Source organism: Corapipo altera, unplaced genomic scaffold (assembly GCF_003945725.1).
Source record: "Corapipo altera isolate COAL_440 unplaced genomic scaffold, ASM394572v1 104, whole genome shotgun sequence".
NCBI classification, from domain to species: Eukaryota; Metazoa; Chordata; class Aves; order Passeriformes; family Pipridae; genus Corapipo; species Corapipo altera.
The window spans coordinates 3,239,803-3,367,428 of record NW_020884920.1 but is presented as its reverse complement, the minus strand read 5'-3'; the positions used below and the strand labels follow the sequence as shown (position 1 = coordinate 3,367,428).

Genomic DNA, 127,626 nt, shown 5'->3' with positions numbered 1-127,626 from the left:
TCCCGCCTTCCGTAAAGAGAAAAACTTTCCTGGGAGACTCGCTCCCCGCCCCCCCTCCCCCCCACCTTGTTAAAAAAAAATAAGAAAGAAGTAGTTATAAGAGAAGTGCACCCAGGATAAAGGGGAGTTAAAAACAAAGCACCTAAGCGCCAAGTTGATCAAACACGAGCCCCGCCGGCTCGCTCTCGCCCCCGAGAGCCGCCTCAACTTTTCTGGTCGCCGCAGGCGGCGGCGGCGCGACCCCCCCCGCGCCCCCCGCCATCCCCGCCCCGCGTCCCGGCTCCTCCGCACCTCCCTCCGAACCGGCAGCGGCGCTGCTGGATCACCTCCCGCTCCCCTGTGCACGGCTCTCCCGCCCACAGCGCCTCGTCCCACCTTCCCCTGACCTACACCTCCAGTCTGGGGTGATGGCGGGGTGTGCGTGTCGGGGGGAAGGCGCTGGATCGGGGGCTCTGTGCGTGTATCTGTGTCTCTGTCCGTGTATCTGTGTCTCTGTCCGTGTATCTGTGTCTCTGTCCGTGTGTGTATCTCTGTGTGTCTCTGTCCGTGTGTGCATCTGTGCGTGTCGGGACTGGCCGGTGGAGGGGGGGGGGGGGGGGGTGGTCGGCGTTTCAGTGCAGGTTCCACGGCCGCAGGAGCGGGGACACAAACACAACACCCCCTTCCATCGCCGCCGGCGCCGCGGGATCTGTTCCCCCCCGCCCTCCTCCGTCCCTCCATCGCTCGCCCCCATCAATGGCCGGGCCGCTCATTGGGCGGCGGGTGCGCGCGCAGGGGCCGCGCGCGCGCCGAGGCGGGGGCGACGCTGTCCCGCGCCCGCTGAGGGCACCCCAGCGGCACCCGATCCCCGTCCCTATCCCCATTCCCATCCTCGGCCCCGTCCTCCCCGTTCCCGTCCCGGTCCCATCCGTCCCCGTCCCCGCGCGCGCTCCCGGCGGGTTCGCTCCAGCCGCGTCCCCGCGCCAACAGCGCCCCCTGTGCGCGCACGGCGGTGCCGCGGGCGGGGACGCGCCGGGCCCGCCCGGACAGGCCGGGCCGGTGCCGCCTCAGCCCGGGCGAGCCCCGCGGGGCCGCTTCTCGCCCGCACGGCGGGCACGGGGCGGGAATGCGGTGACAGAGCCGGGGGAGCCCCGAGGGGCGGGTTAACCCCGTCCCTGCGCGCCGCGCCGTGCGGGGCTGAGCCCGCGGGGCTGCCGCGCTCCCCCCGGGCGCGCCGCGGTTCTGCCCCGCGAGCGGAGCGAGGGCTGGAGGTTGGCAGAGCCGAAGCCGGAGGTTTGGCCGCAGGTCCCGCTCCTTCTGCCTTTCTGCCGGGCTGTGCGTGGTGATCGAGCCGTGCAGCAAACACTGTACATTATCACACCAGTTGCAAGGTCATTTTTCCCCGTCATTAGCAGCTGGGTGTCGGACTGAGGTGTGTTATCCAGTAAAGCACCTTTTTTCCTCAAGCCTTTGTTATTTTATAGCGTAAAAAAAAAAAAAGGAAAATGTGTTCACTGTTTGCACTCCAGCACGTGCAAATGGCATTCCCTGGTTCCCTGGCGGCGTCTCCTGTGCCCAACACTCGCCCCTCACCTTTCCTGTCCGAGCCATCGCATCCATCAGCATCCAAAGCTGATGGGCAGCTTTTCCTCCTGGCTCTCCCTTTGTATCTCACAGGTACATCTTGTCTGCCAGACTCCCACCTACGCCAGTCCCTGCTGCTTCCAATATCCAACAGGTTATTAAGTTTTAGTACATCCATTTTCTGCCCACCCTTCATCCCTGTGTGTGCCAGCTTGTTCCTGTGTTCATGAAGTTGCTGGACTTAAATCCTTCTCCTGTTCTGGCACCTTTTCCTGGTAACCAAGAGATATGAGCTGTATTATTCACCAGCCATCTCTTCCTCGTGGTAAATAGAGTGAAAACAGCGATTCTGTTGAGCCTCTCACGTCACACTTTCCTTTTTTTGTGCACAGACCACATGAATAATTATCTACACATATCAGGACCCGGCGTTTATGATTTTCCCTTCAACGCGTCCGTTTTGAGAACAATGCAAAATGAACCCAGATTGTTTTGAGCTGCATTCAGAACTGACCTCAAGGAAGTAACAATCTGTTTGTAGCTCCCACTGCACCATTAATAGTCATTAATTTACTGCAGCATGAAGAAACCAGTAATTTTGGGTGGGACTGATTTGCCTTAACTGAAAACGGAAAATATATTTAATTATGTGCTGGGTGGTTGTTATTTTTTGAGGACTGTTAACAAAGGAGCATAGGGCTGCCCATGGAAATTTTAGACTTCAAATGCAGTTTGATATCTAAGAAGTTCTTTGGTGCTTCCTCATAAGTTCTGAGGGAGGCAGTTTGCAGTGGTTGTGATGTTATGGCCTAAAGTCTGCTGAAAGAGTCGTTGTCAAACTGTTAAAACCAAGATGCTACAAAGGAGAAACACTAATTTCTGTAACCTTGTTTAATTATAGTGAAAGTTTGTGTCATCTTGGAATTAATACGTTTTCCTTGTAGCACTTTAAATCTGTTCAATGTGCAAACATTAAGAGTAGGAAGGTAACCTATTTTCAGCATTCAGGCCTTGCTTTTGAAATTATTTAAATATGGTAGTGTTTTTTATAGTTGCCAGCTCCACAGTTTGGGTGAAATGTTTGCAATTTGTTATTTCCCTATTTTTAGCAATAAGCATGTCCCTTTGGCACGTCTTAGAAGACAACATTCATGGTTGGGGTTTTTTTCTGTTTACCTCGATTACAATAAATGTACTTAATATTGTTCATCAGAAAAAATTATTTGAAATCTTGTTATTTAGATTAGTAAAAGCATTTTACCATTTTACTGCTGATTCTCCCTTGTGCATGCATGTAACAAGTGAGGAACTAAACCATTAAACATGTAGCAGGAATACCATAGGAGAACAGCTCTCCCACTTAAAAAAAGCAGAAAACCAATCTGATGATGGTAAAGACAGAAAAAAAGAAGGCAATGAGTTAATGAGTTTTCAGGAATTTTAAAAGTAAGTAAAAGAGCAAAAGAAGCAGTGTAGCTACTTTCATTTAAAGGTGGAAAAAAGCAGATTAAAAAGTTTTTTTCAGTGACTGTTGGGTTTTGAAATGAGGTGTAAATGCAGTGAGATAATGACACAGAAGAGAAAGGAACAGAAGGCTCCAGTACTCAAGACAGGCCACTTAGTGAAAGGCAGCCTTCTAGCCAAGAAAATGTAATCTTGGAACTACTTCCACAGGAAAATCTAACCCATATTGTCTTTTACAAGATTTTATATCTTCTAGGGTACAGCTTATTGACTCTCTAACATTTGGAATTAGCTAAACTCCAATAGGCAGAGCATTCTCATGTACAAATAGTTTTTTATGCTTGTTTTCTGAGAGAGATGCAGAGGGTTGTTTGGATCTAGTGTTCCTCCTGATGCAGTCTCTGGTCGTAGTCACTGATGGGTAGCACCCAACTGGGGTATAGATTATACCAAATATGACAACCAGGTAATTGCTGTAGTTTAAAGAAAAAACCCTTACCAAAACCTTTGAAAATTGAATGGAGAGAGATATGAACACCATAACAGGCAAAATCATAATATATGCAATATATAACACGATAGTTAATATTCTAAAAAGGTCTTCATCATAAGTAATGTAGAACGATTAATATTTTTAATTCTTTGGATAGAAGGTATAGATCTTGTCAGTACCCTGAAAACAGCTTCATGGTTTGTTCCTACACTTCCATTTTTCTTCACTCAAAAGCTTAAAGTGCAGAACTCATCCCAGGCTATTTTATTGACTCAGGGCTGTCCCAGAAGGGTTTTATATTGCCTTTCACTTTCTCCCAGGAGGGACAGTGCTTTAGAAAACAATAAGTATGTGAGTAGAAAGTAACTTACTTTCAAATGGGATTGGTTTTCAGCATACTAAATAAACTATTGGGAGGGGGCTAAAATCCTCCCTAACGAGGGGACATTCCCAAGGGACATGGGGCAGCTGCTTTGGTTTTATCATGTAAAGATGTTTCTACGTCAATAATAAACGTTGGAAGAGAAGGAAAAAACTATCCCATTACATAGCTGGGAGCCACAGGGGAGACATTAGACGATGACTTCACCACAGTTCTGGAAGTATCTTCTGCAGGAAACGCTGTTGCAAGAACAAGAATAACTCCCATTAAATTTTACTGGGCTTAAATAACTTAATATGGTGTCAGTTTATAAAGCCCCAAACAAAACAGAATGACAAATTTTTGTTTTCTCCATGTGGTTTGAATTTACATAAAAGAAATTAGAATTAGATTTATGTACCTCTTAGGTCTGATTTTAAATTCAGAAATGCGAGCAAATTCAGAGTTAAATTCCTTCTCTTGCTGCTTAATATGATTGTGCTCAGGAGTTTGGGAACAGACGAGGTGCAGTTCTGAGGGACAGTGGTGAAAGTTGAGGGCAGAGTGAATATATTGAAATGTTTGATGGCTTTTATGAGCCTGAGAAGGACCCTGCTAGAGCTGTAGCACAGCTGTGTTTGTGTTCAAACACAGTTCAGCTGATGGGGACGATGTCTGTACAGTCAGGAGAAGGGGCTGACATAGCTTCTGAATTACCCCATCTCCTGTATTATCCCAAGGTAACAATAGGCTTTCCCATTTAGCCATCAGAAGACATTCACAATGCCCCAGCCATGTTGCCCTGCTGTGTTTTATGGAGTAGAGAGTTAGCAAAGTAACATAAAGGATCAAGACAACAGGTCCTGCGTTTTTGAAATGTAGACGTTTGAAAACATTCTTAGAGCCTCCCAGAGGAGGTCTACGGGGGCTGTAATGATCCTGCTCCAGCCAAGTTGGGCTGGAACGTAGAGACAGATCTTATTTTAAGAAGTCTGAGTCTTCAAACACCGGCGGGTCTGGCTCTCCAGCCATGGGTTGCTGGGTTTGCCCTTTCATGATTCAGATGATGCCCCAGGCAGGAGTGACCTGAGCACTTTGAGGAATGTCTGAAGTTGCCCGTAAATACGAGGGCGGACTTTGGACAAAGACTAAATGTTCCCGTTTAACCTCACCTTTGTACCTGTGAGAGGCCATCTTGGTGACTTCCTCAACCTTCCAGCTGATCAGGAAAAAAATAAATGAAGCAGAATCTGAAACCATAAGTACCAAAGAAATCTACTAAATTGCAACTGAATATTACTTCTGAAAAGCATGAATGCATCAGCTTACACTTGATCATACTGGGCGGAAGACCCTCAGAGAATACATCAGACTGGAGGGAATGCAGTGTCAGCTACTTTCTTTTTTTCCCCCTCCTTTTTTTTTCTTTTCCAGAACTAAACCAAAACCCATTTACAGCATTAAGAGGTGTTGCTTCTGCAACAGATAGAACATAAAATGTTAAACACTTTGAAATGAGATACAATATCATGGCGTTTGCCATTTTTTCAATGACGTTGATAATTACAAAAAAAAAGCAAAACCCAAAACTGAAGTCCTTGTATACCCTTCAAGATCCAGTGTGGTTTCTGTTGGTTGCAGTTTTCTTAATTTACTGATCTTTCTGTACTAAGATGCTATAATATTGCCATGGTTTCACCCAGAGAGGATTCTAGTTCAGTGATCAGGGAACTGGTTCTTATTCTTCTTGTTTTTGTTCACAGAGATATTATGAAGACCTAAATAGCTTTCTTGCAGTCCCTGAATGGTACAGAAGACTGCTTTTATCAAGTGCACGGGTTATTTTCAGATGCAGTATAAACGCCTTTTCTTAAGTAAACAAAGACATCTGTTGAACATTTTGTGAGGGGATCACATTATTGCAGTGAAGAACAGTGTTAAGTGTATACATGGAGATAATAGTCCAAAAAATAATGTGTCCTTGAGATCCTGTAATGAAGAAAAGCAAAGTGCTGGACGTGATGAGTTGGTTTATTATTACAACCCTGCATTTTTCTGAATTGATCAACATGATTCAGATGGAATAGCCTTAAAAGAAAAATCCCAGTGTGATAAACAGATAACAAGAAGGAGGATGAAAACAATTACCACGAGGGCTTGGGCAATCACACTCACTAAAGGGGATAAAGCTGAACATCTTGGCCACATTACTGCTGTCACAGGCTACAATTTGCTCATCATAGAAAATAAATGGGTCATGAAATGGGGAAGTGAGCTTTAAAGAACACATAGAAGGTATTTGCAGTGATTGCAGCATTGGCACCTTAGTTATAAATTATTTTTTCTCCATAGGACATGCATACCATTGGTTAGTAGTATTTTGAATTAAGATTCAGATCCAGAGGACTCTGTCGCTGTGGGGACTTGAGCAGAGAGTTTTCTGCCATAACGAGACCATTGCTTGTCTTCTGATGATATTTTGCCTTTATTAATCTTTTGGGCCTGAACACTTGTGTGTCCAAGAATTTTCCAGATTTATTGATGACTGAAGTTGAGACATCTGGCTTAGAAAAATAAAAAGTAGACCAGACTGTCAGTTCAGGAAGGTGAAGTAAGAGGGTTAACATGAGTGAGCCACCGTGCCAGCTGGATTTTACAACTCCTGCTATTTTGGCATAAAATTAATGCTGTCCCAAAATATTTTTCACCAGATATTTGGTGCAGAGATCTTCACCAGCAGGTTCTTATATTTAGCAGCCAAAGTAATTTATTTGTCACCACACTTCTGGCTGCATCCTTGTGTACATCAGCTCAGCCCTTCTCTTGAGTGACTATCTGTAATTCCACTGGCATCTGGTCAGTGCTTCACTGCTTTTCTAGACTGATTCTTCTCAGTTCTGTGATTCTTCCTTTTCTTCTAAGTTCTTTCTGTTTGTTTGTTTTTGTGTTTTGTTTTGGTTTTTTTTTTCATTTTTCCTTCTTTCTTTTCTCTTTCTCTTTTTTTTAAGATGATCAAAACCAATTATGATATATCTTTGAATCTCTTCAAGATAGGACAAGAGTTCAGATTAACACTGAAGAGCTTTCCTTTCCACAGGTCTCTTATCATGATTCTACCAACAGAAATTAATTTTGTGGAAATCCAGGCTTGGGCACGGACAGAACATTTCACCGTTCTTATGGCTTTAGCTCAAGGTTATTATTGCTGCTCTGTGCTCAGAAGGGGAGAATGCATACTAATTACAGACATTTTATCTTAATTTCCATGGCAATTAAATGTTATTTTAAAAGGCTAATTTGAAATATTTCCTAAGTGATCCACTTGGGTGACACCCTTGCACCGTTTTTAAGTAAGCTATGAAAATGCATTTAGATGTGTACCAAGGTCTTGATTCAGAATCAAAATCTCACTTTTCAGTAATAAATACAATAGGAAATGCATATTCCTTGAAAAAAACCACCCACAACAAAGGAGTTCACACCAGTGGTAAATTTAAACAGCAGCAGAATATTATGATAGCTTTGACAGGATTAGCTGATGTAAAGGAGAAATATTGGAGTAAAAATAAAATAAAACCATCTTTATTAAAGAAATTTATGCTTTAAAGAAAGTAGCAAAGCTTTGTGGTTATTTACATAGAAACCATTGATTTTTCTTAACTACTCTGTAATGCATCTATGCAGTAATTTAGAAAGCTTATACTTAAAACAGATGCCAGCATTATTCTTCAGAGAGTACTCGGAACACAGTGAGTGTGAGACAGATGGATGCAGGAAAATCAATAGTTCAGAGAACTCCATCAGATGCCTGCATTTCACATAGGTCAGATTTGATGAAACCTCAGCCTCATGAATCAACACTTCTGATGTAAATAATTCACAGTAATGGAAAAACCCCCACCACACTTCTATGGGAGGAATGTAAATACACTTTTAAAATAATTGTCAGTGAGCTGTAAGAAGATCTGACTCCTGTAGGTGGTTTATACATACATGTGATCCTACTAATACAGAGTTTTAGGACAGCAAAAGATTGGATGTTTTTCTTTTAGTCATGAGTTTAGCAAAGGAAGGAAAATTATGACATTTAATTCGAGTGGCATTTGCAGTACAATAATGCTGCAGCCTCTTGGCTCTTTTCATGAATATACTGTAAACTCTATAAATCTTCAATTAGTATTTAAACCTGATCTCATTCCTGCTTCTGTATGCACATCATCAGGTTTTAAGTGTTCCAAGATGACTATAATGTGACCTTCCTTTGGGAACAGCTCCACTGGGCTCTCAGAGGTACAAGAGGAAGAGGTACAAACTAAAAAATGAGACGAGTGAAAAACCCAGTGATCAGGACAGGACTCCTGTTGCCTTAACAGTGAAGCAAAGTAAAGCTCAGCTCAGTCTGACCTCTATACAGAAATGGAGCTTAATTCTGATCCTGCATGTCTGTGCTGCAGCCCTACAGATTTGGGTGTCACTGGTAAGGTGAAAAAACCCATACAGAGTCATGTCTTTTTACTTCCGCTGCCACCAAAACTGTAGTGGATTCCAGATCAGAGACTAGGAGAATAAGGGATACTTTGTTTTGCTGAGAATGTATATCATTGCTTTTCATGAAGTCTTATAAAGGAGCTTTTAAAGTCCTCTCACAGGGACAAATATTAAGCAGATCAGGGTGAAACTTCAATATTGTGTTGCAACTTAGGTTTATTCACACACAACTGAACTTACTTATGAAATTTATAAACTTAAAAGCCTAAATACCAATAACTGGGGCTAAAGAAACTGATGGGAGTTGGTGTGTTTTTCATCCGTGTTTATAAAGAAATAGCAATATTTTTCTTTGTTAGGCAAAGTTAATACTTTATGAGGATCACAGGTATGCAAAATACCTTCAAATTTACAATGCTTAAATAATATTATATTGGATTACTTTATATTATATAATGTTTGGATATACCAGGGATTCTTAAAAGAATTACCTGAGAAGTCCTATGAACTATCAGTGTTCTCCTTAGCTACAAAAGTTCCAGAAGACTGCAAAGAAAACCCAATGTTGTGTGAATATTTTAAGGTTAATTTAATGTTGTCACGAGTAATCCCAGACATGTTAATTGAAGATCAGTTCTCGTGCACTTAAGGACTGGTTAAGATGGAAACAGCAGAAACAAAAATTAACAATCAGTGGTGATTGATATGATTTTTATGGAAAACAGATATTGAATGAGCATTCTGGTGCTTTGGATGAGAATGCAGCGTTGACAGATAATCTGCTATTGTTTCATTTAATGCACCTCAGTGCTGTCATTTGGCCATCAGGTCTTGCATGATTATGGTTTTGAAAACAAGTGTGTTAACTGATGTTCAGCCCTTTACATAATCTGAAACAAGCTTCAGGAAATCATCATCAGGTTTAAAGGTGTGTGGAAGAAGTGTCTGTTTGGGGGAACTTTGTCAGATCTATTTTTCGGCCTGATGTTGTTCAGGCTCCTCCCTAGAGAATGATGATCTGATAAATCTTTATAATCTGTCAGGAAAACCATGCTTTGGGAGGTAAAATAAAAAGTCCACGGTTGAAAAGTGATGCCAAATCATTTCAGACTACAGATAAGAGTAGAGGTTGTCAACAGTGAATTTGCATCTCTATGGTGACACTTGAAAAAGCTCAGCTGAGGCAACTGAAAGTGTGAAATTAGAGAACATAAATTGAAGAATGATAAATCCCTTTGTGGATGCCATCATTCCTGAGTAATGTGAACTCTAGTATGCTGAAGTTTGGAATTTAAGGGATTTTTAACATCTGAAATGAAATAATGTCCACTGAGTTTAACTTGTTTAATTTCTTGCCAGTGTTCACCAGGTTAGCTTTCCTGATCCATCCACTTAGACCATTCCAGTTGGTAACTGGTCTTTGCATTTTAGCTAGAAATGCAACTGCTTCCCTGTCTGTAGAAGATGTTGTTTCTTATTGAGAAAATAATCTGTAAATAGATTTTTCTTAATGGTCAGTATTGTTTCCCAATAAAAATATGTTATGTTATGTTATGTTAATATTTTAATTTTAAAAATGGTTTTGTGCATTATTTAGCTTTAAAAATTAATGGAAGTTTACAATATAAACCAGCCCTGCTCCATCAAACCTTAAAGAAACAGCTGCCTCTCAAGCTGCAGCAAAATTCTGACTTTATCAATGGAAGCTTTTCCAGTAATTTCAGGGAGAAGAGAGGAAAGGAAGTTGCCATTGCACAGTGGTTGGTTGTCCTTAGTTTCCTGAATCAGGTGACCTTCGTTGATCACAGGAGCACCCAAAGAATTTCTCTAACAGGCAACAACTGAAGAAAACAAAGACACTAAAAAGTTCCAAATTCTGATTTTTCAGGAGAAAAACAAGATGGTTGCTTTGGAGACAAGAACAAAGCCATCAAAGAGGGACATAAAAAAGTTTCCAAATAAATTTATCTGTAAAATGCTTTGCAAAAAAAAAGAAAAGTTAGTTTGGAGACTCCATATTTCTCTTAGTTGACAAAAGAAACTTTGCTTTGTGGCATTCATTGAACAACATCTTGCTTTTTCTTTCTCAACTCTTGACTTCAGCCTCTCAGAAGGAGATTTGCACACTGTCTCAGACATCTTACAAACATAGATTAACAAGAAATAAATTGGCCTTGGATGTTGGCAAATCTCAAAACCATATGTTCAGAGAGTTCTTTCATTCGGCTGTAATTAATATTTTACAAAATTAGTAGCTGTAATCAATTGATACCTGAATGGAGGCTGAATCCTGCTCTGGGTGTTTGAAGTCTCGGGGAGTTATAGATCAAGAAAAGCTTTCATAGCTGTGGCCTTAGTACTTTCACTTTATACATCTGTTCTAAATAATATTGAGACTAATTCTGCCCTTTGTCATAATGATATAAATCCAAAATAAAGCCTTAATACTGCAAGGACTTAGTGCATATACTCCAGGCAAGGGACAAATCCTATATATTGCAGCAGTAATATATACATGTTTAACTTCCAGCAGATGAATATCTCTGCAGGATTTAATTTAAGCAGACACTTCTAGTTTCAGTGAATGTCACCTGGAGCAGAACTCGGTCCTGTGGATGGAGACATTGTGCCTTGCTTACTGTTATTGCTCAATCTCTAGCAAGTCCCAGGGGCTTACAGTCACTTAGTGTTCATTATTTAGGCAAAAACTCATTAAAAGGGATCCTAAAATGCTGTAAAATAGGTGATTATAAAAACTCTGAAAAAAAATGGAAGAACAATGCATCTTAAATTGCTGCTTGAAATACTACAGGTGTAGAATTTTTCCATTACAAAGCGTTTTAAATTATTCCGGGTTTAGTTATTTCGAGATGTATTGCTAAGCAATGTCCATAAACGTGTCCCTAGAAAAACATCAAAAGGGTGAAAAAGAGCCCTTGTTTTAGTCGTATCCCAGTGCTGACTCGTCACACTTTGCATTGGCTCCTGAGAAACATTGCAGGGGAGAGTCACTGTGGAAGAGAAAAATGAAGGAGCAGCTTTCCTTCGAGCACATTGCAGTATAATGTCTTATGACACAGCTAAGTATAGCTAATTTATTTGGAGCAGAGGGGTTATTAAGATGAAGATTAATGCACAAATAACTCTTTCCTGGAAGCTTTACTGTGATGCATAAACTCACAAAATCTGTTGCATGGGAGGGTTTACGACTGTGCTCAGTGCTGGGATCCTTTTATCAGTGCAGTAATACTCCAAGTACTCTTCCAGAGGCTGCTGAAGAATAAGGGAGGAGGGCCTGGACATTGTTTTTATCACCACAAACATTTAAATGCATATATTGGAAGAAGAATTATTGTATATAGGGTTCAAGATCAGTTATGATTGCAAGAGGAGTCAGTACCATGATTCCATGCTGAGAGAGAGCCTGGAGAAGCCATTAAGCAACCAATGGGAATTGGTTTTTCTTCTGTTAACTGTGTTTTCTAAATTACTATGCCATTGTGGACTGCTTTGGGCTTGTTTTGCCTTTCTTTGGAGAACTGGGTATTAGGTAGAAGTAATGTTGTGATTTTTAGCAGATCTGGGATCTTGCTCTCAGTAAGCCCACTGTAAATCTCCCCATCCATCTGATGTGTATCATATGTCTGGGGTCATAATTTGCAGTAATCTATCAGAATGTCCCTCCAGAAGGGGTTGGGGTAATAAACTGTTGTTGGAGTTCCAAGGTCAAACCTTAGTTCTTTCTATGGAAATAAAAGATAGTGCTGCATTACCTTGTCAAGTTAATACAGTGTGATAGAGCAGCTCAGGCAGCACATCCTGAAAGACTGTAAATGTCTAATAGATTTAGGAAAACTGTACCTCAGGGAACATATTAGGAAGAATTCATCAATGGATCAAAACTGTCTTGGAGCCTTACTTATTGGGGACCAGCACAGCTTTAAATTATTGCTTTCTTTAGAAAAGCCTCAAGACAAATTGTATTTCTTAGATTAGCTTTACACCAGTGGTCAATAGTTTGTGTTGGAGAGTTTTGAGTTTTTGTGGTGTTTTTGTTTGGTTGGTTTTTTTAACACTGGCATAAGCAATTTCAATAATTTGAACTCTGTAATTAAGTTTTGATTTTTTTCCCAAATGATTTTCAAATTGCTTCATGTGCTGCTTATAATCTGTCATTCTTTGCAGATGAAATTGGACATACTTGTGAAGTGTCTTAGCAGTGTGTCTCTAATGACAAAAATCTTTAATTATAAGACATGGGTTTGCAAGTTTTGCATTAATTAGACAAAAAATTAGCAAAGTGTAAAGTTTGTACACATGTTCACACATATATAGAACATCAGGAAGTTTTCAGGCATAGTCCCAATGTATCTAAAAATTTGGAATCAATACTGGTTTAAGGGTAATAGCAATTAATAAGAATTCTACTCCTACGTGTGTTTTGAATTGCTCCTTCTACAACTCGTCCCTGTGAAATCAGTGACTTGATATTTAAAATGTGGCCAAAGTAGAAGGAACTGGCCTCTCCTTATTTTTCATGTATGATGGAATTTAGATCTCCCAGTTGTGCTTATGCTGCTTAAAATGATGATGGACTGTAACTCACAACCTAAACAAGGAAGCTTTAAACAGAGGAGCAGATAACCAGGATTAAGTTAATAATTCTGCAGTTCTGGAGTAATTGCTATTTACAAAGCACAAACTGGTTTACTGATGACATCATTAGAGCCTTGCTTTAATTAAACTCTGTATTGCCTGTGGTTTACTATGACTGCCTCTTAACTGTAAATTGATTTTATAGGGCACTAATTTGTGAACTGGATATTGCTGCAGAATAAGACTTGGTTATATTTTTGGTGGCCTAAATGCTACACAGTAGTTAAGAAAAGCTTAAAGTTAAGTATGTGTTCAGCAGTTTGGTTGAACTGTTGCTTCTTTTATTCCACTTCATTTGAATTCATGCCTCAAATAGACATACTAAGGATCTGATTCTTGTAATCTTATTGATGTTGAGTAATGATTTAATTGCTAGACTGTCATTTTGACACAGACTATTCTAATTTCAGAACACGAAAAAACAAATGCAGGTTATTTAGCAAGTGGTGTTCAAGCCTGGAATTAAAATGTTTTGACAGTATCCCACAGAAGAAGAAATAAGGTTTTATATTAGTCTATTATCCACTGTAAGCAATGGCTTGCTGTGCATGGAAAGGAATGGATGTGGCTTATTTATCAAGTGTCTATTGATTTTTAGTGTTGAGAAGAGTGACCAACCAAAATGAATTTGGAGAAAAATGGCATTTTTTACTGATGCCTGCAATTTTCAGATCTCTAGTTTTGTAGTTCCCATAACAACACCCAAATGACTGAAGGCTCTGCACCATTGCTGTCCATTGAACCAACAGGCTGTGGCAGCCTAGTGCTCCAATTTCCTCGCTTCTTGGAGAAAGGCAAGTGCTTTGGGAAGCTGACTTCATGTTTTCCTCCAGAAAACAAAACTTTACTGCTATTCACTGTCTGTGTTTTTCCACCTATAAAAACAACAAAACCCAAACACCCAGCGTTGGGAAATTCTTACATTCCATTTACAGTTCATGTCTTTGTTCTCTTTTGAGTGCCCATAGAAATACAATACAGCTGGATCTTCAGAACTGTAGCAACCAAGAAGTAAAAATATGCTTTTTGTAAGCTGCATTTTATTTCCAGGTAAGTTGTATCAGCTCAGGCAGAACAACAGCAGAATCCTGAGCCTTAAGAGGTTGAGGGACTATTTCTTTAAAATAATTTTAATCCTTTGAGACGCAAATGAATTAAGAGTGTGTAAATGCTTTACAATAAGAAAATAATACTTTTGTGGCTACACCTTATGCCTTGCTGAGTTAGATATTCGTTTCACCAAAACTTTTTTTATTCTCCAAATAATAAAGCCCACAGGTAAACCTGGGAGCTGTGCCCTGAGGTCTGTGTGCACACAGTGGTTTATCCCAACAAATTGGCAGCACTCATACTCCATCTAACGTGCTGACAGTACAACCAGTTGATTCTGCCTTGAATTTGTTGAGACATAGACAGGAGAGGGATTTACAGTCTGGGGAATAGGGTTTTTTGTTCATCCTGCTGGTGATGAAACTAACCCTCCAAATATCTGATACCAGCTTGCTCTTCTAGAGATAAAAAATGCCTGAACTGCCTGTAAAATAGTGAACAGCTTCCTTTGCAAGTGGCCATGATCTTTAATTTGTTTATAAAAGTTATTTCCATAGAATATCTGTTAAACCTGACAGCTTGATTGCACTGGGGTCCTGCCCCAGGGCAAGCTCTTTGGGTGCATCATGGACACAGAATATCCACACAAAGTAATTTTGCTAGAATAAAAAGTCTGTCTATCTTGCTGTCCATATTTACTGTCTCAAGTGCACAATTCAACAGTTTTGTAAAATTGAATAGTATATGCTCCAATTCTCTCTTGGAATGTCGTGGTGTTAGGAAACTATTGTGTTTCTGTGCAGAAGGAGATGGATCTTTATTCCATAGCAAAACCTTGCCCAGAGCATTATGATTTTTTCCCTACCCATATGTTTAATGTGTGTTCTTATATACAAATTACTGTTAGGCCAAACCTCTTCACAAACAGCTTTTAGCTATCCCTCGCAAACTCTTGTTATGTTAATTAAGCAGTTTTTGTTGCCCCTCCCCTCCCCAGCACTAAGCCTGGAAGAAAACAATTTAAAATACACAGAAACAAAGGTATATGTTTATGTCAGGAAAATGTAATAGCTGTTCCCAACCCAAGAATTACAAAGCTAGAAAATCGCATTAGTGTATTCGGATTTAAATGGATCTGTGAGGTGTGGAAGCAGAGTTAGAGACTAAATGGTCTGTCAGCAGTGCCATTCAGGGAAACTTAGGAATGCCAACAGGGAGGAAAATATATGTAGAGTTCTGCAGGCTGCTTCAGGGTGGTGTCAGCACAGGGACAGCATTGCCACCCCGGCAAAAAAGTGAAGAACCTCTGCATTAAATACATAATTACTCATGTCCTTATGAAAATATGTTTGTAGCACTAGTTTAGATAAACCAGAGCTCTAAGCCATGCCCTTTTTTCTTTTTTGAATATACTTTCCTCCACTCCAGGCCACGCCTCCCGCATGGAATTGGATGAGGAACAGAGACTCTGCAACCAGAAATAACTGAGGACCTGAAACGGTCTTTCCCAGTCCTACATTGCTCCATGGGGGTGTTTTAGCTTGGACTGGCACCAGCTCAGGCCCTTCCATGTGGTTCTTGGCTGTCTCCTGCAGCATTCCATCACTGCCACAGCAACACTGTTCTGACGCCTTAACAAGGCATGTCCAGGTCTTAAGACGTTTGGATTTCATTTGGATCTGATCTGTGCTGTTATTAATGCTGAAATTTGTCACTCTGGACATTGAAATTCTACTCTAAAAGTTTAGAGCTTTGCCTGCAATTTACCAGTAGGCAGGTACAGCCTAAGTTAAATTTTAATGTGGAACTCAATTGGGTTTTGATCAGTTTTGCCTCAGAAAATTACGAATTTACTCAGAGAGCACAGTCACTTGGAATGCAGGAATTCCTGTGCAAGCTCTGGATAAGCATTTATGCCTGAAGTCAGGAGCAGACAGTTCACAGCAGCCCAGAGCTGCAGCTGCAGAGGGAAGGCTTGCCTGTGGTGTGTTCAACACATCACTGGGACTAACCCATCACTGTAGGTCCCTTCCTGGTGAACTGTCCTGTTTTCAGTGTGGATTGAATCTTGTAGGCATTGGCAGCTAAAATGAAAGTCTCCAGTGAGCTATACAAGCTCATTTTTCAAAGATTTACAGCAACTAAATTTGGGCAAATTTTAGGAAGAGTGGCAAAACTAAATCCCTGAGATGAGTAATGGGCACTTGCCAGTATCTCACTTCTATTTCTAGTCCATGGGGCTTAATGTTCATTCCCCCATTGAGTTTCTTCTTATATTTTTATAGCTAATTGTGCTATATATGAATTGCTCAGTAATCCTTTATTTTGCTTGCTAGATCCCTTGGTTTACTTTAAAAAAAATTCAACAACTAAACTCACAGCTTAGAAAGAGCAACACAATAACACCTTCAAATATAGATCTATTCTTATGTTTTTCTATCTGCAGCCTATTTGAGAAGTTTGAAAAATCTGGGTGAAGGAGTGGGGAGAGTGCACCTGTCTCTTTTAGCTGACATTGGAATAATTAATTTTATGAAAATGACTTCTATTGGAGGTTAATTTATTTTGGCTGACAGTCACATACATTAGTAGACATATCTAATGCTGCAGTCAGTCTGAACTTTATTTAGAATAGTTTATTTATATCTTTGGGTGATTTCATTGCAAAGAGATGGAAGACATTTAGGATCATCAGGCCATGAGCATTTTTTCCCAGTTTAAAAAACCACAAACAAACAAAAAAACCCCAGAATTTTGACTGCATGAATGTTTTAGCCTGCTGATGTAAAATTATTTGATTTCTTTCACGGTGAAGCTTAAGCAGTTCCTTCAGATGAAGCAAACACAGGCATATCTCCTCTAACCCTCTGGTGTGTGGCTGTAGGGACAAGGAGATATGTTGCATAGACTCAGTATATAAAGTTGTGTTTGTAGGGAACTTGGATGATTTACCTGTTCCTCTGGCCATAATTTAATGTTTACAATTGCCTTACCTATAAATAACTTGGACAAAAATGGCCAAGCACAATAATCTAGTGTGTCTATTTGAAATGGCTCAGATGTGGTAGAATGGACTGAATCTATCCCCTAGAAAGTAGAGCAAACCTGAGAATATTTAGTCAGTTTATGTCCTATTCAAGTCTGAAAAATCCGGCTATAGAAAATAATTTACATGCCCATTTCAACTGTATTTTTTGAAAGCCTATATTATGATAATAATTTCCTGTGAGGTAGTTATGCCTTCTGCTTTTTTTTATGCATAAGGAGAGAGTCTAATGTAATTTTTAAGGCTTAGCTTTATCCTGGTTTATCCTTGTGTTCCCACTGACCTCAGCTAATCAAGGAAGCAGAACCGGTGGATTCTGTGTTTAGATAATTAAGCCAATGCTTGGCTTTCTAAGTTTGTGTGAAAAGCAGGTTGATGGTGTTTGTGGAGAGAGACAATATATTTACAAACTTATAGACATGGCTAAGTTGCCTTTTTTGACCATGTTGTCCAGTTTTCTCACGCACTGAAAATCTCCTCATAGTCTGATGTCCTTCCCAAAGCTCATGTTATCATGGGCATTGTGTAGAGTGGAAAACAATGATTCTTCCTACCCTGATATATGACATCTGCTCTATCATTCATTTTCATAACCCTTTCCCGTGGCTAAGGTCCAACTGTTGGATGGAATTTATTAATTTTAGTGACATCAACCTGTTACAGTGTCAGTGGTACAAAGTCAATCTTTGTATGCAAGCTGGATTGAATGATGTTTCCATTGTTCGTTCTGCATCCTTTGGAAAGACATTTTGAGACAAAAATATTAGATCAGAAAAGGAAAACCAAGAGAAAGAGCTTTATTTAAAAAAATGTTGTGGTCATCAGAGACTTAAAGAATCTTCTGTACATCCTTAAAGAGTGTAACAGGGGGATTTTAGTACTGACAGGATCACAAGTTCAGAATAGCTCCCTAAATTGTGGAAAACAAACCTAGGCCTTTCCAGTTAGAACCCCAGAATTCATCCTGAGGCCAACTCACCTTTATGGTCTGGGAGGAACATTGGAAGAGAAATGTTTGTTCAATTATCTTGGAGCTGTATTATTAAGCATATATCGAAATAAGTTTTTTGCGTTCCCCGACTTCAATCCATGACCTCTGTTCCTACAAAACCCAGCAGAATCCATCAGGAGCCTGGCTGGCAGCCAGTCTACCTGCAAACAGCTGGCATTAGATTAGGATGTGAGCAGTGGGGATTGACTCCTGTCTGCGTTGGCCTGGAAGAAAATAAAGACATGAGTTTGCACAAACCCCAAAATAGGGCAGTGAAGCAGAGAGAGGAGCGATGGCAGAGTTCAAGGAGTGTCTGGATGACACTCTCAGTCATATGGTTTAGTTTCAGGTTGTCCTGTGAGGAGCAGGGAATTGAACTCTATGATCCTTATGGGTCCCTTCCAACTTGGGAGATTCTGTGATTCTCTGATTGCTTTAGACATAAAGCTCAAAGATCTTTACTGTGTCTTGATGAACCTGTGAAACACGGCCATTTGGGTCATTAGTATGTTCTGGAAGTAGTGGTCTTGCCTTGGGATTCTGCTTTAAAATAAGATTGATTTCAGTACAGCCAGGTTTTCTCTCTCATGTTTCTATCAGCTCTGTGTGTGTAAGTGCATGTACTGAAGAACACAAGAACTGCAGGAGGAATAGTATTTGCAGATAGTAATAACTAAACTAATTATCCAGTCACTGTTGGCATTTGGTTTTCTTGTCATTCATGCCTGTGTGGAGTAAATATATATACTGAGAGAGAGAATCAGCAGGATCTGATGGAGTCCTGGTATTTTTTACAATAACAGTTTTACAATCCTTTCTGCACCCATGTGGCAGGCAGTGAGAGTGAGGTCTAAGCTGAATCAGATTTATCTTAATTTAGGCACAAATTTATTCTACTTGTGTGGAATACCCGAGATATTTAAATGCAGAATGTGTATCCTGACTCTGTTCAGATTTAGGACTGAATAAGAGACCCTGAGCAGATATCCCTACAGAAAATGAAGCAGAGGTATGTATTTCCAATTACAATTCAGTAGGTCAAATGGTGGGTCAGCTGCTCAGTCCCTCAAAGCCAGGTGGGATGAATGGAGCTGTGGAAAGTTTCACTGATGCTTTTCCCTTCAGAGATATTTTATCGAGCGTGAGGCTGTGGTTCTCTTGCTCCTGACACAATGGCAGCCACATGGAGTTAACCTGATTTTTTTTTAATTTTTTTTTTTAGTTATGCTTCAGTTTCTCAGTTGCAACAGTGGTAATGCCTCTGTTCATCAGTCATTCTCCTCGGTTATTAATCTGAAGTACAAATCCGTTTATATTCAGGGAAACTTTCTTTAAAGCCCTGGGGATCACAGTTCTCAGTGCAGTTCCCCCTTTCTATAGATTTTGCAGATTCTGTCATAAGTGTCTAAGGTCACTGAGAAAAGGAGGGTGACAGACAGACAATGCTAATTCTGCTGACGTTGAAGTGTTGTGTTGGAATTGACCTGGAAAAAAATTCCCTGAAGAGCAGGAGGGTGTCAGTGTGAACTCCTGAAGAAAGAAAACAGTGAAACTATCGAGCTGTGCCAAGTGCCATCTTTTTCATCTTCTCTAACTGTTAAAAGACCAAGTACTCTTGTTCACACAGCAAGACCTTCTAAATCCTCCTACTAGAGGTTCCTCATTAGAAGAATGATTGTTATGGTCTCACAAAACTAATGTTTGTAAAAAAAGCACAGAATGTATAGAATCTGTAACTATCACAGTCTTTCTGAAGGACTTTTGAAATCCCTGCCCTCCACAGTCATCCTGTGGTGTCAGTTGGCAATGCCAGGACATGTTTGGGAGGAGGCAGATGTTACACTCATGATACAGCACATCACACTTGCTGAATTTGGACTGTTTGAGGACTTCTTATGGAAAAAAAAATCTGCAGCAGTGGAAATAAATGGTTTTTTTTCTTCTTTCCCTCACCTCCCTCTTTTCACTGTTTTTCTTCTTTTCCTTGTTGACCTAATTCTCTTCCACTGGTTTCCTTTAGGCTTTCCCCGAGCTTGTGGGCATATGGGTTTCCAACTGTAATTTTATGCTGGATATGAAAATTAAATATGTCACATGAAAACTCTGCTTCATGGGGAAGGTGCTGCCTTACATTGTAAGGCTTACTAGAATTCTGACACCCTTGTCTCCCAGTACAAAATACAAAAACTTGCAGAAACAAGAAGAAAAAGGTGACCTTTGATCCAAGATGGTTTTTGTCTCATTCCTGTTAGGTCTTAGACTTTAAGTATAAGATAAGTCTACCTGCCTTTCTCTCCTTCAGGAAACATCTCAACTTGGTGAACTGCATCAGCAACTCTGACCAGAAAGAATATATTCCCTTTGGGTTAACATTTATGTGGACACTGCATTATAGTCCTTGTACAGGTACAATAATACAAGTTTTATGTCTGAATCCCATTCTGTGTTTCCAAAGAAGGTGCAATGCTGGCATCATAAAAGCTGGAGCAATTTATACATGGCAGCAGGAGCCCGTGATTGAATTACAGGGTTACTATTTAGCCATGAAACTCTATATTGTTATTGGCCATGTGTGTTAAGAGAATATCAGTAGTTGGGCCCCAGGGGCTATAATTTGTAATTCACTTTGCAGGTGGAAAAAGTTTATAGTTCAAGAAACTATGTGTGTGTGAAATCACATTTGTGCCATTGTGCAGGGAGAAGGGAGAAAGAGAGAATCAAGGAATTTTTCATTTTAATGGAAAAATCTGTGGGTTATAAGAACATGAGGTAGATACTCCCCTTTTTTTCTTTGATGTTTGTAGAGTGTGCTGTTGTCTGTGTAATTCTGGAGCCATCATTGCATTCTGCACTTTTCCAGGATAGCCCTTCATCTGTAGTAAGGCAGTTTCATGCTTGAAAAGATGCAAAAAGGCTTCCTATAAATTTTTCACTCAGCGTTATTAAAATATACATGGGGCTCAAAAAATATACAGTGCACTAAAGAACGTGTAATGAGTGTCCTATAAAAAGTTTTGTGTGGTGACAGGATTATTACATTTTAGGTACCAACTAAGTGAAAGTGAAATACGTGTGTTGCACACAACTGTCATGTTTAATAACAAAAATAAAATCAGATTATAAATTAAGTTATTAACACGATTGATGCTATTGCACATTCCTTTTAAACAAAAATAATTACTGTTCTGCTACTTGATTCCAGTTGATATGGGCTTTCACAGTGAATATTGCAAAAACTCTTCTACAGTTTTTAAGAAGATAAGATTTGCCAGATCCAACTGGTTGTTCGTTTAAGGTTCATCTGTGGGACATTTGCAAGTATGAAACATACTGGTGACAGGTAGAAAAAAACCCCCACCACGAGGAGTTTGTATCCCTGTTAATTAACTTTGTTCTATCTGAAGGAATTATGGGTGTTTCTCTGTGAACGTTTGATCCTTTTTTTTTGTTCTTCTGAAACTGTGGAGTGAGATTTATTGTAGCAGGGTCCATGTAGCAAATGATTCACTGTGGCAATGATTTCCGTGTGTTGTCATGATAAGTCACAAGGAGACTAATGAGAAGTTCACAACATTTTATTGGGGAAGTTATTTTTTTAAAAATTAAAGGGCTTTGTGCAATTTATGTGCATACTTAGATAGAATGCACATGCAAAGGTAGCACATTTAAGGCAGTTAGATAAGCATTTAACTTATTTATGTGAGCAGAACACTTCATCACAGAGGGGAATCAACAAGTGGTTTGTGATAAGATACACAGCCTCCACTAAATTGTAGTGGACTATTCCCCAACTGAAATTCTATTAAATGATTAAAACCTGCCTCTGTGCATGCCTTGCAGAATCCACAGTTTTAAAATAAGGCAGAAGGTTCAGTGATACACTGAAAAGGCCAGGGTTATAGTGTCATTTCCAGCAGTAAATTATTCATGAGGATCAATTAGGCAATGTTTGTACTGTTCTTTGGAAATGCAAAGCTTCATGGAAGTACCAAGTCCCAGTATTAGGCCATGAATTTTAGTTTCCTGGGATCTGTATTCCTTTCTTTGTATGGCAGGACTTCCTATTATGTGCCTCATTTTTCAGTCTGTTTTCATGAATAGCCAGTGTTTGCTGTAATCTCTACGAGACAACACTGACAAGAAATAATACTACTTGAATAGCTTCTTGCTTTATGTTATAAACAACCAAACCCCCATTTTCCTCGTGTCTCTGAGCTGTTGCTCTTCCTCAGGAGCCGACGTTTCCCCCGAGTGAGTTGGCAGTGAACAGTCAGGTCGAGATAACTGTGTGTTTGTTGTAGGAATTGCCACACTGTGTTAAGGCCATGGAATGCTTTTAATCCAGTGCAGTTTGACATGACATACAAGGCAAGTCAGTGCCAGCAAAGCAGAAAAAAACCCCAAAACAGTGTATGAATTTTAGATGGGACACTCTTGTGGATTAGGCTGCACAAATATGCTATTTGTTCTTTTTCCTGTGTGTTGTCTTTTTTGGGGGGGGGGGGGGTGTGGAGGAAGTCAGACCTACCACAAAGCCAGATTTGAGCCCATCATCCCCTAAGATCCATGAACTGCAGTCGTTGTCCTGAGGGCTTAACTATTATGGTCATAAAAGCCATCGGTGTAACACCTACACGCAGAAACGAAGTGGGAATGTCTCAAGAGTCTGACCTGGCCCACAGATTTGTTGACAGAAATGTTAGAAACTGAGCCAATTTCTCTTACTTAGGAAGATCATATTTTTAGGCCGTTGTTGTCCCAGATCCCCCATGCACTTATGAAATGACAGCAGATGGCTCCTTGTGTTTGCACAGCTGCCAGGACCAGTGCTAATAACAATGCTGCTCTTGGCTTTTGTGATACCTTCTGTGTGACAGCCTTGGGAAGGTGTGTAGGTTGTTCTGTGCGTTTTTTGTGTTGTGCTGGGGAACATCCCTTGGGGACATAATTTACCAAAGATTCCCAGCAGGTTTTCTCTCGTGCTGTCCCTGTGCTGAGGCACCGAGGCAGCCCCAGCTACAACTCTGTTTGGTATTTTTGACTTCTTGTTGCCTGTCTGGTTTTTGTTCATACACAACCTTCTGATTACATTTTGGCAATGTTTTGATTGTGCCCTCTTTAGAGACCTCAGGATACATCAGATGCTGCTGGAATCGTGAGAGGAGTCGACAACAGTGAACAGGCTTATAATTTAAATTGGTTTTCAACTGTACTGTATGGAATATGTAGGCCTGCTTTGTCATTTGCCACTGCAAAACAGAAAGTACATGTTGGTAGATCCTGACAAGTTTTGGTTTTAATGCTGTATGGGAGAACAGTTTCATTTAAAAAGTCTGTATGTACTCTTGCATTCCCCACCATATAAATCATGTCTGAATGCATATTTGTAGATACACATACATGTATATCTCTAAAGGCAACCTATATATGCTGTATGTAATGCAGGCATGTTTGTAGGTATTGCTGGGTGTATATGACTCTGTGTGTATGTATTCATCTGAAATCAGATGACTGTATATATATATATTAATATTGATTAATAGGCATAAATGTGAGGATCTGTGTCTGTACTGCAGCTGAAAACTTTGTCATGAGTTTGGTTTGGATTAACCTAGAATAACTTCATGGAATTTGTTAGAATTTTCTTTGACCTGTAATATTGGAATTTAATTGTGATGTAATTTCCTTTCTTTCCCTTGGCACTAATTGTACTGTTTTAATATATTTACTAATCTTGCACATTTTCCTCTTCTCCCTCTCCTTTGCACAAAAAAGAAAGTAATTCCATTTGCTCTAAGGTTCCCAGACTACTCATCAATTTGTGCACCATTTCCAATATTTAAAAAATTAGAATTTCACACAAATCAAAAAGAAATATTTCGGTCTATCTATGAAAATAGCATTACTAGTTCTAGTGAGGGATATTGAATGTTCAGGGGAAACTCCAGTGTCCGCTTTTAAGACTAAATAAAACCTCTAAGCAGGCTTTTATGACACTCTATAAATGAAAACATGTGGGGAGAATGGGTTTTATCATCCACTTGCCTTTTTTTTCTTTTTGTTCCTCTTATTTCCTGCTTCTCAGTTGACTACATTTTCTGACCAGTGAGCAGGGTACCAGAATCTTGTTTTGCAGAAGTCCAGCTCCAATTTCACTGAGCACTGTAAGCTGAGAGTCCCCAGACTTGCTAATTGGACCCTTTCAAAACAGACATGTTTTTTTTTTCTCACTAAAAAGCAATCCTGTGAGTGGCAATGTAAGGAAACCTCTGAAAAAGAAGATAAACCCTTTGCAGTCACAAGAGCAGTTTCATTTTGTTTATTTAATAGAATTAAGATGAATGCACCATTATTCAAAAAAATTGTGCACTGAAGCTGTAAACCAGCTGTTCTGATAAATGAAAATGCTCTGGACAGATCAAATATGCAACAAAAGCCAGAGCCTACTTTTTGCTGGAACATTGCTGGAAGGCTGCCTGGCTGTTATTTCACTCTTTTTTGCTGGCTCCAGGCCTCATACATGTACTTGTATTTTATGTTTCAGCATTTCCTAGCTTTAAATATATATATATAATTAATAAGAAAGAGGCTATATATAGAAAATAATAAAGTGGAGACGACATGGTTAGCGAGCTAAAAGTGAGCTTGTTTTCATTAAAAGTGCACATCATTTAGCACAGCTCCAGCATCTATCGATAAAAGGAAAGTGTGACACAGAAAAACAAAAATAGAAACAGGAGTAGGTTAAGGCAAAAGAACTCCAGTTGACAGAATTCCAATTGTCAATATATAAAAGAGGATGGCACATACATTCTTTTGAAAGTATGTGCTATAAATCCTATTAAAGAAGAAATGGGTTTACAGAGCTTTTAAATATTCCCAGAGTTCTGGAGAAGGTCCTGGAAGTGGATATGTAACACTGTTCATGCAGAGATCTCCAAGCACTATGCAGAGGGATGAATTAGGACTCAGAGTAGTATTAATATTTACTGTCTCAGCTGAGAAGGATTCTGTGATGCTTTAGTCATCAAGAACATCTATATTTAGACATGCAAAGGCATGATTTTCAAAATTGCTGAATACCCGGTATTTTTCAGGCAGGAGTGATTTAGGAGTACAAATACTTAATTTTAAAAGTCTTGGACAGTGCTTTATAAAGTCACGTGTTACAGAGCTATCAGCAGTAAATTGGCAGTTCAAGTTGCATTGAGATTTCTATACCAAAGTAGGACTTGCACTTAGTTGACTGGATTTACTCTCCAGAACGGTTCTGTTCAGATGAAAATCAAGTTGTTCTAATAAAACTTCTGCAAGCTTTCACAGAATAAACAGTTATTTAAAACATTCAATATTTGAAATATGGTCTTGTTTTATCACATTCTTTGTTTCCTATTTCCTGATCTTTAATGATAGCAGTCCTCACTGCAGTTATCCATGTCTTTGCCCTGTCCAGAACTGACTATAGATTTGTCATCTGCATTGGAGCAATACTGTAAGATCTGTGAAATCTCAGCTGTTGTAGAATCCTCCTGTCTTGCTGCTTGGTAAAGCAAATAATCTTTGTTCTTTTTAGATCTAATTGGCTTTTAGTCTGTTTCTGGGTACAGTTTAATCTATACAATGGCTGTAATGGTGTTAATCCAACATAACCTGGAGACCATCCCTCTCTAAGGCATATCTACTAATTTGAAATAAACTCAGAAGCAAAAAAGTATTTATCAGGAATCAAGGACTAGAACATTTTCCATTGAGGAGCAATTAATTCCTTTCCTTGGTCCATCACAGCCTAAGTGCATTAAGCTTCACAGCATCCAGTAAACCCCTGCTTTTTCCCAGGGGCTGATTAAAAGACAGCACAGTAGATTCCATGGATTTGACTGAGTGACTGGAAATATTCTGTTTTCCCTTTGTGTACAACACAGGCACTTCCAAACTATTGCAGATTACCAAGAAGTTAGCGGGCGAATCTCCTAAGAAATAAGCCCAAAACTTGCTTGTCAAATTAAGAACTGAAATCCATTAAGTTGTCACGGAATTCATCCCATCCTTCTAATTTCATGACAATAATTGCAAGCAAGGCTTCCATTGTGCAGTGGAGATTGCAGGGCCCTACCTGGGGTAAGCATTCCACAAAGCCAGAGAGAGAAACACGGGTCACATAATGAACATGGAAAGCAGTTCAAATCAAACATGATGAGTTTGTTAATTTATTTTTTTTTTCTTTAATCATTTTACAACTCTGTTCTCTGGCGCTAAGGAAGTCTGGCAGAAATTACAGTACTGGAGGGGAAATGGAAAGCAGGAACCTACAGGATTTTAGATGACAGTGCTGGGCAGTGAAAACACACAAGTGCTGATTACATGGGGAGCAGGAAAGACAACTGCTGATCAGGATTTATTAGAGCCTATTTTGTGGGCAAATGAATATTGGTGTGCCTGGAACTGTGCACACATGGGCCCTCTCAGGGTCACGGCATTTCTGGAATCACACAGATCTGTGCTTTGCATCACACTCTGTTGCACTTCCAGAATTGTATGGGCTTCTGCCCCTTGTCCAGGGATATTTGTCTCTTTTGACCTCATGTTTTCTATCTAGAACTCTCACTTTTAGTGTTGTGATGTCTTATTGTACTTCTAGAATGTCTGAAAATCAGCAATTGACAGATTTACAGCGAAAACTATAAGACACACGTGGAACAAAAGAGCAACAGTAACCACAAATGTGTGTTCATAAGGGAAAAAAAATCAACCAACAACATGACCCCCAGCTCAAGCTTCTTACTCCTGTCTAGGAGTGGTGAGTGCAATTCTTCTTTCATTGTTTTCCCATGAAGTGATCTAATAAAGCCTATAACCTGCCATAAAACATTTTCCACAGGAAAAAGTATATGAAGAAGGGTTTGTGGTTTTTTTTTAATTTTTTTATCATTGGTTAATGGTAACCAAGTGGAGGGTGACATCCTATATCCAAGTTCTGATCTTTGATTAAGTAAATTACTTACCAGGCACTTTGAGTGACCGTTCAGCACAAGGGAAGTTAGATTGCAGTACCTGACATTCTGGACATCTGAAGTTGTGATTAATGTGCCTCCTCCTGTTGAGCAAAGAGATGATTTAAATTGACACCTCTGACCAGCAAGTAGCTGGCAAAGAACCATCAAGTCCAGATTTCTGTGGTATATTCTAAATTTTCCTAGTTAAACTGGTCAAGGCAATCAAGCATGATTTGTCACTGTAAATGCTTATGGAACATTTGTAGTCATTCCACATTTCCTGACTTGATGGCAGTTTCTGGTAAAGCATGAATTAGCCAAGCACATGTCAGCACTGATAGTAATGGGAGTTTGTCAGCTTTGAAATGTGCAAATCTTCCTTTTCTCAACTCCTTTAACAGATAGACTTCTACAACCTTATTTATTCTCCACTAACTGAAACATTGCCACATTTGTTTTCAAAATGTGCAAAGTGGAAATTGCTGTCAGGCTAAAAATTTATATTAAAAATCTCTGCCTCCAGCAAATTTTCATAGTTAAATTAAGCAAGACTTACAAGTTTAACACTGATAGAGTTTTTATTACAGCCACACCAAGGTGAGAATCCCTGGTAGAAGCTTTTTTTTTTGAGACACTGCTGCAGTGGGAAGATTTGCTTCTGTCCAGTTTAGTTTTTAACAGCTGATTGCCTGGACAGCAAATAACCCTGGTTGTTGTGATGTGGAGCTCCTGTGTCTTGGCTGTGCCCACACACGACCATCGATCTCACCGCTGAGAGTTTTTCGTTTGAAAAAGGTCTGAAACTCATCTCCCAGTGTTTTCAAACATTTACATTTCCTGGGAAAATTAAGAGATCGCAAACACAGACTCTTTCTTCCTTAATTAATCTTTATCAAAGAACTTTTGAAGACCCTCACAGGCAAATTTGCAGAGATGCCAGGCAGGAGCAGCTGACTCGGAAAGACCTTTGCTTACTAGAAGCCTGTGATCATTTTAACCACATTTTAATCAAAGTGTTAATGTATTTATATCACAAGTTTTCCTGTGTTAGAAGTGTTGGTGAAAGAGGGAGGTAGTACCCCATAGTTTCACCAGCAAAATAGCTGGACTCTGTAGCAGTGGGAAGTGTGGAAAATCCTCACACTTGGAATCCTCATCCCTCGTTTTCACTGATGTTTATGAGAGTGAGGACATTATAATAGTGGTGGACTTATAGTTGAGATTTGGGTGTGCTATACATTTTACTTCTTTCAGATTATTGCACTTAAATATTGGAAATCTCTAAAGTCAATTTATAAGGGGTCTCAGTGGGGTTTTGTTTTGTTGTTTTTTTTAACTTGATGGAGGGCAGAACTCTCCGCATCTGCTTTCAGTGCAGCTCAAAGTTCAAAATTGTTGATTTCCTCGCTCAATTTGTTTATGCAGAGAAAGCAAAACAAAATACACCAGCTGTAAAATACCAGCTGTGAATGGATGATGCTTTTTAATGAGTGAGTGGTTCAGATCCTCCTTTCCTCTTTCTGTCCTCTGAACCTGCTTCTGTTAACCAATTTAAATGTGAACATTTTCCAATGGTACGGGTCATCTTTGGTTAGTCAGACTTACAGGAAGGAAGCCAAACAGTATGAAGAGCATACTGTGCACAAATGAGCAGCATAAGGATGTCCAGCAAATGGGACTTTGATATGTAGAGCTCACATAATTTGTTTCTTAACTAAGCATTGAAAAACAAGTCTGAATTTTAAGTTGAACACACGGAGCTGACCTCCAGTGTTTCTTTACATCCACATCAGTTCTACAGTTGCTTCCTTGCAACTTCTCTCTCCAGGTGCCTCAGCCACCCATGTTACACTCTTTTATTGCAAGGTTGTTAGTGTACACAGTGATTTACAAGAGGTTGACTAACACATATAAAAGTAAATCCTTGCTTTAGGGGATTTGCAGATTAAAGGCTTGAGCAGTGCCCATATTCTGAGTTTTTAAGAAGCAGAACATAGAATAAGCACTATATACTACCAAAACTCTTAGAGAGTTGCAGGTTATGCAGCTTTTCCGTGGCTGGGGTTGGTTCCTCAGTGTCTTCAGTCAGTTGCCTTCCCTCTGCGTGGCACGTTTGAGACGTGCCCTCCTTCTGTGTGTGGCTTTCACAGCTTTATTATCCCGTGCCCACGGCCTTCCACAGAACTTGGCCAGCTACGTGTCCTTCCTGGGGATCCTGGCTGAGAAGAATAATGAGAATGAGATGAGAATATAGATATCACTTTGCTTTGAGTGACTGCACGGTGACCGTTCTTGCCAAGAGCTGATTGTGAGCGCAGCTCTCGGTCTTTGCAGAGCGGGCTCGGCTGACGGGGGGGAGATCGCTGCCAACCGCAAATTTGGTGAACTAAAACAATGATTATGTTACAATGGGCTGGAATTCTAATTGCAGCTAAATGCGTGTTTTCTGAGCCCTCCTTCTGCTCTCTCTTCGTCTCTAATTCTTAAAGCAGGAGCTCCATGTGCTGTTGATCCTCCTGAACTGTGCTCAGGGGGTGCAGCTGCCCAGTGATGCATTCAGCTTCTTTGAATGAATGATGCTTTATAATGAGGGAGTAATCCAGGCTACCTTTAATCTCCTTTTGATATTCAGTATGTGAATTAGAGCATAGGGCATCGTGATCTCTATGAAACAGAATATTATAACCGATGTCTTCGCATTTGGGAGGGAAGAGCCAAGTGGTGGGATTAGAATGGCTGCATCCCAGAGGCAGGCTCAGGCTGCAGGGATATTGTGCTCTGTGTCTCTGCTATGTGGTGTCTGGGTAGTGATTTTCATAACAGGCTAATCTTGGTGGAGGGGAAAGCAAAAGAATACATTCCAAATTGTAATAGGAAGTTATTCGCACAGAGCAATTAGCTTTTTATTCTCCAACCTATAATACAGAACAACAGAATTTTGTCTTTACCAAACCCTAAATGCAGAGATCTGGGAGGGTAAAGCAGCCAACTGACAAGAGAAACACAGAGTCATGAGGAAATATTGCAAGTGAACCAGTTTTCAGTGTGTCCTTCTGAAATTAGCATTCATTTTGTTCCCAGTTGCTTTCAAACATCAGGGATCAAATGATAGTTGGCTTGTTGTCCCCCAAAAAGCTGCACTCTCTGTTCGAGGGGGTGCCCTTCACACATGCAGCTGAGAACTGGCAAAATTCACTTGCCTTGTGTTCCACACTACCCTTCTATCACAGTATGGGCCACGTGCTCTGTTGCTGGGTATATGAGGAGAAATGATGTTGAATGTTGCATCTTCCTGTGATTCTAATGTAACATGAGAGGAAAAGCCACTAAAAGCACCCGCCTTTGTTCGTTATTATTTTTTTCTTGGAGCTTGCTAATTAAATCATTAAAATTTTATCATCACTTAACCATGGATAAAGCCTTTTGAAACATTTAATTAGTATGCTGCAAGAGATACGTGTGAAACCAAAAGCATTTATATGGTGTGAATGACTAAGGAAGATAGATAGAGAAAAAGAATATATGAGAATGCATTTCCCTGCAACAAAGCTGCCCATGTTCCAAACAGGCTGGAGATAAAATTATATTGTTGTCAGTAGGTGCAGTTCCAATTGAGACAGTGGCACTCACAGGAAAATACCAATAGCTAACCCATAGATTTAAGTACAACTATATTATAAATACATTTTGCATTACAGTGTGTTGTGGTTTTCCTTTAGTAGAATGGGTTTATTGTCCAAGCTCATTTTAGGAGTGCCTGGGCCAAAGAAAGGAAATGTGATTTTGGCCATAACATTATCCTACCCTGTACAATAATTTTACCATCCATATCATATCTGTTCTGCAATTCCTTCACCTGTTTTATAAGGAAAAAAAAAACCTGGCAGTAAAATTAGGCAGAAGAGAAGAATTCCAGTCTTTAAAAAACATTTACAAGAAACTGGAAATCAGAACAGCCATTATTAAGGGCACTGATGTGTAATTCTGGGGTAGTGTCTGACACAGGGATCAAACTCTGGCCTTGAAGCTGGGGTTCAAATCTGAGTCATGTAGGTCTCCAGTGAGTACCACCAGTTGTGTGTGGGAACAGGAATGTTACACAGGAGGAAGGTGGGAAGTAGTCCCTAAACAAGCCTATATTATATTGTAGGAAGCTTTGGGAACACTGCATAGCAATTTCCAATTCTGAGTGTTGCGAGTCCAGCTTCCTTAGGACAATTTTGTTAAGTAAGGAGGAGAGATCAAGAAAGGCTCGTTAGTCTGTAGCTGCTTTTCCATCTCCTCTCAAAGGGGAGTATTTTTTTATTATCTTTTTTAACTGCACCTCTCTTCTTTCCATAAATAAATTTCTCTCTGGCTGTTTTGCTGACAGACTGGCCTCCTCCAGGCGTTTCTCATATGTCAGAAAAGTTGCAAGAGTTGTGCAGGAAACAGCATTAAATTAGAATGAAGAAGAAAAACATTTCTGTTTTCGCTCTCCTTTTCCCTCTCTAACCTAAACACCACCTTCACTAAAGTCTCATAAGGTCTGCAAATATCAAAACATCTTGCAAAACATCATTTCTGTTATTGTGTAAGGTTACAGGAGTGCTGCAGTAGGGATGTGCTCCTGGCAGCTCTAACAATGCATAATGATGCAGTTCTCTATTTAGAAAGGCAATGACAACTATTAACCTATTCTGTTTGTTACAGGATAATAGTGCCAAGTAATCCCTTGATTTTGGTTAAGCAGCATGAGAGTTTAATGCTGCCCTAGGAGACGGAATCATTGGCTTCATTGAAAGGAAATTGCAAAATAACTTTTGCCTACATCTTTATTTTTAGAATTCCATACTCGGAATTATGGTCCTGCAGTCTGGACCAGGATTTAAGTTCACCTGTGAAAAAGAGGAATCTGACTTTTATTTGATCTGTAGTTTTCAGTCCTTGGTTCAGACATTTTTTTTCCCTTCAGTGAAACTTGATTAGTCCTGAATTCTCTGCATCTTGGTTAAGCAGTGAAGCTGCAACTCTGACCTAGCAAAACTGAAGAAAAAAAAAGCCTCTCTTTGGGGTTTTGTTCCACACTGGTGTTGTTAAAGACAGGCTTCCAAAAAGTCTCATTTTTCTTTCCATTCATCTTGAAGGTAAATCACACATTTGCTAATGCAAACCAGGTAACAGTGAATTTCCACTTTCATTCAGTCTTTCCTTTCTGAAGCTCTTATACAGTGGGATGAATCTGAGACAGCTTGTCTTGGATTTTAAAAGCCTTTTCATGTGACAGGAATGTACTTTACCTAAATGTAAGGCAGCTTTTCCCTCTCTGACCCGGTGTAGTCTGGTGGTTTGGGAACTGCAGATCACTTCAGGCTCAGGGAGCTGTCACAGCCCTGCTCCCCTTCTACCCTGGTGTGGCACAGACGTGCTGGCTCAGTTCTCCTGCAAAGACTGACTGGGTGGAAGCCTGGGAACAGCAGGAACACTCCCCCCTCCCAGCATGTCCAAGTGCCTCTGGATCACAGCTGGTCCATTGTGCAGCCAGAGGAGAACAAAGGATGCTGGGCGCACCATTGTCTGCACTTCACCATTTAGGCATGGCCTATATTTTCCCTGTCCATGTATAGAATCAGGGAACAATCCCAGTCAGTGTATGGGACTGAGCTGTAACTGTACCCAGCAGAACTGAGAAGGTCACAGTGTACTCCATTCCCATCAGCCTGGAGAAGAGAGGTGGAACCCTATCTCCAGAGATTCCAGAAAAACTCTGCAGTATCCAAAAGTTTTATTTTGTTTCTGCCACAAACTTGTTCCCATCTGCTCTTCACCAAGAGAACTCGTTAGTGTGAGGTTAGTTTAATTACCCTACAACAGGCTGCTTGGAAATCCAAACTCAGAAATACCTGACGGTATTTTCATAAGGTTTTTCTCTGTTCCTCCTCCCAGAAAATTCTTTGTTCCAAATAAAGGAGATTGGATTGATTAAAAAGAAAGAAAAAAAAAAAAAGAAAAGCCAAAGAGGAAAATTCATTTGCAGTCCTCCTAAGGTTTATGCTACTTGTGCCTTCTGTCATTGGTGTATTTATTCATACTGGAGTCAGGGGCTCACAACAGAGCAGCTAAATATCAGCAGAGCACAGCTGCAGACTCCAGCAGTATCCATGATCATTTCTAAATTGCTGATCAAATTCTACCCAGAGTTACATTTGTACAAAGCTATTGACTTTAAATAGAGTTGTGTGGAAGTACTAAGGACAGAACAGTCCCCCTCAAATCTCTCATCGTGTTGAGACAGTTATCCTTTGGTGGCATCAGTTTCCCCACATATACTATGGGAGAATCAGAGAATCACAGAATGGGTTGGGTTGAAAGGGACCATAAAGCTCATCCAGTTCCACCCCCTGCCATGGGCAGGGACACCTTCCACTATCCCAGGTTGCTCCAAGCCCCATCCAGCCTGGCCTTGGACACTTCCAGGGCTGAGGCAGCCACAGCTTCTCTGGGCAACCTGTGCCAGGGCCTCCTCACCCTCACAGGGAAGGATTTCTTCCCAATATCTGACCTAAACCTGCTCTCTTTTAATTTGAATCCATTCTCCCTTGTCCTGTCACTCCATGCTCTTGTAAATAGTCTCTCTCCCTCTTTTTTGCAGGCTCCCTTCAGGAACTGGAAGGCCACAATTAGGTCACCCTGAAGCCATAAGTAAGACAGCAATGCAAAACACTGTTACATGTTATTTTTTGGCACATAGATAAAAATACTATGCTCATATGTGTTTTGTGTTGTAGTTCATTTTAGTGGAATCACATCATAATTATCAAGAGATACTTATAGTTGCCCTTTCCCTTATTTTCTCTAACTAGAGTAAACTCTAATGATGCATCAGCCTTTTATTTCAGTGGCTGCTGGCAAAGCAGGGGAAGTGCAGCCATGGGACGTGTACCCAGGAACCTCAAAATGAGAATAAAAAATGGTTTGCAAGTTTCCTTTTCTTTTTGGGAAGAAACTATCCAACTAACAGACTAAGATGCTCAAGTTTTCCCCCCCATCAGGAAGAATAGTTTTGAAAGGATCAGCAGGCTCAACAAGCACACGAAGCAGGATTCCCTCTGAAGTGCTGAGATCCTTCTTTTGAAAATGCTTTTTGAGCTTACAGGTCACGTTGGGATGAGCAGTATTGACAAGAGTAATGTCAAAGTTTACAGCAACATTCTATAATTGCAAATTCTGTTCCACTGAGCTAAAACTGGATTATTCAGATAACAAGATTCTTTGACTTAAAGATCTTTGGAGCACGATAGGGATGGAGGAATATCTACTACTTGCTGTTGACAGGAAGGCACCTGGGCCATTCCCCTGCCTTGCCAGATATGTCAAATTTGAATTATTCACCTGCTTTAGTGACTTATTTTGCCACGAACTCAGAGCCATCACTGTGCAATTACCATTTCTCCTGTGCATGCTTAAAACCCGATAGGTGAGTGTTTGCACTCTGCTTTGCATCAGCCAACTTTCTGACTCTGATAAGGAAATCAAATTCCAGCCTCTCAAGCAGTTTTATCTATCTGCAAGTTTTGCAGTCCCCTCCTCTCATCCCAGTGTGGCAGGAGGGCTTGCTAACAACTCACTGCCTAGTTTAACAAAACAAAACAAAATTATACCTTCTGCAGGGCGCAGACATGGCTGTGGATCTTCTGTTTACTTAATTTTTTCACTTCTTGTTCAGAATGAGGATTTTGCTGGTGAATTATTTATATGACAAGAGGAAATGAGAGGGGGAGTGGTGTGAAAAATTTCCATAAAAACCTTATGCATTTTCATTGAAAGCGCTGGGAGTTTTTTGTTTTCTTTGCAAGTTTCGTTTGTATTTCGTCACTAGAGAAAGCTGCCACTGATTTAATTTAAATATTTATACAGAATTACGGTCTTAAGATACACGCACACATTAAGGAGCCATACATTAGGGAGGTTTGTCTCCAAATAAAGAGTGGGAAAGGTTGTGGATACAAACATCAAGTGATTCCTTCTCTGCTAATCACTGACACTAAAACTAAGTCTTTTGGTCAGTGTTGGTTGTAACGAGATGGGATAAAAGCATCTTCCATTTGTTACAGAATACACAAATTGCACAACACAGCAAATGAAGAAAGGAATGGGATAGGAGGGATGGGTTGTTCTTTTCACAATAAAGGAAGTGTTGTAACTCCATGAACTGCAGCTATTCCTGCTCGTGCTGTAGCCAGACACAGAGCAGCCCTGGCTGTGCCAAGCACTGTGTATGAACCACACCATTTTTAAACTTCACCTCTCCACAAATGTCTTGACCATGACAGTCTTGGATATTTTCTGTCTTTATTTCCCTTTTGTTACATTAGTCACAGTCCTGAGGTGATAGACTGGGACATATCATCCTCTCTGTTTGCCAACCAGTCAGAGAAATGAGATCTGAAATGGAGAGAACCTTGCAGCTCCAACTGGGTGGGGGTAGATGGCCCTGGGTGGAATTGTTCAAGCATGAACATGGAATATTGAGGAAAGAGAGGTAAAAAACCCAACTCCTTAGTTCTGTCATCCACTCTGACTCAACTCATTTTGGCCTCATCCTTCTACTCCTGTTGGCTCAGGCAACATGCAGAGTGTTCTCCCAGCTTCAGCTTTGTGGCAAAAGAAATCAAGAGCTTATAGGAAAAGAGAAATAAATATTTTCTACTGCACATCCTTCCATCTCTTACTGTGACAGCAGATTCTGCAGAAAAAGTACACCTTGATGGAGAAATGTCTTCAACCCTGACCTCAGAAAGGAAGACAAACCTGTGGGACCATCTCTCCTGGTCACAGTGTTTTTTGCTTTGATGAACAAGGTCAGTTCTGTACAGCACAGGCAACTCCCAGAAGGCTTCTGGAATGGAAATTAAATCCCATGGTATAGAGGTGCTTCTGTCAAAATGGAAGGGTTATTTTCACGTTTGCTTGAACATTTGGTAGGAGGTCACCACAGGAATAGCAGGCTTGGACTAAAGGATATAAACTCATCCCCAAATTCCCATTTTGGTGGTTTCCCATTCCTATAATAGCCCTTTCCACTTGAGTTTGGAATCTCCACATGGCTGGCACAGCTTACCAGCTGCTAACAGGCAGCTGTAAACAAATTATAAACAAATTAGGTGACAGTTGCACAAATTTAGCTGTGTGTTGCAGGGTTTCTAAATACTCCCCTAAATGAGACACTTTTTCTTCCAATCTCTCTGAAACCTCTTATCAAATTGTAACAACAGAATCTCTTTCCAGAACTTCAGAATAAACAGACAAAGGCCATTGTGTCTGAAATCCAAGCATCTTTCTCACCTGAGGGATTTCAAACGGGTGGAAGGATGTTATTATATCTCCAGTGGCCTCTCCCCATCCTGCCCTGAGTTCCAAAACATGCAGAATGGCACTGAACTTTAAATTAATATGTATAGAATGTGTAACACATACATTGGAGTGCCTGGGATTTGATAATTTGTGCTTAATGTTGTACTTAACTGTGTGTGAAGTCCCACTGCCCCTCAGATCATGGGGTCTCTTGGGAGCCCCCCCATGCACAGGCATTTCCTCACTGCTGTCCTTGTGTCACTGGCACAGTCAAGGCACTTCCTCAGTAATTGCTCCTCCTAAGCACCACAGTTATGTATCAGGGAGATATTCTGGGCTGTTACAGCTCCATAAACCAGATATAATTGTTCTTTACTGCTGTTAACATTAGATAAAGAGAAAGCAATCTTGTGGCGTGGATGAATTTATCACAATCGAAAGTTTTATGTGGTTCATCCTGCCTAAAGCAAGCAAGGTGGGGAAGTGGAGCTTGGAAAGAAAGGCAGAGAATTCAGGTGTGTTTGGAAAGAAATGGGGAGTTATTATAAGTTGCTTCAAAATAAATGTAAACACTGTCTTGCCATACAGTTTTGTATCTGTCAATATTTAGGTTTAGATTTTCCATTATTAGCTAATGATAATGAACAGGAAGCATTGAGTACATGTGAAAATAACTTGAACATCAAGGAGCATTTTCCTCCCTTGTTCATCTGCTGGCACAGTGTGTTTATAATAAATCATTAATCCCATGCAAATGTAAGCATTTTCTGAACCTTCTTTTCAAGGGGTAGAAAACAGGGATTGACAGTAAGCGATGGAAACGTAAATCCCAAACCTCCTTCCTGGTGTTCAGTTTCTGAGCACACAACCAAATCCGTAATTCATTTCCTTAATCTGTGCCACCTGTGCCACCTTTGTAATTCTTACTTTTGTAAATTATTATAAAGTAGCTATGCTTCCCAATAGTAAATATTATACAAAATAAATTGCACTTGTATTTCTTTTTTTATTCCTTAACGGTATTTTTAGATTAATAGTATTTTTAAGAACATTGTTTGACAACTTCATTAGTGTATGCAACTGTGGTATTTATTTTATAGTGTAGTGATGTTCTCTTTGTATGTATCACCATCACAAATGTTATTCCACAACTCTCCATGTAGTTTTTTTTCCTTGGTGCTTCTTAAGGCACACTCCTCTTGACTATGGACTGCCTTTTAAAGAGATGGTATCAGCTAAATTAAGCTTGCCCTTTGGAAGTACTCCAACAGATAAAAGAAATAACACATTCACTTAGCAGGCTGGACCTACTGCTGCCACGCACCACAACTTCACTTGGAATTGCAATCACTTGGCAGTGAGGCTTGGAGGCAGCCAGGCACTGTCCAGGTTTTTGTGCAGCTTGTAGCCCACGAGGTTGTGACTGTGAGGTTAAAGCCATGTTGGATTCTTTAACCTCATGGTCACATTCAAGTGCTTGCTTACCTAAAGCTTTTGAAGTGCCTTAAAACAATTATTTCATCAGCCCTTCAGAACTGTGAGTGAAATGTGGTGGATAAGCCCTTCAGGAAAATGAAGCTAAAGCTCCTCCTCCACCTCAACAAGTGCAGCGATGCTTCCTTTAGATTATATTGCTGAACTTGTAGCATCGGTGCATTCTTGACTCCGGGGCCATTAGGTGGCACACTTGGGCTATGGGTTTGGCAGGGCATGCCATGAATTCCTGTGTGGAACCCAAAGCACAGCTGATTAATCACACATCTTTTAATTTATGAGGAACGAAGCAGAGAGAATGCAATAAAATGACATTTAGGCATGAGGCTCTGCAAATATTCTGTCAACTGGAAACCACTGAGCTTTGTGTATCTTTGTTTTTAGGGCACTAGCAAAGGGATGTCTCCAGGAGCCTTGTGCTACTTGTATGGATTTCATCACTGCTTCAGTGGAATTCTCAGGTTGTGGTTGTTTAACCCCGGACAGCCACTCACCCACGTCCCTGGTGGGATGGGGGAGAGAACTGGAAAAGTGAGAACACTCATAGGTGGAGATAAAGACAGTTTAATAGGTAAGGCAAAAGCTGTGTGCCAAAGCAAAGCAAAGCAAAGCAAAGCTAAGCTAAGCTAAGCCAGGCGTTCATTGAGCTCTCCCCCTCAGCAGGAAGGTGCTCAGCCACCCTCAGGACTGCAGGGTTCCATCACACCAAGTGGTGGCTTGGGAAGACAAACACCATCACTCCAAACATCCCCCCTTCCTTCTTCTTCCTGCAGCTCTACATGCTGAGCATGGCACCACATGTTCTGGGATATCCCTGTGGTCAGTTGGATCCCAGCTGTGTCCCATCCCAACTCCTTGGGCACCCCCAGCCCACTCGCTGGTGGACTGGGGTGAGGAGCACAAAAAGCCTTTATTCTGTGTAAGTGCTGCCCAGTTGTAACCAAACCATCCCTGTGTTAACTCTTTTTCCAGCACAAATCCCAAATACAGCCCCATACCTGCTGCTGTGAAGAGAATTAACTGTCCCCCAGCCCAAACCAGCACACAGGTGCTCTCCAGTGCACAACTTCCAGTGAAACCAGGGGTAGTTGGGCCCATAATTGTGGAGATCTGCAAATACCTAGAAAAGAAATGTTGTTTATGTTCTTTAAAAAGCAAATAGGCCAACAAGAGATTAATGATTTCAGTTTTCTCCAGTTAGAAAGTGTATTTCTGGTATGACTGTGCTTTGGGAGTTATGTTAGCTGTAGATAAATGCATACTTGGGATCATGTAGGATTGTTATACAGGGCTGAGTATTTCTAAAGTTTGTGGAATTTGAGTCAATCAATTTCTGAGGTGAAGAAACTGAGAAATTGATACAGAATAATGTGAACCTTTTGACCAATCCCACCTCAACAGCTAATGATTTCCAGAGATCCAACTCATGTTAAATTTCTGTTTCCTGTTTTCCCGAGCTTCCTGCAGTTGACTTGACAGTTTCTTTACTCCAGTGGGATACAGCTGTCATGTGAAGTCCTAATTATGGGTAAATTAAGTGTCATTATTACTTATTCACTTTAGGCAAGGAACGTGCACAGGGGCAGTTTGTGTAACCCAGCCCTCACCTTATGGAAAACCAACGGAGAGCTGGTCTGAACACCGGGACAGACACCTGGGAATTCACAAACATAGGGATTTTTTTACTCTCTAAGCAATGTGGCACCAATAGGGAAGTAGAACTCTGGGATGGTTTTGCTCTAGTTGGGGTTTATTTCCAGTTTTCATTAATAACAGAAGGAGCTGCAGAAATGACATCTGAAGGCTCCAATGTATTCCTGGCTGCTGGCCTAGGGATGATTCCTAATGCAATCAAAGGAAGTGTGCATTCCTGGAATGTCTAGTAGACCTTCCATTTTCATTGGAACAGGAAAGAAGTTCAAAACCTTTAAGTTTGCTTAAAAATCTAGGGGAAGAGGCCTTCCATAATGAGAAAAATCAGCACGGGAACAAATAATTTTTATTTTTTTTAATTTTTGATCTTATGTCCAATTCCCTTTAGGTTTCCTCTGACTTGGTTTTAAGCAACTGCTTTGTGTTATATGGCCATGTAGCACCAGATATGACTTGAAGTCCACTGTATTTTAAAAAAGAAAAATAATCAAATAAATAAATAAATAAATTCTATCAGCCTCAGCATATGAGCATGACTGGGACTCTGAGTTCCCATTTTGTCAGGAGGGAGAAGCCTGAGTTACTGTGATTCCTCCAATTGGCCAGCGCTCTTTCTTTAAGCTTTGACATCACCTGAAATTCCTTTTGGATATGATTGCACACATATTCCCACCTATCTGCATTCTGATGTGAGAATTAGGTGCTCTGCTTATGTGGATTTGGGGATATTTGTTTATATTTAAAATTTCATGGCTTTGGGAGGATGTTTGTGCATGACAAGAAATATAGAAGTTGCTTGATAGAACATGAGATTAGTTAGCATGGAAGTTGTATTATGTTTTCAGATTCTTTTGACAATAAAAATCAGTTTCCAGGGAATATCTCGATGCAGAGTGCAAACAAACACTAAGTGTACAAACTTATATACAAACAACTTGGATACAAACAACTTATATACAAACAACTGTATAAAAACAGCTTGGCTGCTTTTCCTTGGGAAGGGAAGATGTTTAATTTATGATAAGGTTACAGCTACTAATTTAAAGCTCTTAAAACATTTAGAATTAATTCTTTGAAATATTAAAATTCTTGAAGAAAGAAGCCTTTAAAGTGCTGGCTTTACTAATCCACTATTCTGAGTCTCCCCAATGCTTCTGCCCTCATTAGAAATAAGGTTTTTATTGGAGCTGGGGGTATTGGCTGAACTAAGGCAAGGATCAATAAGGACAAGAACAGTGTCCAAATGATGAAAGTTTCCATCTAACTGTTCCTCTCTCCAATTTCCTTACTGCAAGTAGCCTCTTTAAGAGAGGTAACGCTCCAGCAGTGAACTACACTATAAACCTGAAAAAGATGAATGATTCTTGTAATTTCGATCATAAATTTGCTGTGCACGGGAACAGGGGGGAATTCAAGCTCTGTTACAGTGATGACCAAAGGGGGAACCTGCAGGAGTGCCACATGTTTGGGGTTTGGGGTGTTGACAGAGGGGTTATGGCTTGGCTAAGAGGCAAGTCACAAACATCAGTCCCAAAATACACCGAAAAGAGTTAAAAAGAAGCACTGTGGGACTGAAATAGGAGCAAGTGCTCTGGGGCCAGAAAGAAACCCTTTGCTAAGCACATGGGTTTACTGGGAAGGTGAATGGTACAAGATACATTAGCAGAGTTGATAAAGCTGGGAATTAGATGAGTTTAAAATCAGGATTAAGGAGTTTTAGCAGAGCTCCTGAGGCCTAAACATATTTTCTAAAAATACAACACAAGTCATTGTGTGAAAGACATTTGAAGCTTTCTGTTCTAAAAGTGAGAAATGTTACTCTTTGTCTATTTGTGTGAGAAAAGAAAGAACATTAACTAATTGGTATGCAAATAAGGATTGATCCTGACCCAGTTCTTTGCTGTCACTTGTCATCCTCTCAGACAGTTCAGCCATTATTCCAGTTCACATAGTTAATATTTACACAACCTGGGATGACAGCAGGGGGGAAGCTCACGGAATGAGCTCTTGCCCTTCCCCACCCTTTGCATTTAAATTAAATGCCTCTTTATACTTCCCCACCTTTGCTTCCCAAACTTTTCCTGTTTCTCCCTCCATATGGACAGCAGATCACCTGATTTCTTAGAATCACGGAATCCCAGAATGGTTTGGGTTGGAAGCCACCTTAAAGGCCACCCAGTTCTACCCCACTGCCATGGGCAGGACACTTCCACTAGACCAGGTTGCTCCAAGCCCATCCAACCTGACCTTTGATATGGATTCAACAGTCCATGAGCCAAAAACCTGCTCAGTGTTCCAGCCACGGAAAAGCAGCTTTCTAGGGAATGGTAATTGTCACAAAGTGCTGGTGTCTGGTGTGTTAACGGGGTGTCTGGTGTGTTAAAGGGTAGCACAGCTGAGAACACTGGATTTGGTCCTTTCCTCTGAGAAGATCTGAGACTCAGGTAACAAGGAGAAGATGATTTCTGCTGTATGAGCTTCATTACTTAATAATGTGCTAATTGTTTTGATCACCCCCCGAGACACTCCCTAGCAGTATGGAGGTACCTCAGTACCAAAAGAAAGGTGACAGCTTTTATTTTTTCCTTTTCTTTTGAGTTTTACCAGAGGATATTTTAGTGGGCATCGTGCTGAAGGATGCTACAGGGGCAGAACCAAGCAGATGTGGGCTGGGGGCAGGGGTGCATTTTGCCTGCTCTTTCCGAGAGGTGAAACCCTCTCTACCCTGGCTGTGTGTGCTGGGGCCGTGGGCTCCAGAGGCAGCCGGGAACAGGGATGAGCTGCGGCAGGAGCGCTGCGGGAGCTCTGCAAAGCACCGGCAGAGCCGGAGCTGCCCGCGCAGGGCTCGGGGTGAGGAACTGCCTGCTCGGAGCAGATACGTTTCTAAATAGGAAATATTCCTGTCTCGCTTTTTTTTTTTTTTTTCCTTTTTCCCCAGCATGGGAAGGAGGCTCGTTTGATTGATTTCAGTGCCATATTCCTGTGGCATATGCCGTGCCATTGTTCCACAGACGCTGTCACCAGCAGCACGGCACAAAGATAACGCGTTTTCAGAGCCCTGTGACTGCTCACAAGAAGCCCGAACTTCTCATAACTATTCAAAGCGATCTGTACGGGAAAACCAAACTCTCATGCTATATTTGGAAGAAGTCAGCATGTGCAGCTCCATGTTCATTCCAATTTGTGGTAATTTGATGCAACAGTTCCTCCTGGTGCTGTTGCTTCTGGACATTGCTGAATTATTGTGCAGGTCTGTGTAGTGATGGCACAGCATCACCTTGTCCTGTGTTGCAGCAGAGTCTTCCATCAGGACAAGCTGGAAAAGTGCTTCCTTCCTTGCTGTTTGTTCCATGTGTGCTCACACACAAGCACCTTGCAGTTTGGTTGGTATTTTACATGCTGTAGCTCTACGTGTTGGGCATCTTAAGGCACATTTAGCAACAGCTTATTAAAGAGTGATACATGAAGACAACAACTGTATTTGCAACAGGAAACGTGTGCACAGCAATCGAGTACATAATATTGAAATAATGAGCAAAAATGCCTGCAGTGATATCCAAAAGGAGAATAGTTGTTGCTTTTTCTGTGTTGTGTTGAAGTGGCAGAGGGGAAATGGTGATGAAGATAAGGATAAAGACTGTGTGGCATTCCTGATGCACTGCTCAAGGGCTGATAACAGGCTTGGGTTGAGAATTAGTAAAGAGAGTCTATAAATCAGGCAAGTACTTGGAAATTCTGATCTTATATGTTTGGTCTCTGGGATTTATTTTTGTTTGGTTGGGTTTCATTGATTTACACACAGTTAATGGCTTGCTGGAATTTACTCTTAGTCTGATGTGGGATGTAGGGATATTGTGTAAGGGAGATACCTCCTCCTTTCAAATCCCAGAGTTGCTGGAGGTTAAACCCTTGTAAAAAATGTGCAACAAAGAAGTGTTAGAAACAAATTGCCCTCTATTTTCTGATCCCAGTCACCTGGCATAGATCCAGGCTATAAAAATTTAATGTCTCCTGTCACATGGGTAGATTATTATCAGTGGATTGGAATGATTTACCTGTGGTTTCCTTTTCCAACTTTCAATTGCTTTGTTTTAGCAAGTAAAAAATAAGTGTTCATACTGAACATAGGGATTTCTATTGTGTAGTCTACATACTAATTCTGTGAATAGCCAGGAGACAACTTCCACATTTGGAAATCATCGTTCTTTTTGCCTGTGGTCATTATGAGCATTCTTAAGAAACACACATTCTTGTCTTCCTCTTCCCTTCTGAGTCCTCTTGCAGTTCAGGAAAGGAAAATGCTTAGGTGTGAAATGGTTTCCTCTTCTGCTTTCAGATATTATTTTAAAGTAAACATCACACCTCATGAGATCAGAGATTTGTTACATTCCCACTAAAGGAAATGGGATTTAAGGATATGCTAAAATTCAAGAAGTTGATTACATTTGCTCAGACACAGCTTTAGTGAGCACCATCTATCCTTGAGTAAGACATAAGGATTGTGTAATTAAATACAGTAAATTATAGTTTTCAGCAGTTTGTAAAACTGAGTGCAGAGCTACATTCCTTGGAATGTCAGTACAACAGGAACATCTGATTCCCTTAACTGCCTTTGAAACCTGTGCTAGTGTGGATGAGGGGCAGTACACACCTCCAGAGGAATCAAGGATGCAAAGGCAACCTCAGCTGTGTCATTCTTGGGCTGGGAGGTGATTATTTTTACAGCCATTCCTTATGCCAGCTGGGGGAGTGCAGCATTATTCATTGTGATGTTGTGCACATTGCAGCTCCAGAAAAAGCCCTCGTAATTCCTGGGCATGCCAGTACACACCTAAATCAGGATTCCTCCTGAAGCTGTGCTGCTTGATTGCAAAATGCCGTGTACAAGAGCATCAGAACTTTCCAGAAACACCTGAAGAGGAGCCAGGGTGAGTGAAAGTCAATGGACTTGGGAATGTCAAGGGCACTTTGTTGAGGAAGCAGCAGAAGCAGGTGCAGTAGCACTAAAATGCTGGGAAAGGCTCAGCAATCAGACCAATATTTTGTCTGAAATGCAAAGCAGGTCAGGTTTGAATTACAGAGCTGTAATTTATGGTTTGGGCTCTGGTTGCACCATCACAGAATCACAGAATCACAGATCAGGGTTAGTGTGGTTCCAAGGAACAGTTTGAAAGGTAGCAGGGCAGCCCAGGGGGAGTTTTGCAAGGTTTCCCATGTACATGACAACTCATCACACTGACTTGTGCTCAGTCAATACCACAGTATTAAAGGGAAGGGTTTGAAGATGTTGCTTCCCTGCTCTGTTGGAGGATCAAAGTACACACTCTGAGATCCCACCCTTTGCAAAACAGCAGATTTTAATTCAGTCAGTGGTTCAACATTAGGATACCACACACTGTCATTTGATTAAGCACTTAACTATACACCAGAAAAAAGATATTTTTAGTAGGCATTTCTAATTAAATAAAAAAGCAGCAATATCAACCCACTTCATGCCTTAGCAGGTTATAAACAGTGCTATTGGTAGTACCTCAGTAGTTGTGAGGGGGAAAGGATATAGAAGTTTGGTCATACGATGGCAGAAATTGGAAAATGTGTGCCTCGATCATCAGCTGTGCAGCCAAACCTGCCAGTGATCAGCTTTGATTTTCACAGCTTTTGTCAGGTTTAATTTACATTTATAATGATATTTTAGCACAGTTTTCCAGAAGTAATAGAATCATGGAAAAGAAATGATACCATATGTCACATAAAACTGGATGTAAGAGGTACAGCACTGTGGTAATGGGACATCCAACCTGCTGGGATACCTTTGGAAATGGAAATTGATTTTCTGAAGGATTCTTTACTGGCCGAAACAAATTAAATATGCATTTAGTTTTACCAGTTTAAAAACCCCTTAGTTAAAATAAGTACAGTGATATAGAAACATGTTCCAATAGATTAAAGTCAGATAAATTATATGCAGCAGCTTATTGAATGCCTCAATTTACAAGGTTTTTTTAAATCTGAAGAATACAACAGGAGTCTCACAGAAAGAAAGCCCACTAGTCCACTGGAACACTTGGACTAGTTACAGATTATGTTATCTTTGATGATGTAAACATGTGTCTTTTCTCTGTATTCCTCTTTCACTTCATGCTTTTAGTCTGATAGGGTTCTTCTTGTGAATATTTGAGGCAGAGTCTGTTTGGTTTAGGTCAGTTAGCCCAAGTATGACCTTAGAAATAAGATAGTCAGCCTCAAAAAGCTACACAATTTCTACTCAGACACTTAATAGGTTTTTAGGACACAAATGAAACTGTTGTAGTCATTTTGCTGGTATAATTTACTACATTAGTGATCAAAAAAGTGAAAAAAGCCAGAGTAAAAATGTTAATTTCAAGCACCATTACAGAAATACAATACAATAAAATAAAAAAAAAAAAAATCAGATAAATGTTCATTTGCTGTAAACTGATGGTTGTTAAGAGACTATTGCCCTAAAGCAAGTTTTGCTTGCAGCAGCAGCAGAGCGAGGTCACTGTCATTTGTGAAATGCAGATTTACTTATTGGGGATTTTTGTTAATATAAATAGAAAAAGTGATTTAAATAGTATTTCTTCACTAATGAAGAGTCGTCATTGTTATGGTGATTGTGTTAATACACTGCTGCCTGTTACTGTAGTGGCTCAGGCACTGGAATAAATAAAACAGACCAAGTGGTAACTCAACAGCCCAGCCTGGCTCTGGGCACCCAGTCCTGGGCTCCCCTTGCTCTTGTTCACGGTCCTGCTTGTGGAGCTCTCACTTTCTGCTCTGCCAGTGAGAGCAAACAGGATCTGAGCTGTGCTGAAGGGCACCAGGAGCCCTGGTATGGCCAGGGACTGACTCTCTGCCTGTTTGCTGGCAGAGCTGGTCTCAGGCTGAAGATGAAGACTTGTGTATTCTGCTTTACTTGTTGCTGGTTCAATTGTCATTGCATCATTTAGCTACCTGTGGTAGTTTGGTCTAGGCTTTCCTTGGTGACCAGTTTGTAACCAAGGAAGGGTCCAGATTTACCCAGTATTCCTTACGATTTTTATGTAAGCCAGGCTATAAGAAGAAAGGAGGAAAGGCCTTCTCTCTCTTTCCTTCCGGTAGCTTGGAGGTGCAGGTTCCCTGCTGTCGAGTCTGCCGTGTTGGGGAGCGAGGCCTGGTAAGGCCTTGTCGCCCTTGGGAGACGGAGGTTGCCGGCGATTGTTCCAGCGTGACTCTCCGTTGTCCCAAGGAAAGTAGTAAGATAGTTTTTTGCCAATTCTTTTAGTTGCTAGATATTGGGCTACTAATCAGGTATTTTGATTTGGGGGTGGGCGGGGACGACTTCTTGTGGTAAGGTTTGGAGACTTGGCAGGGAGCCAGCTTCAAACCATATCACTACCACAGCAACATAACTGTGTTTGCCCAGGACCAAAACTGAACTGCAACCCCTTACAAAGTTCACAGGTATAAAAAACTTCGCAGTGCTCAGGTCCAGAGCACAACAGATCCTTCTGTAGCTGCTTCCCTCTGACGAAAATCATGTGGAAGGTAGAAAATAAGAGATGCCAAATATAAGAAGCATTCGGGTTTAAAACTGAGCAGCATTAGTTGAAGCATGGGTCCTTTGGGAAGATTTGTCTCTCCAGCATTAGTCAACACAGAACAGTTTTCAGAGTTGTTCCTTTGGTAGGATCTGGAAGGCACCTTAACTGTTCCCATTTGTTTGAAACCTCAGGTATGATGAGCCTGCTCAGCTGAGGCTGTTGTGCATATTCACATCTCAGTCTGGATCTGAGTCCTGTTAATACTTTGGTTTGCATTACTTATGAATATCTAAAAATCAGAGAGAAATTTCTTTAAAAAAACTAGTTGTTGAGTGCTGAAGGCGTAGTAGGAGAAATGTAATTTGGAATATATAATATTTCATTTAAAATAAAATAATTTCTCCAGTGCTCTTTTGCATACCAAACAGGCCTGCTGACACTTCTGATATACTTCATGCATTGTGACATTTTTACATTTTTAGCCAGGGAAGCATGCAGTACACAGCAGAGGTGATTGTATTAGCTTCTTAGTTTCTGCACTGCCTATTGTATTAAATAATGGCTTAGAAAAATAAAATAAACCCAGTTCATGCATAAAGATGAATGGTGTAGAATAACAATTATGTGCATTAGTTCAGACCTCAAGTGTGGTAGGTTATGGGAGAAGCCAGGCTCCATGCTCAGGAAGTGCATGCTCCCATCCTGCTGGACACGAGGGAGATTTATTTCTGGAGTCTGAGCAGGCTGTTCCAGTCCTGGCTGTGGAGGTGTGGGCACAGGGATCTCCTCCTGAGGGATTCAGGTGAGCTCAACTGCTCTTCCTTGAAGACTCTCCCAGCAGAGGCTGTGCAGAATTTCTCTCTCACTATGAATTGGAGCAGATGATTTGCTTCCCCCCATCTCCTTAGACCTTAACTCCCCAAATACTCACCCCTTTGCATTTCCCTGCATAAAGCCCCCATTGCACACAGAAGAGCCCCCCTCACTGTGCAGCACTTGGATTCATGTCAGCAAGGAATAGATTTTTCTCCAAGTCCCTTTTATGCCAGACTGAGCACGCTTTGTACTGCAGATTGCAGGGCTACATGTGCCCATATCCTCTCTGGGACCACGGCACTTGTAGTTGGTAATTTGCCCAGGTATCAGGGAGCTGTTTGTGCTGGGAAACATTACATATGATGGCAAGTTTTCAGAATTAAACACACCTAATTTTGCGTCCCGTTCATTTTTGTGGGTGTTTTTGCTGTGATAAGGTAGCAAGATTAAATGCTCTAATTTCTGTGGTGCACTTGGAATGCAGGTAAAGATATTCCACAGTTTCATGAATAGGGAAACTCCCAAAAAAGAGCAGTGGCTTGGATCTGCAAACCTCTCCGCTTCCAGTGTCATGAAATGCATGGGAATGGAACAGAGCAGTGGAGAATAGTATAGAATAGATCAGAAGAGAAGCAAAACCTTTCTTACCTGTTCACATCCATTTAACCTCTGAGATTACATTTCCTCTTTAAATAGCAAGAAAAAATAGCCCAGAGAAGCTCATGGAAACCTTAGGAAGGATTTAAAATATCCCATCTGTGAAACTGTTTATGATTAAAATATTGACATGCAATCAATAAACCTATGAAATTTTACCAAAATAACTCTGCAGTGGTTGCAAAATTTTGTAGGATAATTAATACTGGAATAGCGTGAATTAATTAAGCATAGTATTAAAAATACATGCATAGAATTTGAAAAAACTTTGGCAGAATCATAAGAAGAGACACTTAAAAGAGATGAGCATCCTGCTTTCTCCTGGTTCTCACAGAAATTTGTGCTTTCCAACTTTCTTGGGCAATCTTCCAGTAAAGAAAGCCCAAATGGCTTTTTCTGTTACAGGAGTCACTGCTGTCAGGGACTGAGCCATAAAGAGAAACCTGGGTTTGTGATGAAATGAATGGAACTGGAAGGGTCTAAGATTATTCCAGAATTTTATTTTGCTGTTAGGTGCATGTGTATATTTGTTCTAAAATAATTGTGAGTTTTAAAGCTCATTATGATTTTATTAATTTTGAGGAAATGTTTCAGTGTTTAATACAGGAATTTGTCTATAGATTTGAATATGCCTCCACTCAGAATCTCTTTAAAACTGAGACCAAAAAAAAAAAAAGTAGTTTTTTTGAGATTATGGCTTCATATTACTAGCAGTAGATCTGAGGTGATCTGCTTATTAATCCTCTTTTATATGTGATCAGAGGTGTTTTTTTTCATTTAATTGAAATATATCAGTAATGCAGAAGATGAGAATAGCACAGGAATAAGGGAAGAATGTCTAATCTCCGCTTTCATAACTCGGACCCCCAAAGAGATCCCCACCTCATGAAACTACAACTTAAAGGAAAGCAATATTTTTTATGATACTAACAAACAAGCCCACTGGAAGTCAGGGAGCAGCCAAGATAATATCAGTCTCTCACAGTGTAGATATTAGCCAGAGCTGTATTTAAAATTATTCCTAATTGGAGTGTGAGTCTGCATATTTTGTACCCCTATGCAAATGCAGTGTTCAGATGAGGTTCTTAAAAAGAGATGTTCAGAACAGCAGACACTTGGAAAACAGAGTGTGAAATTCAGAAGCAGTTGGTTGTTAATTTTCTGTTTTCTGCATGGTTTTTATTGACCCAAAGTGATCTATTCCTTTATGAAATAAGACACAACCTCACCAGCATTCACCAACATGTGTGAGCCCCACTCTGTGCTGGGCTGCTGGGTTTGGAGAATTAACAAACGCGCTAAATGAATGCAATAAAAATAAATCAGGGATGGTGCAGTGCAAAATGGGCTTTGTTCATTTATTTCTGACATGAATGGTTTAGTTTTAATTATTTATAATCCTTCACAGTGCATTGGTAAATGTGCTGCAACATATTTGGTCGAAGTAATGAAGTTTTTGAGGCAGCAGAGCACGGCCTGGATGTCGGGGTTTGGGATGGTGGGGAGTGACCACTGCAGGGGGAGAGGGAGAGGAAGAGGAAGGGGGGGTTTGCTCCTGTTTGCTGTGGTGTGGGAACGTTTGTGATCTGGACATTTGGTTTCTACCCACGCTGTCAGATGGAAGTGGCACATCAGGTGCAAATCAGAGCCCAGGGCCTTGTGCTGGGATTTATGCAAGTGTTGTGTTTAGGAGAGGAAAGCTGTGCTCGCCCTCCTGGCCCAAACCAGGGAGGTCTCTCTGAGCTGAATAAATCAGTGTCACACGTGCAGGTGGCAGAAAGCAGCAGGGGACACCAAGGCAGCTGAGGGGGTTGTGCTGCTGGTTTGGGGAAGGCAAACAGGGACAGCAAACGCCACGACAGGGACAGCAAACGCCACGAGTGACCGAGTGTCTACGGGAACGAGGAGCTGGAAACTGCAAAGTGTGCACATTCTCTGGTTCCACGTTTTCGGATCATTGCCTGCTCTCTTAAGTCAGCACTAGGAAGCAAATGAGGGCCTGAGTTCGGAGGCAAAGATTTCTTAAACAACCCCTAATCTCCTTCATATGATTTTGCATGGAAACTAAGGAATGGAATTGTCTCTTTTCACGCAGGAACAAGGATGAGTGTAGGGCACTTGGGGAGGAGGGGGAAAACAATCTCAAAAAGAACCAAGTATAATAATTTAATCTACTGTAAATACAAAAGAAATGAGCAGAAGTTTATTTTAATCCATCTTTCAATTTGGACAGAGCCTTAAAGTTCACTTTTGATTCTGACTCTGCTGTCTGCTAGGAGTTTGTAAACTCTAAAACCATTTCAATTAGATTTTCTGGGCTTTACTTTTAGTACTTTTTGTCTGGTTGAAGTCATTAGCTATCTGAATAAGAAGCTAATGTACGAGATAACCCTCTCTGCATCCATGTGGAGGTAATGGAAGATGTCTGATACAGGGGGGGTTGATGCAACTTGCTTCAGGCAGTGAAAACAGTCACAGAAGCACCATGGAAAGACTCTTTTTGCCTCTTATGTGAAAAACCCACCCCAAACCCTCTCCTTTTCTCTGCGTGTGTCATTGCATTGATAATAACACAGCTAATGACTTACCCTTGATGGGAGGAAAGGCTGGATTTGCACAGCTGTTTGTGATATATGTTCTCTCTCCTTTCTCTCCTGCTTTTACCTTGCTGTTTCACAGTATTGATAGATTCAGCACTCAAAATAATGCAGAGAAATTAGTGTCTTCTTTTTACCACTTCATGACAGCAAATATATCAATACAAATACAAAGATGCTGTACAGAGGCAATCAAATTTAGTCTGGCTTTATATGCATGTAAATGTTTTATTTCTCAATAGTATTTGTAGCCCTTTGCTGCAGCAATGATATTAATCTCTGATGACTTTGAGGAAGACCAGAAATTCTAATGACTAGCACAGCTTGCATAGGTTCTAGGATCCTAGAAATAATGGAATATGCTTAACAGTCTACTTTAGTCTAATGTCTTTCTCATAAAGCCACTTTTGTAGATTAACATGGGATTTAAAATACAATCCTTGATCCTGATCCTGCAGAGACTTACTAGTAGCCTTAATTTTAAGCATTGCTACTTCAGTAGGACTGTTCACAGCATGGAAGAGGAAGAACCTATGGAAGACTTTGCAGAATTGAGATCCAGGATACTAACTTTGTCTTAGTCTTGTTCCTTAATTATAATGGTGCACTATTTTCAGGGACAATTTGCAGCTACCTTAATTACAGGGAGCTGCAGAGTGGCAGGTTTTGTTTGTGCATTGATCCTCCAGTCTCTGACTGGTACCCTGGCACCATCCAGTCATTGAACATACAGAGAATGTCTATTCTTGTTTTCTCTTACTCTCTTTTGCTCCATGACAGAATTAGCTACCCTTTGCTTCTGACCATTCCAGCAGCATAGCTGGGTGCTGCCTCCTCTTCCTCCTCTTCTTCCACAGTAGTACTGAGTATCCATTAGAAAAAAGAGAGGTCTATCATACCCAAAGTTGTCTCCTCCTTTGGAAGTCTCACAGTGGGCTAATCTAAATTCTGTGACCAAAAAGAAGCAGTTGGCCTTTGAAGTGCCCCTTTCTCTGCTCTCAGGGTCATGCCTGAAATAATCTGTCCTTTCTGCATTACCTTCACCCCCTCACAGCGAGTGGAGACATTCTGAATTCAGCTAAAAAGGATCTATATGTCTTATTCCAGAAATAAGATTTGCCCAGTGTCTCTACCATGTGCACATTCCACCTACATATCCCAAGAGTTCTCCCTATCCCCCCCTCCTCTCTTCAAGGACACCAGGTTCCTACAAGGTCTCCTGTCTTGATGGTGCTGTCCTCTGGGCTTGTCACAGCAGACATTGTGTTCCTGCCTCCCTGTTGTAAAGCTGTTGAGATTTATACAAACAAAAGTAGCCGTCCCTGGTGCTCTGCTTCACCCAAGTGATGTAAAGCTGAGGCACTGAAGATGAGCCTGCAGTGGTTTTGTGGGGGTACCACGGAATGAGCCAATAAACCACCCAGTTACTGCCTTCCCAGATGTCATTTACTTTCTGCAGGGCAGGGAAAGCCAATCCAGGGTGAGCAGTAATGGTCTCCAGCAACCATAAAAGCAAAATGAAAAGTGACACTTTTCAACTCAGCAAAATATAAAAGTGAGCTCTCCTTCCCCACCCCTCTGAACATTGAAGCTTTTGCTCCCAGCCAGGGCTGTCAGTTCAGACCAGACTCAGCAAAGTGAAAGCTTCTGCTGAAAGCATTGGATCATCAGCTTAGTCTTTCTCCTCACTTTTCTTCCTTGTTAATTCATCTTTACCAGGCCTTTTGTTCCTTACTGTCACACTTGTTTTGTTTCTTATATCTAAGGCGTCCACAATGGTTTCCCACACGGAAAAAAGGTTGGACCTTGATTTTAATGTAATAAGGATCAAGTTGTGCTAAGTCTTATGAGGCCTCTTCTTGTTTGCCTCTGGTGAGAACGTCTGTGGCTGTTCTGTGAAATTTCCAGTCCTGTTTTTTTCTGCATGGGCAGGTCAATATTACTGAGTTCCTTTCTTTGGGAAAAATAGTGACTACTGAGAACTTTAGGTGAAGGTATTGTAGCACTGTGCAGTAGTATTCACAATAAATGTATAGTTCTTATCTTTTGCTGAAAGCAGAACACTACCACTGTCTCTAGAAATGTAAACTTATTCCCGGACTCCTTTAAGAAATCAAGACAAAATCTCTCCCTTTATCAGTATATCTGTGTTTTCATCATTACTGAGCCTTCCACACCTGCTCAGCAGCCCCCTCCACCAATACTCCATGTCCAAGGTTTGGTTTTCTGTTCTCTCCTTTCATTTCCATCATCTGAAGTACAATATTTCTGTATGATTTTTTGATTCCCTGCAGATTCTACATTTAGAGCTTTCTTCTATTCCTTGCTGTCATCTCTATTCTTCTCTCTGAGCCCATCAAGTACCAGCATATTCCTCAGACAGGTCTTTGACCAGTGACTGCTGTGTGATTTTTGGACCACAATAATATTCTCTATGTATGGAATCACTTTTAAGACAATTTCACTACCCTTCCATTTCCATTAGTTAGGGGTTTTTTTTACTTTTTCCATTCAGAATTATGGAGAGCTACAGCTTTTGTACCTGAGGTCTTCATATGTTGGCAACTAAGAGCTTGTACTCTTGTCTTTTCAAGAGTTAATTCTTCTGTAACTTATGTACCCATCTCCAAATCCTGCTTGTTTGCCTCATTACTTTGATTACATGATTGCTTAGTTACTTTGCTTGTATTTCCAGACACAGGCTGTGTCTAAATGTGAAATATTTTCTAGACCTTTGTATAAAGAAATAAATTAAATGGTATTATCCCTATATGGTGGATTACCCACTCTCTTTCTCATCCTTCATTAGATTCCAGACACATTCTTTGTTACTGTCATGTGCTGGATTAACTCTGTGCAGAGAATATTTTATGGATGCTCACTATTACAACAGGATATTATTTACCAAGGATAATTTTGCTTGTACTGCAGCACACTTGAAAGTAAATACACAACTTTGGGAAGAGTATGGAGATTGTCCAGTGAGTAGTAATTTTAACTAAGTTACAAATGTTTGAGACATCTGGTCACTCATTAAAGAGACGACCAGAAATATCTTCCTGGACCAAGTTGGACTCAGATACAGCCACTCACTAAGCCCCTGTTTGGTGCAGGGGTCTCAGGGAAGGGCATCTGCTGCTGCATTTGTGTGTTTTGCTGCAGTTTCAGGAGCTGGGCACGGTTCTGCCGTGCGTCTGACTCGCCTCTCTGGCAGGCAGAACTAAAGGTAGCATTACTGGCAAGATTTGTAGCCTGTAGGAAATGGAAGCCTTTTTGTTTCCTTCCCCTTTTTCCCTTCCTTGCCTGCACATGGTCACAGAGCCAGACAAGGACTTCATGTTCCTCTGTGGTTGTGCTTCCTGAAAGTGGACCTCGAGGTGCTGGAGTTCTGCTGGACCCCAAACACATGCACAGAACCAGGTCAGTTTAATTGGCTCAGGTACTCACCTTTTGTTAGTATTTACTGCCCTTTGAATTCATTCCCATGCTGGAAATAATATGTACTTAATTTAAGAATGTCCTATTACTGAAATCAATTTTTGTATGAAAAGGCACTTTCTAAAACTAAAAGCCAGAGAAAAATCAGATTCCCCATTTCAACTTCTCTGACATTTTACGAGCAACTTCCATCTACCAGTCACCAGAGTCAGGCTCTGGGAGAACAGAATAGGACAAAGATTTTGGAGAATGCTTCCTAGGAAACCCATTCCCTGATGTGTCAGTAGAAGACATAGTTTTCCAAGCAGCTCTCAGCCTTCCTGGCAGCCTGCTGGTGATGTGTTAGTCTCTTAAGACCCAAACCACACTTGACTTTTTCCCTGGGAAGCTGGCACAGCCAGAAATGGATTGCTGACCGTTGCTGAAGGAAACCTTCTGTCTTGTTTGTTAAATGGATGGTGCTAAAAACCCTTTAATCACCTTTTAGTGAGCTGTTAAATACAGTGAAAGCAAATATACTCCATGCACACATTAATTTTTAATGATGAGAGAAATACCCGAGGTACAGGATGTGCATGACTTCTGCTCAGAAGAAAGGCAGGCAAGTCTGTAACAACAGGGATGTAATTAGTAAAAGACTGTCTGGTGGTATGTTTTGAGAAAGAACTATTTTTTTGTGGATAAATATTCAGGATTAGTGTGAGCAACTGTTAAATTCCTCAATTATATTGGTGTAGAAAAAGAGCTCAGTGGATCCACGATGGAATATAGAATTCGGTTTGTTTCATAATGTAAGGATAAGAATTTGATGCAGTAGTTGCAAGGGGAATCTATAATTCCCTAAATCCTAATATAAAATGGTAGGTTCCCCATTTCTGTCAATACTCTTAAGATTATTGCTTCTTTGTCTCACTGAAAGTCCAATTTAGGAGTCACTGGGGTTTCTTAAAATTTACAGGTTTTACTCACTGGAAGCTTAAGCCTACAAGTTTATAAGCAGTTTTTCATATTTTGGTGAGCCAAAATAGGATAAATACATAATTTGATGTCTTTTCATAAACAGACAATATGGTTTCTTTGTTCTATCCAAAACTTTTTAGACTCTTAAATTCTAAAGCACTTTGCAGTGCTGTAAATTTTGGACAAACATTTTTTTTCAGACTTAATATGAAGGGACTGTGTCTCTCTCTCTATCCTTTCCCTCCTACATACAAAACACAACATAGGCATATTTCTGTGGATGGATGGGGGTCAGTGAGCTCTGCAGTGGCCTGGTGTGTTTTACACAAGAATCAGGTAATTAACACATCAAACCAGGTAATTAGTGTAATGTCTTATAAAATCAGCCTTCAGTTTTATTAGAGATCATTATCTATTAATGTCATAAATATAAGAAGTTACTACAATCGTGGTAATTTAGATCTACAGATAAAAAAACTGGACTCAGCCTGTGGAAACTTAAATTAATTTTCATTTCCATTGCATATTTTGAGACGTGGTATCTGCATTCTGTTACATCAGGTGCATCAGAAGCAACTCCATGAATGACAAGTGAATTAATGCTTGTTACAAATTCCATGGCCTGTAATGTCTGTGGGTATATGGGTATTGGAATGAAAGTCCTATATATAGATGCAAAGGTATTTAATACTCTAACACAGAGTTGTCATGCAGTGAAAAAGCACAGCTTCCAGAAACCTATACCATTGTTTCAAAGAGAAATGTTAAAAATTCAGACCCAGGTATTCATTTATGGATCAATAAATAGCAGTCATATAGTTTTATGGCCATGTTTAATCTCACATATGTAAAATATTCCGTGATATATGACCACTATTTATATGCATCTTAGGAGCTCTTCTACAGGAATGTTCAGTGTCCTTCCCTTGGGGGCTGCACAGTTGAAAAGAAAATGAGCAAGAGAGCTTGGATGAGCAAATACATCCAAAGCTGAAAAAAACAATTTATAAGCAGCAAGTCACAGAGAAATCACACATCCTGATCAGGTGTGACACCGAGCTCTCTGTGAGCTCAGGGCTGGGCCCCGAGTCACACAGGCCACTTCAGCCTTGCAGGCTGTTCAAAACCACTTGAGAACTCCCCACTACCTGCTGCTCCTGCCCTCTTCCCCCTGCTTGGAATGCATGATATGTTCATAACCTGCTCTCAGCAGTGATCGCTGCTGTTGTGGCAGAAGAGCTGTGCATATGAGTTTGGCTCGTTCTGTTTAAAGGAAACAATAAGGAGAAATAAGGCATAACATGGTAATATCTCAGTCTGGCCTCTGGGCTCTGGTAACTTCTCCATCAAATTACTGACTTAGCCCAAGTTGCTTTTGGCAAATTCCTGTTTCATAACTTTATCCCTGTCTCCTCTATAATGAACCAGCTCATGTTCCTGCAGTGGAGCTGTATTTCCATACGGATGAGTTCAGCTTCCAGCTTTGGGGAAATACAGTTTCTGTTCTCTGAGAGAGGCGGATCTTTGGTGTGACTCAATATAGTAATTCTTGCTTTCCTAACACTTACTTATGATGTGCTCACGTGGGGCTCCATGGTCTGGTTTTGACACACCTCATTTATGTAACAGTTTCGGGTTCAAGGGTGTTGTGATTCTCTGCTGGATTTTGTGAATCACAGAGGATGTTGGCATCAGAGCTGCAACGAAAGTTAAAAACTCCTTAACTTCCAGGTCTGTGCTGCATTCCCTGGACACTTAAGATATGGAAAAAAAAAACCCTTGTAATTCAAACTATGTGGATCAATATAAAATTCTTTTTTAGCTATTACATCATTTATATTATTAATATTCTTGTTTCTGTGAGGTACGTTTTCTCTCAAAGCACAGCTCTTAGCACAAGTTTTCCTCCTCCTGACCTTTTAAAGAATTTGTACAGATTAAAAAGAGAGAGAATGTTGAAGGATGGGACCCATTCTGCAGTTGCTTTCAATTTGTCTCTATTAAAAATCTGCATACTTTTATAATTTGAATAAATGCTGACCTATAAAGAAGACAAGAAACCTTCCAGTTTCAAACAAACAAACAAAAAAAATAAGTAACTCAACCTCTCCATATATCTTCTAAATTTCAAGTTTGATAGATTATTCCTTCAGATTGCAGATATGTTAAATCCTTCAGTCTAATAATCAGAATGCATACTGACAACGCTGCTATTGCATAAATGGGGAAAGATGACCTTGTATTTTAAGCAAAAGATGAGATATGGGACTGATTAATTAATTTACAAAAAATTTTAACAGAAGTTTTTGAACTAAAATTATTTTTTTCCCAGGATTTGTTCTGGTGATAATGATCTGAACTCTTTATTTTTTTTTTCAGTAATAGTGATTGGATTCCTTCCTGTCCCCCTTAATTTCATAAAAAAATGCTATAAGTTTCCGCCTTGACTTTTTAAATTTTTTCCAGATGTTGTTTTGTGGGTTTTTTTTAAATAGATCGTCGGTGGTTTTTTGAATTGAATTATGTGAAAATACCTCCATTTTAAACACTTTTAAGGGGAATAAATATTCCTTTCTTGTCACCCCAATACTTTGTCTCATCATCTATTGAGTATGGATATAAATATGTAACTCATTGGTTGCTGTGAAACTAAATTATTTGTCTGGAAAGTTTAAAGATCCTTGGATTTTAAACCCTATGGACATGTAATTAAGAACAGAAGGAAGAGCATAAGCACCTGAGCTATGGCTCATACTCAGTTTTGCTGAATTATATATGTGTGATGAAAAGAGACTTGTTGGAGTAATAACTAAATTAACTCTGACTTTTCTGGAAAGAGCATCAGAGTCTGGAGCTTCCCTCCCTTTGACCCCAAGAAGGGGTAGAATAGGTCGTAGAATCATAGAATTGTGGAATCCCAGAATGGTTTGGGTTGGAAGGGACCCTAAAGCCCATCCAGTTCCACCCCCTTCCATGGGCAGGGACACCTTCCACTATCTCAGGTTGCTTCAAGCCCTGTCCAACCTGGCCTTGGACACTTCCAGGGATGGAGCAGCCACAGCTTCTCTGGGCAACCTGTGCCAGGACCTCCCCACCCTCAGTGGGAGAAATTTATTCCCAATATCCAGTCTAAATCTACCCTCTTTCAGCCTAAAACCATTCCACCTTGTCCTGTCAGAACCCCAAATCTGGGTTCTTTGCTTCAGTGGAGGGCTGGTGTTTTGGCAAGGCACTACCCCCTGTGCCATGGATTGGGAACCCAGGTTCTGAATTGGATTTGAACCCAAATTTTCCATAATGGGTGCATATGCTACTATCTGACTCAGATAAATCCCATTATGCTGTTGAATTCAACAGAGATTGTACATTTAGTGCAAAAATACATAACCCCTACCACTGTCAAATGAAAGAGAGAATTTTATTCTGTCTGTTCCCTACTGATATATGTTTGCCTGTCATCTTATTTCATAGTTCAGGCAATTGAAACACTGTTAAATGTGTATCATAAACCTATAGATAAGAACATTTCCCTGTTGGATTTAAGCCATTACCCCCAAAGGTGTTAAAGAAATCCCGCCGTGTGTCACTTTTTAAGATCAAGGGGTATTTTTGATGTTAATGCCTAGAAAAGGCAAATGAACACTAACAGCTGCTTATCCACAGGCTGGTGAATTGAATAGGGAAATACTTCTGTTCTGGAAGTCAGATCTCCAGAGAAAAATGATAAATTGTGAGCATCCTTAAGTAAGAGTGATAGTCTCTGAGGATAGTTGAGCAAGGCTGATAATATAAAATATGTAAAACGGGGAAAATATTTAATACTTCTCCTTCTCTGCTCTAAAGAGTTGGAAGGGTTGTGTTAACAATATAGAGGGTGCTGCTGTGCTCAGGCATGCAGGAGAAATGCAATATATTAGTTCTCAAATCACTAGTTTGTGAAATGCGTTTCTGGTATCCAGGGATTTTCAGGACTGTTACACTGATAAGGAGTCAAGGGCAGTCTCCTCGTGGGCTGGGATGGATCTCTGGGGAGAAGAAGGGGATAGAAGAAAAGGAGCAGCAGATTAAGAGCTGGATAGTTTCGTGTTTCTTTACTTCCAAATGCTGATATTTTTTTAACTCTTCGGTCTGCAGCTATTTAAAGCTCTGTGGCAGCTTCAGTTCTGACTTACGGCCTCTCCTGAGCTGATGAATCACCTTTGTAAAAAGGCCTTCTGTAGGAAGTCATGGTGTAGAAGGAGAACCAGTGTAGGAAGTTTAAGAATGAGAAGAAGAGAAACTTTCCATAGATTTCATACCCATAACAATGTCACGGTATGAACATCCCCATGACCAAAATACTTAGGAGCCAACAACAACGTGGAGATTCCAAATCTTCCCCACTGTTTGATCACCCTAATGGAATAGTAGAATAATGTTGAAATTTTGCTGGCTTTTTTTATGCAAGGATCCCAAAGTAAAAGCCTGGAGGAAGGGAAGGTGCAGCACAACCAAAGGTCTTAACGTGCATTTGTTATTCAGGTTATACCATTAGGGCTCAAATCCTGCAAAATCAGAGTGATTGGTAGGAACTAAATATGCCCTTCTTTTCTGAAGTCTCTGGGAAAGAGGGAGGCAACAAATACACCAGGTGTGTCCTTCCAGGTGACTTTGCAGGCAGAGGTGAAATTTATTGTTTCCTATACCAAGTTTAATAAAAGGAGTTTGAGAAGCCATAACCAACAAACAAAAAGAAAAAAGAAAAAAAAAAAAAAAGGAAGCATTGTTTATTGTTACCCCTTAACTGGACAGCTTGTTAAACTGAAAATTCCAGTGGATTTTTTTTTTATAATTGTAAAAAAAAAGAAACAGATGAAAAAGACAGGCATCTTTTTGAGGCAATTCCTTTTTCTCACCAAAAAAGAAAGGAAATTTTCCTGCTTAGAACTCTACTAGTCAAGATCCTAGACTCTACATTTGGGTCAGGAAAGCCCACGATTCAAACTCTGCAGCTTTTTGCTGTATTTTAGGTTGTGCACCTGAATTTTCTTGTATTTTCTGGTTGGCAAACAGAACATAATTATTTTCTACACTTACATTGTGTGAAACACATAACTTCAGTCCACCAGCCTCGAGGAACTGTAACCTCACCATAACACTTTTATAGCTTGAGAGAGTTTTTTATAACCGAAAACTGGGATTAAGACTGTAAATTCCTATAAGAAAAAGTTGATGCTCAGTTACATGTGGCTTTGTGATTGATGGCTGGATCCTGCTCAGCTAATCTCAGTTTGCCAGTAAAGCCTTTATGACTATGAGAATTTTAGGTCCTTTGAGTTTCAGTGATAGATTCCTTAAAGCTGCTCAGGCTTCACTGGATAATTGCTTCATCTCTAGGGTACCACTTTAGGCCCAGAGAAATGTGGGATCTCCTTTAAAACAGTTGTTGTACTTTTTGAGCTGTTTGTAATCTACAACATTAAAAAAAACCCCCAAAAAACAAAAGCAAAAACAGGAACAAATGATACCTGACCCTCTGCTCGGCTCCGTAGGGTGATTTCAGAGTGTGCTGTCTGACACCCTGTTTGCCAAAGAAACCAAGGACAGAAGGAGAAAGCTGTAATGAGACTTGGAGAGTCTTGATTTGAATTTCTAGCATGTTTTTCCTTTCAGGTTGGGAACCATGTGTGGAAGATCTGTGGGTTTTAAATCGAAGTGCAGCCACAAAGCCTCCTGCCAGCAGAGTTTCTCTGGTTGTGCTTAAAATGGTTCCTCTGTTGCATGCACGAATCAGCTTCCTCTGTGAAAGCAGCAGAAAGCTTGACTCAAAAGTAATATATTGCCTTTGACTGAATAATTGTAGGCCATGATTCTTGCAGCTCTGTTGCACAGTTTTTTTCCCAAAATATCACTTTCCCCTGGTCAGAAATTGCAGAACCTCGCCTGTGCTGTTGTCACATGGATAGATTTTTTTGGCTGCTCAAAGCAGGAGGATTTCCTGCACCTTGTCACATGCAGCTCCAAGTTTGTTCAACAGGGAATTTTGGTAAAGTTGCACGTGAATATCAGTAGCACAAAACAGTATAGTCCTCACTGGAAAAAAATTGATAGGGACACGTAGTGTGTTCTGCTATTGTTCAACCAGAGGCAGAAATTCCTGCCTTCCTTAATCTTGGAGAAATCTTGATTTAGAGAACTGGAATTCCTTCCAGAATTCCTTTCAGTATCAACTTTATAGATAAACTTACATCCTCACCAGTCCAGGTACAGGTACAAACATGTGAAACTAGAGAAAAAATCGGGGAGAACTGAGGCAGAGCTGCCCTCCACATTTTGCTCCCTCGCGATTTTCGCAGGATTCAGGCTTTAAGTTTTCTAAGAACACTTTTGCATGTTATTGTAACAACCCTTTGAGCCATGTATTTTCTCCCTCACATTTCCTCTTCTCACTTTATCATCTCACTTCCTCCATTCTGTTGTCTTTGACGCCCCTGTATCCTTTGATAGTTTTTCCACTGTTCTTTTATAATTATTTCCGTTTGTTGTGTTTTCTTTTATTCTCTACCAACTATTTTTTCCTTTCTCATTCTCTTACTCCATTACTGTCATCGTGCTTTTCCACTCCCCACATTCCTAAGTTATCTATCATACGTCGCTTTTGCTTATTATCCCTTGTGTTTCTGCTTTTATTTCTGTTATTTCCTCTCAGGAAATAAAAACACACCCATATATACATAGTTGCTTTCTTCTGGTCACCCTCAAAGAAAAACAACCTCACAAAAATTCAGGGAGCAGAATGTATTCCAGACTGGTGAGCTTGGCAATCACCCTCACAAACACACATCCTTATCACACTCACATAACTCTTCCTTCAAGTGGTCTTTTCTCTGATCTTCACACATCCAGGACCTATTCCTGACTCCAGTGAGGCTTCACCTGTGCATGTCTGCCCAGTGCAAAGGTAAAGCCTCGGGAGCGACCAGGACCACAGCGGTACCTGTGCCTTGTTTTCCCACCTTGGGATTAAATAGGCAGCAGCAGAACAGGAGCCAGCACATCATGCAAGGTGTTCAGGCTCAGGATCCCTGAGCGGGGTGGCAGCAGAGCTGAAGGATGTTTCTAGAAGTGATGGTGACTCCTGGTCCCACAGGAGCGGGAGCACAGTGAGGGCAGGGACTGGCTCTGGTCGGTTTGCCTGTGGTGGGAGGCTCCTGGTTGCAGCCTAGAGGTGAACGTCCTCAGTGAGACCCATCAACAGGTTTGCCTGTTGGCCTCAAACCTGGAGTCCAGCACTGAAGCAGTACAAGATGCTGTGGCTTCTTTGTGTCGGCAAAACTTCCTTTGGAAAATGCATTGTTTAAAGTATCATTCAACTGCAAAATAATCTAATGCATAAAATAAACCCTGTTGACTACATTTCTAGCAGAAGCACCTATTAATAAGATAGATGGTTTCTTGAAAAAACTTTGAAACCTCGGGAAAACCCAGAACTCCTTCTGCCTGGAACTGTTGTTCTTGAAACTGTTTTCTTCAGTTCTTTCTTTCTTTTTCCTTTCCCTCCTGCTTTAGTCCAGCGTGTGCCCTGAGACTATCTGTGGTGGGAGAGGCAGAGCAGCAGCAAGGCTGGCATTCAGCATGTCCCCTTTTGGTTTAGGGAACATGGAAGTCTGGAGAGCTGGAAGTGAGGCAGTGGAGCCAGGCTGCTTTCTCTGTCTGAGCCAGGCTTTTTGCTGCCGCCGCCTCTGCCCACTGCTCTTCCCGGGGAAGGGGCAAAGGTGCCCCTTTATTTGCTTGCCTGGTGCTTGGGGCTCTGCTGTCACCTGTGTGCAGAGTCATTTGCAAACAGGCTCTATCGCTGGGGAGCAGAAATGTGTTTTTTTCAAACCCTAAGCAGATTTATAGTCTGGTTTCCTGTCAGATCTTTGCATTTTCCTTCTCCGCCCCTCCCAGTCTCTGACACACTTTTTCTTACTTTCTGTGTGGCTCTTTGCTCGTTCTCACACCAGTGCACCAGATTCTCCTGAAACTTTTGTCCTTAAGGGGCCAGGGGTTGCTTTGCTCCTTGTATTTCCTTTACTTTTCAACCACTGCAGAGCACAAATAACCTCTCCAAGACTCCTGGAAATACAATTGCATGGAGGCGACATAGAGAGCTTCAGCCTGCAGCAGCTGCAGTGAGACAGCCCAGTCACTCATGAGCACCCAAGGTAAGGAAAGCAGCTGTCAGAGCAGCTCCACCTCCCTGACCAGCACAGCACTTGGCTCTGACCACTACAGGTTCCACCTTTCATTGTTTTTGTCTTGATTTTCAAGACAGTGTTTCTTTGGAAGTGGCTCCGTTCGCACCTTCCGTGCCCCCAACAGCGACGATCCTTGGAGCCCCGGGTTCAGGGAGGCAAACAGGCTGTGGCTGGAGGTGCCAACGTGTTCTTAAAGGAGGAGTCCACTGGGAAGGAGAGTTGACATGGAGGTCTGGAGAGGGCAGATCAAAGGGCTGGTCTGCAGGGAATTTCTGGTTCTGCCCATAGTGTGTTGTGCCTTAGCCTTTTCTTTAAATCTCTTCACTGAGATTTGTGCTTTCTGTTGACTAATAAATCTTTCTTGTTCTTTTTTTTTCTCTTTTAATTTGTTCTTCACTCTTCCTTTATTCTATTCTCAACCCTATGTATCTCTTATTATCTTTTTCACCATCTTCTTATGCTTGTTTTTCATCAAGTGTGTTTTCTGTGTGACAAACGTTTCCCTTGTCGGTTCCTTTCCCTTCCCTCTGCCTTCTCTTTCATGCCTGTGCAAGACTGTACATCCCCCCCCCCCAAGTTCTTAATCTTTGTCTCCTTCCCCTCTGTCAGTTCCTTCTTGTTCTGGTGTTCCCCTTTCCCGGTGCTCCTCTAGCTTCACACGCACACTCCTACTTCCTGCTCCATCCTCTCTCGTGCACATTGTGTATTTTGCACACACAGTGGTGTTGTCTCTCCACTGGGTTGTCCTTGCACACACGTCTCTGTCCTGTCTGTCATGTACATGTGCAGGATTTGCAGGTTTGGGGGGGTGCATCCCAAAATACAAGACTTCTACACTTCCTTCCACTTCTCAGACTCACATTTAGTCACTCACAGCAAATAACCACTGTCATCCTGTGTCTCTGTTTCTGTCTCAAAATCAGACTTTTCTAACACCTATAACACCCCTTGGCTCTCTCTCCACTCCCAAACACAGCCTGCCCTGACTTTGTGTATTCTATCCCTTTGCTTTCTACCATCCCACTCCTTCCTATCTCCTCACTACAACTCTCCATCAGGTTTCTCTATCTGTTTTTATCTTGATGTTGCATTCAAATTAGGGGGAACTACTGATGCATATGGGCTTACTTTCTGCTGCCTTACCATGCCCACTGTGTCCTTGCAGATAAACTGGAGGAACTATTGCAGTCTCCCAGCTCCCCTTTCCTCTGCAGATTATGCAACCTGCAGTAGAGGAAGACCTTAGTGATGGGATTGAAAGTAGATGGAAAAAATGGAAGAGCACAATGCAAATTGTCTGTGGAAAGCTGTAAAAAATTAGTTCTAGTGGTTCATAAGCCTTTTTACTAAACTTAATGGACTTTTTGACTTCCTGCCCCACAGCAGAACTTCTGGTCTGACATTTGGTGGAGTTTTTGTCCTGTTGATTCCTTGTGGAATCCTTGTGGGATTCCAAGTCTCAGAGGCAGAGGTTCTCAACTTTAATGCTGTAGTGGGAGTAACTTTGCTCCTAGGATCTGGAAACAGTTAATTTCTTTCATACCAGATATATTGGTGAGTCGCCAAGATCAGGCATGGCTGAAAACTGCATCCAAGGACAATAGCAGGTATTATTCCTTGCTGAATTTTGTAAACTTTGAATCAGATGTGACAAATAAGTACATTTCTTTGATTAAGCATTTTAGCCTCACCTTCTTAAGCAGGACCATTGAGACTGAAGATTTATTTCTACGGATGTTCTGGTGCAGGCTTTTGGGAACTAAGGAAGGATCACTTATTAAACTCAGCTGAATTAATAAGAGAATTATTATGTGGGAGAATTCTCTTTAGCGATCTGTACTGCTCTCTCAAATTGTCCCTCTTCTTATGAGTGAAAGGAGCTTAAATTTTATGTTTGCAATTATAATATATCCTTTCTGATTCAGAGCTGAAAACTGTAGCCTTTGAGCTGTGAGCATTCTCTTCTGAATACAGAAACGGGTACATTAAAATATCTTTGCCTTTTGGATCTTGCAAAAAGTCCACAAGTCTAGAACAATAAAATAAGAGCTCATTTTATACATAGAGGTCTAACATGACTATTTCTTACTCTGTTACAAGTCACCTTGTGCTGTGAACAGCACTTGTGTTCCTTTGAGTCATTCTACAAAACTTGTTGATTTTGTGCCTTTCTTTTCTTCAGCATTTTGTGCCCTCATTACTGGTTCTTTTTGTAAAGGCTTGATGTCTCCCAGAAATAAATTGACTGAGCCAACATCTCTTCTCTCTCTCTCTCTCTTCCTCCTTTTTCTTTTGCATCATGATAGTTTGCTGTATGTTGTGTTAAAAATAAGCATTGTCCAAGTTGGGTTGTGACATTTGCAAGAGGATCTGGAGCCAGAAATTTTATTTTTTGTGTGTGTGTATGTCTAGTTTCTTGAATCATGTGTCTGGCAGAGGAGAAATTTCAGCTGGAAAGAGCCTGGGAACTTTCTATCCTACCCAGCAAATCCTGTATTGAAAGAGCCAACCTCAGAACAGAAATTCAGAATCATGTTTGACTCCCTGTTCTTTTGCAAATAGTGATTTCCAATTAGATTTTACTCTGAATTAAGAGAACAATAAACTTTCAACATGTGTGAAAAGAGAGAACCATCTGACTGCATGTATCTGTTAAAATGAAAGGCAATTTGAACCTTCTCTGGAAGGATACAACCCAAATAACTGGGATGTGCTGAAGAAATGTGAATGCCATGCACCAAAACACCTTGGTTTATCTGCTGTTTTTTGGTGAAGCTTTTCATCAGGTGTATGGAATGATTGCTCACAGAGGATGAAATCCATAGAGATCCTGAGATCTCCCAATATCATGTCTCTGTTACTGTGAGAGAACAAGGTACCCACTTGTTAGCAGGTGCCTCAACTCTCTCTTTGATATTGAAATACATGTTTCATGAAATATAAATCCTTCACTTAGATGTGGTCATTACGTGTGTAACTATGGAGTCTGATCTAAGGCACCTTTCTTTGTCAGTAGCCTCCATAGCAGTCTAAACTTAAAAGCACAAGGAATATGGGACCAGGCCTTGTGATTTTTTAAACTGGAGGGCGAAACCATAAGCCTCACCAAATTTAGTCAAGTGTTGACACTGGTATCAGAAAGAAATTCTTTCTCTCGCCTGTTTTGTCCCTGCTGTCTGTAGGATTTGCATTTGCAGAACACTGTCTGCTCTGCTGCAAATCCAGTATCTGCAGTGAATCTGCAATTCCTCTTTCAGAACAAATGATGGGGTTTTCTCAGGTGTACATGTAATAAGATTCTCCACTTCCTCCCTTCCCCCAAATTCTCTCTTAAGTGCTGCCTTCACCCTCTAGTCTGGGTCAGTTATTTAATGGCAATGAACATTTGCAAGGAAGGTAACCTTTCTGCTTGTGATTTGTTCAAGGACTCTGGAATTATAATGGTTGCTGTCAAATGTATATAATTGGTCTCTGTGGCACACATCCAACTGGTGATAAAAGCTTCCTTCTCTCTGCTGCTTTTGTCTGTATTCTCTCCCTATATCATCCTCTCACTTCTGCTCCTCTCAGGCAAGAGAAGAAGACAGTGCCAGGCTGTTTAAAGTGCAGTTTGACAAAGCAGCAGCTCTGCCATGTTCCCTGGCATGGAGTGTCCCAACTGTGGGCTGTGGGTTTGGCTGGAGGTTTGCTCACTGACTTGGGTTAAACATGAAGGTCTTCTCTAAACATGAAGGTCTTCTCTGAACTTTGATTTCTAACACTTTTCTTCCTTCATGACCTTCTGCCAAATAGTTGGGCTCTAGGAATGGTGATAGTTTGTGAGTACCATGAATTCTCATGCTTAATGATCTACATGGGGTGCCTGTAACATTTCACCAGCAGGTAAGAACTTTGTACTTTCTCATACAAAAAGCAAACACACGGGGGTTTTTTTCACAGCCTGTAAAAGTACATTACTTACAGCACCAAAAATTGGCAACCTGGTGTGCACTGTCTGCTGCTGAACATGGAGTGAGGAGAATATTCCTGTTAAGTTAGTCCTGCAAACCCCATTTTATCTTCAGGGCTGGATGGGGCATTACTTTCTGATGCCATCTACTTCAGTGAATCTGTTTAGCAGCTCAAGAGGGAAAAGAAATTTGTCAAATCTCTCTGGAAATCTATCAGAAATGTCAAATGGAATGCTATAACATTCTGGTTTTGTCAAAAGGATAAATGTATATACAGCTGTGTATGTGATATTATTTGCAGTAATTGTTGCCTCAGTGAATTTGTCTGTGTGAAGTAACTTGGTGTAATGTCAAGGGATATGTTTGTTCTGCTCCCTGAGGCCAGTTTGGCCTTACACAAAGATACCTGTTATTTGCCCAAGTCAGTCCTGGTTTTTGTAGTTCAGGGGAGAATCAGCTTCAGTGTAGCCAAGGAAAAGATTCCCACCAGCCTCCTGAGCACTGGGTGTTTGCTGGCAAATTCTCCTCAGGTTGTAATTGAGATGCTGAAGAGTAAATGTAACATAAGGTTTCTGTTTAAACTGGGATAAGGATTTTGTTTTTGCTTTTTGAATGCAGAAAAGGCTGTGTGCTAGCAGTACATATCTGGTTATCATTAGCAGTTAATGGATTGTTTCAATTTCATTTTTATAGCTCTATATGTGTATAAACATTTCCAATCTATCTGTGCCCATATTTGAAATCAGGATGAGTATGTTTAATAGGTTGTTACACATATTTAATATATTTGAGCACAAAAGTAAGTTCCTCTAAGGTTTGAAACACTAATAAAGACACCTTTCAAATATTTCCTTCTGGAAATTTTGATCCCTGAGAAAACTGGGAAAACACCCAAAGGCTGTTTTAACTCGTTTTCTGAAGATTAAACCAAATACGTTTCCAAACTACAGTGGAAATGGTGATTGAAACTTTTCTCCTTGATCATGAACGGAGAGATTATCACATAATAAGATCATTTGAAAGCTTTTGGATTTTAAATCTCAGTTAAAATACCAGTGACCTACACTACTCACTGATCAAGCAGGTCCATTCATAGAGTCTGTGTTTAAAAGAACTTTCCTCCCTGGTTGCAATTTTGACCCAAAGTCTACTGGTGCATCCCAGTCTTTCACAAGAACAGTGTCACAGTGTCTTTCCAGCATCTGCTTCCTGCATCTCTGTTTCCTGGCTTTTTCTGAGTCATAGAATTATTTGGGTTGGAAAAGACCTTTAAGATCATTAAGTCAGACCATTAACCCAGCACTGCCAAATCCAACACTAAATTGTGCCTCTGAGCATCACATCAAGGTAGTTGCCATTCCATATGTTTTTTGAGGCAATTAGTGAGATCATCAAACTTATTTCACTAATGATTTGCACTGACTGAAAATATAAATTTCCATAAATTTTCCCCACCACCTTAACTGTTGCTGAGCTGATTGTCTCCTGAGAAAAAATCCAAGCTTGAGATAAGACTCTTCCCTGCTACTGCACTGCTATTCTTCCTTCACAGTTCCTGCCAAAGTTAAGTCAGAATATGTCTCAATATTTGATTGTTTAAGAAGATTTTGGGTGTGTTTCATCCTTTCAGTAACGGATTCCTGTATTTCCAGTTACATATTTTTCAGGAACACCCAAGACTAGCAGGTTTTATTGTAGAAGGTTTCATTTCCTTCTGTCTTTTATTCTCTCATTTTTGCAATTTATGCCATGAAAGATATCAATGCAGTATGAAACAGAAAATATTTAAACTTTTGTGTCAGGAAAGAAAAGAGTGTGTTTTCCTTTGGCTTGAGTTGTTTGAGAAAAATTAAGGAGTTTTACATTTCCTGTAAGGCTGGAAACATTGAATAGGTTGGGTTTTTTAATCTGTAAGTCCGTGACCTGAAGGAAAAGTGATACTTGGGTATTTTCATACGGAGTGTTACACTACAGAAGAGTGGGTTTGTGACTCATCCATATCCATACTGAGAGCAGCTTCCAGGCAGTTTTGCTGGATTAAATGCTATTGACAGCAACACCTTCACTGAATCGCTGAACAACAAGGGTTGCACACCTGGGAGGATGGTGTCTGGCTCAATATTTGCCTTAGAAGCCATGTGAGAATACTGTATCAGGAAGGATGGAAGTTTTTCACCTGCAAGGAACAACGGGAAAATGCTGTGTCTGAGACAGAAATGATCAGAATTTGAATGCCCTTTTGAAGGCTGTGGATTTATTGAGAAGCTACTGATACACTGTAGTATGTGCTGCAATGCAGGAAAATGTAAACTCATTGCAACTGCATCATTATAGCATGATAATAGTGCAGAAATCCAGAGCTATTTGAGCAGGATGATATTAGAAATCTTGGATGCATTTAGAAATCTTGGCTATTAAATATAATGCTGTCAGCACAGATCTAGCAGAGTCTCTGCACAAAGGGAGTGAACGGAAAGATGGTTTGAACATTCAACTACTGCGAGGAAAGAACATGAGAAAAGGCACAGGGTGGTTTGTTATTGCTCCTTTGGTCCTCACAGGACATCCCAAGCCCTCTCTCTCCTCAAACTGACCGGTTTGTCTGACTCACCTCACTTGTCTTGTTTAATATCTCCTATCCTCTTCCTCCCTGATTCTGATTCCCAGCCCATATAAGGCAGATGCATCAGGTGAGAGAAGGGAACTGCCAAACTTCTCTGTGTACAGCAGACTCCAGAGCTGAAGGCATCAGTCACCTCCTTTGTGACTGATCCTCAGGGAAATGAAGTGAAGCATCAAGCACAGCAAATCAAGAAAAAACTCCACGTGAAGGCAGAGACAGGCCATTGTGCCTTGGCAAGGGTTCTGACCTCACTGACAGAGTCATATGTTCAGCTGGGATATTCTTCCACTTCTTTTCTCCTGTGGAGAATGCTTAACACAAACAGCTGGCTGCACAGTACAGGTTGTTCAGGTTGTTGTACTGGGTTTCAGACAATGTGGTCCAAAACTGACCCTGTGGCTGTGCATCTAGAGCTGCTGGAAAGGGTCAGATCAGAGCATCAGGTTCTGTGGGCTGGGCAGTGACACATCCTGGCCTTCTGTATTGTGTTCTTTGTGGGTAAAAATGAGTTCATGCCCACCTTGCCCCTCCCCTCATGAAGGCACTGAACTCTGTAACCTCAGACCAGAAATCTGTTCTACCACAAATTTGACCTTATGCAAGTCCAAGAGAAAATGCCCAGCTGTCTGTTGCCTAAACCAGCAATCCTTATTTCCTCCAGAGAAAAACCCAGTGAGTGGAATGGACGCCTTCTGATGGTTGGATGTGGGTTCTAAGCCACCAGCTGGATCATTCAGTCCTGAAAAGGAACAGCAACATTTTGGCTAAGTGCCAAAAGCTTGCACATAAAAATCTAAAAGTAGCATATGGTTATTGCTTTAAACTTGCTTTATTCTTTTAAAATATGCTTTACCAGAATTATTTATTTCAGATTCTCAAACTGTGGAGTGAGAAAGTTTAAGTTCCTTTTTTTTTTCCTTGCTGGGGTGAGTGACATCATAAATATTAGAAAGAAACAAAGAGTTATTTCAGGAATTTGGACTGGGATAAGTCTGATTTACAGAGACTGACGTCACCACTCCACTGAAGATACCAGGGGCTGTGATGTTTGAAGAAAGCTGTTTGTCCTTGCTCAGCTCACCTCAGCTCTACCAATCACCTCATCACCAGCATTGCTGATAAAATGTCCAGTGTTCCCCAAGTCAGTCTTGGCAATGACATCTCTGGGTTGTGGCTGTTTGCTACTGCAAGTGAATGACCACGTAACAGCAATATAAAATTGTCCTGATGTATTTAAGTAACCAGGACCAGCACTAATAAAGCCCTTTTTATCCCAGAGAATTGAGAGCAGCCAAGGGGCAATGCCCACTCACAGAGTTACTCCTCAAGCTCTTCTAGCAATCTGGGAATTATTAGTAATTAGTGGCTCTCAGGACAGGTCCTGTAAACACTTCCTCCCACACTGACTTGCTGTGAACAATTTCAGTGTGAGTCTAAGGAGAAAGTACACTTTTGTGGTTACTGCAGCTCAGCAGCCCTTGCAGAGCTCTCCCACGGTCCTTGCCCTCGCCCCCACGAGTCCTGTCTCCTGGGATGGTCTGTGTGAGGTGCTCCCTCTCCCAGGCTCCTCGTGGAGCAGCAGTGGGACACCTGTCCCTGCCTTCAGCCCAGGTAACTGTGCTGCTGTGCAGGGGAATGTCCTCGTGTGACCCCCTCACACAGACGTGGGTGGGCAAAGTCAGAGCAAGAGCTCCCGACCTCTCGAGAACTGCAGAGAGAAGATGGCAGAGATACCTCACAGTGACAGAACCCAGCAATGCCACCCTCGGTGCTGATGGCAGCCAGGACGTGGCTTCTAGGAGTGCTAACAATGAAAAGGCTGGACACATTCCTATTTGAAGAGGCTTTTAAAATTCTCCATATGCTTCCCTTAAAAAAATTCCTTTAATCTTCCTGATGTTTGCAGTACCCTGGAGAATAATGAGAGTTCTCTTCTCATTTGATGAGTCTATTGCTTTTACAGGATTGGAAACACTTGCTGACCTGAGTAGCTTATGACAAAACAGGATTTTGAATTCAGATCCAACTTGCTCTGCCTTGCTTCTTTTTCTAATCCAAAGTGAACCTTATCTATTGTTATTTTGTATTTCACATGATGCTGGAGTAATTACTGCCACAGAGGATAGAAGGGCCTTGCTATCAGAGAAGGAAACCTGTGCACACAGCACATCATTCTTAAAATACCTGAAATGTGGGTGGAGGAGAGCAGGAGTTAAACTGGCTCCTGCATAACACTTGTTTTGTTTTATGCTTTGTGTTCCATCCCCAGGCCTAATTCCTCAGTCTTGTCTTCCACGGTGACTTCGTTAGCAATGAGATGCTAATTAAATTTCATATTTACGATTAGAAAATAAAATCATTGGACCTTTTTTTAAATAGATTTTTATGAGTTTTGGCTCAGTTAGCTGAGTCAGCAGCATGGATTCTGCAAGGCTGAACTCACCGGCTTTGGGGAAAAAAAAAAGATAAATAAAGCAACTAATGATGAAAGGAGAGTCTAATCTAAAACCTCATACAGTTTCTACACTGTATTAGCTTTTGAGCATAAGAAAAATAAATTTGCTTCGGTTCCTCCTAGAAATAAATACTGTTAGTCATGTAGAAAGAACCCTTCTTTTATTATGTCTCAGAGGGTTCAAAGCTTAAAATGTCATTTAATTCTTAAAATCTCAGCTGTGGCTGTAGACAATAGGCTGAAAAGAGGTTGATGCATCAGCAAGTGTTTGCCATCACCTGTTAGCTGGCAAAATATTTATTTCACAGCTTCAGAAGGGTTAGACTTAACACAGGTAAGCGCTGACACACAGCATCTGCCCCCTTCCCTGTGGAATGTGTACTGCTGGAGAGTTTATACAGCACCAGAGAATCAGACCTACCTAAATACTGCTGCCAGCCAGATTTATAGGCACTATATGGAGCAGTTCCCTATTCATGTAAAAATTAGCACCTCACAAAGCTTTAAAGGCCCATTTTTCCAATACTTAGAATTTGAAGGATGTTCCAGTTGTGAGAAGATTTTTGAAAGGGCTCAGCTTCAATTTAGGTGTGTACAAAAGACCTGATTTTAAGAAGTGTTTAATGCTCAGCAGCTCTGTGATTCATAGCACTATCTTAGCCCACACTCTGAGGCAAATCTTACAAAAATCTGGCCATTTATTTTGATGCCTAAATACCACCTGCACTCTTTGAAAACCTGACCCTAATTACGAGCTGTGCCCTTGAGTGGGAATGAGAAACAGGGGAAATCAATCCTCCTGCGTGGGAGCCATTTGCTGGTGCTCATCTTGTGTGTAACCTCACTGCAGACACAAAAGCAACACTGCGTTTAAAACAAAGGCTTTTCTGCACATTCTGCAAATGATTTTGTTGTCAGCTTGTGCTAAGGAATTGTTGTGCTTCAAGGTATAAGTTTGGAGAATAAAACACAACTTGCCCCAACTTTGAGTTGGTTACCACCCTTCATAACATCAAACACCTCCTCAAGATCAGGGTTTGGGTGCAAATAATCCTGAAAATCTTCCTTTTGTAATATTGCTTGTAGATGCTGTTTAAACAGGGATGGTCACAGATGGAATGTAATTCTGGCACAACTTCACAATTGTTATTTCCACAAATATTTATTTCCACAGTCAGCAGAGAATTCAGTACAGTTCTCATACTTCTCATGTTGACTCGTGCTCAAGAACCACACCAGGTGAAGACACATAGTCAGATTTATTGCTATTTTAGTACTTCACTTCTTTGGTCTTTACAAAAAAATACACATTAACCATGAACTGAACCGGCCAGAGTTTCCTGATGAGACCAGAGTTTAGTCTCTTCCCATGGTTAGTTAATTCTTCTGGGATAAATTTTCCACATGAAAGCTTTACAATATTTTATTCTCTATCACCAGAGCAAAGGGCTTAGTTATGGAGAGAGCAACAGAAGATGCTTAATTCCTCCTTGCAATCCTTTGAAGGTAGAAAATATAGAATTGACAAGTATTTGGTATTATCTCTTCCCCAAGACAGCAAGAGAAGGTCATGGAGACATTACCACTGCAGAAATAATGTAGAGACAATGTGAAAACAGACGATTTTTGCTTTAAATTGCTGCAGAGGTGACTTACAGGAGCCTTCCCGCAGGATGGAGAGGGAATTGTCTCTCTCTTTTCCAGGGATTGCTTTCCTGCTCTTAACTGCAGCCTTATGGTGAGGTTTTTTGGTGACATGGAATGGCTGAGAAAACCCAACTTCCTGCAGGGAAAAGGGACCTGTTTGAGGAGCAACTCAGGCCCTTCCTGCTCCATGCAGAGCACACAGCTCTCCGTGGCTGGGACAGCACTTCCTCTAAGACTTTCCTCTGTGGGGGTGTCGTGTTTGAAAGTTACCCACACCCTCTGTTCAGAAGAAAAGGGAAGTAAGGCAGCCCCCAGAACCTTTCTGTCTACTATTTATAGACAGGAGGTTTGAGAGAGGGGATGGTGGGTGTTGTGTTTCCGGGGCTACGTGACACAGTCCCACAACACTGGTGCAGAAAGAGAGAGGACACAGAGCAAGGGGAAGATGAGGTGACCAGCAAGCATAGGTGGGAACAACCTATTCATAAAACAAGTACAACCATCTCCATGTGAAAGGAAATTTCTAATTTCCAGAGCTCCTTCTGATTCCTGGAGAGGGTTTGCCCTTCCTAGGCCAGACTGCTGTGACCTCTTGTAGACTTTTTCTTGTCAAACTGCTTCCACTTGTCCTCTGGGTGTGTTGAGCACAGCTGGCTGAGATGTTCATGAAGCTTTAAGCAAACCACAAGGATCTGGTCAATGAGCAGAACGTCAAGGACTATGGCAGACTGTGACTAGGAGTGAAGTTTACTTCTTCCAGTGACTTTGAGGTGGAAAGGCTACAGGTATTTGTTATATTGGTATGTTTGTTGTTGTTCAAGCTTCAGTGGAGCTGCATATGCAAGAGAGCAGCCTGTTCTTTGAAATTAGAGTCTGTTTTAAAGTAATAGTTACCAACGGGTCACAAAAAGGAGTAAGGTGGACATATCTGTTGTCTGTACACGAAACAGTGCTTTTACATAAAATTATACTTTGCACAGTGCATTTAAGATATTTAACTGAAGCATATTCTCATTACAATCAGTGCTCTTACAAGTCAGTGAACAGTTTGAATGTGGGTTGTTTTTCATGTGTTTGGAGTAGTTTGTTAAGGTGGATCTTAATATGAAGGTTATTAGAGTTGGCTTCTTATTTGTTCTTTCTTTATATTTCGTGTATTTTGACTAACTGTAGGATTCTTTAACAGCATGAAGCACTGACAGGGGAGGCTTACCTGGCTATTAGGAAAAGGTTCTTCACCAGAGGGTGGTTGGGCACTGGAACAGGCTCCCAAGGGAAGTGGTCACAGCCTGACAGATTTCAAGAAGCATTTGGACAATGACTTCAGGCACATGGTGTGATCTTTGGGTTGTCCTGTGCAGGGCCAGCAGTTGGACACGATGATCCTCGTGGGTCCATTCCAACTCAGGAGATTCTATGATTCTTCATGTAGGGTTCTATCTTATTTTCCTGCCATGTTATAAAGCTTGCTATATGAAATATTATTTTCAAACTTTCTTGGGCCACGGTGAATCACAGTGAGATTATCTGGCAGTATTCAAGAGTGGAGTGTGACCTTTTCTGTTTTAAGAATGGCCTACACATTTACTGTCAGTTGTTTCTGAATTTGGAGATTGTTAAACCAGAGTGCAGTCCTCTCCTGGAACATGTTCTGTGTTATCCTTTGACTGTTTGGAGACAAGAATATCACCTACAAAGAGTCATTATCTGACTGTGTGGAATATGTTCTTCTCTGAGGATTTTTTGAAATATTTTTTAACTTGTGTAATAGAAGAGTTTGCAGAAAGTGGCAGCTTTTTTAAGAAACGGACTAAGTACGAGTTTGTTTGGCAGAGCTACACTCCTTTCTCTATTCCTGTTTTATGTAACTTGTATTAATAGAAGTAAAGTGTTAATAACACTGATAAGAATCAGGCTGGCTGTGCAAGGGTACATATCAAATAAGGAACCTTTGTCCTCACCAGGTTCTTATATAGCTCAGTCCATGGAAATCCCTCCCAACACTGGCTCTCTGTACCACAGAATGTGCTGGGATTTGTAATGCAAGCACACATTTTACCAGGACCTGAGGTCATCAAAGCCATTTGAACCTTTGAGCAACTTGAATTTTTAATTCAGGGCTTCTCCTAAGCACCCAAGACTGTGTGCTTGCCCCCAGCTGTGCCTCTTCCTCCTCCTCCTGAGCTGGTGAGAATCTCATTATCAGTTGTAAAAACAGAGTGAGTCAGTCTCAAGGAAAAATGAACCTGGGACCTGGTAATGACTCCTGAGGTGTTTATTGGGCCAGCACTGTCATGAGCCCTCTGCAGCCTGAGGATGGCAGCTTCTTCCTCAGATATTGGCTTTTGGAAGGAAGTGCTTGTGTCAGTAGCTGATGCTCCAGAACAGAGGGCCAGCTCTATAAACATATTTGTCCACTGTCAGCACAGCAATTTCTGTTGCCCTCCTCATCATATTGCAGAGCAGGATGGAGCATGTGCAGATTACAGCATTTGTTAAATGTCAGGTGTTCACTCTCCGCTGCTGCTTTGCAAATCCTTTAAAACAGATGCACTGAAGTCCTGCAGTAAATTATTTTTTTAAATTATTTTTCCATTATCTTGATTTGCATGCTCAGAAGTAACACTGATTTCTAACGTGTGGCAGGTCCTTCCCTCCTTATTCCTTCATTTGCTTTACACCCCACGTTCCTTGCTTTTGCCTTTATACTAAGCCTTTCCTGTTCCCATCTCTCTCTCACTTGTGTTCCTCACTTTCATTCTGTCCCCCTCTTTCTAACTTTCTTTTTCTTTTCCTGCTCCCTTTTTATATTTCCTTTCCCCTTGACCTCACCATTTTTCATCCTCCAATCTTGTATTTCTCTCCCCTCTTCGCTTTTTTTCTCCATCTCTCATTGCTCATCTCTCTCATTTCTCATTTAATTTTACATGTATTATCATTGAAATGGTTATCACTGGCAGTTTCTGAAACCTGGGAATCAGATTCTCAAACAATCTGTGAAAACAGAGTAATTTCCATCTAATCACCAGTGCAGGTGTTGACATCAGAAGGGACAAATCTCTCTCCATGGGCCCTGGAGGAACCCAAGTGACCAGGAGTGGCTTGAAACCAACCTTCAGAGGGCATTCCAAGGTGGGACTATAAAATGATGGAAGGAAGTTTTGAACAGAGCATTTGGCATTCACTGGAGAGGAACTAGGTTTCTAAATTAAAACACCTGCCTAATTCAAACTGGTGAGATGGATCCACCCCCCAAAATTGCTCCTCTATCAGTAGTGCTTAGACAGGGTGTTATTGCTGGAGGTAAAACAGCTTCACTGTATGTAGGAAATAGTGACACACAGAAAAGTGACAGTTGTCAAAACATCATTTAACCATATTTGTAGAGGAGTATTTTTCCATCCTCTTTGTTTATTGTTGATAATAAGTGCTCTACAACCACACCTGATTGAGTGCTGCATGTTGGAGGCAGCACAACCTGCTGTGGGTTCGCCATTGAGGCAAAATGAGTCATTTCCTTCCTCCCAGATCAGATGATAGGAACTCTGAGGCTCTGAAGCTGCCAGACTTGAGGAAGATGTAGACTAGACACTCTCAGCAGGTGGAGTGCAAAATGGGAAAGCACAGATCTCAGTCTTTTATGAATAGAAATCATTACAGAGTCCTAATAAGTTTTACTGCACTGATTAGGGTCTTTTCAAAGATATTTCGTTGGGAAGAACAACATTGTTGATGTGTAACTAGTTTTTTCCTGCAGAAAGTGATAGGTATTGTAAAGAATTTAATTTCCAGTTTCAGAACAGGCAAAAGCTCAATGTAGTCAGTGTGGAATTCAGTGCCAGGATTGTTCAGCTCTTAGGCAGTATTAGCCTGCAATACTGAGAACTTGTCTGTCTTTGTTGCACACAGTGTTTTCTGGTTTAGGTGATACTGAGCAAACTGTTGGGTGTCCTGACTAACAATACTAATATCTGATCCCTGCTTTATGTATGTGTTACCCTTTCCTTCTTTTTCTGAGATGGAGTTTTATACGGATCTGTTCCTAGGAAAGTAAATAAAGACAAAGAAAGAGATAATTAAAGAGAGTTCCTAGAGTATTAATTCTTCTGACCCCCTTCTGTTAGGACAGGAACAGTTGATTAGACACAAATCTCTGATTTGTTCCATTGCTTCCCTTTTTTCATCAGAGAGCAGAGATACTGAATGAGAGTAACATGATAGAATTCTTCATTTTTTTTCTCTCACTTGGTTGTTGAGCTTATAGTTATGAAAATAAAGGGAATTTTCCTTCTGTCCTCTGAAGCCAGATGAATATGCCTCCAGAGCTCTCTGAACCAGTTAAGAGAGTTGGTTTTGGTTACTTCTATCTCTCTTCTGTTCAAAAAATGGGAGTACTGTTCATTACTGTGGCTCTCATCTGGCTTCACCTCACTGAAGCCTTGCAGCTCTGCTGGTGTTTGGGGTTTCTTTTGTAGGCTGTGTGTAACAGGAAGATTGACTCAATGGAATTGAATAGGATACTTTTGTGCAAAAATAATCCTATTTCATGTTTAAAGCTTCCTGCTCTTCTATTACTTTGGTATCTCTTATTCTATATTTTTTCTTTTATGTATTTTGTTGAAATAAGTAAGCTGGTTAAATATTTTCTATAAAAAAGAAGTTCTGAGATACATGGAATGGTTCTTTCCATATACACTGTGACCCAAAACAGAAATACAGCCCAGCTCATCCAACAGTGCTGTGGCTTCAGAAAGTGTTCTGGGGCCTGCAAAGTATAAACTAATAAAATTTCACTAATAATAAATGTTTTTCTAGGGCCTTCCCATCTTGGTGGCTCCATGTGCTTCGCAATCACTAATTTGCAAGTCCTACCTTGTCATAAACATACCTATTACCAGCCCTGTTTTCAGGTGGGGACACTGAGGTAGAAAGAATGAATATAAAGTGCAAATTCCTAAGGGCAGATGAAGACACTGTCTCCTCTCCTTTGGGAGCCCAGGTGTAGACACCTGCATTGAAAAAAAATTACAAGTATAGGTAAGCAAATTTAGTCTTTTTTATCAACGTTTAAACCTTTTAAAAGTGTTTTTCAGCACCACAGAACGTCCAGCAGTGCCACCAAAATAATTGGAAACTGCTGGTATTCAGCATTTCGGAAAGCCCACAGGGCACACAGAGCTCTCCTGTCCTGAAGCAAAGGAATATAATTTCCTTATCACACTTTAAACTGTGACTTTCCTCTACAAGTAAAAATAGCTCTAAATCCCTTTGTGGTTTTGTGGTTCTCTGATGCTGCAAATCTGCACATATCCACACAAGCAGCTTTTGAGAAAATCACCCAATTGTTATACTTTGTCATGTGAGGTGCTGTACAAACTTGAGGGAGAAAGGGCATTGCCCCACGGAATCTAGAGATGTGCAGGGGGAGAGGATGTGATACAACACCCTCAAAATGTTGAGGTTTAGAGTGTTATTTTCATCTTTATTTTTGGTTTAAAATGTGATGATTTATATGTCATTCTTTCCTGATTTATATACACATATTTAGTATTTAGCATAAACTTCTGTTCTTATTAATGTATAATTTGCAAAACATTTTGTGTGCTGTAGTTTCTTTTTAAATTCTGCCAGTCCGTGAACATCTGTGAAAAACACACAAGTCCAAAACACTCCAATTGATTACCTGTTCCGAAATAAACTTCCTCCTGCTTCTCAGCACGAGGACAAAACCCTTTTTTTTTTTTCATATTCCACAAAGGAGATATCAGGAAATCAGAAACCCGAGCTGCAAATAAAGGGAATTTTCCTTCTGTCCTCTGAAACCAGATGAATATGCCTCCAGAACTCTCTGAACCAGTTAAGAGAGTTGGTTTTGGTTACTTCTATCTCTCTTCTGTTCAAAAAATGTAACATCTGCAGTCTGCTACACGGGCATTCCTCGGTATTGACAGGCTGACAGGAATTCAGAGCACGGGAATGCAAATATTTAAACGGCTGAAGGGTTAATTTCTGCACCATCATGAAACGAGTCACCAAAAAAAAATAAAAAAAAAAATAAAAAAAGAGAAGCTTTAGATGTGACCCGATGATGAGGACTTTATAGAACCCCTGGGTCTGAAGCCTGCAGGTTTTATTCCCTTGATCAGCGGAGAGTGTCACTGACATATGAGAGTGTGGAGTCTGAGTGAGAACAGGGAGCAGCTTCAACTGCAAGGTGATTTGTTCTGCTGAAAAATATAACAGAAAAAAAATAGCAAACACATAGAACAATTCATTTGTGTGTAACAGGAGAGGGATAGTCCCTGGGAGAGAAAAGGAGACAAGGAAGCAGAGTGTTCCTTTTAATGTAAAAAGGGATTCTCTCTTTTGTCTGTGTCTACAGAGACTTTTGAAATAGATGGAACTAGCTGAGATTATTACTGGATTAAGCTCTCCTGCAGTCAAAAGCAATTTTGTGTACTAACTACCAAAAGGAGCAGCAGGAGAACAATTTTTTAACTGCTGTGGTGATTCTGATTTCTTTTTGGTTAATACCTGTTGTAGTCAGTCCAAGTCTGTGACTTCACACCTGTAATTTGTAATGGATGCCATAGTATTTCTATGGCATACCACAACTCCTGAATGTGTTAGGTTACAGCTCAAGAGGTGTTGGAATCAGAAAGTAGGTAATGATGATAAAAATCAGGTTAAATAAGTGATTACACATTTGAAAAAAAAAAAATTAAATCTCTCATTTTTAATTTTATAAGTGAAAACAAGTTTTCTGCAATATCATCATATGAACAAAGGACAGAATAAGGGAATAAGGGCCTTTAAATGCCTAGAAAATGCATGTGCTGCTGAAAAACTTTTGAAATTAAAGCCAGTAATACAAAACCTTTATTGGTTTCCCACTGAGTTTTAGTTGTTACATGTGGGTTTTTGGCCAGTACACCAAAATTCTCACCAATAGCAAACATTTTGTTTCCTATTCAGTATTATATTAAATACTAAATCAAATAACTATTTGCTCCTTAAGAGGGATGCTGCACTAATATCAGCTGTCCATGGCAATTTTCTCTGGAGTGGCTCCACAGGACAGTGGAGTTATGTGGGGGTTGTGCATCAGCCTGGGCAAAGAAACACAACAAAGGCAATGCCTGAAGCTCTAGGAGAGAGAGGAGTGATCCCTCTTACACCTCCCTGGCAGGGGATGAACAGCACAGGGAGTTAGGACAGAGCTCAGCTGTCCTTCTGGCATTTCCAAGGTGGAATTCCAGAGAAGAAAGTAAAAGGAAGATTCTGACGTTCCTGCAGGGCAGTGAAGGACCACTCCACTAAATGTCATTTCTCAGGGCTTGCTCCTGATAATAGACTGTGTTTAACAGGAGTTTGCTACCAGAAATCTCCTTTTAGAATTCTTAGCCACTCATGCAATATACTTATTACTTTCCCATTAAACATTATGTCCCCAAAATAACAGTATGGATGTATTATGCCCATACACGAGGGACTATTTGATAAAGGTATTTTTAATGTCAGGTAAAAAAAAAAAGCGTGTTCATGTTGAGAATTACGCTGATGAGTGAACTCTTCTTGGAATCATTTAATGGAGAAATCCCTTACTAATGTCCTGAGGGAACTGCTGACAGTGTGCAATAATTTCTGGTTCAGTGCAGCAGATTACAGGATATCTTGCATTTTATGGAATTCAGGCAAGTGCTTCCTTTGCACTCTGAGGTCCATCTGTGAGCTCCCTGCTGCACTCCAGAATTAAAGGGCCTGCCACACTCCTTTTTTTAGCTGCAGAAGGTGGCTGTGGCTGTGAGATGACTGAGGTACTGTGTGACCTTCTGCTTCACTGCCTTCTACTCCCAAAAGTTCACCTTCTCCAATTATGTGGTGTTTGTTAAATTCACCTTTGAAGCGAAATACAGTTACTTCCAGAATAAGTGGTGGAGACTGAGGTTCTTGAGAATGTGTGTGGACTTCAGATGAGGCTCTTTCACCTTCAGCATTCCTCCCACTGCTACCAGCTTTAGAAAGCTTTTTTTCCTGTTGTTTTACCTTTCTTTTGATTGTTCCTGCAGTGTCATCTTTACCACACACAAATACCATGGCTTTCAGTGAGAATTTCATGCAGCTTGTGTGGAGTTCATAAGACCAGGGAGGTTTTTCCCACAGCTACAGCCATGCCCCCATGATTCTGGATCCCACTGAGCAGCCCTGGTCTTCTTCACGCTCTGAGGACCATTGTCTCTCCCAGAACATTTAATAGCAGTCACTGGAGTAATGAATCTACAGAGCAAATGCAGAATAAGTGGCTCCCAAAATGGAAAGAACTGTGGGAAAGCTGCTGGAGTACAGGAGAAGAGCAGAGCCCCTGGCAATTCTCCTCTAAGCTGTCCATACTATGGAGAACCCATCTAAACTTAAACTTTTCTCACAGGGAGTTTGAAATCCAGACTATGATTTTTGACAAATTGGGAAAGCTTTTAAAAGCATCAAGCAGAGAGCATGGTTTGGTTTTTTGTTTTGGTAGGAATATTCTATATTTCATCATGCAAGGACACTGACAAACACATTATTTAGCAGATTAGCACTTTTGGCTTTAATTTTCAAAATGAGCCCTTGGCTTTACAATTTACAAGTTGTTTTTGCCCAGGGATGCTCAGTGTAACACAGGCTGCTGTGCAGTTCCTAAAGCTGGAAGCTGAGAAAAACATGTTGCTTTTGAGGTCTTTAGTTACTGATTACCAGCAAAGCCTCATAAAGCACAGCTCTCGTCTCCTATGACCCAAGAACTGCACGTTCTTGTTTCACCACAGTCTCTGATGGGGTAAGATAACTTGAAATAGAAGCTTGTGTTCCGTGTGCCACCTGGATCACAAGATCCTGTGAAAGTTAGAATGCAAAAATAGGATTTGTGTAAAGGTTAACATTTATTACAGAATAAAGATGGAAAGTTTTTTGCTTGTTTTTTTTTTTTTCAAAGTTTCTTTAGTTTTAACTTCAGTACGAGTTCTCTTGCCTCAGTGTTGCCTGCCTCATAACCTTCTCTAATGAGGTGGGTACAAATTAGGAGTTGGCAGGAAATTGCTTATCAAGCACTCAGAAATCATGTGACAACATTTGCATGAGTCAAGAACATTTTCAGCCTGCAGTGATGCAATGCTCATACCTACCCACTCACGGGGGGAAAGGCAAGGTCTGAGCTCACAGGTGCTTGCACTCACACCCCTCAGACCATCCCAGCCTGGCTGCAGAGCTGCCTGCTCATGAGTTAACTCTCCTTGTGTGCAGCCATTTACAGGTGTTGGCTCATCACATATATGCAGGTTCACATGGGTACAGTTGGGAGGAGAGGATGAAAGCCTTCTTTGCCTGCAGCAAGTATTTGTCTTTGCTCAGAGCTCTGCAGGTTCATTCCCTTCCTGCCTTGCATGGTGCTCTTTGCTACTGCTCCCGTTGAGCAGAGGGATTCTCTGACTTGTAGAGACCTTTGTGGAGTTGACTGAGTGCAGATCCATCACTGGAGAGCGAGGAGCAATAGTTCATAGACTGGAGGTAGCACTTCTGTGAGCTGCCACTCCCCAGACAAGCTGTGGACAGGCTGCACTTCACTTCAGATAGTTTCAGTATTAGTCAGGAATGGTTCCAAGCTCATCCTATAGGACAAGGAAGCACAAAAAAAGTGCTGGGGTTGAAGTTGTCCTGTTTGGTGTTCATTTGCCAACTGTTTCCCTTGTTAAGGAGGAGAGCCAGAGATGGACGACTGCCTGGAGACACTGAAAGATGAGGAGGAGGCTTTGTGGGAGAACGTGGAATGCAACAGGCACATGCTGAGCCGGTACATCAACCCGGCCAAGCTGACCCCCTACCTGCGGCAGTGCAAGGTCATCGACGAGCAGGACGAGGATGAGGTGCTCAACTCACTCATGCTGCCCTCCAAAATTAACAGAGCAGGTAATTATTTGGTGAATGGCAGCATCTGCATCCCTTTGTGAACGGCATTGCTTTGCTAAGCCTGGAGGGAGCCTCTATCCAGTTACAGATTATCAAATGGAAACCCTATATCTCATTTGTGGAAGATTTAATGTAGGGAGGGATTCTGCTGCTGCTATTTTGATAACAAAGAGTCTTTGCAGTGCTGTGCAGACTGGAGCTCTTGGGGTTCATGTTCCCATCAAAGCCTTGGCAAATATTTCAGTTAATACAGAGCAGCAGCCAGTGCCATTCCAGGAGTAGCTCTCCAGCTGTCTTGCTGTACCTCATGATTTGTCACTGAAGGACCTGCCATCCTTGCCTGTAAAGGCTCTGCTGAATAATGAGTCTTTTGAAATCTCTGTTCCAGAGACCAGTTTGCCAGCACTCCTTCAGAATAACCATCACCACAAACATAAGGAATTGGACCCATTGCTTTATGAGTTCAGCTGAACTCAGTTAATCAGCCAGATTTTGCTCAGCCCATTGTTGTGGCAGAGATGAACCTTAAGTAGAGTTGACTTCAGGGATATGGTGCTTGCTGATGGTGCTGATGTGTCACCTCTCTGTCTGTCCTTAGGCCGACTGCTGGACATCCTCCACACCAAGGGCCAAAGGGGCTACGTTGTTTTCTTAGAGAGCCTGGAGTTCTACTACCCTGAGCTCTACAAACTGGTAACAGGGAAAGAACCTACACGGAGATTTTCCACTATTGTTGGTGAGTAGAATCAATCACGGAGGAGCCTGTTGAAGTAAAGACTATTTTGGAAACTGAGTTTAGCTTTTATTTCCATTTCCTGCCTGAAAAAAACAATCTTGTTGTAGCATTCTGCAGTTTTTCAGTCCCCTTCAAAGCAAAACATGATAGCAACAGGTAATATATAAAGAGAAGGGACATCTCAGCTCTCTGAATGCAGCTGAAGAGCTTCAAATTGAATGAGAGGCACTACCAGAAATCCCGAGAGGAAGGAACACCGGAACTGTGGAGTAAATCACACTGATGATCTGCACATGTGCAGCACGTTTGAGGCATTCACATTAATTGTACTCGTATAGATTCATTTTACAATACTTGTGCTGTTTCCACAGGCTCAGTCGAAACAGGACAAATGTAAAGGCTTCATCTTCTATCCAGACAAGCTGCATGTGCCTATATTGTGATTCTGGTAGCAGTGTGCTGTGGAATATTTGTACTGTTCCCAGTTAGATATACAAACATGTATGAATTTGTGCAAATTCCGCCCCTCTGTGCATACTCTGGGCCATTTGTTTCTCAGTTCTGCCGATCCTACTTATTACCTTATTAATAAAATAACTTAAATAAGATGCTTTACTGGATGTTGACAAGCTGTTCAAACACTTTCAGTGGAGGAGGGACACGAAGGCCTTACCCATTTCCTAATGAATGAGATCATTAAGCTCCAGCAGCAAGTGAAGACGAAGGACGTGCAGCGCTGCGAACTCCTGGCCAAGTCTCGGCAGCTGGAGGACGAGCGGAAGCAGCTCAAACTGAACAAGATAGAGCTGCTGACCTTCCAGGAGAGGTACAACAAGATGAAGGAGGAGAGGAACAACTACAACGACGAGCTGGTGAAGGTGAAGGATGAGAACTACAACCTGGCTATGAGATACGCCCAGCTGAGTGACGAGAAGAGCATGGCCGTGATAAGGAGCCGAGACCTCCAGTTAGAGGTGAGAGAAATGCTCTGGGGGGGCTTCAGTCAGGAGCAGCAATGGAGGGTGCCAGTGGCATCTGACAAAACAAGACCTTCTTGACAGCAGAAAGGTGCAGAGCTCTCATTTGCTGTGCTCACCCAGATGATTAGAGGCATGACTGTACAGAAATGCCAACTGCAGTGATGTGTATTAATAGCAGATAATTTACATACTTGCAGTGGATGAGCAGAACAGAAGTAAAAATAAAATTTTAAAAGACATAATTGTTTACTAAAAACATAATTTTAGCTTTTGAGGCTCAGTAATATCTTGGTATTACTGTTACCAGTTGTCCAGTTTTGCACTACAGCTGCTGGAGGTCTATTCAAAGTCTCACACAGAGCATTGGAACAGGTTGAGGTAATTTAGGAAATACAGAGAAGTGCTTGAAGTGCCATAGAATTCATGCTTGTGTGTGTGTGTGTGACAGATGAGATGGAGCAAACAACTACCCATAGTGGATGCTGCATTTTAACTTTGAACCCATGATATCAAACATTTTACATCAGACACTACTTTTTTTTTTTTGGGAACCTTTCTTTCCTATCCAGAACTCAAAGCTCTTGTTTTTCCTATGCAAAAAGCACAGTGTGTGGTCAGCCCCTTAAGTGTTAGTTCTGTTTCATATTTCTTTATTCATTGGAGGATTGAGAATGTGCCACATTTTATTTTTTTTGTTTCAGTCCAGGTGTTCCAAAAATTCACAACCAACCCATACCAGCTGTAGCTGGCAAGTAACAGGTTTGTGCTTTGAGAGTTGAACAGTTCAGTTGTGGACATTCAACACACATTCACATACACCAAATTGTCTGCTCCTTGTTAGCATTCACAGTTTAAGATATCTTTTCCACCTATGACAGTATGTTTCCACCTAGAAGTGAGAGTGTTATCAGAGCAATCTTTCCCTTTCCTTTCCTGTTTCTCCTTTTCACTGCTCCAGATTGACCAGCTGAAGCATCGCTTGAACAAGGTGGAGGAGGAGTGCAAGCTGGAGAGGAACCAGTCTTTGAAGCTGAAAAATGACATTGAAAACCGGCCCAAAAAGGAACAGGTTCTGGAGCTGGAGCGGGAAAATGAGATGATGAAGACCAAAATCCAGGAGTTACAGTCCATCATTCAGGTATAAAAGGAGGTTGCTATGTTTAAAATTCCTGACGCTTCAGCTTGCCCCTCCTGCTTACCCTGAGGATGGATTCAGCAGGTTACAACCAGTCTTTGTGTCCAGGCACCCCCACATCTCCTCACAACCTGCCTTGGAGGCTGCCCTTTGGGATCTAAATGTCTGGAGGAGTCTGGGAGAGTGGTGACAGCTCCTGTGTGTTTTCAGTAAGAGACAGGGAGATGAGTGTCTAACAGGGAAACTGGTACCTATGGACAGGAGGCAGTGGCATGGTCTCTGCTACTGCTCCTCACCTCAAACTCACACACACTCCTGTTATAGTGCAGGAAGTGCTGGGTGAAACCTCCACCTGCAAAGCTACAACAAGCATAGGTGCAGAGTTTGGATAAACAGAAGGTTGGTTGTACAGCTCCCAGCTGTCTGTGGTGCTCTTTGCACAGGCACATGCAGGAGAAGGAGTGCTCCAAAAAAAAATTGTCATCTGATAAATCAAGCTGTACAGGAGACATTGGCTCCTTCAAGGTGCAGAGTGCAGCTGTTTAATTGCTGAGCATTCAGCTCTGTGGTTTGCCCTGCTGTGGTTCTTTGTACCAGCCTGTCACTACAGAGCTGTGCTAAATGCAGCCCAGACATTTCTGCCAGTGGCTCTGTGTAGGCTATTGTCTGTTTTAGGCTATTGTCATATCTGTGCCAAACAATCTTAATGAAGCAGAAGGTAATAAAGGTCTCTGTGCTTGGGTGGTCAGTGGGTACCAGGGTGCCCTGTAGAACTCTGCTGTAACTTGCACAGGGAAAAAATGTGATGCAGCAAATTTAGAACTCCTCTGTGAAAAGCTTAGCCAAATATTAGGGTACCTGTGAGAGTACTTTGTTGGAAAAGGCTTGTGGCATTTTAAAATAACACTCAAAAAATTATCAATAGAATGTCTTTCAGAAAGGGCTGTAGCCTCTAGCAGTGCCTAATGATTCCTAGTTCTAACACAAATCCAATTCAAAGGTTGAAAAAGGGTGTAGTGTAGAAGGTTCTGGGAGTTCTGGTCCATGTGGAATCTCTTATATTAATTGAAATGGTCTTATAGAACTTAAAGGAACAGAGAAATAATCATGAAATATCTAAAAATAGGATTGAAATACTCCAATAGACAAACTCTAAACAGTTTGTTTTAGAAATGCTTAGGTATGCTTAGAAATATTGGGTAACCAAAATGTCCCTAAAATCTCCAGTTTAATCTAGGTATTTCAAAAATAAATATGCATATTCCGTGCTGGCACTTTTATGCTTTTTTCATCTTCCTTTTATGGTTAATTTTAGATGGCACTTTATGTGTCGGAACATGTTCTGGTAATCATGTTAATTTTAAATCTGAAAAAAATAATATTGCTGGACAGTATAGAAAATGAAACAACGGTACAAGCCACTCCAGCCATGTTTAATATTCTCTGAGCACAGCCCTGCAAAGGCTGTGCACGCTTTAAAAATTCCCCTCAATGTTTTCTTAGGCTCTGCTCTTTGGCAAAGGGTGATTTTTGTGCTCAGTGAGGGCTGATTAATAGAAAAAAGTTTTGAATGCAGGGCTTGGAGAGAAGAATTGCCACTGCATCCAATATGGATCAAATTATAGCCAGTACAATAGACCAGTAAAACAATTCCTTCATCAGACTATTCTGACAGCAAGACAGCCTTCATTTATCTTTTCTGACACTGTTTTAAAATATGAACAGATGTTTATCTCTTCTCCTGCTTTCCCACTGCAATACCTTGTTCGTTTTCTATTCCTCCTGCTTGTTACTGTCTCTGTTACTTCTCTCCTTGCAATGGTATCTTCTGTTTCCCTGGCCTGGCTCATGACAGTGTCTTTCCTCAGGCTGACAAGCGGAGTTTGCCGGATTCAGACAAAGCAATTCTGGATATTCTGGAACACGACCGTAAGGAGGCACTGGAAGATCGTCACGAGTTGGTCAACAAGATCTTTAATCTCCAGGAGGAGATTCGTCATGTGGAGGACTTGAGAGACAAGGTGAGAAGTGGAAGGGGAGAGAGATGGAATATCTCAGGGTAGTGTCCAAAAGGCCTCTGAGAGTAGTAGTGGTTAACAGTGTGTCATTTCCAGTATCTTGAGGAGAAAGAGGATTTGGAGTTGAAGTGCTCAACACTAGGAAAAGACTGTGAGATGTACAAGCACCGTATGAACACTGTGATGATACAGCTGGAAGAGGTGGAAAAGGAGCGAGACCAGGTATCTAACAGATAAAGTGGGGAAAATCAGTAGCAAAAGCATCATCTCTTCTGTGTCACTTTGGGGAATTGTGGGTAATTGGCCCCAAAATACTGTTATAAAATAAGCAGTTAAAAGAATTACTTGTTGGAATTTGCATTACAGTAATTAAGCATAGGATAATATTGGGTTGTTTCCACTGTGTAGCATCTGGCAGACAGGACCAAGGTCTAAACAACAGCCACTGCAAGGCTTTATGTCAGTGTTAAGTCACCCCATTTGCACTCCGGAGCATTTTCCCACCAGCCAAGAGGGAGCTGTAAATGAACCACCCTCATCATCATAATTTTTAATGGTTCTGTTGTGGCACATCCAGCTCCTTACTGCTGTGTTAATTGGTGACTGGGTGCCAGTTCTGAAGTCCCTGTTCCAAACACCTCACGAACAAACCCAGCAGGAGAAGTGTCTGGTGCCCAGGTGCCGAAGAGGTTTCTCCTCCCCACCGCAGGCGTTTCGCTCGCGCGACGAGGCTCAGACACAGTACTCCCACTGTCTGATCGAGAAGGATAAATACAGGAAGCAGATCCGAGAGCTGGAGGAGAGGAATGACGAGCTCCGGATCGAGGTGGTTCGGAAGGAAGCGTGTATTGTCAACCTGGAGTGCAAACTCCGGCGACTCTCCAAGGACAACAACTTCCTCGACCAGGTAGGGCTGAGGAATACAGGTGTGGTTTCTTTGGGTAAGGCTTGCTTTTACAAACATTTTGGTGTGGAAGGGAGAGGGGGCTTTTTTAATTCTCTCCATGAATTAACTGAAAAAAATAATCTCCTCCTCCTAAATGTGAATGTTGTGAGTTCTTCTCTGTAGTGTGGTTCAGGTTGTCTGTCAAGGACGTGGTTTCCCAAAGGCTGGAATTTCGCAGCCTGATTTTTAAATGGAAGGGAATGAAATGCAATAAACCAATTGTTTTTCTACACTGGGATAGAAACTACAAATACTTCTGAGGAACATGCCCCAGTGAACAGGAATCCCCACAAATAATCTAAATTACTGATTTGGGTCTGGCGCCGCGCTCTGTGTGAGCTTCTGAGGCACTGGAGTCACAACACGTTCAACCAGATTGCTCTAAAGAAAGGTCACGAGTTGTACCAAGCTGGTCTCAGAAGTAAAGTGTTTCCTTGTGATCTTTAGAGTTTGCCGCGGAATCTACCCATTACCATTATCTCCCAGACCTTCGGGAATTCCAGCCCAAAAGCCAACGGTCAGGAAGCCGATGACTCCTCCACTTCTGAAGACTCTCCAGAAGACAACAAGTTCTTCTTGCCTGATCAAGCTCGTCTCAAGAGAAGACTGAATCTAAAGGGAATCCAGGTGTGTCTGAATGTGAGACTGGAATGATATGTTGATGCTGATAGAACTAACAGACATAACACATGTTGTGGTCGTGCCTCTGAAAGGGCTGTGGCGTAAAGATAAGAATTGTTTCGTGTATGATAGTGAGCTGTCAGTTTTTGCCCTGTGGTGATTTGCATCTTGAGGAGCAGATATAATCAGGCTTCACAGGCCATTTTCTGTCCCTTCTACCCATTTTGTGTTTTCATCTTGCTTCTGCTGTTCATTCACGTTCTTGGAGCATTGTCAATAAATTGATTCTTTGCCTTCTTAACATTAGTGGGAAAAAAATTACATAACGCCCAAGGTCCAACACACACTGAAGGAGAAAAAAGAAGCATTGGTGAAAAAGCTCACATCAGCTGGAAGGAAAAATAGAAAGAAATGGACACAATCTAGAACAAAATTAACTGTCTAATTTAGAATTAAATTATGGCAATTTCCTCTCCCCTAAGAGGAAGGGGCAGCATGGGTTAGGTTCATGATTTCCCTGACTAGCTGCATTCACAGAGCTATTACCTGATGCTACATTCATGAATTGTAAAAAAAATATAAAATCTAACATTCGGGGTTTTGAGGTTCCCTTTCCTTTTATCTGCATTTGAATTGTCCCTGCCCTTCAGAACCTTCCTGAGCTCTGACTGTCGTTATTACTTATGGCAACAGAGCTGCATTTTTCACATTGCGCCCTCCAAAATGATGCCCGTTGTATTAACAGCTGCCTGAAACCAGTCCCAAGGCACCCAATTCACCTTTTGTCTCTTTGTTCCCTCGGCAGAATCTGGAAATTGCAAGGCATTTAGGCCAGACTTTCCAAAACAGTCAAGTAGCCAACCCTCGATGACTGCCATGGCATTTAAATAGCTAAATATCTTCTGAATTTGGGGTCCTGTTGTTTAAAGGAGGGCAAATATATTGCAGCATAACAGTGAAGAAAAAAAAAAGGGTGAAAATATCTGGTTTACAGTGTGTGGCAAGTATTCTGCATTTGTGCTGATTTTTGTCCTCTTTCTTTTAGATAAGTCCAAGAGCTAAATCCCCTGTCAGCATGAACAAAACATCAGAGTTTCAAGGTCAGAAAGAGCATCCATGTCCTTATTCCTTTTCCACTGCTTTGTCTCATTCACTTAATCTCTTTAAGTTGTTTTAACAAATATGCCAACCAGGGAAAGTCTTAACTAAGACCAAGTCAGTAAAATAGGCAGTTTCTCTCATAGTTACCAATGTCATAATATAAAGTAGTCTAGTGTTCTATCTGGATGTCCTCTCCATCTAAAGATAATTCCACAGAGACACAAAATACTGCATCCCATAGCTTACCTAAATTTCCTGTTTACTTGATTTTCCCTTTAAGTTTACAAAAATTTTAAAGTCATTTGTGTAACATCTGTACTAGAAGTCATTATACCATTCTCCCTTTGCTGTTGGAAAAATCATTCAAGCTGAAAAGGCCCTCATCTAGTCATTGTCTAATGAATTCTTTTGTCCTTCAGCAAAAGGGAATTAATTTTAAATCTAAAGCATTGCAAAGGCTGGGGGAGGGTGATTGACCCACCCACCAGCCAGCTGCCAAGTTACCAAGTTTGTTGCTGTGTAGTCATGTTTGAACTACTCCTAATTCCGCTTATTTATGTAAAACTGCTCTCAAACCAAACACCATTGTAGGCAGCACTTCCTTTAGTTGTTATGTGTGGCAGTGGGATCCCTGTTTTTTACAAAATATGATGGGAAACACTGTTTCTGCTCCAAGATATTCCATGTTAAATAGTAGGTTTGGTATCAGGCAATGAGCATCACTAGTACAAATCAGAGGTGGCGAGGAAGGAAAGGAGTCCACAAAGACATTGACACTGTTTTATCTGGAGCTGCTGAGGGATCTCAGGCTTCTTGGTCCCTGCTGTGAATTTTTTGCTGTGAAAAAAAGCACGATCAGTGAGTCAGCCTTATTGCAGACTGCCAGATTCAGGTGATGAAGTTAAAACAGAAATTGATGAAACAATCCTTCTTCAATTTGCAGACAGCATTCATAGATCTGTTAAAAACATACAGGACAGAGTTGAGAGACAGAGTCTGTCCAGGGCGTTGGGTCTTTGTGTGCATTATTGGGAGCTGATGGGAAAGGAAAGGGAACCGGAGCTGCAGGGCACAGAGTGTGTCCAGTACAGAGTAGGGGAAACAAGATCAAATGGGAAGATAACCGAACTGTTGTTACACATTTGTGACGGACTCTGTCTGGGCAGTGATCTGACCTGGTTTCCTGTGCTGTCTGTGTTTCCCTCTCTCCCCCGAGCGCAGCAGTGAGAGCGCAGGACGAGGACGGGGCCGACGCCAGCAACGGCCGCACGGACACGAGTTCTTCTGTCTCCATCAGCAGCTGTGAAGTCAGCAAGATTGTAAGGAGCCTCCACGTGCCCCTGGCCTGTCTAGACTGTTCCTCCTGTTGTAGCTCAGAGCTCTCACAACCTAGCATTAGCACGTCCCAGCATCCCAGCTGTGATCACGTTCAAGGCCCTTGTCAGCGGCTCCCTTAATCCTTTTACCAGCGTTTTGTTAGAACCATGTTATTAGCCTTTTCCAAAATAACAGAATTGGTTTATGTTTATTTAAAGATGTTTCAAAGGTATTTATGACCTCTTGCTGTCTCCTTATGCCATTTCACATTTACTGTTAGAAGAAAGAGATTTGCTTTCAAAGCTGCTTTGTAACTTATTTAAGAAAATTTTAAGCATTTTTTGAGTTCCCTAATGCCTTTCCCGTCTATAAGTATCAGTGAATGAGAAAAGGGGTGCAGATCACAGTTGGAAATTTCTGCATACCATACTCAAACCATTTCTTCTCTGCTTGCTGTATCCCCATAATCTCCCCATAAGGTAGATACTCCATTATACATATGTGAGCACTGACACAGCAGGACAACTAGATAGAGAGAGTGCTCTCGCAGAGTGTTAATAACAAAGAACAAAACATCTTTCTAGAACACTATGAAAAATGCTGCCCCCAGGAAATTAAAATTATGCTCAAGAATAGCCAGGAAAGAACTCCCTGCCACTTTTAATAAGCTTAGCAGGGTTAGGAATATTCTTTGGAATATCTGTTGGATGTTTAGATGATTTACACTGTCTTCTCCCTCCTACAATTCAAAGTTTAGTTTCCAGTGTACTGGGAGATTAATAATTTAATGTATGGAGATCTGTATTTTTCTTCCTTATTTATATATATATATATATATATATATATATGAATAAGTACACATACATTCTGCTTTGCATCCTCTTCATCCTGTATGTCAGCTGTGCAACACATGCACACATCAAGGGTAAAGTTACAATGGTTTAGTAAATCAGGCAGCCCTGTGGTCCCAGGAAAAGGTACAGTGCCAGCACCCAAGCTGTGCACAGTGCTGAGACACTGCAATATATGAATGCTCCTGTAAGCAGCACTCTGCACAGCCAGAATCAATTTTTCTTACTGTCGTGTGCAGAGTGGAGGACCACAGGCTAATGCAACTGTGAGTTAGAAATGAGAGCACATTTCAGACAGATAACCTTGCTGACACCTTTTGGTGTTTTGCTTAAAGCAAGTGCTGAGGAATCGCAACGACAGCATCATGTCGACCACTCCCGAGCCTCCAGGAAACGATTCCATAGTCCGGCGGTGCAAAGAGGATGCCCCTCATTGCAGGTGGGTCTCCACACTGGGGAAACGTGTCTGGAACCTGCTGTCACAAGGAGAAGGCAGAAAGGGCCACAGATGTCCTTGTGTCTGGCTCTAGTTGAGGAGCTTCTCTAAGGCGGCAGGATTAACTTGCTTAAACTTCTCAAGGCTGCAGTCCTTGATCCCATATCTTGTCCAAAACACTCAGGGGTCTCTGATAGTTCAGCTGGGATGAATGATAGTGATACCCCTGCAACAGTGACTTCTTAATGTACATAAATAGAAATAGTACTGAAATGGCACCAGTGCTATTGGAGAAAGTGCTCTACCTTCATACACTGATACAGCTTCAGTTTTTGCTGCCTGTGTCTGTCCCTGTCCTTTCCCCTTCTCTCCAAGCCCCTCCTTCTGCTCTGTAAAGCTGCCAAAATAGAGCAGAGCTGCTTGAATGACTGAAGAACAGGGGGGAGAAGTGGAGGAGGGAGGTGGTTTTTGTCAGGCTCAGGGCTCTGTATCTCAGCATAGCAATGAGGGGAGAGAGTGGCATTGCCCTCGGCTTCACCTTCTGCTGCAGCTTCCACTTTTGTGGGGTCACGGCCCTGTGGACTTCCCCTGGCATAGAAATCAGATCAGCTGGTGAGTGGGAAGTCGGTGGCAGGAAGGAGAGAGACCTCTCCTGCCTCACAGTTCCCTAAATGGCACTGACTCCTTTTCTGAAAGGTTTGTAGCAATGCCACACTGTGTTGGTGTCAATGGCATCAGTGTTTGTATCAGAAACATCAGAAGATACAAATACAGTCCCCAAAGGTCTCAAGCAGAAGGAGGAAAAAACCAAAGCAAAGCAATTTAGAAGAAAGCAACACATGTGAGGGGTTTGAGTCTTTATTAGATCTGTTTTTAATATCTAATCTTTGTTAGAACTTTATTCAGATTTTTACGTTTTTCAAAACTGATTTTGGGCAGACAACCACTTGCCTCTCTCTTTCTGGACAGCTTTGCAAGACAGCATTCCATTGAGGGCATCCTCAGCTGGTTCTCCCTTATAAATTTCTAGGCTGCTGAGGATTTAGGCAGTATTTATTCTGGTCTCCCTTAGCTTCTCCTATATTGTCTTCCAAGTCCCTTTTTTAAGTGTGCTGTATTAATTCAAGATGGAGAAAAAGGCTTGTTTTATTAATGATTTGTATGGTTCATGTTTCAGGTGCTTGAGATGCCTTTGGCACGCCTGAACTTTTCAATATTTGCAGTATATTACAGAATGCAGTACAGGTTACATGGAGATTATTCATCTTGTGGGCTTATTTCACTGTAGCTCTAACTATATCCTGTTCCATAAGTTAAGGCATTGGAAGACTTAGTTGTACTGGAATCTGGAATTTTCCCTTAGATACTCTTTCCCACCAACATGTGGAAGAAAAGGTACCCTGGAGCAAGGTCTGAATGTAATCTTTATTGAGCTTGTAATCACTAAAGTCAAGTATCTCAAGAACGTGCCCAAAAGCTCACTGTAGTTTATAACTTTATAATTAGCCTGGTAATTTTTTTTTTAACTTATTTGTCAACATAATACCAAATACTTGCTATTAGCATGCCAAGATGCAGGTTTCACAGTTCATCTGATCTTAATTTGTGTGGGGAAAAAAAAAGTGAGATCATCACTTAATGTAGGAGAAGGTATATTATTTCTCTGCTTATGCATGGTATAAAAATAGCTGACTCTCTGCAACCTGGCTGCAAAAATTCACCCTTCATCTGAAGCCAAATATGAGGAATATCAGCTCCACAGGAGACCTACAAATCATTCTGAATGGGAAAAACAACAAGTTGTTATTTAAACAGCTTTGCAACCAAAGGACATGCTTTAATGAAGTCCTTCCAGGGAAGCGGGCAGATCACTCACTTGGCTGGACAGCCCCAATATCCCTGGAAGAGAAAAATTTTGGTGAATTTTCACTGTTTGTTTATAAGGCCAACCAATTTAGTCACCTTTCACAGGAAGGGCCGTGTCAGTGGGAGCTGGACTGGGAGCAGAGCTGGGGCAGTTTCTGTGCTTGGTACACCTTCATTCTGTGCTGTAGGTACCCGAGTAAAGGTGTGAGGTACCATTAAACTGATATAAAATGCTTCAAGGGTTTTAAATCAAGCAAGTGAATTACTCCTTTACTGCTGCACCTCAGTCCCTTCCCTTGCATTCACTCTGTCCATCAGTGAGCTTCTGACATTTTTGATATCTCTTGGAAAAAGCCCATGGTGCAGGGTATGTACAGCAGGCATTATGCAGCCATTTATCTTGGTGCTGAAGCAGATGTGGTGTGAGTCACACATGAGACCATCAGTCAGCAGCTTCCCCTTGGCTTCAGCAAGGTCTTCATTCCCTCACTGCTGTTAGCAGTTCTTCACTCTGAACCTTTTTGCTGCTTCCCATGCTTCCCATCTTGGCTGACACATATTGTCTTCCTGCCATTTTCCCTCATTTTCCCTGGACCCACAAGTACATTGCTGGCTTGATTTTCTGCAGCTGTGCCATTGCCTGATGCAACACCTCCAACTTCTTCCTTTTTCACAGAAGTTCCTCCTTCAGAACTTAATGAAATCTGCTGAGGTTGGAAATCTGCTGAAAGCTGACAAGTGAACAGCTTTCTGTCTCTCTCTCTCTTTCTCTCTCTCTCTTCCATTATCTCATGCTTTGTTTTTAATTCCAGCCTGGTTGAAGAGGACAATGACAGCTTTGGATGTGATGCTTTGGAGTTGGATGGTAAGCAAGAGGATATCATGTGTGTAGTTGAACTATGAGATCTGTGTGATTAGCTCCCCAGCTAATCAGAGACTGGCAAATAACCAACTCCTGCTCTAAATAATGGGACACACAATCTGAGAATAAATCAAGAAAACAAAGGGTCAGCTAGGTTGAGAATGAGAAAGTAGTTATTCCTGAAGAACTGAGTGGGAAGAGGGTTAATTTTCTTACCATGAGGGTGGTCAAACACTGGAACGGGGTTGTCCAGAGATGTTGACTAGTCTCTGTCCTTGGAGATATTCAAAACCCAACTGGACAAGTCCTGAGTAATCTACTTGAGCTGACCCTGCATTGAGCAGGGACTTAGACAAGACAAGTCTCCAGAGGCCTCTTCCCATTTGCTGTTCTGTGACAGTGATCAGGAAGGTCCAGTAAGCAAGACTGGCATTCCTTGTGCTTGTCCTGCAGGTATGAATCGTGCCTCTGCATTAGGAATTTCCTCCTTCAGCTTTGGCTGGGACCAGTCAAACATTCCTTTTCCCCTTTTGCATTTTTGTCACTCTATCTAGGACTCATTTTCATTCTTGTTTCTCTTTCCAGATGACAGTCATGACAGGCAGTCACATGGAGCTCCTTCAGTGCACTCTTCCTCTTCTTCTCATCAGTCAGAAGGCCTGGACGCCTATGACCTTGAGCATGTCAACTCCCTGTTTAGGAAGTTCTCTCTGGAAAGGTATTTGAGATGACAGAAACTGAGGGGACAGTCTGCTGTGGTAGAGGTCCTCTATTTATCTATTGGTTGCTGAAGATATGGCAGGAATGATGCCACAAGTTGTTATTTAACACAAATACCTTATGATACTGTGCTAAGTCTTTACTTCTTTATGGTGGCAGTATAACATGTTATCTTGGAGCCCTTTCATGTCCTCTAAACTCACAAAGGTCATCCTAAAATTTCAAAAACTTCGAGGCAGACAAAATTTTCTAAAGGCTTGAATTTGTCCTTGTGATCTTGCTGTCTTGCTGCAAGAGGTTGCTGAGTGGAGGACTGTTATACACTGAGTTACTCAGTCGTGCCAGAGTACTTGAAGCTGTCCAGCTGCCCTTCTCCAGAACCTGTGCAGCATCGAGAAGGATTTCTGTTAGTCCTTAGACCTCAGTGCTTGATAATACTGAAAGTTTATTTATATGTCCCTCGTTTATCATGCATTTAACTGAGACTGAGGTAACTGTCCCTTCCTTTTGTGACCACAGGCCCTTTCGTCCCTCTGTCACGTCCGTGGGCCGCCTCAGGAACTCGTGCCATGCGATCCAGCGCGTGACGCTGAACGGGGACAGCCTCAACTCCGAGATCACCCTGGTGGGGGGCAACGACAGGGGGAGCTTCATCAGCTCTGTCAAGACAGGATCACCTGCGGAGAAAGCTGGACTTCGGGAGGGCCACCAAATCCTCCTGGTGAGCTGGAAATAATCACCAAACAGTTCTGGGTGTCTGGCCGCCTACATATGCTGTCCCTGGTTTCACATAAGTTCAACAGTGCTCCTGCTGAATTTCTCTTTGCTCAGTTTTTTCTCTATTGCCAGTGTTCCCAAAACATTTTCCTATTAAAATGCCTCCAAGGGGGAAAAAAGCCCCACCCCACAATTTATATTCCTGCACAACTTACTCCTGGGAAGCCTGGGATTGCCAAAGTGCTGCAGTTGTGTTGAATTCTGGCATTCCTAATTTGAGAGAAAAGAAATTAAATAATTACAACATAATTTACATCCCAATAGCAAAGTGTCTGCATTGTTTAATCAGAAAAAGATTATGGCACTTTAAAAAAAATGGTATAATTGACTTAGAGATTGAACCTGCACTGGAAAGTAATATTTCTTTCATATCTAGTTGGAGGGCTGCATTAAAGGGGAAAATCAGAGTGTTCCCTTGGATACTTGCACAAAGGAAGAAGTTCACTGGACAATTCAGAGGTGCAGTGGTCCAGTAACACTCCAGTATAAATCAAATCATGAAGGTAAGACCAGAAATATTTCTTATCTCAAATAGTCCCAGGTCTGTTACAGCAACCTGTCTGGAAGAGAATGACAAAACCAGAACATCCTTTGTATTGGGATAAATCTGGAGAATGCCACTGGTGTTAATTACAGCTCCTCTTTGGAACTGTTCCAGCTTTTAACCTTGTGACTGAGAACAAAAAAAAGCCCATATGCTTGTCACTACAGGATTCTGAAGAATTTATGTGGTGGGCCAATGAAGACATGAATCACAAAACACATTCAAGCTTATTTTTATATACAGTTTTCTGCAATACAATGTGGTGAGCTGAGTGATCTTTATCCAGCTGGTCGATTTAGCATTTACCTGATGGAGTTGCCCTGTTTATTACCTTTGTGGCTTTATCTTATCTTTAACAGCTGGAGTTCATGTTTGGCAAACAGAATTTGATTTTTGTGTTCATGGCCTATAATGATAATTTCAGGTTATGGATCAAAAGTTACATTCCAAAATCCATTTTTTACTGGTATGTGTAAATTGGCTTTTGGGGGGGGGGGGGGGGGGGGGGGTGTGCTGGTTAGAGAATTTCAGCTGCATAGATCACACACAAAGTGATGTCTTTGATTTTCTTTGATGTTTTCAGACATAGGAAAGACTATTGCAATTTTTTTTGAGCACCACTTAACTGCAGATAAAGCATGTTATAGGTTCTGGGAGTGCCAATTAGAGCTAATAATAAGGAGAATAGCTTGTCGTTAAATTGGTGGCAGAACTCACACTGTACTTAGAGGATGGAGCTATGGCTGTGTCTGTGTCTTGGAAGAGTTCTCTGTTTCACAGGTCATGGGTGGAGTACTGAAAATGGAGTTCCCTAAAAGTAGCATTATACTGAGAATATTCTCACAGATCTGACACCAGCAGCATGAGCTGTCCCTGAGCCCCATTGGTGTCTCTGAGGGACAGACCCACGACCTTGCTGCAACCAGTGTAACCAGCAGTCTGCAAGTACAGACCCCCTCTCAGAGGAGCCTCAGAAGTTTGTGCTGTGGCTTCTCACAGAGGATTCCCGGGAATGCAGCAACACCGTGGTGTGAGATCCTGCTTCACCCCTTCCCTCACTGCTGCAGGTTACAGGAAGCTGCTGTCGGAGCTGGAGGAAGGGCTGATCACGTCGGGGGACTCGTTCCACATCCGCCTGAACCTGAACATCTCCAGCCAGCTGGACTGCTGCTCCCTGTCCGTGAGGTGTGACGAGATCGTCCACATCCTGGACACCATGTACCAGGGCAGGTGTGAGTGGCACTGTGCCAGGGTGGATCCATTCACAGACAGAGACCTGGAAATGGGGACCATCCCCAGCTACAGCAGGTGAGTGTGATGCTGAGTGACCACGACTGAGAGCAGTGGCTCTGTGAATAGGGACATGAAAACTGGTGTTAGGAAAGAGGTATATGTCTTAATTTTTGACATAAGGGCTGGTGATGTTAAACTGTAATACAAGCTATAAAGCTGTAGAAAAGAGATTCCAGTTGTTACTTGAAAGAATAATGTGGGTTACTCAAAAAAGTATCATGTGAAAATATACCATGGAGATTCTTTAATCCTTAACTGCACTGCAGTCCTGCTCATTATTTTGTTCCTGCATTTACTGCGTGGTTCAGTCAGTCCTCACTGCTATTTCTATTCAATCCTTTCTGTAGGCACAGAGCTGTTACAATCCAGTTTTCTTTTGAGTGGTTTCAGAAATGTCTTGATCAATGCGATTCCATTCCTTCTTTCAGAGCCCAGCAACTTCTTTTGGTGAAGCTGCAGCGGTTGATGCACAGAGGAAGCAAAGATGAGACAGAAAACTCCTATAACACCCTTCGGGCACTCCGGGTAAGTGTGTACAAACAAGGTCTTTTTAACACCTGATACTTCCCTGGTACTTGTTTTTCATTTTTCCGTTTTCATCATCAGTTTACAGAAAGTCTTGTTTACACTCTGTGTAGGTTTTGATTGTGCCAGGAAATGGGTACCTTATGTTTACTTTAAATAATATTGTCCCTGGCAGTGAATGTAGCTCTGACTCACAATTAACCCTTCCAGCTATGAGGGAGCACACTTTAAAAGTCAAATCTCTGTTCTGTGTTTTAGTTAATCCTTTCCATTCTTCTCAGACTGTAAACCTCCAATGCACTTTCATATGCACATGAGGAAGAAGTTGTGTCCTTGGAGTTAATAATCAGAATTATGTCTCTCCTACTGTGAACAAACCTCTAACCCACAGAGCCCATTGTCCCACGTTAGAAAGACCTGTCTCTTCCAACTTACATGCTATGGAGAGAACTGGGATTATCAAGTCTTCACACACAGTAGCCCTTCTAATTTCTCCTTTTCCATAAGTCAAAATAATTTGATTTTTCTTTCTCTAGACCCCAAAGTTCCATCTTTACATAATTAAAACTACCTTCTGGGTGTATTAGTTACCATAAGTTATTTTTAGAGTTTGGGAGACACAAATGCTTCTAACACTTGCAGAGGCAGGTAGACAGTGCTTGTACTTGATTTCAGTCAAGGTTAAGTGTCACACATTCCTTCTGTACTTGTGTCCCCACTGATCAGAGGGACAGAGATCACTGGCAGAGGTGCTGGTGAAAGCAAGAGCTTTGCACGCTCTGTCTTGGTGCACAAATTACCTCTTTTTTAAGGTGTGGAGAACAGTCTCCTGTGAAAAAGGGAATGTGGAAGAGCAGTGAATGAGCAGGGTTTCTCAGCATAGGCCATGCTATGTCTGCAGTTTGTTCAGAACATTGTATTTGGGATAGGTATCAATTAGTATCCCTTTAATTGGAAATATAAAGTATCTGCTTTTGCTTGTTGTTTTTTTTTCTCAGTTGTTATGATAAAAAAAATATATACATATAAAAAAGAGGGTGGGGAAGAAAAATTCCTGTGTTAATTTTGATAGAATACATTGCAGCCAGAGGAGCCTGCCCAGCCGAACGACCCAAAAACCAGCCCTCGCCTGTCCAGAGCCAGCTTTCTTTTGGGCCAGATTTTACAGGTAATAAAGTTCAAATCTTCAATGCAGTGTCTGAAATAGTGGATCTGAACAGCAGATATTCTCAGGCTACCCTAATTCCCCCAGAAATCCCAGCTCAGGTATAGAGGCTGTATCGGAATTTATTCCTATCAAAAAGAGATTTAATACATGAAAGAGAAGGATGGGTTGTGTTTTCTCTGGTGGTGTGGGGTGTTCATTTTGAAGAGCATACCTTCCATTACTGATGTACCTTGAGGAATCCCACATGTTTGCCATCAGAGGCTGAAATGTGTTTTGCTTGAACCATAAGGACAAATCCATTTGGCTAGACCAAATCTCCAAGTCTGTGAGATAAGGCTCCATCAGAAAATAGTCCTTTATTTGTGGGTCAGTGACTCTGAGCGTGACAGAGACTGTGTGGGTGAAAGATAGTCTTGTGAAGGAAGGTGGTTGTGAAGGTTAGCAAATACACAGGAGGAGGAATTAATATTTGGATAGAGGAATAGCTGGGTGGATGAGAAAGGAAAGCATGGAACCTGTTTCTTATGTAAAATGACTGTAAAAGATGCCATTTGGGAGGTTTTAAGTCTCTCTGGTAGAGCAAAGAAGAGGCAGTTTGGGTATAACCTGTGATACGTTTGTGCACATACTCTGGGTGTGTTACTCTGCTGAGGGCACATCAGTGCTTGTACTGGTGATAGCAGGGAGCTCTGTGAAGGGAAACCATGCCTCTTAAGAGCAGAGAACAAAACAAGAAATCCCAAAGGGGATTAGCAAAGGCTCTGAATCAGATCTATGATATTTAAAGAGTCTTACAATTCGGTCAACAGATCCATGGGGTCCTGTCTTTGATAGACATTGGTAATTCAGACCTCGTAGGTAACACGTGTTGGCTGATGAATACATGGGAGAATAAACAATGCAAGAAATGAGGGTCAAATCTCTTTTTTTTTTTTCTTTTTTTGTTCACCTTTTCAGTTTGTCAGTAGGTCTGAAAACAAATACAAGCGTATGAACAGCAACGAGCGCGTCCGCATCGTCACCGGCTGGCCCTCCGGTCTGGCACGGACCTCATCAGAAGCAAAGAAGCAGTTGCCTGAGAAACTAGAAGGTATGGACATAAAATAGCTTTTACACACATGGCACTGATACAAAGGCCTGCACAAACATCCAACATAACAGTGTGGCTGTGAAAAGTGTCACAGGTCTTGCCTATCGCTGGCATTTGCAGTCCGCTCTGCAAAAATTCAACAGCATTTGTGACCAAAACTGATTTTGCTAAAGCTACTTGGGGCACTAAGAGCCTTCATGAGCAAGTTTAGGACACTGAAACTTCCTGTTTGGCTGGAAGTTCTTCCTAGGTGCTTTCTTGCTTTTTGTTCAAAAACATTTAACTCAAAGAAAGTCAGGCTAAGAAGCAGAAAGAGTTCCCAAGCAAGTGTTGTGTTGAAGAGATTATAGAATAATCTCTTGAAAGCAAAAGGCACTTAAATTATTTAGTGTTAGGTTGGACATCATACTGCTGCATACATAGTAAAGACAACCCTGGCAAAAGGAAGACCAGTATGACTGACCATGTTATTTCTGGTTCATGTGTTTCTCCTTCTTTTTCTCCAAATATTGATGGAGAGGAAACCAGAGGATGAATGTCTTGTTCTCTACTCAGATTTGGATTCTGAAAGTGAAATCAATAAGAAGCTCAGTCTGATCCCCTATAGCCTGGTGAGACCCATCCACTGTGAGCGCAGGCGCCCTGTGCTTTTCACCCCCACCATGCTTGCCAAGCCCTTGGTACAAAAGCTTCTCAACTCTGGAGGTGCCCTGGAATTCAACATATGCAAGCCAGGTAACGGGATAAAAGAGGGCCATGACTGCCACCCTCAGTGCTGGAAATACCAACATATGTATGCACACACACGTAGGGCCATGAGCGTGGGAGAGTTGCTTGAGGTACTTCAAGTCACATCAGAGTGATGTGTAGCTGTAAATCTTGCTTTTTTTGAGGCTATCTGAGATATTTGAATGTTTTTGAGACAGCCAGTGCACATGGTTATGAGATTCTGTGTCTATAAATATTATCCATGTGTATGCTGTGTGGTTGCTAGGCTGCCCCTCAGAGACTGAAATGCTGCGAGTGCTCTTTCTGTTTGCATACTGTTTGCATACTGCATATCTAGGCAATGTGAAATTTTGATTAATTTGTTTCTAGTATTTGCTATTATGAGGAATATCTTCCCTAGAGCGACTTTAGGTTTCTGTCTCATCCAAGCTGTGAAGATTGTGCATTTGATCTACTCGAAAGACTGATTTTCTTCCATGCTAAGTATTTACTATTAAAGCAATAGCAGTACCGTGATGGCTGGAGGGCAGGATTGTACACAACACAGCATTAAACCGAGCTGACGTTTCATTTTTACACTAATATTGAATACCCACTGCATAGAGTGCAGCCTTACAGTCATCCAGACACAGAAGCTGAGAAGTTAAGTATTATAATAAATATCCCCTGTCTTGCAACATAAAACAAAAGCTTTGATGTAGAGCTGCAATTCACAAGGGGGCCTGTATCACACATTGCAACCTAAGCCAAATTTTTTTGAAACTTTAAACACAAACGTTGGAACACTAAATCCCTGCTTTAGGATCTTGTGCTGAAGAGACCTTCTTTTTTTAGCACTTCTCAGCATCCTCCATCCCAGAACTGTTGCTATATAACATTAGGTGCTGGAATTGTATTTACTGTTTTAATTTAATGTCTTCATAGTGCTGTAGTAATTGCCCAAGGACTCATTGGTGCAGGATATAGCTGAGATGCTCAGCTGTGATCAGATTAGGCTTTAATTGAATTCAATGGAAGAAATGAGGCAGCTGTTAAGACAATTCATTGCTCATCTTCCTTCCCTGAACCATCCTTGCATCCCGGGTGAAGTATTATTGGATAGTTTTCTACGTGTTCTGCTGTTGTAAACTTGATTTTGTCCCCATTCACATCTCTTTCTAGATATTGTAACAAAGGAAGAGTTCTTAAGGAAGCAAAGGACAGAGACTGTCATCTTCAGCAGAGAAAAGAATCTGAACACGTATGAATGTATTGTACCTGCCAATATCGAGGCTGTCACTGCCAAGGTGTGCAGAGTCCTCAGTGTCCCTTCACTAGGCTGGCTGTGAACCTCTCTGCAGTGCTTTGAATAAGAGACTGACCAATTTACAGCTGCACGTTCTCTCTCTTGGCCACCTTCAATCTCAGATTTGTATTTATTCCCCCCAATGGCTTTTATTTGTGCTCTGGCTTCTCCTTTCCTTTTCCATCCTCAGCCCTATCCTTTTATATTCTCGCTCATTCCCTGTGATGACCCACATTGATGCAGCAAAATATCCTTTCGTTTTCTGTGCTCCATCCCTTATTCATTTCCTTTTCGTATCATAAGCACACATGAATACACGAGAGAGTAAGAGATACGAAGACCTAGACAAAGGAAAGGAAAGCCTGAAACCCAGACACAAGGGTGTTCAGAACAAAGATAACAATGCCAAAGACAGAGATCTGATGTCAAGTAGAGTAGATTTGATGCACAGCATGGAAAAAAAGGAGAATTAAAGTGATGGTTTTTTCTCTCACAAGTAGTTGCAGTAGATGTTCTTTCTGAACAAAAAGCAAGTCTGTGTGTTTGTATCTATATGTAAAACTGGTATTTTAGCATACTTTTCATCTTTAGAACAAATCATTTCTATTTAAACCTTTTTTAAAAAGCTGTTAAGCTCAGCTGTTATTTGTCTGAGTAGTTTAAACTAGTAGGAGGAGTTGGACCTTTAATCAAATATAGATTTAAAGGTTTTAAATCAGTACAATGGTAAATAGAGAGCTTTCCAGCTGACCCCATAAGGGTTGGATACCTTTACCATGAGATTTCACAGCAGTGAATGTTCCTTTGTGACAATGTTATGACTTTGTTTTTAGAACAAGCATTGTCTCCTGGAGGCTGGAATAAGCTGCACAAAGGATTTAATCAAAGCCAAGATATATCCTATTGTTCTCTTTATCAGAGTCTCAGAGAAAAACATCAAGAGGTTCAGGTAACATATCAAACCTTTTGCATATTTGATGTCCCATCTTATTCGGTGAATAACTCGAGTCCAATAATGTTCTCACTGAGAGAAATAAAGGACCTCATCTCTCTTAATGTATGTGCACTGTTTCCTCCCATGACTCCTCCCTGAAATCTTACAACAGGAGAAAGCAGGAATTCCCCAAATCTAGCACTCTTTCACTGTCACTGGTAGCAATGAGCATTGTGGGAGGATGAGACTGAAGAATATGTGCTTTTCTCTGTGCTCAGCACTCCCACAGCATTTCTTAAGGTAGTGCTGGCTGGAAGAGGGAAGGTTGTAAACAATTGCACTCTCCTCCTTTCAATCCTCTTAAATCGTTTCCCCATAAGCAAAAATTTTTCCTTGGGGCAGCGTGGAGGTAAGGGGAGGGTAGGCCTGGAGTAGCTGTGTTCTCCACTGCTTTTATTGCTTGTACATAGTTAGTAGACAATAAATTTTTGATGGGGCAGCTGGGACTGCAGGATTAACTTAAACTGTAAGACATTTATTTTTGGTCTGCTCGTTTGATACAGGAAACTATTGCCAAAGCCGGAGGCTGAGGATGAGTTTTTACGTCTGTGCCGTCTGAAGGAGAAAGAGCTGGAAGCACTGCCCTGCCTTTATGCCTCTGTGGAGGCAGATGCTTGGAGCAGCATTGAGGATCTCATCCGAATAATAAAAGACAGGATTGGGGAAGAGCAGCGTAAAACCATCTGGGTGGATGAAGATCAGCTGTAAAAAACCAACAGGTAAAATGGAACTCTTTGGCGACCAAAGGACACATCCAGGGGGAGCAGGGGCTCCCAGAGTTCTCTGTTAGGTGCCCAGAGCTCACTCCTGTTTCACCCTCGCTGGCTGAGGACTTCTGCTGGCAGGATGCACGTGTGGAATGGAACTGGAGCCGTGTTGAAGAGCCAGTGTTTCGGGTGCTGGGATCCAGGTTGTGAGTCAGACCACAGCCACCGCCACAACTCCTGATGCACCAGCATCTCCTAAGGGACAGCAGCTGTTTAAACCATGAGGACAAAGATGCTGAGAGGGAGATGGGGGTAGTTTATTATGTTAAAAATATAGATCTCACTTGGCTCAGTGAAAACATCTGGTGAGACCAATAAGTGGAATCTGAGAGGAAAAAAACATGGGAATTGGGCTACAGGATATGAAATTGAGATGTGCCCCACACACACCTCGAGGTGAGATTCTGAACATACCCAGTTGAGGAAGCTGAAAGATCGTTGGTAGCAGCAGCAACACAACCACTGATGGCTGGAGCAGCTCTGTAGCCTTGTTTCTCCCCATTTTAATCAGAAGAGAAGAAAATAGTTATTCTTCCTGGCATTAATTAAAATGAAAGCTCCAGTTTTATTTAACAGTCTTGCAGGTTTCCTTTGTAGTCCTGGCACTTGTAGGAAAATAGATTCCACTGTCCCAGTGCCACATCAGATCTTTCCAGATCTGCCACTGTCTCATTTAGTTTATCCCTGCCTCTGCATCATGTTCATTTGTACATCTCTCAATTTTTAACATTTTTTTACTTGTGGAAAATACGATGGCGCTTCCTCCAGACAACAGGTTTCTCTGTTTCTCCACTGAAATATTTCTCTACATCATTACCTGCCAACATGCCTGCTCTCAACAGGAGGGACTGTTCTGAGAGGAAGAAAAAGAGAATTTCATAAGCCAGTAATTGCTGTGAACCACTCAGTCCTTGACCTCTGTGCCGTGATTGACAGCGAGGAGACCAGCGAGCACCACGCTGTGCTGGGGCCAAGGAGGAGAATTCTTTCAGAAGTGTGTACATGACTAAGGAGACCATGTCCCATTCTTCAAAAGCACTTAAGTCCTGGGAGAGTTTAAGCTCCACTGATCAGGAGTGGGGCTCAGACTCCTAAATCTCTTCAGTCTTTTAACATTTTTCCCCTATGCATTAGATGCTGTACTGAGATTGTCAAATTGGTTCAATAAAACTGACCCGATAATAACGACCCACGCAATTGCTGATCTGAAATGCAATAAAAATTGACCTACAGATGAAGAGTTGTACATCCCATTGTCCTCAGATCCTTCACTCCTTGCCATATCCCTCCCTTTTAAGATGCATGTAATAATAAATTTACCTCTGCTTCTGTGTTCATCCCGAGTCCCCCATCTTGGGGCTGCGGGCTGGTGCACAGCAGCTGGCAAGAAAATACAATCAGAATCCAAACAAACATCTGGCCTGGTTGCCCTCACTAGATTAGCTGCTCCCTTGTCTTTGCAATGAGCTCCTGATGCTGTGGATGTGTCTCAGTTAGACTAGATCAGTCCTTGTTGGCTTGTGGGATTGTGCTTTTCTGCTCTTCTCTTTTATGCACATCATTTTTTAACTAATTCTAGAAGTAATTTGCGTCGCTTTACATCTAATTTCTGCTACCGTGTTTCTCAAGTTATTAATGTTTGAAAGACTGTTCATAGCTGCCACTTCTCAGAGAATAGTTCTTTACCTGCCCAGTGCCATCTGCTTGGACTGTGCAAGCAGGGGGATACTTCTGTGTGCAATCTCCTTACAGAAAGTACGGGCTGCACACACAATTTGCAACTCCCTCCAGGGCAAAGAACAACAACCAGTTGAGGTATATATAGAACAAATTGGATAATTCTTCAGAGATCCTCTGCAGCTCAAGCAGAAATAAGAAAATATCAGTTGGAAGACCTAAGCCTTCCAGGAGCATTTTGCATTCATTCCTAGTGTCCTCATAATGCAACCTTGCAGAACAGCTGCCTGTGGTTTGTTCCTGCCCCTCTTGTGAGAGCTTTTGAGTCCACAGCTGAACAATGGGAGGGACTGTAGGAACATTTCTCAGCTGCTTCAGCAAAAAGTTCAGCCAGGTCAGCGTCAGATGCCTCCAGGAGCAACCAGCTGACTGCTCACCGGACAGAACGGAGGATGTCCGTGTCCCACTGGCTGTGCCACAGGGATCAGTACCATCTGCTGGAATGGCTGGAACAGATGGCTGGTGGGGCAGAGGGGATGGAGTATCTCAGGCTGCCACGGTTGTTTCTGCAGTGATCTTATCTCACCACAGCTTTATGTCTGATCCCTCTGTACATGGGCGACAGCTGTGGATGTGATTTATCCCACTGCACTTTCGGCACAGGAAAGGCATATGTCAAACTCTGGAGGAGGTTCCTTCTGCAAAGAACAGGGATACACCTCCAAAGAGCTGTTTGTCTGGCTTACTGGAGATGGCTATCCAAGGGTGAGGTGAATTGCCCTCTGAACTGTCTAGGGTTTTCATAGACTACACAGAGAAACAAGAGAATTAGCCTGGCCTTTAGCATTTAGCTTTTTGATCTGTAATTTAGGACAGCTAAACCACCTTATGGGAAAAGTGGAACTAGAGATTGTGGCAGAGAACAAGAGATCTAATTATTTCTGTGAAACAAGAGAGGAATGAATACATGGAACAGTCTTTTCTTCTCTGTATCCGAGTACATCTGTAAATTCCCAGCTCTGCAGGTGCTGGAAGGCATTGTGGTTGTCGACTCATGTGATGCAAAGCAACCAGACCCTGTCAAGTGAAGTTCATGACACAGCTGTGTGCTGTAGCTTGCACAACTCTCAATTCTCTGTGACAGTGGAGAAGGACTGAAAACTCTATTCCCTCTTGACTTCTGGGTGTGAACTCAAAGAGCAGATCTGTACCCAGAGTTGAGCTGCAGAACAGCCACAACGTGAAAGAGGCCACTGTCATTTACACTGGCTGGGGGGTGGTTCTGGTCTAGATCTAAGTGCTGTCCCTCTGAATTGGAGTAAATCAACCTCTGCATATTTTGAAATATATTCAAATCTTGAAAAGAGGCCATGATTTTCCCTAAATGTCAGAGTGCTGGAATCAGTGTGGATTCCAAGTCCTGAACTGGCAGATCTGAAGTGGAAACTTGGAACTTGGGCTGTAGATCCTTGTGGTATTTTCAGTTCTGCTAAATCTCACTTGTGAGGTGTCACTTGAAGCCACCAGCCACTTCCCTCCTCACATACACATCCCATATACACAAACCTGGGCTCAAATGCACAAATGCCCAGCCAGGCATAGTCAGCTTCAGGAGGGATTGTGTGGTTGAAAAACTGGGAGCAATAATAAGGAAAACAAAAGGGGAATTGGAAATGTAAATGTTTCCTGCAAACAGCAGAACCCCAGGCAAATTCTTCACCTGATCTCATCGAAGGGTAAGGATGGGACAAGTTTTATGTTGGGTTATTCTTTGGATGGTTTTGTACTGTTAGACAGCACTTGCTACGAGATTTGGGATCAATAACCGGACTTGCAGGTACCACCAAAATTCAGAATATAATCTAAATCAGTCTAATAAGGAAGAAAAACAAGCTGCAGACCCAAGTTTGAACTGGAGGCCATGCTTGGACACCAGAGCTCAGGCCCAGCTCTGACACACCCGTATCTGGATCCCAGGTGTGTATCCCTACAGAAGGTAAGCAACATTTACAGCACAACCCATTTTAAAATTACTCATGGTTCTTAATTAAAGTCTGGGAACATTTCTCAGTAATTTCTCAGTAAAAAAGGAGGTAACAGAAAGTCTGGAAACTGCCCTGTGCTTGGTCTGCTGCTTTTGCTGTAAAAGTAGTAAAACACAGAATAATAACTGCCTTTCAAAATGGATTATTTGAAAACTACTTCTTCTTGCCTTTAAGAGCTCACAAGAGCTTGTTGGAAAATTTTTCAGATGTAGATTGTTCTTTTGAAAATGTCATTGAAAAATTGCCCACTAGGAAATGCAATTGGAAATTTTTTCAATGGAATATTGTTCTGTTAGAAAACATGTTTTCATCTAAATCAATTGTCTATGGAAATCTCTCCATTCTAATGTTTCATTTTCTAAAAATCTAAAATATTTCAATAATACTGAGGCAGTTCTTTTCAATATTTCACGTACTTCCAATCTTTTACCCGAAAACATTTTTTTTTAATTTTTAATTTTTGTAGTTGAAATATTTTTAAAAGACCACATTTAAACATTTGATTTGATTTAAACACTTGTATTTGATGTTTATATACTAAAAAATGATGGAGGTAATAGCATATAGCTCTCAGATGTGGTATAATGTCTGTGATCACGAGAGAAAAATCAAACTGAGTCTGGCTTTGCATTTTGTTTAACTCTGCTGCAAAAATGATGTATTATATAAGTCGGTATCACGCAGTTCAGCACATTGGGGAATTGTTGCAGGTAAAAATTTCATGCAAACTTTATTACACAGAATTGGATATTGCTTTGAATCAGAAATCTGGCTGGAGGCAAAGCTGTCAGTCGGTCCTCCTGCAGCTCAGACAGCTCTGGCAGCACAATTTGCAAGGGGGTAGGAACACACACAAAGCAGACTTGAGCCTACAAACTTTAAGTGGGGATAGATGCCAAAGCTGGAAAAATGCCTATAAACCTGTTAGATGTTTCTGTTTTCTTTTATGCCAAGCTATTTTCGTGGCCTAGGGTTGGAAAACTCGGTAGCAAGGATGGAGTCAGAGGCACCGCTTGGGCTGAGCCCCGGAGCTGCCATGAGGGTTTCAGCGCTGCATGGGCACACAGGCTGAGCTGTCTAAACAGCATTTATTATTATGCTGCTCCCTGGAGACTGGAAAAGCAAGACATAGAAGTTAGGCAGAGCTTCTGGGAGAGCAACATTCTAGGATTTTGCAATTATTTATATTGTGTACTCCAAGTAATTCAGCCTTAATCAGCTTATACCGTGAAAATGTCTTCCCCTTTGGTGCACTTTCCACCTCCCTTGCTTTCATTCAGTTCTGAGAATTGAATAGTACCTCACAAAGAGGTACACAATTTCAACCAGGAGATCGTGATTCAGTTCTTATAAGTTACCTTGTTTTCTCCATTTCTCCTGCTTGTTCACTTTCCAGAGTTGTTTGCCCTCCACCCTGGGTGGATTCAGCCCCGAGATCCCTCATCAAAGCACTGCTCTGTGCAGTGGTCTAGTGCACCAAAAGATTCAGAAAGTCTGTAAATTGAAACTGTAATTGCAGAAAAACCTTTTGCTTTTCCAGACTCATCTCTCATGGATCAAGGCAATGGGCCTTTTGGCTTTGGATACCAAATCCAGTGTGCATTTTGGTTCAAGCACAGTGACTAGGGCTTTTTAGCACTGGCACCTTGGATGGCTGTACAGTCACTGGCACAGCAGAATTCTGCTGTGTTCCCAGAAATCACAGTTGATATCTCTGTAAAGCTGTCTGTCCCTCAGGGATGATCCTGTACCCAAACACTGAAGAACCTGTGCCCTTTTCACTGGACTTTTCCTTGGTTCCTTGTAAATTTTCATCTCTGAGGCTGCAAAAGCAAACAGGTGGCCTCCCATCCCCACAATTGTCATCTGTAGAACTAATGCTGCTTTATGAAGAAGGTGCTGTTAATGTCTTGGTACAGATGGAGCAGGTGGACAGAGCTGAGGGGGCTTGTCCACATGGGCCAGAGACACAACCTGGCTCCCCTCGGGCTACGCTGCTCTATCTCAAGACTCTGAACCAGGGTGTGATTCCATCTGGCAGCTGCATCAAGGGTTTGAGTGGTACCTGCCCCAAGTGGTGAGATCCCTAATTTGATTTGAGAACCCTACCAGTAAGCCAGGTTAGAACAACAGGAAGCTCACCCACCCTCTCTCCCTTACCTCCTTTTTTTCTGTTCCTCTGCAGTGGAAACTGTCTGATGTTCAGATCAGAGACTCTCCGGGGTTAAATGCACCATTAGTCACTAGAAAAAAGGGAAAAAACAGACCCTTTAAAAGCAGATGGTAGATGATAGAGAACCTGTTTGAGAGTAACTATCTACAACAGCATGTCTGCTTCATCAGATATTAGCATCAAAAGCTGTCTGACAATTTAGCGACAAACAGCAATATTGATTTTCTTCCAAAGTGCAGATGCAGAAAGACAAAGATAGAGAGATGGCTCTTTCAGAGGATCCCCATCATGCCTGGGCAAAGATGAGGCAGTAAAGTGCCTGCAGGCCCCAGTTCCATCAGGGTGGTACGAGCAGCCTGTAGGTTAGAGGTTATGGAAGGACACATGGGGTAGATCCACTTCAGGCTTGTCAGGAGTCTGTGCAGAATGAAGGGTTACCATCCTAGGGATGAAGAACTGGGACCAGGGCCAGGACCAGGACCAGGCTGCTCCCACCAGGGGAAGTGGGAAGTAGTGCAAAGTAGTGGAGCTGGGATGGAGTGTGGAAGAGCCCTGGATGCAGTTTACTTCCCTTGCTGCAAAACAATCCGAACAGTAATAGCTACCACTCCACCTGTCCCTCTCTCAGGTACAGCAGCCATCCTGACTTTTTAAGGCGCTGCCAACATAGCCACTTTGTCACCTTGGCAATCTGGAAAAATTCCACTTGAGGACTAGGATTTTTTCTTTATTCCCCGTCCCATTAACTTCTTTTTCACAAGTTGGTAGAAAAGCCTCCTGGTGGTCAGCAGTTGGCCCTTGGAACCATTTCTTGATGACAAGTGTTTGGTGTATCCAGTTCTTTGGACAACATCTCCCTACTTCTGATTTAGATTCACTGCAGCCAGTGGTCTCACATCAATTATGTACGCTGCTCCTTGTGTCTGAAATGTCAGTGAATCTGATAATTTTTGCTCACAGAGGTGGGGGACTAACAAGGATCTCTGGCACAGCCTGCAGTGATTGCAGCTACGAAGGCATCAGCAAAACAGCAAGGAAACAGAAACAAACACTGACACTTGCTGAAGTTCAACCCCCTGCTCAAACACTGGTATTCAGTGAGTAACTCCTGATAGTGCTTAGACAGGCACCATGGCACAGCAGGACGATACTCAGGAAGGGCTACACAAAGCCCATCTCTAGCTGTGGTCATGGGGACATTCAGAATGTTCAGGAAAGAAAAAAAACACACTAAGAAATAAAGAATATTTCATAATCGAACTGATTTATTCCTGGCATGAACGGACACAATTCCATTAGCCCTCAGTTCTGTCTAAATATGCACCAGAAGGAACTAAGCTGGATATCGGCTCTGACCTAGTTGGAGTTCTTTATACCAACATCACTGTATTCTTAAAACACTGCTTTAAGGGGCAATTTTGGGCTGTTGCCTTCATCTTTGCACCCTAGAGAAACCCAGTGGAGTAAACTTCTGTTAAATGAACGTGAAAAATTGATGCCTGGTTCTAAGTGCACGTTTATAAATATCAAATCCACTGGTTTACAGCAGCTTCTCTCCTAAGGAGCTCCACCCTCAGAGCCCTGAGGTGGTCATGGTGTCTCTGACCAGGCCCCTGGATCAGTCCAGCACCTTCCAAACACAACCTGGTGCTGGGGAGATTCAGCTTTGTCCCTGTAGCAGCTCTGCAGCATTTCCTTCACCATATCCTGGTGCTGAGCTGATTTGCTCATTATCAGATTGCTGTTTATTAATCAAAGCAGTAACAATGGGACAGAGGAGCTGGAATACAGCACAGACAGTGCTTCATTTGTTCCAATTGATTTTCCTATCACATTTTATTACCACTATTTACTTTGCATGCCTCGGGAAGATTGAACTGCACTGTGCAGTAGAGGTATGTATTTGAATTTCTCTTCTCTTTAGCTCTTGCTGTTTTCTGTGGTGATAGTCAGAACAGTGGGTTCTTCCAGCAACTAAACCATGACCTTCTCTGCTCTAAAACAGCATATGGAGATTTTGTGATAGTGAGACTCCACCAGTGTGTGAAGTTCTACAAGTGGAGTCCGAGGGAAACCCATGAGAATCATGGATACAGAGCAGAGATTAGCTCTCCAAGATGACACCTTACAAATCCTCAGCACTGACCAGAACCACTGCTGGAGCTGGAAGGCACAAGCAGAGAGAACAGCCCCACTCATACTTAGGCTGGGACGATCTGGTGGTGTCAGGGTGAGGTTTTGTCCTGCAGTAAAATTAATGGGACTGATGGTGATGATGTTTTTTCCTGCTCCTTCCTAGCTCCTCTCTAATGTCTTTAGATCACCAGCTGGATCTTGCAGACTTCAGCTAGCACATCTAAGCCATCAGGGAAGAGCAGATGATTACTGTCAGGAGGCACGTGGTGCTTTATGGAAGCTGACGTGCAGGTCAACAGAAAGACACAGGATGGCACAGGCTGTAAGACTGCATTAATCATCCCCTCGCCATTAACAAGGCTCGCTGGGAACCAAAAGCAACTTAAAAACTGCCTGAAAAAACTATCAAAATCTGTGGTGAAGCTCCTATTTTCAGCACAGCAGGGATTTCACTCTAGAGATTTATAAGCGTTTGAACTATATTTACTCTGAAATTGCCCCATTCAGTGAGTACAACAGGAAACTCATGGTTGGCTGCAGCTGTAGGTGTGAGATGCAGTTGCGTGGGGAGGTGATGAGAATATCTGTTTAACAAAAGCTTTATTTTCTGCACTAATTTTAGAATTAGCCTGCCTGAGGAGTGAAGAGGAGGCAGCTCACAGGTGGCAGCACGTGTCATCAGTGGAGCTCAAAACACAAACCACAGACAGTCAGCTGAGCTGAAAGTTTCCATCAGCTCCTCACTGTTACTGGGAATGTGAGAGTCCCTCACACAGGAATTTCTTTGTTATCACGTTTTATCTTGCTGAGATGCTGTTTTGTGACTTAGGCAGGATGGGTGACTGCATGTACATGTGTAAACACACATCTGTGTACACCACACAGCAGAGTGAGTCCATACATACACGACCAACATCATCCTCTTTGGGTATGTGCCACATGACCTTGGAGAGTATTGCTCCTTTTTTGTTGTTTGTGTTTAGCAGAACTGCCTCTTTTGTCCTACCAGCAGAAGCTTTTTGTGTTTAGAGCTGAGTTGTAGTGCCCTGGCCCCTCTCTGAAGTACATCCATGCAATTGTCAGTGGGCCAACAGTGCCTGAGTGACTTGGAGCTCAGCTCATGGCTCCCCCTCCTCCTGCAGCTTGACGACCTTGAGCTGCACCAAATAATTATTTTCTCCCTGTGTTTTTTTCAGCAGCAGTGGGGGTAATTGGATGATTGTAAAATAGGCCACTAGGAGTTAAGTGAAAATGAAAATAACGCCATTGACGGGAACATTTCTTGGTCACACTTGAGGTCACAGTGAGATAAAGGGTTAGGAAATATCAGCCTGAGAGTTTAACATCACAAGTGGTTTCTGCAAGCCCAGATTGTCAGTGATGGGAGGGGGAGAGGAAGAAGGGAGGGGAATATGTCAGACACTGGTGGTGGATTTAACCAGGACTAAGTTCAGACACCTGGAGCAAACTCACTTGAGCAGTATTGATCAGAGTGGAAATATTAAGTATCTCTGTTAATCTGGCACTGTTTCATTCATGCTGCATTATTGTTGTTATTAGAACCTGTGATTTACCGTGTCCAGCCTGGATCAAATTCAGCAGCTGTATTTCTCCAGATTATTTTTTCACTCTTTCTTACCAAAGTGCAGTGATGACAGCAGAAGTTTTACAGCTTTTTAAAGGAATGATGTCTCCCTCCAGTGGTGATGGGAAACAGCTTCGGCTCCCAAAGTCAGTTGGGGCATGTGAGTCTGGGTGAGTGAGCATGACAACACACTTTTATGTAAAATAATTCTTTGAAGAAGGGAATGACCCTTCACTATCAGAGATCTCTTTTTATAACATTTCTCTTGATAGAACCCAGTCTCTTTGAAAATCCTCTCTTTTATAACAAATCTCAATTTAATACTGCCTGTTTTAACAAAATGGTTTAATATATGCAAATAGCACTGAATTCCCACTCAATTGGCATGTTTTACTATTTCAGTAGTAATAGTCTCTATTTGGTGATTCCCAAGTTGTACAATAAAACACTGGGTTGGATCCCATCACCCTGTGGCATGAGGTAATACAGTGCTTTAGCCATTCTTCAGAAAAAAAATCCCTTTGGATTAAGCTGTTTTCAGTTCAGAAGAGACATGTCCGAGCCCTGGTCACCTTGTAACAGAAAGCCATATGACACAAGTGCACTGGGGTGAGGAGATATTGATTTACCTTCTGTAAAATAAATGTAAAGTCAAAAGTCTGAGTGTTTTTCAGCACCTCTGCAGCACTCTGCCTGATTGGTGTGACCCTGGCTGCAAGTCCCATGTCTGAGACCTTCCACTACACATCCCAAACCTTTCTAATCATCCCCAAATTGCAGATTCACAATTTAAGTGGCAAAACTTGTGTGGTCTGTGATGTGAGCTACCAGTGCTCCCTTATTCATCCATTTTGTGTTCCTTACTCGAGTTCTCTGTCTTTCCATCTCCCTCCTCACATTTCCATATCTGGGATGAACTTCATAAGCCACTTTTCTTTACCTCCTTACTGTAGCCAAGTAAAAACAGTGAAATATCAAAAAGGATATTAAAATAGCAGAGTGATGCCTCCAACATGGGAACCAGCAACAAACATTGTTCTATTTAAACCAGTATTTAGTGTTGATTATGCTTTTCCTTCCAGTAGTGAATAACCACTCAGTGCTGAAGTTGGAAGAATTGCTCAGAAAGAGTTCCATGGCATTATCTGATCATCATATGTCAGTGGTGCTTGTAGTTACAATTCTGCTGATTTCAGGCAAAAATAATAGGCAGTGATGGCTTGAGATTCAGCTAAACAGATCCCCTTCTTCTGAGCATCATAAATGGGTTGGAGAAAACATATTGGAACATTTTCTTCCTGAGGTCTTTCATCATCAGAACTGTGTTATAGAGTAGCTTTCTTCCGTTCTTACTGTATCCCCACTGTTTTCCAAAATGTTAATTTATTTTTGAAGATAAAATGTTACCTTGTCTCTTCCAGGAGAATGCATTCTCCATCCATTTATTTTGGGTTTCTGGTTGTAGTTTTGCCCTGCCACCCACAAATATTCATTGTATGTTTCTTCCTTCTTCTAGCCAAGGTTATAAATTAAAATTCAATTTCATTAAAGTCGTAAGTAATCACTCTCTGGCTCTCATTAGTAATGATTCGGTGCAGGGGGATCCCGGCTGCTCTCACCACTGTAATTCAATTGGACTCACCAGCTCTTGTTCACAAATCGCTTGAGCTGCACTTTCTTCACAAATTTATGGCATCAGCACTGTCCAGAGGTTGAATTACAGCTGCAGGTTTGATCAGGGACTGCATTATTCTGCATCTAATCCCTGCATTCTGACAGTGGTGGGGGAGCACTGTTGTTTTACAGGAACTGTGCATTGTTCCTCTGCTTTATGTCAGGGGCTGAATTGCCTTTGGAATCAGGGAACTGTCAGCCCAAAGCTACAAGCAAACAACAAGCTCCAGATGACACAGTGTATAAATAACAAACATGGAGACAGTCAAAAGCCAGCACTCCTTCCTCTGCACTCTCCTGAATTACTGGAATGGTGATTGACCACAGCCCCTGCTCTTGCACCAGCGGGTGCCATGTGAATATATTGGTGCTTTCTGAATGCACTGTTGAAATGTGACTCCCAGCCTTTACCCAAAATGAGGAGCGTTGATATTCACTGGTGGCAGAAAGTCACTTACACACTGATTAAATATTTCAGCCAGGAGCCATGTTCATGCATTCATTCACATCCAAGCCTTTCCTCTTGAGCAGTGGTCTGCAGCCTACAGCATTCTTGGCAAAAAGGGATCTGGAATGGCATGCAGCAGGACCTGTGCCATTTTCCGTAGAGGTGATGTTGTCACCATCAGCTGACAGACAGGACTTTGCCTCCTGCAAGGCAACGTGCCCCCAAACCCACTGGTACCCAGGGTTTAAACCCAGTGGGGTATAGAAACCTTCATCCCTCCTAAAAACACTGTCCTCCAGCTGACTGAGGCAGGGACTGGCAGCTCTTAGGCTGGAACTGAGCTTCCTTAGGACTAGAGGAACATGCCCCAGGCACATCTACCTCGGATCAGACCCGGGAGGAATGGTGCATTGCCTTTGGAAGCTTCTCCTGCTTTAACATATCCATATGCATGTGCTCCACCAACACAGAGCAGAGCCACAGCCCGTGTGTATCAGTGTCTGCTACTCCCTTAATTGACCTTTACTGTTAAATCATTGATGGAAATCGCTGAACACGGGGCAATAAGGTGGTTTCACCACTGGTCTGCTGCTTGTGGTTTCTACTAATTTTCTGGTGTAGTTTTGCTTGTTTTAATAGCAAAATCTGTCATCTTCTAGTTTTGCACAAATCCTGAGAGGCAAATTAGAAGAGATGTGGAGCAATTCCTGTGGACTCTAATGAGGGTTGTGGTTTTTAAAAACTACATTAAGAGGAAAACTAAGCTTCTTTCATTTCTTTATGCAACCTTACCTTTTTTATATGCTTTGTGGTTGGAAAGACTCTGACAGGAGACAGGCTATGGGAAATGTCTGCTTTCATATAACAACTCAAAGCAACAGCATTTGGCTGCTGGACTGCAGCTTTCAGCTGAGCTGTCTGCATCACCTGTTGTGTCAGTCCCCTGGGGCTGCAGATCCCCCTGCAAGATTCTCAGTCAGCTGCCCAGGTGTGCTCCAACATGTTTTCAGTGTATTTTAGCTCCTTCATTTGTCCATTTTTTATTCCTTTTCAAACTGAAATATATTTTTTCCATTCCTAATTAACTCCCTGCCACCCTACTTGTGGTAAAACCTGATTTATTTCTCCTTTTTTGCACTGAGAGGACAGGATACTTAATCTCCTCTGGGTGGATGCTGAAACACTGTCTGAATAAAATGCTGATCACTCATCTGGTTAGCTCCTGCCAGCTCTTCTCTGCATTCCTGCCACCTGGGTTTTGCATCATTTGCTGTCGTTTCTTTAAGTGACAGAGTCTCTTCCTTCTCCATTTTTTGGAGAGTAATAATTCCTAAATTAGCTGGTAGTCACATTTAGGTGTGGTGTGCATGTTTATCACTTCATATTGCCTGTAAGACCATGAATATTCACAGGCTACAAAAGGATTGTTTGGATAAACACTTATAAAGGTTATTATAAGCCAATGTCTACAATTTATTGCACTTGCTGTTGTTTTGGGGCATTTTTTTGTGGACAGGGAGCAGCTTCTTTTATTAATGTCCTCTTGGTAGCTGCAGAGGAATAAAGAAGGCTTGGGATCCCCCATTCAGGGAGCAATGAATAAATACTTTGTCGAAACAAACAAATATTAGCATTTTGAAAGCCTCTGTGTTTGACTCCCACCCCCAAAGCAAAGGATGAATCCCAGATATATGTGCATGCATGCATCCATGTTTGCAGGGGCAAACACTTTCAGATGGCAAACACTCAGTGTAAGTGCCAAGGTTTCTGCACATCTTGAAAATATTTGTGTAAAAATGGGAAGAGGAAAGATTGCCCATCTGCAACGGGAGTGGAAAATGCTGTGGGTATGATGCACGTGTGCTCAGTGAAGGGAGGCAGGTGAAGGAGGTGAGGAATCAAGGCTTTTCTTCTCCATGCTGAAGCCTAGAGAGGCCCATTTAGTGGCATCTCTAGTAACACTTTTCAGATGCACATCCATTCTGCCTCACCTTTGGAACTCACTGGGGCCGAGGAACTCCACAGTGGGTTCAGCGAGGGGCCTGGCCCGCCAGCCTGCCAGTGATCTCAGCAAATCCTGGGGACTCTCTTCCATTTATTCATCCTGGAGTGTAGGTGTTAAGAAATATGAGGCTGGTAAGTGGGTGACAGGCATCTGCAAGTGTCGCCTCAGCAGTTCAGGTTCACAGAGAGCCTTAGAGTAGGATTGCAAAAATTGCATCATTTGTAACCTTTTCAGCACCAGCCTTTTTAAAAAACAAACTGTAACCAACAGCTTTCCTTCGGACATGAAGAGAATAACTAAAGAGAACATCTGTTTTCCCTTTAGATGTGGAACTGCAATAGCAAGCCATGCATAAATTTTATTAAGGCTTGCTAATTTCCGACGAGTTTTGGGAGATACACGTTACCCGTGGAGATATTTTGGCTCTGCATCACCAGTTGAAAAGTCATTTTAAAAACAATGAAGAAAGAATGGACATAGCTTGGCAGCAAATGTATTAGGTTCTGTTCTCAGGGCTTTGGCTTTTTTTGTGCGCTTCATAGATTTGTGCCTTCCTCCCTCCCCCCTTAATGTCACTCATCTTGTTTTCCAGTGACTTTTTATGTCATCAATGACTAAACAAAACGCACCTAAATTGACAGAGCTACTTAGTGCTTGAGCCTTTTGTATTCAAGATCAGAGATCCGAATGCTTTCAGGACTTATGTCTGTTTTTAGGTTGTTCCTACTTTTTGTGTACACCAGGAACATGTCCTTGAGGCAGCACGAGCCTGTTCTGTCCCTTTGTGCCATAGGAGTGTGTCACCAGATTTAGAACTCGGAAGCAAGAGCTGTTGAGGCAGCACAGCTCCGGTCCCACAAGCCCAGATTCTGTGCCCTCTGAGGAAACACCTTGGAGCAGAGCCTTAATTTCTGGTCTTTCTGTACTCTCAGAACCAAGGTACATCATCCCCCTGTGTCATCACAGTAACTTCATAGAATCACAGAATGGTCTGGGTTGGAAGGGATCTTGAAAATCATCTTGTTCTAACCCCCCTGCCATGGGCAGGGACACCTTCCACTGGACCAGTTGGCTCCAAGCCCTGTCCTACCTGGCCTGGAACACTTCCAGGGATGTGGAATCCACAGCTTCTCTGGGCAACATGTTCCAGAGCCTCACCACCCTCACAGGGAAGAATTTCTTGCTAATATCCAATCTTCACACTAAGCACTGCAGGATGCTTGGCAGGACATGCCTGGAATTACACAGATCATGCCTTGCTGCATTAAATAAGTAGAAAAGTCACAGGCTGGGTTCAAAATATGCTTGTCTTCTCTCAATAATTAATTGTTTGGGGATTAATATGAGGTTTTGTGTTTTGAAAGTAAACTAATCCATTCGCTGGCTGGTGTGTAATGAAGGAGAACAGGCTGCTGTCAAGCAGTCTGAAAATAGTGAAAATTAACTTCATGAAGTGTCACGACTCCCATATTTTATGTATATGAGTAATGTGTCTTCTGTGGGACAGAAGATGAAAATATCACACGGAAAATAAAAAATAGTGCCTACCAATTTAATAAAAGAAGGAAGAATACATTGCTTTGGTGTAATTTGGCATTTTTACTGCTCAGTGGCAGCTGGGCTGGGCCACTGCAAGAGAATCCACAGTAATGAACTCTCAAACAGTATGAACCAAAGGTTCTGTATTCACAGCTGGCAAAGGAGAAAGAAAACACAATTAAAAATCAGAATACACTGAAATCATAGAATCCCTCCTCAGATTGGAAGGGACCTCAAGGATCATTTAGTCCAACCTTTCTTGGCAAAAGCCTGGTCTAGACAAGATGGCCCAGCAACCTGTCCAGCTGAACCTTAAAAGTGTCCAGTGTTGGAGAATCCACCATTTCCCTGGGGAGATTATTCCAGTTGTGAGCAGATTGTTCTCATTGTGAAAATTTTTCCTCTTGTGTTCAATCAGAATCTCTCCAGGAGTAACTTGTACCTGTTACCCTTGTCTTTTCCACGTGATTCCTTGTAAAAAAGGGAGTCTCCATGTTCTTTGTAGCCACCTTTTAAATACTGGAACATGGTGGTAAGGTCTCCCCTGGGCCTTCTTTTCTCAAGGCTGAACAAACCCAGTTCTCTCAGCCTTTCCAGAGATGTTAAAAGGGGCAAGGCAAATGCTGAGATACAAATTCACTAGTGAGTGGATTTTTTCTTGAGACATGCCTAACTACTTCAGTTTTCTTTGGCTTCATGGGAGTTAAGACTGCAATCACTTCAAAAAATTGGGACCTCTCAGAAAGAGCGTGTTACAATAGGGATCATAAAGCCTTGCACATAACAACCAGCCAAGGGCTCAATACCTACAGCAAAAAACTAAATATTCATACCAGAAGGTTCCCATATACTTAATGATGTTACTAGAAAATGGTTGATCTGTTTGAACTGTTCTTGTTTCATTCCTCCACGGGAGAATATTATTCCCTTTGCCTCTCTCCACTTTTTCATTCTGCCACGAGGAGTGTGCAGGGAGAAGGCCATTGAAAAAGCCATATAAAACCTCGAGAATGCAATAAGCAGAACATGGCACTTTTAACACGACAAAACTGCCAGCTTAGGTAAGGCTTGAAGTGCACATAAACTCCAGCACCTCCTCAGGCAAAGAGAGTCACAGTCTCAACAGAGAAGCCACGAAAGGAGTTTAGATCATAAATGTTCTTCAGATCTACAAGCTTTGCGACCTGAATGCACAATGAGCAACTCAAGGGCCCAGACATCTTCAAATAAACCAGGCTGAACCAGGAGTGCATCTGCCCTGTGGTAGCAACAGCTCAATATTCTGGCTCAGTTTGCTCACCCAGCACAGTGGTCAGACAGGACGAGGTGGGTGATTTATCACTTCAGGTGGCTCCAGCAGTGCACACTTTTTCTTGCTGTTGTCTTAAGATCACCAGGTTCCTGCCTAAACTCTGAAGTTTTGATTCTGTTGGCACTAGCTCTGGTAGTGCTGCATGGTGCTGTACTGCAGCATGGGAATATCCTCCTGGTGGTTTATCTGCTTCCCAGTTTCACGGAGCAAAATATTCTTCCTGGCAGTGCCAGTGTCTGGTGGTGCTCAGGAAAACAACAGCTGTGTCCTAGGTATGGACAAATAGTCCATTTTTAAAACTTACAGGGTCCATCAGGTGCATTTTCAGCTGAAGTGGTAGCAGCTCCTTTAAACTGAGCCTCCTCTGTTGATGTTGGTAATATGCTTTAAGAGGAAAAACAGTCTTTAAGCTATGGGACACACTGGATAAAGAATCATCATCCAGGTGGGGACCTGGGAAGATCTTTGAATGAGTCAACTGCACAATTCAAGACACTGCAGTGATAGCACTGCACCCTTTCAAGGGCTAAATCCATATATCCTCTTTGTGCTTGACCCAGGTAGAAAAAAAAAGGGGCTCAAATGAGATAAAAGGAGCCAACATCAGGCACCTCAGCCCTTCTCATTCCACAGACTTTGTGCCAGCATTTAACAGCGAGGCTGCGTCCTCTTCTGTACTTTAATTGGAGTTTACTGACTGGGCCTCACTATCAGTGTGTTTTCCATAACTTCTTTATTCACCAGAGTTGTCCAGGTGTCACTCCCATCTGCAATCAGGTCTTCTTCATGTACAAACAGTCCACTACCTTCTCCAACTGCCATACAGCTTTCCTGCTTCAATCTGGAAATATTTTAGGGCCAGGGCCTCAGGAGTCCTTTCCCTACCTGTTCCCCCAAGAGCTCCCTGTCTTTCTCTTCATAATTCAGCTGCTTTGTAGCCAATGAGTGAAATAGTTCCACTCACTGCCTCTTTCTTTCTATCCTCCAGTTCTCTATTCTCTTCCATCTTTTAGTTTCCTTTTCCCTCTCTCTATGGGAGATGAAGGAAGGAGAAAGAGAAGGACCTGTACAAGCATTTTTAATCTCAGCAGAAAGAACAAAAGTTACAGGAAGAAACAGAGATGGGGAAGAGGAAAACTGAGTAGAAACAGGAAAAAAAACTGTAAAAAAATGGAAAACTGAGAATGTAAAAGAAAGAGTAGAAAAATTAAGTAATCGATATTGTTTTGGTTTATTTTGTGTCAGTATAAGTGGTTTTAATTTCAGTCTAAGCTCAAAGAAGTGAGATGAAATGGGGAGAGGGAAGGCACTGAGTCCAAGCCTGTCTCTCACACCTCCTGCTTATGCTCATAACAAAACCTCTGCAGAAACATCAATAGGGATGATCACGTGTGGCTGTGGGCTCTGCCCCGTCCCTCGGCACAGAACCAGCCAGTGGCTGCTGCAGACCTGCAGGAGTAAACAGAATTCTGCTTTGTCCTGCTTTTAGGGCAGCTTCTGAATGATTAGAAGAGGAACAACAGTGCTGTGGGAGCTGGAGGTGGACCTTTTCCTTTTGACAATTAGATGGGAGCTGTTGAAATCTGCTTTCATGGATGAACGCATGGAGAACTAAGGACGTCTGGCAACTGATTTATTTGATTAGTTTATTGTATGCCATAATTTCACTCTCCCAGATGAAGCAGGCCTGTTGCTGGAGTTGGACTTCGTAGTTGTTTGAAATCTCTGCCAAAACCCCTCACAACCTCAGAAGTCTGAAGAGGACGTCAAGTAGGGCACAGACAAAGCTGGTGGGGCAGGAGAATCTGAGCTAATCAGAAAACACCAATCTGGGCACTCCACAGTTCCATAGGGCCTGATTTCCAAGCAGTTTAGCATTTGTGGATTCCAGCAGGAGTCCTGAGTGCTCAGCTGTTGGGAAAATCAGGTCTGCAGAGTACAGGGGGCTCGGGGCTGGTTGGTTTGTCTCCATCCCACCGGTGTGACCGGGTTCTGGTAGGACAAGGATGACATCCAGTGGGAAACTCCTGAACTACAGCAGCATTTTATACGTGGAATGAGATACAGCAGCACCTGAGTCTCCAACTAGAATCGAAGGATAAGATCCTGGATGGGAAAGTAACTGTTCAAGAAAGGTTCTGTAGTGAATGGCTCACGGCTAAGAGTCCTGTGTTGTTATTCTCCTCTGCTGTTCTTCTCCTGAAATCTGCAATAGCTAAAGGTGTTTGGGGGGATCTCTTCTTCCCAGGGAGAAAATGTCTTTTTCTTTGGGGAAGTGTTGACAACAGCATCTCAGTGGAATTAACACTCACACAGAATTCTCACTTTCATGAAAGGTTTTCTTTAATTGTTTTTGCTTTAAATCTGTGACTTTCTGATCTTTTGGGATGTCTCAATGCCTACAAGAAGGCTGGAGAGGGGCTTTGTACAAGGACACGCAGTGATAGGACAAGGGAGAATGGCTTTAAGCTGAAGAGAAGTAGATTTAGATTTGGGTATTAGGAAGAAATTCTTCCCTGTGAGGGTGATGAGGCCCTGGCACAGGTTGCCCAGAGAAGCTGTGGCTGCTCCATCCCTAGAAGTTTTCTAGGCCAGGCTGGACAGGGCTTGGAGCATCCTGGGATTGTGGAAGGTGTCCCTGCCCATGGCAGGGGGTGGAATGAGATGAACTTTACAGTCCCTTCCAGCTCAAACCATTTTGTGATTCTTAACATCCTTAACTTTCAGTGAAATCCCAGTCATTTTAATAATTTTCCCTCAGCAATCTGCATTTGTGTCACTTGTCCCAGCGTGTGGTACAGACCTGGGGAGGATAAGTTATCTGCAACAAATTGGAATAAATATTTACAGTGTAAATAATTGGATGTACAGACGGAAGTAATGCAGAAAGGACAAATAATCTTGTACAACTGAGGACATGTGCCTGTCTGCTTTGGTTTCATTCAGCAGCCAGAAGGCCTGGGATCCCAGCCACTGCTCTGAGATCACACACCAGCTGCTTCCCAAAATGTTTTTTCCCTCTAGTCCCTAATCAGGAGACCGGGAGGGGGGGATTTCATTTCAGATGTGCACTTGGATACTTTAATTCCTGCCTCGCCATCAGCCCAGCGCTGAATTGCTTCAGTATGTTTGCAGGGAATTACACCTGACGTCAGCCAAGGAGTGAAGTGTCCTGGGCTCAGCCTGGATGTGGATGTCAGATGTCACCTGGACAGGCTGAACCCACTTGGGAGCAGCTCCCAGGGGCAGCCAGGCTTGTGGGGAGAAATCCCTGCACGTTTTAACACTGGCTGAGCAAGGTGCCGATGACGTCACCGATGACACATTTACGTCACCGCATGACCTGGTACAACTTGGCCACTGGGTTGCTCCGGTGAAAATGAACCCCGCTGATTTTCTACATCCCCAGCACGTTACCAATGCTGTCCCCGGGATGCTGAAGGGTCCGTTCGGGGCCTCGGCTCCCCCCTCCCACCATCCCAGGACGGGCTGTGACGTCACGGAAACAGAACGGGACGCGCCGTGACGTCACGCCCAACGCTCCCTCAGGCCCCGCCTCCATCAGTAACGCCCCGCCCCTTCGCCGTTGATTGGTTCTCTCCCTCCGCGCTCCGCCCCGCCTCGCCCCGAGCCGTGTCTCCGGCTTAGCCCCGCCCCGCGCGCCGACTCATCCAATCGGAGGCGGTAGGCCGTTGACCGACAGCGATGCCGCCCAATGATGTGCGGCCCTGGGCCGGCTGGCCCCTCCTCTGGCGGGCGGCGGCGCTCGCTGTGAGGGGCCGGGGCCGCGCGCCCCCCGCCCCGCGGCACCGCCGTGACCCCGCCCGGGCGCCCC

At 41.9% G+C, this 127,626-nt stretch overlaps 2 protein-coding genes across 8 annotated transcripts in view; one reads left to right on the top strand and one right to left on the bottom strand.

Moving 5' to 3' along the window:
• Nucleotides 1-445, bottom strand: part of SDK1 (sidekick cell adhesion molecule 1) — a 391,574-nt gene extending 391,129 nt beyond the window's left edge. For 2 of the 3 annotated variants that reach the window (XM_027656578.1, XM_027656580.1), the window contains exon 1: nt 292-445. The gene's annotated coding sequence lies outside the window, so the exon portion shown is untranslated. Of the gene's footprint in view, nt 1-142; nt 253-291 lie in introns of those variants that run through there. The other variant, XM_027656579.1, reaches the window with a different exon arrangement.
• Nucleotides 446-63,406: 62,961 nt separating this feature from the next.
• Nucleotides 63,407-108,802, top strand: CARD11 (caspase recruitment domain family member 11). 5 transcript variants are annotated; one of them, XM_027656708.1, is made up of 24 exons: nt 63,407-63,783; nt 84,224-84,436; nt 85,035-85,172; nt 85,821-86,146; nt 87,111-87,290; nt 89,156-89,308; nt 89,402-89,527; nt 90,015-90,212; nt 90,738-90,878; nt 91,918-91,972; nt 93,195-93,292; nt 94,477-94,580; nt 97,256-97,308; nt 97,891-98,023; nt 98,545-98,746; nt 99,179-99,305; nt 100,414-100,654; nt 101,068-101,164; nt 102,237-102,332; nt 103,290-103,422; nt 103,978-104,157; nt 105,313-105,437; nt 106,270-106,385; nt 106,934-108,802. In XM_027656708.1, the coding sequence occupies exons 1-24, from the start codon at nt 63,771-63,773 to the stop codon at nt 107,136-107,138; spliced, it is 3,453 nt and encodes a 1,150-aa protein (XP_027512509.1). In that variant the 5' UTR covers nt 63,407-63,770; the 3' UTR covers nt 107,139-108,802. The 5 variants fall into 5 exon arrangements, with proteins under 5 accessions (XP_027512509.1, XP_027512506.1, XP_027512505.1 ...); XM_027656705.1 differs by having other exon boundaries at nt 90,699-90,878; nt 102,249-102,332; nt 106,934-108,801; XM_027656704.1 differs by having other exon boundaries at nt 90,699-90,878; nt 106,934-107,562.
• The last annotated feature ends 18,824 nt before the right edge of the window (nt 108,803-127,626 follow it).

Bases quoted from the DNA above. Each gene is read 5' to 3' on its own strand.
- CARD11 (XM_027656704.1), top strand. The intron at 91,973-93,194 runs GTCAGAAAGAGC...CCCCGAGCGCAG, and splicing joins CAAAACATCAGAGTTTCAAG to CAGTGAGAGCGCAGGACGAG. The intron at 98,747-99,178 runs GTGAGCTGGAAA...TTTCATATCTAG, and splicing joins AGGGCCACCAAATCCTCCTG to TTGGAGGGCTGCATTAAAGG.